Genomic DNA, 135,987 nt, shown 5'->3' on the forward strand with positions numbered 1-135,987 from the left:
GAAAAGTAAAGTAAAATAAATCATTGGTTCAAGCTTTTTATTCTGGCTTCTAACTTTTTTCCAGATTTGTTCAATCTTCAGTCTGCATTCCCCGCGGTTGTATTGCAGTTGTATCTTAGGCCATATGCATAAATATATGGTAGTCGTGTATAAAATTAAAATGTTTAAGTTATTAATCGGAACTTGTTCACTTCAGGGGGGCTCAAGGCCGAGAGCCTCTTTGGCTTGAGTACACCATGTCACCTCTGCTGCGCAGAATATTGAAACATGCTCCGGAAATTCAAAAGAACAAGGGATTATGTGGACTTGAGGTCCGTAACTCATGGAACCTTTCTCAGAAATATTTGAATAATGAATATCAATTTGTCCATAAGACTGCACTGACCTAGCTGAAACTTTGCACTCTAAATATGTTACCGTCTATGGCAAGTACTGTGACGTCAGAAGAGATTGCTTTGCGTCGGCGCGAATGGGCAACACATCACGTGACCTGACTGCTTTTTGAGCGCATTTTCCAGGTATGAAACATCTAGTCTAATATTTGTAATTGCTTTACGAAATATGTGCAAATGATAACAAACAATAGTTGTTTTTGACAGTGGGTACTAGAAATTTCAATATAATGTGGTTCGGGGTTGCAATTTTTGCCGCAGGGAACAATGTTTCTGGTAAATCACGTCGGTTGTCATATGTTAACCCTACAACAAGATATTGAAATGGCGTCGTCCCCACATGGCTAAGCCGGGCTTTGTTCCACATCTCGTACTTAGGTAGGCAGAATCGGCAAGTAGCTGAATAGAAAGCATGCTAGTTCTGTTAGATAGACATATGTAGGAAGTGCAGTGCTAAAAAATTGTCAAAATTTGAATATAGATTAGGTTGTAAACATTACGGAAAGTTCAGCGACTCGGAATGCAGTGCTTCGTCACCGAGGCGTAGCTACCAGAGTACGCTGCTAAGGAGGAAATTTGAAGAGTACGCAATTAATTAAGGACGTATACGCTACAATAAGCATCGTAAGATACACTACAAGTGACGTAAGTGAACAGTGATAATTTAGCAATTTGCCAGGCACAATGTAGAATTTTTACCCACTTCAGTGTAATACGATGTGTAAAATTTGGGCTAGGCTAAGCTTTTTAATATTTTGCAGCGAAGATAACCATTGTAGCCATGAAAAATGTGTGTTTTAATGCGTGTTTTTTCCAGAAGGAAATGATCGGCTAGTAATTACGATTCAGATTAATATTAATTTATCTGAGAAAAATGACTTTTGTACGTCGGATATTGATGTTAGACTGGGAAAGATACAGTATCATTCATTATGTGCAGCTATTTTTGTAACCTCATTGCTTGAGGAACACATGTAAGATGCTTAATACGTAAGAACTTCCAAAAGTGATCTGTGTCCGATATAGTTATTAATCCAGTGTCCAGAGGTTATCCTGGCCTTGAACTGCCTTATAATTAGGTTACTGTTGTATTCGAAATTCCTGTGGGAAGACAGTTCATTCATATATTTCTGTTTCATTCTAGGTGATCAGCATTGTCAATTTTTTAAAAAATATACAAACCACACGATTACATGTTGCATCACATGTCTCCCCAAAATGTATTTTTATGTAGTATGGCCGCTGCATACACTTTAACCCTCCATCGCTTGCATTGTCTCTGTGAGATACATGAGACTAAAATTGTATATTTTCTCAAACTATTAGGCCTGCTGTTCTAAGCAAGTCAGTAACGCCACTTGCCTCTTTGAGTAAAGATGATCACAAAGTCTCTGCCTGATGCCCTTCGTGTCTGGGCTTAGTAGGCTGTTTGTATCTGTGAGATACAGAGGACCGATCTCTTTCGGGTTAATGGTAACACAGTCTGCTTGTAGAAATTACCGTTAGGATCCAGAAAATCACTGAATTCATTTGTTCCATTCTCTGCAGCAGTGATGTTTTGTGATAATGCAGAGGTAAGAGAAGGTAATTCGAAGACTGAACTGGAATGTGATTGTGATGGACAACAGTGATGCATATAAATATATTTGTTGTAAGGAGACAATAAATAGCATGTGTTTGTGTTAAAGTAATGCTTTTAAGGTGCTTAAGAATCATTACATGTAGAACTAAAATTAAATAAGGTGGAAATTAAAACTTAACACCTTACAAGTATCTCACAGATACACTGCGACCTATCTTGTTACTTTTCCAAGTGCGACTGATATGGGATTAACATAGGATGCTTTCACAAAACTTGGTGTAAATATTTGTAAGAGATAATGCAACAAGGGAATTGTGGCAGTATTGTTTTGTTCCCATTGATAGTACATTTCTCCTGGCTGGGGTTAGCAGTAATATTCATTAGAAGGAAGAACTTTCTTCAATTTTTGTATTTGCTTTGCTGCTGGTTTGAACATTTCAGTACAGGAATTGATAATCAGGAATTTTAAGTGCTCTTCAAAGTTGATGAAATTTACTAGTCTGTTTACATAGAGAGGGAATGCCACAATCCGTGCATGTGATCAGTCTCACTATAATTTTGAGCACAGTACAGTGTACATGGATTAACAGGTGTAATGTCTAACATTCTCAGTTGCTCAGAAAGCTAATGTGCTTAATAAAATGTTTCCATTGTCCATGTTATACATGTGCCATGCTTTAAGTGCTTTTTATGGGGTGCTAATATACATGCACAAAAGAGGCATCAAATTTTAAAAATATTTTATGTTACATAGATACTACAAAGTTGAAGAAACAAAATTTTCAGCAGGATGATTTACATTTTCATACTGCCACATTCTATTTTTTACTGTATATTGCATTGGATTTCACATCCTAAATTAATTGAATGTGTGGTTGGATGATCCGATAACTGTTGAAGAAGCATGGATGAGGAAGATTAAGAATTGACAATAACAAACTTTGATCTAAAATAGTTTAATAACCTCCAGAGGTTCCACGCTTAAGACATACAGAAGTGTCGTACTCTGAATTAAATTCCAAACAGGTCTTTGTGTGACCTGGGAAGGCACTTTCCCATGCAGTACACCCCAGAAAGTATTCCCCAGCAGGCCAATGAGCCTCGTGGCACCTAGACCCACAGCCTCGTAATTTTAACCCTGGTGATCTATTAATTGTATTGTGGTAAGGAGTTAATCTCTTTGACATGAATTGTATTTGAGAGAAGTTGTTTTTGTTTTAAATAATTTATTCTACAGTTTCCAGTCTCTGATTGGGTCAGCATGTTGAGGCTTTCTTTTTTGATACACCTTCTCTCTTTCCACTGTCTCGGTACTCCCCTATTCTCACTTTCTTCACTATCTGTGGTCATGATTCAGGTTGTGTAATGAATTTTTACAATGTATGACGGGAGTATGAGGCTTGCGTTTAGAATACCGGATGCCATTCCTGAAGTAAATTTCCATGTCAAGTGAACCAAATTTTGGTCAATTTTGAACATGACCATCTCTGATTTTATTCATACTTAGTTGTTATAAAATACCACCTAAGGTAGGAAAACTTGCAGATTTGTATCTGTTGTAGTTCTCCAGTTAAACGGAAAAAAGCACAGTTATCGGCACACATGCAATCACAAAAGTATTAATCAATCAAGCTAAAATTGACATAGAAGTTTGGGATAAGAACCAAATTGTTGCTTTTGCTATAAGCTTTACTTAAATATATCACATGACTTTTTTTCATTTTTTTTCATTGCAAGGTCATTCAAACTTTTTTTGAAAATTAATTTTTCAAAAACCTATATTTTGAAAATTTTTAAGAATGCACATATTTCAACATCCAAGTTTTGTTATGGGATCATAGTTTTTGACATGCATAAACAAATACTATACACTAGGTAAGACCATATGACAGAATATTGCAATGTAAATTTCATTCCTTTGTAAAGGGACACTGTTATTTACCAAATTGGCCAAATGGTGAAATAATGGGTATGTAGGAAAGTGACATAACTTGGGGTCTCGCTTTTTTGGGGGAAGGGCAAGTTTTTAACAAATATTTGTCAAAAAAAAGAAACATTTTTAAAACATTAAATTTAATATTTAAAATATATTTTAAAACCATTAAAAAAATATTAAAAAAACTTGGACTGATAGCCGTACTGAACATTCTCGGTAAGGAAATTCCTTACCAACGTATCTATAGAGACAGGCAGGTAGCCAGAGCGAAGCAGTGGCATTGCAGGCAGCAGGTTATTACCCCCCAGAGGCAGAGCCCGGAATTTGCAGGAAATTTTGACAGCAATTTTCATGACATTTCTTGGGGTACAGCCATGAAAAACAGACTTCGACATACATCGATCGGTACGGGTGCTTTGAAGTTCGCATACTCACTAATTGAGGCCTCCTAATCACGAATTGAAAGTTAAAATTTGGCTGTCAGGTGTAGAAATTGCAAAATAAGCGAAATTGAATGGTGTGCGATCGGCACGATTGCTCATTATTTACAAAATTTTCCGGTAAATAATGAGCAATCGGTCCGATCACAGATCACTCAATTTCGATTATTTTGCAATTTTTAGACATGACCGCCAAATTTTAACTTCGAATTCGTGATTAGGAGGCCTAAATTAGTGAGTATGCGAAATATTATGAAAAATGGGAAGGGGTCCGGTATTGTAAATTTGCTCCAAAAACTTTATATATAGGTTGTGGAAGTGACTGTGTCTGTAAGTTGGTCCTGTCATAAGGTCTTTGTTTTGCATGGGAAATGTATACACATACAGGAGATAAAGGAAGGTATGGAAATGTATGTAAGGAAACTAAACCTAATGTACTAAGAGCATGTAAGTAGTAACACAATTCAGGCATTTAATTACAATCCTAAGAGCATCTTAACCTACATGATTACTCATTGAAGCATATATGACAGATATAGTAAGTAATCAACAAGCATATTGAATATGTGCCTGCAGACGTGTATAGAATTTGATTCATGTAGAAAACCTGTCTGTCACGACAGTATCAGATTTACAAAATTTAATACCGTAATGTGGGGCTATTCGGAACAAGTGGGGTTATTCTGAATAGTGTGTTCTAAAATGTTCTCCTGTTTTATACTTACTGAACTAATCTTGAAAACCACCTGGAAAAAATTGCTATGTTATTTTGGGATCATAATGGTTCACTCTGAGTGCAATGATTTCCATGTGGTCGCAAAATGGAACTAAGAGAAAATAGAAACTTAGGAACAGTTGCTTTCTCGTTTTCCAGAAACATATCAGCATGTTCAGAAAAGCCCCATCAGTAAGATGAGCATACATACAAAATGTGCTTGTGTTCAGAGTAGCCCCCAAATGAGTGTAATTCTGAACAGAGGTTTGAGAATTTTTCTGGACCAACAAACAACACACAAGTCGAACAACTTATGGTACGTCGAAGGTGGCATCATGAGCTAGAGAGCTATTTTTTTTTTAACTTCTATCAGGTACCACTACAATTTACTGCAATGCATTCAGAATAGCCCCACATTACAGTACTTGACCCACTTGCTATTTCCAATGGCATCTTTCTGTCACATTTGGCCTCCCTCTCCCTGCCCCCTCCTGCTGCTTAGTACTAACAACAACACTTTTAATTCGAATCATTCAATTAACCAAATAGCCATTGTAGTCTGTGTTTTATAATGCCCCTATTCAGAAATCCTTTGTATAGATGGCAGAATTGTTTATTTGAAGAGAGAGCTGGGTAACCATCGCTTCAGAGTGCATTTGATATTGCTACTGAAGTTTCCAGGTTGAAATTTTGGTCTGGTGCATGTAATCCACATTTTGTCATCCCAAACTAGAAAATGCAACTAAAAAGTACAAGGAAAGCATACATCATTAATAGCTAGTATAGCACTTGCTGGCTCAATAGGCCTTTTCCCACGCTTCCATGAAATGTTTTCACTTAATAATAATGCAGCAGAAGTTCTTGTGCAAAATCACAATAGTGTATATTCTGTCAGTGTCCCTGCATTCTTCATTTTAATTAAATTTTCTTAATACAATGCAACATTAAATAAAAAGGAACTTTGTATTTATGTTCTTCCATAGTGCACATGTCATTTGTTTCCTAACAGCCTCAGCCAGTACTGAAAATCTAAGTTTGTACTTGCATCATGACATGAGCACTACCTGTCAGGCTGTATATCTTTATTTTTGGCTGATCGTTCTCATATTACACGAAAAACATGCTCAATACGAAATATATTTTATAATTTAAAGTAATCTTTTGCATATTTATAGTTGACTGTAAATAGTGGTTATTTACACTTTTTCCAGATGACCCAGTATTTATTTATTTATTTATCACCTATAACAGTAAACAAGGTTCAGAAATTAAGATTAACTTGCATGTTCCAACAAAATCAATACACTCCCTGCTACTACATTGGTAAGACTTGACTAATGGCCAGTGTTTTCACATCTGATTCCATTCTAGTTGATTTCAACTACGAGTCATGGCAACTGCCAAATGCTGTGTCAATTAACTTTCTATATAACATATCTGTTACCAGGGGTAGAAAAAAAAGGGTACCTGGTTGCCATTGCATCTGGAAATTTCCACAGACTGCCTGAATTTTTAAATTCGTTTTTTTTTTGGCGGAAATTTCCATTACCATTTTTTTGAAACAACTAGTACAGTTTGTGTTTTTCTTTATCATATGTACATCAGAATAATAAACAGCCATTATAATTTTAGCACTGTTGCTAGCAAAATTTTAAAATGTGCAACAATGTGGTAGAGCCTTCTTTAGGAAGGTCGCTGTGTCGCAAGAATTAATTAATGTTAATCCAATCTTGTATTAATAAATTAAATGTTTTAAGATCTTATTTCATAGCTTAACTTATTTAGATTCGTAGGTTTCTCAGTCCTTACTTGAAAAAAAAACTGGCTCGTGAGAATAATTGACTGCACCTGAATTATTTTTTAAGTTTTCTCTACCCTTGCATGTTAATGTGGAATATTATATCGTTATACAGATGTAGATATATAGATATATTAAGGTGAAAACTAAAATTGTTTGTTTGGTCCTCTTTTGTAGTATTGTAGTAATCTGGCATTAGATGAAACAAAAGTTTGCTGAACTCTATTGCCATGATATTTTGTGTGAAATGCATGTGCCTACATGGATGAATTGCAAGCATTGCAGATTATTGGTTGTATGATCTTATTTGGTCAGTTACAAAAGCAGGGTACATGAGTATGCACCTATTTCTAAAGCTAAGCGGAGGTTTATATATATTGAACCAAATGGACTCTCCTCATTAATCAATGCCTTAATTTGAAAACCATTATATACGTACCATCTGTAAAATTCTGCATCTGCAATGCGTACATACAAGAAAAACTAAAATTCTGTTAAATATTTTGAATTATGATGAAATAATGGGTACATTTGAAACAAATGTTACATGTGGATGTTTTTATATCTTATTTACAGTTTGTATTTCTTGTTTCTTTTCAGAACTAATTGTAAATAGTGAGTGTACATAGTGTTTGTAAAGATGAGCTCATCTAACCGCTCCACCCCTCGGGGTGGTGGTAAAGGTGGTAAACTAGAGAGTGGTTCAGGAAATAAACCACAGAAAACAGACACAAAATCTGATTCACCAAAAGCACCTGATCTTAACCCTAAAATGCAGGTAAGCCAAACTGATCATTTGGTAGTAAGTGATTACCATTTTTGCGTTAAATAACAATGTGTAAAAGATGTTTTGTGAGTGAATATTATGAAAATATAATGATTATATGTAGCTTTGCTGAAAATGAACTGCAAACATTGGGAAAGTATATTTTGAAAGTGGTAATATTTGGAGTTCCGTGATATTATTTACTTACAATTACATATTTAGTGTGCAATAAAATGTATGTTCAAATCATTTTCTGTTCATTTCCCACAATGGTTAGTCTAAATATTATTGTATTATAAAATTGGACTTATGTTTGTACAGCACTCAATGTCAATGTTTATATGCCTAAAAATAACATGAATATAATGAATTTAAATATAAAATAAGTTGCGGTTGGATATTGCAGGAAAAATAAAATGAAAAGTTCATGTTGGTAGACATTTCATAATAAATGATGCCCATACTAGTAATTTATATTCATATTTATTTGTTCATGTTGAACATATATGTAACCAAACAAGAAGATATGAAATGAAAACCCATACAGAGTTGCAGATTATTTTCTCAAAATATGGACGAAAGAAAATTCCTTCCCACTAAACATTTCTCAGGGCAAATTGACAAACTCCACCTAATCTGTCTACTGTTGGTTTTGTTGACAGATTTTTATATATTCATTTCAAGTAGGCATAGATTTTATACTTTTAATTGTGCAGTGCATAGTTTAAATGTATATTTCCATTCCTTAAATTTACTTTCTGTAAATAATTGCATTTAATACTATGGAACTGTTGATCATTAAAAATTTAACCTTGGTGTTATAACACAAGAGACTTATTGAGAGAGAGTGTATTCTCACCACATACTCAGAACATTACATACCTGAACTTCACCTATTATATGTACATCTATTATAATTTTTACATTTTGAACCCCAAATTTATTCCTTTCTATTCATCAAGGCTTGCTGCTTTTACTAGAGATGAGCTGATACTTGGAAATTAAGCATTTTAAAGTAGTTGAAAATATCTTTAAATTTTAAAATATGTTTTTCAGCTGGAACTACAACATATTGATCTTCCAGAGTTTTACTTAATATTCATAATTTCAGACAAGGTAATTAATTAATTCATCACAAAATTAATTTCTTCCTGGCATCTGAATATTCTCATCCAAAGTTATTACTAGAAATTGCAATTTGGAGTTTTTCCATGTGATACAAGTCTGTTTTTTGTTTTGCATTTCAGCCTACAGCAGAGCAAATGAGAATTGCACAGATAATTGATACCAGGACAGAAGACCCAGATTTGAAGGACAAGATAAAGCAGGTATCTATCCCCTCCCACTAATTTAACAGTCCACTTGTTATGTTTTATTTATGTGGTAAGGGTATATTTTTTTTTCAAATTTTGGTCATTATTAGTGAGTGAAATGAATGCATATATCAGAAAAACAAACATTGTAAAATTAGCTCATTTACTTAAGAAGTGGAAGTTGTGTGTTTGATGAGCACAAGTTAGGTATGACGTGTTTGCTGGATAAGGAAAGCATTTGCATTTGAAAGTAAGTGTAGACCGTTATAAAATTTTTGCCAATGCCTATAAAGTAAATAGTATCAATAGTGATTGCAATAAAAAAATGCAAATGCTCATTCACCCCCTTAATGTATGTAACCAGCTATTTGTATAGTTTTTCCCCTTAGGAAAAACAAACTATGTATATTTTCACTGTATCATGGCTGGGTGTTCTACGTGCTGACCCCACGTCACCCCATTACCAGTTGAAAATCTCCACACCTGTAGGCAGGATTGTGGGAGGGAGATAGGATTATTACTAACTAGAGTGTATGAATTTTATTCCCAGGAAACCAGGACAAATTGAATTGTTGTTTTCCTTAAGCACTGGAATTCAACGTAGATTACCTGTAGAAGTCAAAATATTAATGTGCATATTTTCTTTCAGGTGATGGATGCAACTCGGAAGACAGAGGATGAAGTGTGCACAGCATTGCATGACTGCGACAATGACCCTAATAGAGCAGTTACCATGCTTCTTGAAGGAAATGCTCAGGTATGTACTCAGCAAAGATTCCACTGATAATTTCTTCTGCTGAATTACAATAATCCCGTGCAACTTTTGTGAAAAAGAATTTATGCGCTTATCAATTTTGGTGACTCATTGTTACCATTTGTAGATGGATATTCTAAGAATTATTTTATAATTGCCATTGTACAACAATGTATGTGGCAAATTTTGCCCATATTTTTTATTCTTTATTTTACTTGCAGCTATATTTAAATTCTTTTAGTGCCAGTTCATAATATTTCTTTAAAAGTGCAAATCGAGTTGACAGGCAAGGAATTTACTAATTTATAAGTTATAGATAGAGGCACATCATTTTGGTAAATAAAAAAGCAAAATTTCGGTACTAAAACAGTCAATTTCGGGTTCAAAAGCGGTAAATAAAATAAAATTTGTGTTATAGTGAAAAATCTGATGAAAAGTGGTATATAAAAAGACATTTTGGTTTTAAAAGTTTGAATATAATCTTAAATTTCATTTAAAAACTACACTTACTACACAAAATTAACATTTCACTTCTAATAGCACGTTTATGTAGTTATCAGGGTATTAAGTTTATTTCTGTGTAAAGGAGCCCATATTTCCTTCTCCAATATTAACAGCGTAATTAATCAATTTTCTGTGAATTGCATAACTCGCAGGACCTCAGAAGGTTTCGCATTGGTAAATAAACCCTAAAATTCGGGGTTTAAGAATTAATTTCACATTTTGCAGTTCATTTCACATTATTTCATGACAAAACATGGTAGCAAAATGCATCTCTCACCTTTCAAAAACATGAAAAATTAACACTACAATGTGTGTATTGACATTTCATTTTTTCGTCAAAAACTAAATATGCATGCCCCTAGTTATAGATAATACAGTACATGCAATACAGTTATGAGAAGTACTTAAAACTACAAACACTAAGTTGCTGACCAAGGCAGATTTATTAAAAGACCGTGATACAGGGTTGAAACGTTACTTGTTAAGTGTTTATATTTCTTAATAAATCTGCCTTGGTCAGCAACTTAGTGTTTTTAATATGGAAACCAGGCTTGATTATATTATTAAAACTATAGTATTATGTACGTACAGGTACTCTTGTCTATTGTTATTTAAGCTTTTGATACTTTGATCAGTATTTCTTTAAGAACATTATAATAATCTTTTTTACATGAATTGTAGCCATGTTGCTGCTTGTGTATAAAATACGTGCCCTTCATGCCTGCTCATGTAAGATAAACGAGCGTGCCTACTGAGGGGTTAATAATGTGTGATGCTATTTGCATGCGGTTCGTAATGTGGCAAGGTTCATTATATAGGGCACCCCCACCTCCCCTGCACATCATAATGACGTTCATTACACGGGACATATATATATATTTATATAACACCAGTAATTTCCCAAACATTTCATGGCTAACAATTTCTGTGTTAACATATTATGTCGCTGCTAACAGAGGCCTGCACAAGACCTGGAGCAGACCCGTTCGCGAGACATCGCTCCTGAAATGCCATGCAACCTGCACAACACCCTCGCTTGAGCAGCTTGTCTGACCATCTGCCAAGATCGTTCCTGGCAGGCATTGTAGACCCGACGGGTACCCGCAGTCTTACGATACCTAGTAGGTCTCAGTTCGTTCTTTCCATCAACTGGAGACCCCTCCCTCTGCATGACGTAGTTGCTTCGAGTAGAAACTGCACCTGGCCCACACCGTTCTGCAGTGTTGCCAACTGCAATAGATTTTCACTACTTAAAAAAGGGAACTCAAAGCTTCGTAAGCCACATCACCAATGAAATGAGATTTAAGAATGTTGCTACCCCCCCCCCCCCACACACATTGAAATAGGTTTTCCGTGGCACAGGATCGATAAGTATATGTCGTAAACAACCAATATACGTGTATATAGTGATATAGGGCAGGACTGAAACATGTCACGTTCGACGCCGAGGTTGCGAGTCGAACAACACACTGTTCTACTGCGAACACCAGGGCCGTAGCCAGCCAGGGGCATTGCCGTTACCCTCGTTTGGGGAGGGGGATTTCAAGTACTTGGATAAACGTGCCAACAACAACAATCACAATAATAGGAATAAAGTAGCATGAAAGGCATTATTATCCTCATAAATCACGCAAAAAGGGCACGCAAAGAGAGGGTAGAAGTCCGTTCTCACGTATTTGTGTTGAAACAGAGGATTAGAAATATTTTTTTTCAACACGTCAATTTCACATTAGCTAATAATGGAAAACAAGCACACAAACTGTTTTTGAAAGAAAGAAAGTGCATGATAAATGCATTCCGAACGTACATACATATGGCATGTAAAATTTCCATCTACAATATTTTCTTTTCACATGGAGCGACGTATTACATAATCAATTCATCCAACTCGTAACAAACCAACACTAATAGCAAATAATATCACGGGCCACCATAGCATTCTCTGTTTTAAAACTTTTCTCACTTAGATCGTTCGGCGCTCAGGGCCGACTCCCGCTACAACTTTGCTACGGCATTGAACTTGATGAGACTGTATAATATTTTATAACATATTTCTACTTTCGTAAAATTTGAAATCAAGGGGTTGCAATTACCCCTCCATTCCCCCCCCCCCCACCTTTGCAGGTGCCTTTGGCCGTCTGGAATGAAAATGCAAGAAAAATATGAAAATTAATTCCATCTTGAGTACCCTTTAGCCCTGCTACTCTTAAATTCTACTAGCCTGTTTTTTCTTGTACTTTAATGTTTGACCCCCACCCTGACCCCTCCGCTAGACTTAATTTCCGTCCAAGGTTGTGAGCAATGTCCCCTGCCCCCTCTGATTGCGCCACTGCGTGCCTGGTTAAGGCACCATGCAATGAAAAACAATTAGTTTTCAGTGAGGAGATTTTTGTTTGCTCGATCGTTCATTTAGATAAATGAAGCTGTAATACTGCGTGCATTTCCTGGCAATAAGATAAAAACTGCTTACGCTGAACTGAAATTGCTAAGTATATAAATTCTCCTTGGAGGAGAGAGCTCCTCCTAGGACTTCGTAGGATTTAGGAGCTACGTAAGTAGGCAACACTGGCTGTAGCTGTCCACGTGGTGATGAAACACCTGGAGCGACACGCTGCCGGAGGGCTCTTTCCTTCCAGCAGGTTTTGCAGGCGCCCGGGTCTTGTTGAATGCCCAGTTACCTTGTAAGCGCAGAGCGCCTTGAAGACCAAGAACCCGGGTAAAGACGCAAGTCGACTCGTTGCCGTGGGCAGGCAAGCAGGTATACCTGTCCTCGCGGGCAAGCGGGCAGTGGGTAGGTAAAAGGCACACTATGCAGCCCTCTAGCTGCTAAATGTGTCAATATGGCATATAAACGTAGACGATACATTTGTGTTCCTCCTCCTTTCCTTTGACATCTAGAATCAAATCACCTTGTTGTTGTTTCAACCCAACAATAAACATTCAATGACCATAGCATGCTGAGCACCACAAGGAGTGTCATGTTAACATGAAGACTATTATTGGTTGATAAATGCTCTTGAGAATTGGTCCATTTCTAATAAAGTGTCAATTGTTCACTTTTAGGGAGAATGGGAAACTACTGGTAAGAAGAAGAAAAACCGTCAACCAAATACAACTTCTAAAATGGAACCAACAGTAAATAACAAAGAGAACCATCAAGCAGGTGACTGGAATCGTGAAAAGGAGCCAGGACCAGAGAGAGAACGTTCAAGGGGCAGAGGAGGTGGACCTCCAAGAATGCGTGGCCGAGGATCTTCAGACAGTCGGGGGTGTAAGTATGTTCCACAGTAGATTGTGATGACTTGCAGGCGATTGGTAGAAATGGGTCTTAGCTGTTTTTCGAGACACATCTATGTTTTTAATTTCTTTGTTGTAGTGTTCTATCATCAATAATAGTAATAATATTCCAGAAATCATTTGTGTTAGGTCTGTGCTGTGCTCATTGTTTGCTGAATTCAGATGCATTATTGAAATATTTAGAAAATTATTTGAAAAAGATATTACATGATTTGTGGGATAATGTTAAAGGTTATTTATGGGAAAAATTATAAATTTCACAAACTTTATGCCAATATGGCATTATTTTGCTTTCATCTCGTCACAAACCTCAATTACAATAATGCTCTTTATTGGAAGCTATGGAGTAGTTATAAAATGCAGAGATAAACATTTAACACCACTTGGTCATGATTATACATTCAAGTGAAAAGACAATAAAAATACAGATGATTTATAGCAATTAATTTTATCCAGGGAGAGGAAGAGAAAACAAGGAGAATGAGAAGAATTTGGAAGATTCTAGAGATGGACCCCGACGAGGTGGAAGGATGATGAATGGACCAGGCAGGTCAGGAAGAGGTGGTCGAGGTGGGAGGATGGGACCTCGGACGTTCCAGAACAGGGAGAAAGGTGGCTTTCCCAGGTCAATTGACACTTGGAATAACCCACAAGTTGATGACAACTCAGGGGAAACACTTAAGATGGGTAAGTCGCTAGGAAGATTCATGCAAGAAAACAATTTTGTGAGAAAGGTGGTGAAATTGATTCCAGTATCTTGAAAACTCGTAGTATTAGTGTCTGAAAACTATCAGTTTGAATTGATTTACCAACAGTTTTCTGGAGTTGGTTATTTTTCAAAGTCCAGAAAAATAACACCTAGCACTTTCACGGAAATCTAAATCTAGAAACTGCATGAATTTTAAGTTTTACTTTGCACCAGTATTGTGTATAAATAGAGACTTCGAGATTAAATGACATCATTTTGTGTATTCTGATGTAATTCTTGAATATTTTAAAGTGAAACTGTTACAATGCTGCATGTATAGTGTCTTTAAAAAAATGAAATGCCCCAGTAACAAAAGTTTATAATGAAGGTACTCACAGTTTCCGCGAATCTGTTAATTATTTTCTATTAATTTCGGTAGCCACTGCCGTCATCCTCGTTGGAATTTGTTGTGTTGTTGCTTGGAGTGTTTCTGTTGTGTTTTCCTAAATCACCGCTAGGTGTGCTGCTGTTGCCTGTAAATCGCCGCTAGGTGTGCTGTTGTCGCCTGTGTGTCTGCGTATATGTCGTCTGCTGTTCACCTGTGTTAATTGCTGCAGTAACGGAAGACAACAGAAATGTGCCAAGCAACAACACAACGAATTCCAACGAGGATGGTAGCAGTGGCTACCGAAATTAATAGAAAATATCTAAAACAGCTTCGCGGAAAAAGTGAGTACCTTAATTATCTATTACTGCATCTCTCATTCCCATAGTATGAAAAATTTATAATTAATTTTATTTTCATTCCACAGGCAAAACAACTACAGTTGTCTGAAAAGCATAGTTCAAAATTTATTTACATAACATGATCAAAGGATCCACCATGTCTGTTCAACACTTCCCGTGATCGAATCACATGTTTTCAAAAACTCTATTCCGGGTTTCACAGTGGTTGGGTGCAGCACATTGTTCCATCTTCAGTCTCAGTTTGCCCAATGCCTTAGTGCTTGTTCAAAGACGACTTGCTTAAAAAAGTGTCAAGTAAAAGTAATCTTCGTCACTGCACCAAAGCATATCTGGTTTATATTTGATCAAGTTGGAAAATTAATTTTTGTTTGCAGGCATCCTATTGTCACCAACATGCCAGTCTCAACTGATAATCATCATAAATATTTCTTAAGCAGTCCATTGGTGACAGCTTGATGCGCTTCTGCAACATGATCTGGTGTTCTGACTGTTCGTTGCATATGTTGTTTAGGGCGATCTCGAGCATTACCTGTCTCGTTGAAGTGCTTCACATATCGCCTTGAACATTACCTGTCTCATTAAAGTGCTTCACATATCGCCTAATTGATTTTGGATGTGGTGCTCATGCAAAAGTTGCATGTCTAAACTTTTCATTGGACTCCTGATTTCTGGCTCGGACTCAATAGACAGCTTACTGTCCACAATTGTTGGCTTTTCCTGATGGCATCAGATGAAAACGTGTAACAAATGAAACACTCGTTAAACAGGGCATTTCATTTGAAAGACCATGTACTTGCAGTGGAATACTTACAGTTAATGAATGCGTTGAATTTTTAATTACAATTGCCATGCATCAGTATGTGTTCAAACTGGTAAAAACTCTGCACTATTTTGCACGTTGATCAATATCCTTTAAGACAAATGTATTTCCGTTGTCTGGACCTTATTGGTTGTGTGTCAAGTCTAGAGCCACATATTTGTGATGAATAAAAGATCAAGTTTCCAGTACAAAAGCTGGTCACATTTCAATTTTTTTCACAATTTCCATCATGATAAGTAGACTCCGAATGACGTGGACTCTGTAAAAGCCCAAAATGCCAGAAAAGCATTCCAACTTTAATTTCTGATCCAATAACACTAGTATCTGTTAATACATCACCATCGCTATCTGAGCCCTATTTCACACACACATCTATGCAGTTCAGTCTGATGATGTTAGCTTTTGAAAGCTCTGAAACATCTGTGAACTTTGATCTGCTGATACCCAAATAGATTCTCTTCAATGAAAGTGAAATAATTTGCTATGAAACTACTGAGGCAGGGTCTATTGCTGGTTGACCTTTTACTTCTAATTAGTTTTCTGCAAGTGAAGTGTTTCATACAAACCAGTTTTTAATATTCAGCTGTTCATGAGAGAGCTGCCACAGCCTACATTTCAGGTCTTTCAACAGGGTACCAGTCAAGAAAGTCGAGAAAAAGTCAAGAAATCAACAGGTAGGTCAAGCAAGTCAAGAAATTATGCTTGTCAAGAATTTTTGCTATTTTTTACAGTATAGTGAATTCCCATTGTTATATACCTGAGATTTGATAAAATTGAATATTTGGAAATCTAAAATTGTATTAAGTTGTGGTTAAGATTTGTTCACTTTGTTTCTTCAGAATTACATTCTTGTGTGTGCAAAGTTTTGTGAAAATATTAATGTAATGTGGCCATTCCCCATCCAGGATGAAGTCTGAAGCATTAATTTTTACATGCATTACTATTCATTAGGGATGGGACTGATTAATCGGTACTCTACCGGTATCGGCCGATATAGGCATATCGGTGTATCGGTTTATCGATAAAATTACCGATTATTTTACCGATCCGATATATCGATAAATATCTGATAATTTAGTGCAAAATTCTGCCATTTTGTTGTAATTTTTATGGATAATCTCCATGCCCTTATTTCTGAAAAAGTAAATGTCTAAATATGCCATTTCTTTTTCACTGCAGTCACCTTGAAACACACATTTATTAAGGAGGTCAATGAACCTTTCAGGTTCTTCAACGACCATTTCTAATTTTATATCGGATCGGTAGAATATCGGTTATCGGTATCGGTAAATTTTATATCGTTACTTTATCGGTATCGGACAAAATTTCATATCGGCCCATCCCTACTATTCATACTAAGGGATTGAGAGACGCGGTAATAAATAATGAAGGTACTGACGTTTTGTGTGAAACTGTTTTAAATTATTTTCTATTCATTTCGGTAGCCACTGCCACCATCCTTGTCATACGACACCATAGTCATATACAAATAACCCGAAGAGATCAACCTGTTGTTGGAAAAACTGGATAGCATCCACCCCAGACTAAAATTCACCATAGAACATGCAAAGCAGGGCAAAATAAATTTCTTGGACCTCACCATCAGCTGCATGGGAAACAAATACACAACCACATTTTTCAGAAAACCAGATGCAGGCAACAAATATATCCATGCAATATCCAACCATCCACCCAAACAAAAGGCCAACGTATGGCTAAACTTCTTCCGAACAGCCTTCTCCTACTGTTCCAGAGAAGAAGACCTGAGGGACGAGATAGCAACCATCACGGAACTGGCACTAAAACATGGATATACTGAATGGCAACTCTCCAGATGGTGCACCAAAGCTGAAATCCAAGTCAGACAACCTGCACATCAACACAACCCGCTCCACCATCGCAACCAGATCCCAGTATCAAAACCAAGTGGTTTGCCTTTCCCTACCATCCTACCACATCCAACTACCTTACCAAAGCTCTCCGCCCCTACAACAACCAAATTTCACACAAGTCTCATTACATCGGCAAATCCGTCAGGCCCATCAGTGAGAGAATTCAGCAGCACCTATCAAATGCAAAAACTGCCCAACCCTCCACTGGACTTGCCAAGCATATCAAATTCCACAACCATAAAATTCAGAAAGTAAATGTCAAATACAAAGCACTCTCTCAGACACAAAAATTAAAGAAACACACGCCATCATGCACTATACAACCATGAACTGAACATAGATAGTGGTCGGGCACACCACGACATATATGCAGACATACAGGCGACAGCAGCACACCTAGAGTCGTTTTCACGTTCAGAAGACACAATGGGCTCTTATGGGAAATACGAGCGTGCTGTTGTGAAATTTCTGGATTTACAAATTTAGCTTAAGTAAAATCGGTACCTGCAGTTTTGCAGGAAATTTTGTAGAGAATACGATGGTGAACACAAAAAACTGGTAACTTGCTTACATAATTTTAGATAAATTAAAAACGCAAATTTTCCGTGAAAACACAATTTTTACATTGTTTTCATTCCTAACGTTGAAACATGCCGTAAAATTGAAGCATTCATTATTAAAAAAATTGACACTGTTTTTTAATTGTCATAGGTGATGGTGGTACTCAGAATTTATCAATACTTTAAAGCATATTCACATTAAAAAATATTCAAATAAAGTATGTAGAGATTTTTTATATTCGTGCAGTAGACCAAGTAAAAACTTCCAGCGACAAAGTTGTGGAGAAAATAATGAAATTATATTTTATAACCACTCAAAGGTTCCCAGAAATATTACTTCCATGCATTTGTAGTTTCTTTTTAACCCGAACCGCACGCGAAGTAAGGAGACGTTGTCTGGCCATCTTGAGCCGACTCACCGCAGCATTCCGGCTATCACCACCACGTTTTCGAGTTATTTTATTTCCATTCAGTAAAAATATGAACTTCATGCAGTTTGTTATAATAGAATTGAAATTACTTAAATTTGATAATTGACGATTATTTCCAATGCTGCTGTTGTGAGCAACATTAGTGCTGTTGCAAATACACGTTGTTTTCGTTTACATTACTGTCGACATTAATACTGAAATGAAGATCACCTTTCAGTTTCCAACGTACACATAAATTCATAGACACCATATTAACCTTTGAAAGGCTTTCCAACACGTGACAAAATATGGGGCTTCAAGGTAGAAATATGACATGCCTTGCTTGAGTCATTCACCAGTTCACGTGGGCCATAACTCATTTGTTTGTTTGGGTTGCAACTTGTATTTAACCCATGTGCCAGGTTCCCCTTACTTGAGTGAGAGATCTACTTTGGTCTGTTTAGACTTTTTCCCTCTCCCGAAAAAGTGTTTTCAGTTGTGTGAGCTCTCAGTGATTTTTACTTTAAGTGATTTCTGAAGTGTCATATTCGTGCATTACACTCGCGTGTGTAGTGATCGCAATGGATCATAGTAAAAATGGTAACTGTAACGTTCACAGTATAATATTAATATTAATAATTACATATAATTATCATTATATATACAAAATATGTAACACCTTCATTGTGAAGGGAGGTCATCATTTCCCGGCGACATGAGCTAGCGCTGTATTGGCAACACTGTGCGGTTTCTCCATAAGCGCTGTTGTGTCTTCTGAACGTGAAAACGACTTTAGCTGCGATTTAGGAAAAAACGAACGTGCCAAGCAACAACACAACGAATTCCAACGAGGATGGTAGCAGTGGCTACCAAAATTAATAGAAAATAATGTAAAACAGCTTCGTGGAAAACGTGAGTATTAATTATGCATTAATAATTAGAGAAATCTGTTGTTAAAGTGCAGCTTCAGTTTTCATCTTAACCGACCTTGTGATAGGGTTTTTTAATTGAATAAAAATATATATTTTCGTAATTTCCAACTATACCTAAGTAGGGGGCGATTAAATAAATGTTACAAAAAAGGTAACAATAGGTCAAGAAAAATGAAAGAATGGTCAAGAAAACTTCATGAAAAAGTGAAGAATTTTGGATTTGTTATTTTGGTAAACACCCTGTTCAAAGACTGCTTGTCTTCCACAGTTCTGTTCAAATGAATTCTGCACAGTTGATAGCATAAATGGCAGAGAACAGGACTGCAGCTCATTGAACAGAATATGCCATTTTTTTTTTCAGTTTTGAGGATACCTTTATGTTATTGTCACATTATATATTTTTTTACTTTCAGATAAGTGGGGAGATGATTTTCCTTCCCCAGAAGATTGGGATAATGAGGAGTACACGGGGTCCTTGGCTGATACGAAGGTCTTTACACCTAGTGCTCCCAGTACAACCATACAGCCAGCCTTAAACTCGGAACCTCTTCAGGATTCCACAAATCAAGATCTCTCAACGTCATTGTCCGGGCAGAATCTCTCCAACGCTTTAACATCCAATTCTGTCCCACTACCCCAAACCACGGACTACAGCTCTAACCTACCACCAACCCCTAGTCAACAGGCACAGGTAAGTTTGTGTTCTTGGTGATTGTTGAATTGTTCCAGCTATTTGCATGTCAACCAGGCATGCAAATGTGTAGTGTGTGATATGTTTGTCTTCAGAAAGCATGGATATGTGAGATCATTTAGTATGTATCAGTATTTACTAGGGATGTGCCGATATGAAATTTTGGCCGATACCGATAAAGTACCGATATAAAATTTACCAATACCGATAACTGATATTCTACCGATCCGATATAAAATTAGAAATGATCCTTGAAGAACGTGAAAGGTTCATTGACCTCCTTAATAAATGTGTGTTTTGAGGTGACTGCAGTGCAAAATAAATTACATATTTAGACATTAATTTTTTAGAAAGTACGGTATGGAGATTATCCATAAAAATTACAACAAAATGGCAGCATTTTGCACTAAATTATCAGATATTTATTGATATATCAGATCGGTAAAATAATCGGTAATTTTACCGATACACCGATATGCCTATATCGGCCGATACAGATAGAGTACCGATTAATCGGTCCCATCCTTAGTATTTACTAAAGGCTGAGAGATCAAAGACCACTTTTTTTCCCCCCATCAAGGGTCACATGAACCTTTGAATCAATCGGCGTGATCCAGTTGCCATGGTAAGAGCAAGTAGAATAAATATAAAATAGGATAAATACAAACCTAAACATTTACTTTAACCATGCTGAAAATTACATTGTGTTTCAGTGAAATATAGACATGTAACCTGTTCAAGATGTTATCAACGAGTACATTGGTACCAATCAGTTTTCTGCCTTGTCACATCACTAACTCATTGCATTAATTTGTTTTAATTCCAGAACCCAGTTCCAGTTGGTGTCGGTGTAATGACTGCAGCACAGACTCAGTACCTGAACCAGCTAACTCAGGCGACGGAAAGCCTGAAATCTGCTGTTGGGTTAGGAAGCAGTTCTGTGTCTGGCAACAACTCGGCGGCATCATCTTTTGGGGCAGTACCTTCTTCGACATCAAACAGCTATGTTGTGCCATCAACAGCAACGTACCAGCCTTCAAGTCCCTCAGCATTTACTTCATCTGCAGGTAGCAGTCTCTTACTACAGTGTACACTTTATTTTATTTGCCATTTATGGCGGAGGTGGTCATTTGAATCCTGCCCATCTCTGCAGTGCCGCCTCGATCTGCAGAAAGTGCAGCTCATGTCACAGCTCACAGTTGAAAGCTGTCTTAGTTAAAATTGACCAATTTGAACCTTTGGTAGCTCCACCCATCCTGTGATTGGACAAAACCTTTAGCGGCCCGGCGGTTGAAATTTCGAATGCCACATGTATGTATACCCCTTTATACCAGACGGTCGATATTTAACCAGCAGCGTGCGGCAGCAAGTAACATGTCATTTCTTGAGGACTACACATGATGTTTCAGTTCTGTCTTTTTTTTATATATAGTATAGATATGAAGGTATGACATACTCAAAGCGAGTGCGAAGGTTCAAGTTCAACATTTTCTGTAATTACGCAAAATTTTCAAACTCCATAAATTCCAATTTATTTTTTTTCAAAGTTGTGCCACGTGCATTACATATCCTCATAGAGTGGTCTTTTGCCATGCTTCCCTCCAAATTTGGTCCATCCAGTATCCATAGATCCAATGCTAAAAGCGAAATTCCGAACAATGTCCCGAAGCTGGCAACATTGCCCCTCTATAGAATGTTATTATTTTTGACTCGAGAAGTATCAGTGTGATATCAACGAAAGTTTGCACGGTTATAGGAATGTACCACCACTACATAAATTTCTTCATTCACTTCTACCTATTGAGAAGGCGACTGTGTGTGCTGTATGTCAATTTGTTTTTTTAAAAATTCAACTTTCTTCTTCCGTTAATACTAATTATTGGGAGGCAAAGTGTATAAATTTTACCTCCACTGAAAGCCCTGTCTTTATGAAATAAAACAAAGCCAATTTAGTCTGTCCAGGACAAATAGTTCTAGTGAAAAAATTTTTGTATTTTGCAGCAAGTTTGAGAATTGCACGCTTGAAAAGGCATCAGCTTCAACGAGAATACAGTCACGTGAGAGGTTCATCCTCCTAAGATTAAATAATGCCTTGTAGAAATAGGACAACTTAAAAGCATTCTTTGTAGAAATAGGACAACTTAAAAGCATTCTTTGTAGAAATAGGACAACTTAAAAGCATTCTTTGTAGAAATAGGACAACTTAAAAGCATTCTTTGTAGAAATATGACAACTTAAAAGCATTCCTTATAGAGATTGGACAACCTAAAGCTTTACCTTATCTTTTTGGTTCCAGAACCCCCCCAAAATTACAGAACTGCAGTATACATTTTTGTCTCAATTGCAATTCATGTTATTGGGGTGTGAAGTTATTAACAACCTTCGACGTGCGTTAAGTGCAAAAAGTATTTGTTAATGTACTACATGCCCAGAAAATGCTCTGTTGATGGTGGCGTTGCAAGCAAAACTTCAAAGATGAAAAATTTTGAGGTCAAATGTGTGACTGAACACAACATTCCCACCAAATTTTTTTTAAACTAAGATATTTTCTTTCCTGTGAGTTGCATCCCAATAATGTATTCCATAAGGATCTCCATGGGTGGTAGAAGGTGAAAAAATGTATCAGTCTGGAGAAACAACTACATCTGAAAGAAAATAAGTGAAAATAAATTTGCATCGCCAGTAGTAAAGCAATTCGAAAACTTACATGATAAGTAAATATATACCTACCAATATAAGGAGTAGGTGAATGATTAGTGTTATGGCTTCATGCTCTGAAGGATGCATGTTCATGCGTGGTTAGGTTAGGTTTTTTTTTTTTGGGCCAATGAGGCACCACCAACATGTGTGTGTTCGAATCCTCATTTAGACAGTGATTTTTTTTAAAATCTGTAACCACAGCATATGCATTTTTAATCCATGATTTCACCTGATACTGCCAGCCTCCTTCCACAATCCTACATAGAGGTGTTGATAACTTGAACCGGTAATGGGGTGGGTGACATGAGGTCAGCACGTCGAACCCTCAACCGTTATAGGAGATTTCCGAAACCGGGTTACGCTACTCGCTCGTAGCTCCCCAATTTCCTCACGATGGTGGGTTGCTGCCGGTACTATACACAGGCTGAGAACCCAGGTGGATATTCTTTCAATTTTTAAGAAACGTTTGTATGTAAATAAGGAATGATGAGTGCAGTGATACAAAGTCGATATCTTATTCGCTCACTGCATGTATACAATCCCTAAAACTACATAATTTTTCAAGGTATAAAACAACATAAATCACTTATTATTTTAATAGACACTGAAGAAATATAAATGGAAAATTGCGAGAGAGATCACTTCATGAAATTACAACTTCGCACGAGGCTACTAACAATTACAACATTAACGTTTGAGTCTGTTTATTGATTTAGAGGCAAGATTTAATAGCATTGCTTCATCAGTAAACCCATGATGCACAAGAAAATAATATAGTTACATCAATTCTATGCAAACACTAGATTTAAATAATACACTATTTACATTTTTTTTATTACATTTACTTCATTCGTTTCATTTTATGGTTTCAACTTTGTTAAAGTAGTTTTGTATTGAGCAGTTTGAAAACTCTTTGCAATTTCTATTAAAAATAAATACATTTTTCATCAAATACACAATAATTTTTTTTACAGGTTTGCATTAGTTGGCATTCTATCCTTAAAAAAACACCACAGTGCTATGGGGAGAATCGAACCGGGGACCCTTCGTGTGGTGATCAGGTATCATAGTGACCGGACCACACAGTCCTTCTTGATTTATCACTTATATGCTTCTACCCATGTGTTGAAACCATATTGCACTATACTATCTGCTATTAATAAAAAGTACATTAAATTAAATTAGTGTTCCTCGAAACTACGAAACACAATGTTTACTTGTTAACTCTACATATTGTAAACGAGGACATTTAGAATTCGGTCACATATAGGATGGTCCATGTCGTGTATGATTCAACAGTTTACCTAAGAAGACTGCGGCTGAGCATGCGCAGTTTTACGATTGGCAAGCTTCGTGATCTCTGTCTGAGCCCACAATTAACACAGTGAACGCGAAGGTTTTCTCAGTAGTATGATGTCATCTTTGGTTGTTTTGCAGCGGGGTGCCAAAGAATTTGTAAAGGAGGTATATGCAGTGGCATATCAAGGGGTGGGTGAAGTGGGCAACCGCCCGGAGCCTCGTGTCTCATGGGGTTGATACAAAACATTCTCTTTTTATCTGGCTTTAAATTCTAGTTAAACATTATAATAACTGAAATTATTAAATATAATTTTCTTGAATAATTTATTATATAAATATGATAATTTGCTGATGTATCTCTGAAGATTTTGTATCGAGTCACATTGAGATTTCAAATTTAAAAACAGGTTGGGGACTCGTATTCTCATCTCGCCCAGGACCTCGCGATATGTTGCTACACCACTAGGTATACGAGTTGTCATTGTTCTTCTATTTTATTGAAAAACGATCAACTCATATTTTACCTCGCAGGGTGGATCTCAAAGGGTTAAGATTTTTGCCAATATCTCTCTGTCCATTCTATTGCCTCCTGTTAGAAGTTATTTTGTATTGAAGAAACTACACGAAAAACACATCCTAAGTGGCATCGACGAGGAATTAGATTTATCGTATTTTGCTTCTTGTATATGTCGACAATACACTAATTCTAGTTAATAATCGGCTCTAAAAGAGATTGGAACCTGCCATCTTACCAACATGTCCAGGCCTTTACCACTTTACCACTCCAACATACTAACTTGAAATTTTGTCTTGAGGATCGTCAGTAATCTTGCAAACTTTAACATACACTAGTTTATTTTTACAAGCTGGAATAGACTTAAAGTCTGCAACTCAGAACTAGACTTCTGTCGCAACATATTCTCTCCCATCTACATTACTGTGACAAAACTTGCGTATTGTAAATGTGAAGGGGCATTGTTACATGTTGCATACCATCGTTAGTTCCAGATTTGGCCACAGCCACCAAGCATTTAGTTTCTGGGCTTATAGTACATTTGACAAGTAGCAGTTTGAAGACAGAGTTTCTACTTTAAGAATTTGAATTGTCTTCAGAATGAATAAGAGGCATGTATATTCTCTATTTTATTACTTACGTGAAATTTCGCACTTCCGCATTGCACAGTTTAATGGTTAAATCCTATTAATTTAGAAGATCCACTGTCTTCATTCATTAATAGGATTTAACCATTAAACTGTGCAACGTGGAAGTGCAAAATTTTCTAAATTTCACGTAAGTAATTTTAAACCACGTTTACCGCAACCATCATGTATTTATTTTATGTTACAGCTTCATTCTCGACATCCAGCTTTGGCGGCTCTGTGGCGAGTTACAGCAGTCAGATGAAAGTAGCAGCGTCAGTTCCAGCACCTGTGACATCCCAAAGTGCTGTTCAGTCTTTGCCATCTCGAACAAAAACGCAGAGGCCTAGGGTACCACCACCTTCAAAGGTATTCATAAAATCATTTATCAATGTTTGTGCAAAATGTACTTTGTGAGCTTTGTTTTAAAGTTAAAGTGAGCATTAACCAGTATTTTTTTATGTAATCAGTTGCCAGTGTGCTATAAATACATTTTATTTTTATCCAAATGGGATGATGCCACTGAAAAATGTCTGTATGCAACAATATGTACTAATTTGGTTCGGGTGTTTGGGATTACAAAATGTCCGGAAATCATTTCCTGAAGTGGGGATGTGACTGATAATTCACACCCTGTCTTATTGAATCATTACTTTTATTTTTTAAGTACCCTCAGACATTTAAAATCAGGGATCAGACGTACCATAAAGGACATTAGATTAAGTGGTCTCTGTTTGATATCTGTACATTGTGAAAAAGTACAAAAGAACATAGAACTGTTCATGAACAAAGTGATAGATGTTTTTGGAAAGGAAACAAGGCAATTCCAGATTCAGATAGTTTGTAGTAGATGGCACCACCAAACAGTCACCATGACATTCTTTGGATGCAATATCGGTTTGGGGATTGTTTAGGAGTTTCGTTGTGGTCAAACCATTGTGTTGAATGTCGTCGATTGTCTTATAGGATACAGTTCGTTGTACATCACAATGCGTTCGAGAAATTGGATGTTATTGTTGAGAAAAGTGAGCACAGAGCATACTTTACAATGGCTGTTTTTTTGTTTTTTTTTTATTCTCATTTCAATTCGTGCCTCACGAACTCATGCCACTAATGTAGTTTTTCACCCTCCTAATTTGCTTCAAATGGCGAACAATGGTCGATTGATTAACATTGAATTCTTCTGCAACCTTTCCTGTTGTTTTGAGCAGGTCAGCTTCATTTAACGCCTTCATTTCTTGTGAACTTCCGATGGACACCCACAACCCTCCTCATCTTCGAGATGCATATGGCAGGTATGGAATTTTTAGAACCACCTACACACTGTATGATAAAAAAAATGCTTCCCCCACCCCACACTTTAGTGACATTTCGCGTTGCTTCCGCAGTTCTGCGACCAAGTTTGAACTCATGAAGCAAAATCATGGGCATTTCCTGCTTTGACAGTGGCATGGTAACTCGCCTAGAATCGAGGTAAATCAAGTGTTAGGAAAATTATTTTAAGGCAGATAGATTGAGCAATAAATAAGCTTTAAAATTATATATAACATGCAACATAATCAATGAGATGTATTAGGAAAAATTATTTGTGAAACAATTCAGACATTATTTTTGCATCAACTTGATAGTTTAAATAGTAAATTCAAGTCTAAACTTGTATACAATACCAAAGTATTTTCAATTCAATTTGAATTTTATGATTTACAAAGTACGAGGCACATGTAAAAAAAAAAAAAAAAAAAAAGAAAAGAAAAGAAAAGGGCCGATAATTTTTTACTTTGGACTGGCAACACTGACGAAGCTGCCCGTGCACGGAAGCATGCTTTAGTATTCTGTGCCTGCAACAGAGGTATATTTCTCAGTGTGGAGGTGCGTACGTGCGAGTAGCAGGAAGTTGAAATGGCTGCTGTTATAGAAAATCCCGCCAAATGCGAGGTGAGGTCGGTGATTAGATTTCTCAATGCAAAAGGATGGGAGTGCAGCTGACATTCATTGGGAATTGTGTGCCATTTACGGACCAACCGTAATGAGCGGAGTTCAGACAGATGACCTTGTGCAACATGTTGTTGAGAAAGTGCGATCCAATTGCCGTTTCATCATTAATGATCTAGGCAAGGAGTTTCCTGAAGTGTCTGATAAAACATTGCACCGAATTGTAATGGACAATCTGGGTTATCGCAAACTGTGCTCGAGGTGGGTGCCAAAAATGTTGACAAATACTCGCAAAGATGAAAGAATGAAATCAGCACCTAATTTTTTGGCCCGCTGGGAGATGGATGGCGATGATCTGTTTTCTAACATAGTGACTGGAGACGAAACCTGGATATCGTACGTCACTGGTGAGTCGAAGCAGCAATCCATGCAATTGTGTCTCACTTGTTCACCGAAACCGAAGAAATTCAAGCAAACACCATCACATCACAAAATCATGGCAACAGTGTTTTTGGAACAAAAAGGTGTAATCCTCATGGAATTCCTGGAACCGGTATGAACCATTACAGCAGATGTGTATTGCCAAACACTGTCTAATCTGCGACGTGCGATGGTATGCACTTGTATAGCATCAAAATAAAAATTTTCTTGCTTGATTTTATTCTCTGTAATAACAATCGGTCCTTTTTTTGACATGCCCCTCGTAATAATAATAGTAGCAATAATTTTATGACTGAAGTGCTTTGCTCCCCCTACCCCTCTGAGGAAAAACCTGAGGGTATCCTTGGGCTGAACACTGAAACTTTTCCTCGTGGCCTTAATGTTATTTTAGAATGGAACCTTGACTTTATGTTCCCAGATGTTTTCCCGCATTATACATTAACTCTTCGTGGTCCAGGTAGAACCAAATGATATAATTTTTTAATAATTTTTTACTGACCTTTCATTGTCCTGCATTTCAAGTTTTTTTGTTTTTTTTCATCTTGGTCCCTTGAAAAATGCAAAATAGATGATCCACTGAATATCATTCTTCCATTTTGAACCTTTGTGTTTTTTCTTTACATTCACCACTCTCCTAATTCACCTTTGATAGGTGCTATTTTTGAATTTTTTATGGCTGCGTGTCTTGTTTCTCGAAAGAAAGTCAACCAGATGTGTAACCACTTACGTCTTTAACTCTTTCCCTGGTAGCAAGATTACGAACTTGCGGTCTCTATCCTGGCGGGAAATTTAAACAAAATTAACCTAAAAGACATATTTATTCTTTTTGTTTGGCAACAGCAACAAAGATGAAATCTTTTGTTCTACATATCAGTAGAGGATCAATGAAAGCATATATTTATAATGTAATAGTTTTAGTAGTTAGTAATTGTGCTTTGTGTGATAATCACGGAAACATGATATTTTACAAAGTGATACAGACAACTTGAACACACAACACTTGTCTCTCTTCTTTTGTATAACAAAAGATTTCATCTTTGTTGCTGTTGCCAAACAAGAAGAATAAATGTCTTTTAGGTTAATTTTGTATAAATTGCCCGCCAGGATAGATACAGCAAGTTCGTAATCTTGCTGCCAGGGAAGCCATTCTTCTTTCATTTGGTCTGCTGCAAACACATGGAGCTCTGAAACACAATAACAACAGTGGGGATAAAAACAGACTTGCACCTCACAAAACAATGACTCAAATGTTTCCAAGGTCAAGAGCGATCTTCCCTCAACACTTGCGAAAGATTTTGCAATCATGTGTTCAGCTGCTATGCGGCAGGATAGCTCAGACGAAGCACATGTGTCTGGGTATGTACGCCCACGCCAGTGAAAGGTTGGATTCCCTTTGGCGTGAAAACACACCCACGTCAGGGAAAGTGTTAACATGTTTCTTTTTGTTTACATTAAATACAGAAGCTTACACCAGCATAGTGTATGTGACAGGAAAAGTAGATGTATCATTTGGAGATGAGAAGGATTGATTAGTTCATCTGTACAATTGTTAATAATATACCGCTTTGACAATTCTATAAACTAGCCTGCAATGAGTTCACGATGGTGTCATCTTATTGTAGCACCATTGTAGCATTTCTCTTTTCATACGCAGATTCCATCCTCAGCTGTTGAAATGCCAGGCGATGCCATAAACAGTGGAATTGGCTTCTTGGATGTACAATTTGGTGCTTTAGAGTTTGGTAGTGAGACGAATTCGTTTGACTTTCCATCTGATCAGTCCAAGTATTCCGGAGGTGGCTCGGCGGGACTGGATTCCGTGTCGACATCTGTGCCGACATCGAGTCTAGAACTAAGTAGCAGCAGTGTGGTGAAAACCCAGTCCTCTGCACTGGATGGATACTCAGGCAGTACAACGCAGTCTGGGAAGGATTTGAGCCAGTCCAGTCTCTCGGCTTCTTTAGGGCAGAGTCAGAAGGTTAGATTAAAATATGTATACTTATTAACCCTTTAAAGTGTGTGACATTAGTAATTTGATTGTCATGTTTAGATGACATAGATAGTTTACTGGGTCCTGGGTTCGAATCCCAGCTGGGGTATGGATGTTTGAGATTGACCATTCATGAATTTTATCATATCATCACTTATCCCCATCTTCGCAAATTAGCCAAAAGTGGCAAAAGAAGCGAAGTAAAATAAAACAAATCAATCAATCAATCAGATGACATAGTTGGAAGTCTTATCACCTTGCAGCCTGAATTTATAATGACCAAAAGGAGGTATAATTTGCAACTCTACTACTCTTAGTTTCTGAACATCAACTCTCCACCTTAGAATTGATACAACAAACTATGTAATACCATATTTACTTGTTTTCTACTTACATACTAATGCACACATAACTGTATCTTTAGTCAAACTAAAAATAAACTTCTGATGAAGGGAGTGTGTGTTCTCCTGAAACGTCACAACGAAAAACTGTGTTCTTATGCTTGTAATAACCGTAAACTACAAGAGAAATAATTCATATTTACTTGTGCATGTATAACCTGCACACTGGTTTTGCAAGGGAAAAGTGTACTCATATGTAATGTGCAGATTAATTTAGGGTCAAGAAATGATTTTCATTCATAGTCGTTGGTCAAAAAGTTGGTTCTATGTCGATCAAGGCAGAATATTGTGTGTATACCATGAGTCACATACTAATACACACAGATACACCAACCCCCCATGGTCAAGAAAGTGTAGGGACCTAACTCCACACCCCTTATATGCCTTCATCGCATGGTGCAAAGTACAGGGAGCACTTTACTTTTCATTAAATTTTATTTGTGAGCAGTACATAATTTCAAATTTACCGTGAAGTGGCCAAGTATTGAAGCTAATGCCATGGAATCAGCTTAGGCATTTAAGGCTTTTCAGTTTGTTGCTTTTGTTTTACGTTGATACCATGTGTGTGCCAAAAAGTTTTTTGTGATTCAGAGCACAAGCTTCAATGTGTGCATGTTTTATGGCCAAAATTAAATTTTAAGGGGCGAAGGGATAGGCTTTTGACATCCCATTTCCCAACAGGCCTACCTTCACATTTTTTAGCTTGATGAAGTCTAATTGCCAAAGTTAATTTATTGAAGTTCTTTTTCATTCTAGTAATTTAGTCCCCTGAAAAACTTATATTTGAAAATCCACTAGTTGTGTTAAAGTTGAAGTCCTGATTCAGACACCAATTCAGTATCATTGACATAGCTCGAGAGGATGCATATCAGGTTTCAAGCCAACACCTGTTTTTCTTAGAAGCACTGTTGTCACTTTTACCTGCAATGTTTAGACATCCAACACGAATTGCAACAACGTTACACTCCCAAGGTCTCCACATTGTATATAAAAAAAGTAGCACAACACACTAACACAGCCTCACAAAGATAACAGCAACCTCACATTATGAAGTCTCTAAAGAATCTGAATTGGCAACATCTCATTTACTCCACGTGGACGTGACAAATACTGTCAGTTCCTAAAACTGAGGATATTGGGAAAGGTTTGAGGGGAGGATCTACTGGGCTCCCCATGGACTTGACATATGGTTGTTTTCAGAGGGGAAAAAAAAGTGGTGTTTGAATCGGGACTTTAACTTTTTATAAGGACATCGATATGTAGCAGACAAGTATTTGTCTCTCTAACTTCTCCTGATTCTTTTTCAGCTCCCGGGACCTGAATCGATCACATTCCCGTCTTCGCAGAGTGCAGAGCACAAATCAAATCAATCATTTTCTCAACAAAGGGGAACAAATTCATCCTCCTCAGGGCTTGATATAGGGAAAAGTGATTCTGCACTCTCCTTTGCTGCTACAAGTACCGTCACGTATCAGCCTGCATATCAGAATCAGAAGTCAAGCAGTGCTGTGTATCAACCCTCATCAAGTTACTCTGCATCTTCAAATTACACAGCGAGTCAGGTATGTTTGGGTTTGATTATCAAAGTTATTGACTTTTTGGCTGCTTTCGTAAATTGTGTCTTGTTTCTATCTTAGAGAGCATCAACTTTACACCATCAGGGTGCTTTTGGACTGGGAATTCCTTAAATTTTGGCAATTATGTGTGAATTCTGCTTGGGTCTTTTGGCAAGACATGAAAAAGGTCCATATTTAATTCAGAATACACTTGTACTTTTTTGTGACTTGTAGCTGCCACCGTCAAGCTTCATTGAAGGTTTATGGAGGCGATTTCAATATCCCTGAAATTAAAAATTCCAACACTGACTTTCTCAAGTTAGGTGCACAATGTCGCGAACTGAGATACTTTCTTGATTTCAACGACCCGAAAGCAAAAATTCCATCCAGAATGCCAATAGTAGAACGCTCGACCTAGTTTGAACAAATATTGCAGTGACGTGCTGTGCTAAATCAGGCAGGGGAGCAGGTGACATGCACTTTCTCCTCTCCCTTCCCATACCTGTCGTAATATAATACAGTACACCAAGTAAAATTCAACCCTTGTTGAAATGAACCAAATAAACATATCTTACAAATTGTCAGAAGTGACACACATGAAGCATGTTAAAATTATGCCAATGCCAATGTGAAAGCAAATATGATATAATGTAAAGAAAACATTAAAAACAAAATTGTTGATGTGCAACATAGAAAAATTAATAAAAGCAATTTATGAGCCATCAGAGAAATTTTTTTGTTGAAACCTGTTTCATATCTCTATTTGTAGTCAAAGAGAGAGAGAGAGAGAGAGAGAGAGAGAGAGAGAAAATCACATTTTTTTTATGAAGTTGATTTTTTTTGTAGAGTTGATCATTCTTGTAATCAAACGTCCTCAATGCTATAACCTCAATCAGATGGCTGAGTTTTTTCATGATGTCTGCTAGATTTGTAGAAATTGTGACAAAACCCAAACTGTTCCAAACTCCCTTCTCAGGAACAAACAAGGACGACAATAATTTCCCACTGGAAGAGTATCTAGTTAATCATTTTACAGAGTTGTAGTAAGTTGTTTGAAAATGCCTTGTGTACGATTTCATTTTAGTTTTTAATTAGGTTAGGATAGGTGTTGGTTTGCTGTCTTTTCTGTAAAATTCAATGAACTAGAAGCTTTCGTCTTCAGCTGGTCGATCATACAACATTCGCAACCCTACGCTCGCAATATTCACTTTCTTGTCCTGCTGCTGCCGCCTGCATCTTGGGGCTGATGAAACAGGTGGATGTAAGCTGTTCCCTCGGAAGCTATTTCGCAGCGTTTAGCCAAGGCATTTAGCAGATGCTTAGACTGTAGAACATTTTTCCATTTCGTTATGACTGGCAGATGCAATTTTGCAATGAGATTAGGAAACTGTAGACTTACTACACTCAAAACTATTACTACGACGCAATTAAACTTTAGCACATAGCAAGAAGTCTAAGGAAAATGAATTCGCTGTGTCTCTCGTAGGGAACAGCTAGAGAGTTCAGCTTCCGTTGTGGGAGGATCCACCATGAGCATCGTTTACCTTCATGCGTGGTCAGAAATACTCTGTGTCAGACAGCAGAGGGTGGAACGACGAGGGTAGGTGAAGTAAACAAACTTCCAGTCACGGTGAAAGTTTTTCTTCGGTGTGTTGATCTCAGAAGAAAGAAGTGTTCTTATTATGTTGTTATAGATAATTTAAATAGCTAAAAAGGACGATAAGTAGGAGGGAACAGCCTGTTCCCTCTGTTCCATGGAGGGACCCCCACTGAAATATTCAAAATACAAAAATATTTCATCAAGAGCCATTAGTAAACGAAGATAAACATCATCTCGCTCTAGGAATAACTTTAACACAAACCGTGCCTATCAAAAACCTTTAAATGCAAACATGAAATGATATAATTTGAAGAGAGCAGATTTTCGTAATATGTATTTGGAAAAACTGTTTAGCTGACTGGGATCAGCTAAAAGAATGCAAAGATGTAGATATTGCTGTTGATAAATTCTATGAAATAATCAAAATCGTCTTTAATGAATGCGTTCCATGCACATGCTCTTGTGTAAAAAAAACATCTTATCCGTGTTAGTTCTCGCGGGAAATTATTTGAAACCTGAAAACAAAATCATCACACCACAAAAAATGGAAGCAAAGAGTGGGAAATGTAATACATCATGAAATTAAGCACAAAACTTTAAGAACGAAATTAAAATAAGATATCAGTAAAGCTTACCAAACTACCTTGATATTTCAGAAATTAATCTTGCTCACGACCTAATCAGTTTTGGTATTTCATCATCATCAATGAAAAATCCACCTGTGCTTCCAACTAAGTATAATGATAAAACCATTGACGATAATGAAAGTATCCAAGATATCTATGCAAAGTATTTTGAATCCGTATATTCCAAAGATCCATCTTCCTACAAAGATCCACATCCGAATGTAAACATGAACTCGCTTCCTACTATCTTAAAGATATCGGAAATATCACTAAATGAAATTGAGCAAGCCTTAAAAAACTTAAACCTAAAAAATAAGCCGGCCCTGACTCAATCCCCCCTTATGTATGTCTGTGATGACATAGCTGAACATCGATCGCTACGCGTAGTAGAAGATCTGTTCAGTAGGTGTCGTTGTGTTCGCTCCTCTATATAGTCAGTTTGTGCTCCCGCTGCTTCGCCGCACGGTCGAGCGCTCTCTAGACTTTGGTATCCTGCCCGGCAGGTGCCATGGGTATATAATAACTGGTTGACACTCCTCGCAGTGCGAATTGTAATTAAAAGATGTTCGGATAGCCTTTTCAACTTGGCTATTAGAACTTGGAGATTTCCAGCAATGTGGAAAACAACTGAAATCTGTCAGATTCCCAAAGCCGCTAATAAGGCCGACATATGTAACTACAGGCATATTGCAAAATTGTCAGTACCAGCAAAACTCTTCACACAGATAATATACAAGCGTATATACTCCATATTAAACCCATTTTATCCCCCAATCAGCATGGATTTGTCCAAAAGCGCTCAACCGTAACTAATCTTGTCGAACTGACGAGCTATATTGCATCCAGTATAGATAATAACGGGCAAGTTGATGTTTTATATACAGACTTTTCAAAGGCATTAGACACAGTTCACCACGATATATCAATACAGAAATTAGCCAACAATAGCCTATCTCCTCCACTTATAACCCTTCTCTCTTCGTACCTCCAGAACCGCCGACAATATGTCGTGTATCAAGGCTGCAGATCAACTGAATACATGGCCAGTTCAGGAGTCCCACAGGGGTCGAATCCTGGACCCTTGCTATATTTAATTTTTATAAATGATTTGCCAGAGCTACTCACAAAATCTGAAACTTTAATGTTTGCTGACGATGTTAAAATATATAAAAATATTGTAAATGCTGATGGACTGTACGATATTACAAAAAGAGCTGGTTAACTTGCTGTGAAATTAATAAAGTCAGCCTAAACTTCTTAAAGAAATGTGAACATGTATCATTCACTCACAACAAACACCCTACTCAATATTCATATACTATTTCTAATGTGTTTGTACAAAGTGAGAATATTGTTACTGACCTAGGGGTCACTTTTGACCAAAAGTTATCATTCCAACCACACTTTGCCACATTCTAAGTGAAGCTCTCAGAAATTTGTGATTTATAATGAGAATGGGTAATCAATTTAGAAGAAAGGAAACATTTATATTGCTATATTATATGCTTGTCAGATCTAAACTCGAATATGCCTCTCTTGTTTGGAACCCACAATTCAAGAAAGATATTGAAAAATTAGAGAAGCTTCAAAATAAATTTCTCGGATATCTACTATTTAAACTTGATGGTACATATCCAAAACTCACTCCTAGTAACATATTACGCGTAATGTAATATCTCGTCACTTGAAGAAAGAAGGCAAATAAGTCAATTAACTTTCCTCTCCAAACTTATTAATGGTAAAATAGATTCTTCTAGCCTGCTCTCGGATTTAAATTTTTATGTACCAAACTGTGTGTTAAGGCCCACAACTGACCTCTTTCAAATCTCTCTTGGAAGAACCAAAATGACCGAAGGTGAACCCATGAGGAGAATGTGCAAGTTATTTAACTCATTTTCTAAGAATAACCCGACTGTAGACTTATTTAAATGTAATTGTAACTTTAGATCTAATCTTTGAATTTTTATATATTTTGTTCTGTATTTCATTTTTCAATTAGCTTGTAAGGTTATATCCCACAATTTAGTTTCATTATTATTATATTACCTCTGTTTTTTTGTCTCTATAATCTAATAATTAAATTCTTTGCACAATTGTTATTTAATGCAAATTGTATATTACGTCATTCATATTTCTTGTGAACTATCTTCATTATGATCTTGGTAATGTAATGGTGGCATCCAATATTGAACACTGTAATTGGGCATGTGCCTGTTGTGTTTCAATTAAATAATGTGGGGATTATTACTGTTTACTCCTTTTATGAACAGTTTATTATAATTTGGATATATCGAGGTAATATGTTAATTATAGATTTCAAGAAGTAGGGTTGTTAGGAGGAGGCTTGTCATTTGCCGTTATGTTAATTTTGAACATCTTTGGCGAGGAAGAGAGCTCCAAAAATTGACATACTTAATTAGCTCTAAGAAACTTGAAATGTTTTTTGTAAAAGAATAACACAAATTAATATTAATTTTTTTGTTTTTCAAAGAAAGAATCCATTTCAGTCCCCTGGTTGCATATGTCAATTGAATAGTTTAATGAAGCATTCATGATCTTGATGGAACATTTTCAAATTTACATTCGATTGGCTATATTTATCAGTATTGACAAAAAAAATAATATATCGCATTTTTATTTTACATCAATTTTATGCTGCTTAAGCTAATTACAAAGTTGAGGATGAATGATGATTATGTGAAATTAATGAAGGGAACACCGATAAAGATCACTGATGCTATTAGCAGTACTCGAACCAGGAAACTTTCTGTGTCAAGATCTTGAATTGACAATTCACTGAGCTCCTTAAATATTTTATAGTAGCACAGAAACAGTGTTCACATAATATGCAAGTTTAAACCATTAAGAAAAAGGTTTTTCTTTCACATGGAAAGTACAAAATTGTACTGTACCATACTTTGTGAAAATTGTTGCTGTATCTTATCTGTAATGAAAATTGTGAAAGTATGAAATTTAATATTAGAATAAGTTTTAAAATATGCTCTACCACACCTCTAAGTAAGATAGAAACCTAAAGGAAGGAATAAAGAACATAAACACAGACATTTAAATGACCACAATTTTGAATCTTGTCATGAGTGACCACAGTCCAGAAAGTTAGTGTGTGCCAAATATTGAATACAATGTTTATTTTCCAGGAAATAAAACAGCAGCTTACATTCATACATCTTATTTTGTTCCCAGGTACAAGCATCGTCTGCACCATATCCAACTGGCCAGTCACAAAGTAGCTTTGCATCGAGCCAATCAGGATCAAATTACAGCAGCCAAGCTAGTAATTCGTACTCTTCCAACCAACCAACTGTTCCAACTACTTACCCAAGTAGCCAGACAGGAAGTTCCTACACGACGAGCCAGGCATCAGCTGCCTCGTACCAGCCTTCGGGCCAGACAAATTCGTATCAGACAGGAACATCCTTCCCGTCAATTAGCCAGTCTGGGAATTCATTTCCCAGTTCAACCCAGTCGACTGCAACGTACCAGAACAATAGCCAGTCTGGTTTTGCTAGCACGTCTCTGAATCAGTCGGGAAGCAGTGGATATGCAGCATCCACAGGAACCAGTCAATATCAGAACACTTACGGGAGCAGTACGGTGACGACATCCCAAAGCCATCCCATGTTGCATGGGTCAAGTAATAGTAATTCCAAGTTAAGTGCATCGATAAATTCAGTTAAGGAGTCCCAGGTAAATGGTGTTAGCTGATTAGAAATTGTTGCTGGGGGATTTTTTTTTTTAATGCTGTTGAGTTCCTTACTTTATTTGGCAACAGAACAAAATTGTGTTTGTAGGGTGTTTGTCTGTGTCATATTTGTACACTTTCTTGTAATATGTTTCAAAAAGTTGCACAGAAGTTGAAAGAAGAAAGGAATCATGTGCCACACTATCGGAGGTTTGGAAATAGTTTAGACAAACCTGAAAACCTTTTATTAGCATATAATCTTGATTGAAAACAAATGTGATCCCAAAATTAGTCTATGGTGGTTGCCAACATGTGCCAAAGTACTGACTTTATGGTCACATGAAAAAATCTAGGCCTGTGCTCAAAATACTTGAAACAATTTGAAGTAGTAATCGACCAAAGTTTTGCTTTAAAATACCCATAATTGTACAGAATTTAATCTCCTATAATCCATGCGGTCTTAGAAAGAGCGTTTCGCGGGCTAACAGCAGACGTCGCTCGCACACTGTTGCCGATACTCTCGTGTCGTCTGCTTCTCAGCCGAACAAACAGGCCGAGGCTTTACACGCTCTGGCCATCACCAAACTTACTGAAATAAATGGTTCGTTTCTTCTGCACGCATCAAATTCTGACTGAAAAAAATTATACACATTCACCACCAATTCCCTCGCATCTGACCGTATACTTCTTCCACTACGTAAACCTCCTACAACCAATATAAACACTAACACCACAACAAACACAGGTATCAACATTTCCATCTCGAACACGTATTATATTTTGAGCACAAGCGCGCTCACTTACAAAAGGCAGAGGTCACTCACCCTTCCAGAAGGGTGCAGCGAGCTAGCTGTGGCAACCGGGCTCGCTCATTCGCGGACCTGATTGGTTCTCGCTGACACAGCCCCATATTGTCGTCTGCTGCAAGCCTGCGAAACGATCTTTCTAAGACCGCATGGATTATAATTTCAAAATCCATTTCGAAAAATGAAAAATATGTACGTACAGGGGGATCCATGAGTATTACCATACAAATTGTCCATCACAGTGTTCGTTCAATTTATTTAACCCAATAAGAGCTTCAAGAATTAAAAGAAAACTCAAAACAAGCTGTTGACAACTCTGCCAGCATACATAAAAATCAATTTCTTAAGAACACACAGGATGTAAGAGAAAAATTAATGAAAATAGTCACGGACAATTTGCACGGTAATACTCATGGATCCCACTGTACAAGATATTTATACTCAGGGAAAGTGTCACATAATATTTTGCAAACTCCGAAAAAGTATCGGTTGGTATCAGTGATCAAGTTCCAACCATATAAACAGCACAAGACATACATTTTCCTTGAAATTTGCTTTCACCTAAATTCCATTGCATTTGGCAACTTGAGTAGCTTATGCAATCAAGCAAAAAAAATGTCCTCGTGTAACAGAGCATGGAAAATCAAACCCAGGTAGCTACGTGTATTTAAGACGTGGAATTAAAATTTTTAAGATTTGTGGTTTTTTCATGTAACTGCATGTTTAGACATGTGAAGAAGATACCTGTCTCTGTATTTACTCATGTATAATGCGCACTTTTTTCCAAAATTTTTGCTCCCAAAAACTGTGGTGCGTATTATGCCCAGAATAATTTCAACAGCCAACATGAAACTGTACAAGGTTATTCCATGATTTTCTGACACTTGCATTAATTTTTCATGTTATATATCGTTGTAAAGCTTAAATCCTGCAGTTTCTGAATGTGGTAACAGTATTACATTCAAGATTGTGACACTAATGTGAAATGCAGTTGAAATAACTTCATCACAAAATGAAGGAACATTCTGATTTTTATGGTACTTTGGATGAAAGAAAAAATAAGGAAAAGGAAAGTAATAATTAAAATGTTTTACTGGACAAATTATATATATATATGGAGCGTGTAAATGCCTTAATTGAAGAAATCTTGTGCTACTAACTGCTAGTTTGAGGGTCCTGAATGTGCCTCGTATAAATGTAACATTAGTTACGAAAAAGTATATATTTTGAAGTTTTCTTGGGAAAAGTAAAAAAGGAATGAGCAAAGCTGTAGGCTGAAGGCCATTTCCCACGATTTTTTACTTTGTAATGTAATGTTCTGCGATACCAAGAAAAGCAGTGCCATTCTGGCGGAATTCAAGATTGCACCTCCCGTCACTTGGGATACATATCAGTTGGTCTTTGTTGGGTAAAAAATAATAGAAAATAACTTCCTGAGCACTGCAAATCCATAACATAATTTTGATCTCACTGTGTACTATTACAGAATAAATAAGGTGGTTAAAGACCGAAAGCTATGGAATGCTAACCACAGTGGAGGAAGAGGGGGGAAGGTGTGTGGGTTGGTGACTCATGGCATACACACGTGATATTCTTCTTCTCTTGTCCACATACCAACAACTGATTCATTGAATAGGTATGATGTCATTCACTCTTGATCAGCGTAACAATAGCTTTACGACCTACAACTAAGAAAGCCATTTCTTGAAAGTGGATTATACTGTGCATTATATATGATATATAATTGTTTGTCACTTTTCCCCATCAAATACCAGAGTGTGCATTCTACACGCGTAAGTACGGTAATTGAGGACTGCTACTGTTGCCAACAAAGGTTGGTCACCTGCACTAATATGTGACTTTTTTCACTTGCGTATAAAATCGAAGCCTGTTATAACGTATTTTAAATTTTAAGTACCTTATTGCAACAAAAATATAAAAATAAGTTTGCTTACAAGTTAGAGAGTGAATTAATCTGAAAGTTTTTTTGCAACATTGTAGAGAACATGTATTTTCTTCCATTACAGTATGAGTCAACTACGACAGCAAGTTCAAGCCTAAGTAATGCAATTCCAGCAACTACTACCAGTACGCATTCTACGAATGTCAACGTGTCTCCTGCATTGGGCCTTTCAAGCACAACACCAACTGCAAATGCTTCAACTACAACGTATACCAAAGTAACTAGTTCAACGGGTGAGTTGGAAGACCTGTGGAGAAATTTTATATACATTGCTTATAGTTCTAAATGGAAATTGTGGTTTGACCGAACCTGAGTGCCTCATTTCTGTTAACTTAAGTTTCCATCCCTGTATATTGGTTTGAATCCCCCTGCAAACTGCAGTTCCAGTCCTGAGTAGCTTGCATACTCACACTAATCTATTAATATCAGGGCTGAGCTTGATATTAAATAATTTACTCAGCTGAATACAGTGAATTTGCAATTATACGTTTCGCGATAGTACGTTTTTCTCATTAGTGCATTTTTTCCGAGTGGTCCCTGCCAATTCACATAAGGCTGCATACCATTATATTTCAGTTATGCGATTTTCAGATATACGATTTTTCCAGTTATACGTTCGACGAGTTCAGTCCCAACAAGGAAAAGACTTCAGTTACATGTTTTTAACTACTTGCTCAAAAGAATGCTGCTCTTGGAGTTCCAATATTTCCGTGATGATAACATCTGTCACCCATTCTCATACAGGTTTTCTTATCAGCTGCAACCATGGGACCAGACTCTCGACTTGGAATTATATTTTTGTCGCTTGCATCGGAGAGAAGGGGAGGTGGTATGCACCCTTGAACAACGTTTTTAACTGTGCTTGCTGGAAAGAATGCTGCTCTTGGAGTTCCAAGATTTCTGTGATAACATCTGCCACCCGTTCCCATACAGGTTTTCTTAGCTGCAACCAGGGGACCAGACTCGATTTGGAATTCTATTTGTCACTTCCATGGAAGGGCATGGAATGGGCAATGCACCCTTGAACCAGATTGGCCTGTGGTAAATCATCCTGCTTTTGTTCTTTGCATTGCATTGGGCAAGTCGTATCTGCCTAACGCAGATCGGAAACTGATATCTTCCAAGCTGTCAGTCAAGTCACTGGCACCACACTTCCCAGCCTGTTCTAAAAATTACAAGCAAGCCCAAGAAAGGGAGGTGGAGCCAACAGCGGTCTGCAAATGGCAGGAGGGAGGGGGCTGTTGGCTGTGTCTTATTACCTTGATATTTAAAGATAATACGGTTGTTGAAGACACAGAAGTTGCAGAACTTTTTTTTTTGTGCAAAACTAAAACTCAGATAAACAAATTATTGAACACCTATTTATTTTTACCGTGTGAATGGTTCTGACGAAAGCAGCGATTGTGCACATTTTCTTTCTGCAAGTGCCATATGAAAAAAGCACTTTTTTCTCCTTTGTTACTATGGAATAAATTGAAGATGAAAGGCTGTAACTACTCAAACACTGCATCTTTGTGAAATTTTTAAATTCTAAATGTAAGAGTGAACAAAAAGCAACATTTTAAGAAGCATGAGACAATTATGGGTCCAGGGGTGAAGGGGGCCAAAAACCCAAAGTTCGAATTTTTCCGCAGTTACGCAAAATTTCTGAAAGCCTTTTTTTTTTTTTTTTTTTTTTTTTTTTTTTTCAAAGTTGCGACACGAGAATTACATATCCTTATAGAGTCATGCTTTCCTCAAAATTTGGTCCATCCAGCATCCATAGGACCGACACTAGAAGCGAAATTCCTTAATTAAGCAACATTTCCGAACACCGTAATTTTCTTTTTTTTTTTCTTTCCTAACTTGCAGCATGAGTATTACATATCCTCATAGAGTGATCTATTGTCGTGCTTCCCTCAAAATTTGGTCCATCCAGCATCCATAGGCTAACACTAAAAGTGAAATTCCATAATTACGCAAAATTTCCATTTTCAATTTCAATTTTAGAATTCACAATCTTAAATTCAAAATGTCTTTTTATATACCACTTTTCATCCAATTTTTCACCGCTATAACACTGAAATTTTATTTTATTTAATGCTTTTGAACCCGAAATCGACTCAAGTTTTTGTACCGAAATATTGCTTTTTTATTTACCAAAAATATGTAATACGTTTTTCTCAGTTATACATTTTTTCCTTCTGTCCCCCCATAAAACGTATAACTGAGATTTCACTGTACATACATAATGGACTAAATCTTCATTGCAGGTAAAGCAGGCGTTCTTACAAATATGCCGCCAGGTGTGCCTCCCATGTTAGGAACGCATCAGTACATCATGAGTCAAACTGCGGGCTTGCCGTATTTTCCTGGAGTTCAACAACCTGCTGTATATAGTTACGAAGATTTGCAAGTGCTCCAGCAAAGGATACCTCATGTGGTTAGTACAGTGAGTCAGAAAGACTTGCAACTGACCGTTTCAACAATGTGTGTGAAAAGTCATGCAACCCAAATTTTGTGTAAAATTATGATTTTTTATATAACTATATATGACCAATATTTAGGAACAGATAGCTTGCATCTATTAACAAAATTTCTACCTGGTAGTGTTGCCAGCCAAGATGACATGTCCCTAGAATGGCACTTTTTCACTACTCATATAATCACCAGTCCCAAGCCCATCAAATGCTGCACATGACTAATATTGGTCACAGATGACATAAATGTGCCATCAATCATCAGATGTCTCATTATGTTTTGGGTTGCATGACTTTTGAAACACACTGTACGATCTGGTGTGCAACACCTAAGGATTAGAAAGAATTTGAGCTGTAATTTTGTACAGGAGCAGGTTTGACATGTGAAGTCATGCAGCAGAAACTCAATATGCTACTGAAGTGTCTTGAAACAATTCCAGGAGGGCATGGTAAGAAATTTAAACCTAGGAAAATTTTCTAGCATTTTGCTATATTGGAACTATGGAGATTGAAAGTTTAATGTGGGAAAATGTAAAATATGAGAACATAAACTCAAGGTTCCACTGTAGTTATAACATGTTGGATAATGAATTTATCAGCCGTATGGTTATTTTGAGTGATTGCCGGTATATTTTTGTACACTGACTCAACAACATTAATAATCAAAGCAAGTGTTGCTTTGATTTTCAGTTGTGGCCTATCAGTATTGATTACATGTTTTGATGCCCTTACATAACACATGGAATTCTCGACCAAAAGTGAACAAAGTGTATGTACTGTAGTGGTAAAATAAGTGTATAGTAGATTTTCTATGTTCTATGTTTCAATGAGTTAATATTATCAATTTCTTTCTTTCCCAGGCTACGGGATACTATGATGTGAGTTTCCAAGCACCAACCAGCTTAGCAACCGGAAGAGATGGGAGCTTAGCTAGTGTGCCATATTCAGTATCTGATGCGAGGTTTGCGAGAACAGATAATAACTCTTCACCTGTTCCGTCTACGCTCTCACAACAGGTTTGTTTCAGTAATTTTATAAAATAAAGAGGTTCAGAAACATGTTGAAGCGTTGACATTATTTTCCAGATGGTACAACACGTAAAATTTTTGGGATTCAATTAATTGATGGTATAAATTGTAGTTTAGTGTTAAGTTCTAATATCATGGTGTATTACAATATCAATGTAACACTGAACTTAAAACTTTAAATTTAAGCAGAACCAATAGGGATTCCACTTCACAATGTGTGAAAATGCAATATGTTAAAGCCAATATAATTTTTAGAATCCTGGAAATATTGACATACCCAGTGATTAAATATAAAGGAATTTTATTTGCATAAACACTATGAAATGCCTTGTTTTCATGAAGAGAACATCTTTTTGTGAAATATTATCAAATTAAAGCTTAGGTAGACCTTTGGCCAACACCAGGACAACTGTTTTAGAATATTCCTCACCTTGTTAAATAAATGCTATGATATTCCAAAATTTAAAAAAAATTACGTGTGCTTAGAATTCCTTCTAGAACATTCATGCGATTCTCACTGTTGTCTAGATATTCGGAATAGTTTCATGATTATGTAAGCTTATTAAATTTGGCAAACCACACAAATATTCATGTGAATAATTCACGATTCATGTTCTAATGCTGTCACCTTGTAATCAAGGGGTGCCAGGTTCAGTCCCTGGTGGAGGCACATAGTGGTTTGGATTCCACTTTTAAACTGTAGTTCCAGTCCTGATTAGCTTATCTCTGCATGAAGTGAACTTAAGTTAAAAACAAACATTGTCTTATCAATGAAGCAGTTTGGGTTTAAGACTTGATAACCCACACTCCATTCAAAATTAAGTTAACATTGGATGCAATTGCTGCACAGTGTAAAGTTGCTATACAATAATGAATGAAGTTCCTTCAGTAATCACTAATGGTCAGAAATGCACGGGAATGTAACCTATGAGCCACAATGCAACTGATGAAGTTTCACTTGAGTTTTTCCTGGTTTCATACTTTTGTAGGTTAATCAAGTTTTACTCCCGAGCCACTCAATTTTTGTAAGGTCCAATTTTGTTTTCACTGCTGTACCAACAATTTTTTTTTTTTTTTTTTTGATAATACTACAGACATTGCCCAAATCATTGGCATTGACTCAGCTCTAACTTAAATATATAACTTTGGTATCTGTATTGGTAAAATATCTATTATGAATTTTATAACTATTCAGAGTAGTTTTGAATAGGTCAATTACAGGGCTTTGTCAGGGTTTCCACTGCATAAGAATACAAGTTGAGAGTTTCTAAAAGTACACATTTGTAAATACCTAATATTTTATTGTGAATTAAAGAACAAGAGATAGATTCACCTAATTTAACAGTAATAGAACCTCGGGTTTGTATTTTTCAGGAACCTCAAATTTTGTAACTTAACAATGCATAAGAATGTAGTTCTATTGGGACTGGAGCCTGCTTCACTGGTCAAATATGTTTTGCACTCAACTCATGATCTCACCACTATAGGTCCAAGCTTTAGCGGTTGGTTCATTATAATGTCATTCATAATGTCCGTCCATGAATTTCATGTAATCAATGTCTCCAGTAACCTGGGAATCCTGCCGATGTCAGGGAATATAAAATATTGTTTAGTGAATACATATTTTCCACATATTTGTAAATACTAATTTGTCGAAAGAAGTTTTTTAGTATTTGAAAATAAATTCTTCATAATATAGGTTCTGAAGCTGTAATTGAATATTGTTAGGCATAGGACCAGGGCTTGAAAAATCCCGGTCGCCAGGTCGCCATGGCGACTAAAAATTTCAGCCTGGCTGATCTTTTGCTGTAATATTGCCATTTTTCAAGTTAGCATGTACGAAATTCTGAAAACTCCCAACTTAAAATTGCAGTACTGCGTAAGTTAGCAAATGATTTTTTTTATCAACGTTCTGAACATTTCATAGAATAAATAACAATTTCTTACTCTTTGTCCCTAACCCCCCACTCCCTACATTTCCCGCTTTCTCACATGATTTACCGATGTTTAGAATACAGTGATGCTCAGCTTCTTATAGATTGATTGATTTGCTTTATTTTTACTTTGCTTTATTTTTTGCCACGTTTGACTTATTTCTGAAGATGGGGACGAGTGATGATATGATGAATGAACACTCACAAACATCTATGCTCAGGCTGGTATTCAAACCTGGGACCCCTGGCATAGTAGCGCAATGTACTAACCACTCTGCCACTAGGGCCGGCTCACCTTCTTATAGTATGCACAAATGCTAGTAGGTGGTTTCCTGGCGCCTGATTTTCAGAGCTGGCGACTAGCTCTTGAAGAAGATTTTTCGAGCACTGAATAGGACGATATGAAATTTTGGCTGATACCGATAAAATACTGATATAAAATTTAGCCACTGATAACAGACATTCAACCAATCCAATATAAAATTCCAAATGGTCCTTGAAGAACCTGAATGGTTCATGGACCTCCTTAATAAATGTGTGTTTCCAGGTGACTGCAATGCAAAAGAAATTGCACATTTAGGCATTAACTTTTTTTCAAAAGTAAGGCATGCAGATTATCCATAAGAATTATAACAGTATGGCACAATTTTGCACTAAATTATGAGATAATTGTAGATATATCGGATTGGTAAAAAAATTGTAATTTTACTGATAAATTGATAAACTGATATGCCTATTTTGTCAGATACTGATAAGAGTACCCATTAATTAATCTGTCGCATCCCTAAATAATGTATTATTGAATGTAGCAGTTGTGCAAGGGAAAGTCATACAGCTGCTACACTTGAAACAGATTTATAATAAAATAATGTGCATTTTCCTTTCAGAATCCAACACAGACGCATCAGCAGCCAATGCTGAATCCTACGGCAGCCATACCACCAGGGTATGCATACTTCTATTCAGGAGGAATGATGCCAGGAGGCTTTCAGTATAGCACTCCAGCTATATATCCCGTAAGTAACTTTTTTAATGCATCTACTACAATGAACCAGTTGAGTTGATCAAAAATAGTCAGGCATTGCATGATCAAATGGCGGTTGCCTTTTCAACACCTGAATTAGAACATGCTAGTTTGTTAAATGTACAGATTTTTTTTTTACTTTGAAAGAAAAAGTTTCACTAGTTCCAAATTGCTTCATCAGACAGGAATTAATATGTCATTTCTTGAAAACTATACACATGATATGTTTTTTTATTTTTACCCATTAAGTTTACATATAAATGTATGACACTTGAATTGCAACACAATATATCCAAGTTATTACAAGTTGAGTTTTAAAAAGTTTCTCATAATATTATGGGATACAGTTTATAAAAAGGGGCTATAACTCCTCAACCAGTACTTTTTTATGATATATTTCACTTGTAATTATGTAATTCACTCATGTAATTATGAGAACAAAGGGACACTAGCATCGTGCAACAATTAGGGTCCAGGGGCGGATGCAGGGCAAAGGCAATTTGAAATTTGCCAAAATTATGGCATTCGGAAATGTTTCATATATATGTATATGTGTATATATATATAAAAATCAAAGAAGGTAAAAGGAAACACTCACCGGACAGTAGAAAAATTCAAAATTTTCGCTAATTTCATAGCATCATCGGTGTGATGAGAAATAGACGGAACCGGAAGTTGGGGCCCTGCAGAGTTGCCAGGTCCCCATCGAAGAAGAAGCGGTGCGTAGAACGAAAAAAACACTGTTTCGTCACCAGGCTCGTCGTAAACTGTGAGTGTGTAGGATGACTTGGGAGGGGGGGTGAGGGTTGGGCATTAAGGCTCCTCGTAAACTGTGTGTGTAGGATGAGTTAGGAGGGGGGGTGAGGGTTGGGCATTACTGGGTGGCCTTGTTCAGGCCAGGTGGAGTGGTTGCACTCATGGCCGATATATAGGCCCTCTCCCATCTTTTGTGAACAGAGGTGTTGGCTGGTTGGGGTAGGAGATGGATGATCGCTACCCGGAAGCAGTCGTTGAAACTGATGTTGTGGTGGTTGGTGTGGACGGCGACAGTGAAGTCCAGGTTGTGGGTGGAGGAGCGGTGGTTATTGATGCGGAGGTTGAGGGCCGTTGATGTTTCCCCCAGGTAAAAATCACCACAGATGTTGCAGGTGAGGATATAGATAAGGTTTGAGGCATGGCAGGTCCCTTTGGGATGGAGGGTAAATTTGCCAGTGGCCGTGTGCACCTGGAGGGTGTGAGAAGTGATGAGGATGGGGCAGGTCTTGCACCTGGGGCGGTTGCATTTATGGGCAGGGGGGTGTTGGATGTCTGGTGAAGGAGTGTTGTGGACCAGGATGTTTTGGAGGTTGGGGGAGCGTTTGAAAACTACTCTGGGTTTGTCGGGAAATATGTTTTTGGTTTCGGGATCACTGTGGAGAATTGGGAGCCTACCCCAACCAGCCAACACCTCTGTTCGCAAAAGATGGGAGAGGGCCTATATATCGGCCATGAGTGCAACCACTCCACCTGGCCTGAACAAGGCCACCCAGTAATGCCCAACCCTCCCCCCCCCCCTCGCAACTCATCCTACACACACAGTTTACGAGGAGCCTTAATGCCCAACCCTCACCCCCGCCCCCCCTCCCAAGTCATCCTACACACTCACAGTTTACGACGAGCCTGGTGACGAAACAGTGTTTTTTTCATTCTACGCACCGCTTCTTCTTCGATGGGGACCTGGCAACTCTGCAGGACCCCAACTTCCGGTTCCGTCTATTTCTCCTCACACCGATGATGCTATGAAATTAGCGAAAATTTTGAATTTTTCTACTGTCCGGTGAGTGTTTCCTTTTACCTTCTTTGATTTTTACTTAGCCCTTTTGGCCCTCCTTGCTTTTATCCATTATATATATCTTGTACTTACCTGCAACAACTTCTGCTTCGGTGACCAACATTACCTGCAGATACGTGGCACAGCTATGGGTACCCGCATGGCCCCCTCTTATGCCAACCTGTTCATGGGCAGGCTGGAACAGGAATTCCTTGACTCCCAGCAACTGAAACCAATCCTCTGGCTAAGATTCATTGATGACATTTTTCTCCTCTGGACACATGGCGAACCCTCCCTCACAACATTCCTAAACCGACTAAATGAGTTCACCACCCTCAAATTCACCTGGTTCCACTCCAAAAACCAAGTGACCTTCCTCGATGTGGACATCCACATTGCGGGAGACCACTTGGAAACATCCATACATATCAAACCAACCAACCACCTCCAGTATCTCCACTACTCCAGCTCACGCCCCTACCACACCAAAAAAGCCATCCCATTTTCCCTTGCCCTCAGAGGCCAGCGCCTCAACTCATCGCCCTCATCCCGCCAAAACTACAACCTACGCCTGCACCAAGCCCTAACCAACCGTGGCTACCCCTCCACCCTCATCAACAAACAAATCACTAGAGCTAACTCCCACAACCGCAACAAACAACCCAAAACCAACCCTCCAACTCTGATCACCCAATACCACCCTCACATTACAAAAATCAGACATACCCTCCACTCCCTCCTCCCCATCCTGCACAGTGATCCCGAGACCAGAGACATCTTTCGGGAAAAACCTAGGGTCGTCTTCCGTCGCCCCCCCAACCTCCAAAACATCTTGGTCCGAAACACCCCCACCCCTTCCGCACCCCTTCCCCCAGCCCACAGGTGCAACAAACCCAGATGCAAGACCTGCTCCATACTCATCACCTCCCCCACCCTCCTGATCCCTACAGCGGCAGGTGAGTTCACCCTTCACCCTAAGGGCACCTGCCACTCATCCAACCTAATTTACACCCTCATCTGTGAAATCTGCGGCAACTTCTACCTAGGCGAAACCTCCACCCCCTTGAATCTAAGGATAAATAATCACCGTTCCTCCACCCAAAACTCCGATTTCACAGTTGCCATCCACACCAACAGCCATAACAGCACCTTCAATAACTGCTTCCGTGTTGCCATCATCCACCTTTTAACCCCCCCCCCCCCCCCCCCGCTTTGACACATCTTTCCGCAGGCGATGGGAAAGGGCCTATATAGCAGGCATGCACGCCACTATACCCCCCGGACTCAACCTAGCCAACCAGTAACTCTTTCCTCTCCTCCCCGAAACTACTCACCCACCTTACAGTAAACACTGGCTAAAGTATTTCGTGTTTCCTTTCAACTGTTTCTGGCAACACTGACCGTAGAGACGCCACGGTCAGTATTCTGTGCCTCTACTCACAGTGTCGTCGATCTTTTCTTGAAAATGCGACTCAGATTGCGAAATATTGAATTATTTCTATTCGTGTGGTAAGTGTTTACTGTCTCCTTCATTATTTGTATTTATCCGCCCTTCTGGCACCATTTCTAACCCTATTCCTGTATATATATATATATATATATATATATATATATAGGATAAAAGGAAGGAGGGCCACAAGGGCTAAATAAAAAGTGAAAGAGGAGAGGAAACACTCACCAGATGCAGAAAGAAGGAAAGAAAAAAGAAACACTGAGTGAGCGACATCAACAGTGTTAATGCATGGTCTGCCAGGTCCAGAAAGAAAAAGTTGACAGTTTCGGGGAGGGAAAGGGTGTTGCTGAAGGTGAGGGGTGGTTATGGGGGGACATTAGTGGGTGATCTTATTCAGGCCCATTTTTTGTGTACTGAGGTGTTGGTGGATTTGGGCAAAGAGTGGACGATCACTACCTGGAAGTAGTCATTGAAGGGAATATTGTGGTGATTTGGTGTGAATGGAAACAGCAAAGTCCAGGTTTTTGGGTGGAGGAGTGGTAGTTGTTGATGCGGAGGTTCAGGACGGTGGATGTTTCTCCCAGGTAGAAGCTCCCACAGATATTGCAGGTGAGGATATAAATGAGGTTAGAGCTGTAGCAGGTTCCTTTGGGATAGAGGGTGAATTTGCCGGTGGCAGTGTGGATCTGGAGGGTGCAGAAAGTGACAAATATGGGGCAGATGCATTTGTGGGCGGGGGCGAGTAGATTGAGTAGGCAGATTGTGGTGGACCAGGATGGTTTGGAGATTGGGAGTGCGTTTGAAAACAGCTCTGGGCTTGTCGGGGAAGATGTTTCTGGTGTTGGGATCACTGTGCAGGATGGGAAGGAGGGAACTTAGTGTGTGTCTGATTTTGTTGAGTTGGGGGTGATATTGGGTGACAAGTGCAGGGGGATTGGTGGCAGGTTTCTTGGTGGAGGTGTATGAAGCAGCTCGGGATATTTGTTTGGTAACCAGGGTGGAAGGATATCCTCGGTTGGTCAAGGCTTGGTGTAGGCAGAGGTTCTGTTAGGAGGTAGGTGAGGTGTTGAGGCATTGACCTCTGAGGGCCAAGGAGAATGGGATGGCTTTCTTGGTGTGTAACGGATGGGAGCTGGAGATGTGTAGGTATTGCATATGGTTGGTAGGTTTGATGTGGATAGAGGTTTCCAAATGTCCTTCCTTCGTGTGCACATCCACATCCAGGAAGGTGATTTGGTTGGTGGAGTGTGCCCAGGTGAACTTAATGGAGCTGAAGTGGTTTAGTTGGTCTAGGAAGGTGGATTATGAGCAATTTTATTGATTTAATTTCTTATTGTGAATAGCAGAGTTAAGACAACACAAAGCATTAGCATCATTATTCCTATTGTGAAGTAGCCAAAAGTGGCATTATAATACGTGGTCTGTTAGGAAAGTAATGAGACTGATTTTCTGTAAACGATGAATTTTATTATTTTTATAAATATAGGTTATTCCCTTCAAAATAGTTCCCTTGGGCAGCTACACAGCGATGGAGGCGTTGTTTCCACTGTTCGTAGCAGTGCTGGAATACCTTTTAGCTCGTTGGTTACGCTCTTCTGGATATTATCCAAAGTATCAAAATGGCGTCCTTTCAAGTGGTTTTTGAGCAAGGGAAATAAAAAAAGTCACAGGGACTGAGATCCGGCGAATAAGTGGGCTGAGGAACCACAGGAATGCTTTTTTTTTTTGCCAAAAATTCATTGCCGTTTGACATGCTGCATTGTCGTGGTGCAGCATCGAAGTGCGTGCAATGTCTGGTCACACTTTCCTGGGTCTTGCAAGGACTTCATTCGGTACACACGTTCAAATTTAACTCACTACTGATCATTCTCACCGTCAATCGACAATCTGACCTCACAAGAGACCTCACTCTTTCCACATTGTCGTCCATTTTTGAGGTTGAAGGTCTTCCCGACCAAGGTTCGTCTTCCACTTGTTCTCGGCCTTCTAAAAAGGACTTCTGCCATCTGAACACTTGTGCCCTAGATAGTGCATGTTCTCCATAAGCCCTTTGTAACTTTTCATAAGTCACAGTGGCGGATTCGCCAAGCTTAACACAAAATTTGATAGCACAACGTTGTTCAAACTTTCGGCAGTCCATTTTCGTAACGCACCTCACAAACACAACTTCACGTCAGATGCTCTCAACAATTGTGTAGCAACTGTAGCAAGTTGAAACTTGTACTGAGTCAACAGCAAACATTCACCTACCTGCCATGTGAAGGTGGGGGCAGCAGCGTTGCTGGTTTGTGCAGTGTTACCAGTCTCATTACTTTCCTAACAGACCACGTAGATTAATGTAGGTGCCAGAGCCAAATTTAGTCTCATTCTGAAACTGGTGAACGCTAATTTCAAACACTGGTATGACATTTTTGAAAAAGTAATTTTCTAATGAAAATATTGGATTAGCCAAGCTTTTAACTACATTTTCATTGCACAAATTGCATTGTTCTAATGAAGCTTAACATTTTCTTGCATTTTTTTTCAGATGGCTACTGCCACAAATGCACACAGTGCAACAAATAGTACACAGTATCCTAAGCCAGGTAGTTACGGATCAGGTTATACATCAGCATATGAAAGCCTTTCACAGAGCCAGGACTTCAGCAAAGCAGGCTTTGTTTCCGGCAGCCAGTCACAGAGTAAAGGAGTTGGCGGGAGTTCTGGAACAGGAGGGTCATCAGGCTCAGACTTAAGTGCTACAATGTATGGCAAGACACATGTGGCACTGGGGAAAGTTAATGTAAGTACCTGAAACTGCTTGTGTGCATTGCATATTTTAATGGATCAAATTTTTTATTTAAGTTTCTTTATTATTATTATTATTATTATTATTATTTTGTGTAATATTGTATAAGGAGTGGGCTCATGACCAGTATGAATTCTGGATATAGTGTTAGTAGACAGGAAAGCATTAAGAAACATGTAAGGACACATGTTTATGGTGACATAAACTAAACTGCATGGTGCAACTGCCCTCTGGAAGTCTTTTGCCTGCAAAATGGCTTGTATAGATTGGTTGACACATTTCAGCATGGTGAGTTCCATTGCCACTGTGTTACTGGCTTTCAAAACCAGAGTAGCTTTTGAAGTAGGTCGTGCAGTTGCCTTTATGATGCTAGGTCATTACCAAAATGTAATGTTCCCACCAGAAATCAAAACTGTGGAATTCTCACACCAAAAGGTGGGAGTGTTGACTGACTATTTTACTGTGAAGAGCCCATGTTTATGGTGAACGAAAAATTAAAATTTAAGTACAATAACACAATTTTCAGGTTGATTTGTTTTGTATGTAACATCTAAACTATTTCAACTTTTTCAATTGATTTTGCATCATTTTGTAACAGAATGTGTTAGGAAAATGTGCCTCACATCTTTCAAAAACATAACAAATGAACATTATAGTGTGGAATCTCCCATATGTTTCCATCCATAGGACTACAACATGACATTTTCATGTTAAAATGGTGAATAAAATCTCAGAGTATTTTAAAACTGCACTTATGCCGGACCCTGTCGCTAAGTGGTTAGCACAGCATGCTGTGATGCCAAGGGTCCCGTGTTCGAATCCCGCTCGGACTTGGTTGTTTGTGAATGTCCATTCATCAATTTCATCACTCATCCCCATCTTCGCAAATTAGCCAAGAGGCACAAAACACGAAGTAAAATAAACTAAATCGATCAATCAAAACTGCACTTATTACACAAAGTAATAAAAGTTTCCATTCTGATAGCACATTCCTAACCTTGTGAAGTGGAAAGGTGTAAACATTTTAAAATCCTGTCTCACCAGAAATTGTTTCAAACGTTAGCCTTTAAGAATATTATGTTCTCCAATTGTGCAAATGCTCTGTGTGTTATATGTAGTACAATCTTTTGCAGTCGTACGACAAGCAGGGATTTCATTCTGGGACACCACCACCTTTCAATTTGCCTGGAACTCAGACGACACCAATGGGAGCACCAAGCGGTGCTTATGCTGCACCACATCTCTTCATTCCAACTATGACGCCCCATCAGCAGCAGCACCACTCGACTCCTCTAATCCATCAGCCACTCCACCAGGTAGGTTCAAAGTTTCAAAAAGTAATATAATCTCCTGCAATGCATGTTGTGTTTTCTCTTTGTTCTTAGTAAATGAATGGCATGTGGCTAGAGAAACTTGTGCAAAATTACTTGTAATTAAGAGATTCCAGATTTCACTAAGAAACTTGATATACTTTCCACCTTTTTGTGCTGAAGCTACTTCAGAACTATTTGAGGGTATTGAATATTAACCGTATGGCTACATATAGGCTCACTATTTATATGAACATTGTATGTTAGAATTTTTTCAGGATGTACATGTGCAAAATTCTGAATACCAGTGACCAGCAGTGACACTTGTGTGTTCTAATGCGAAATCACACAAGTATAAGTTTGGTACAAGCTTATATCCTTTGTTTTACTGGTATTTTCCATTTCCAGATAGTGTGTGAAGAATTTTTATGTATAGAACTTGTCCATCTCATGTTATTGTAGGCAGAAGTAGCCAAAGTACTGATGTGTCGAACAATTTATTTCACTTTTAGCAGACAGAGCCTTGCGTGACTGGATAGCCTCTGCAGACTTTTCAAATTTGCCACGAAGTACAAAAAATCATATCTCTAGAACTAATTGTAAAGATCTGAAATAGTTGTTTTTTCTTTCTTAAAAACTAGGCCTTAGTGGAGGTAAAATTTGTACATTGTGCCTCCCAATAATGAGTACAAGGTAACCAAAAAAGTTCTTGCCATTCTAGAGCAGTGATAAACAAAGAGCAATACAGTGGACGGTACGAACCTTTAGGTTTCGAAGTAATCTCCATCAGCATCCAACACCTTTTTCCAACGTTCCTGCAGCTGCACAATACTGTGGTGATAATACTCAGCGGGCTTGGAAGCAAAAAAGTCCGTGAGTGCATTTCGCAGGTTTCCCTCATTTGTGGAGGATCTCCCACGGAGGTGGTTGTCGAGGGAATGAAACCGGTGGTAATCTATTAGTGCAAGGTCCGGTGAATATGGTGGATGGCACAGAGTCTCCAAGCCAAGTTGCTGAAGGGTCTCCCGGGTCCTCTTTGCCACATGTGGCTTGGCATTGTCGTGCAGGAACAGCACACCCGTGCGATTCACCAATGCTGGCTCCTTCTGCTGCAATGCACAGTGCACCCTTTGCAACTGCTGAGAGGAGAGGTCAGCAGTGATGGTCTGACCAGGTGGAAGGAGCTCGTAATGCACCACTTGCCGACAATTCCACCATCAGAGAGCATAAACTTTTGTGGGTGCAGAGGTGGTCTTGAGGTGTGAGGAACAGGGTCACGTGGCGACAACCAATGTCTGGTACGCTTGGGAGTGTCATAGAGGACACTTTTCATCACCAGTGAGCAAGGGACCAAATGTGGGTGTGTTGAGGTGCCGAGTGAGCAAGGACAAACAGGCTGTCACACGTTGTTCCTTGTTGGCTGCCTACAATGTGTGGGGTACCCACTTGCTTAACTTGTATGACTTCCCTATTCCATGCAGGTGCAGTCTGACTGTTTCAGCGGAAACATGGAACCTTTCTGCAAGTTCATCACACGTTAGACCACTGTCCTCCTCGATGGCTGCTTTCAGGGCCTCGTCATCCAATACATGTGTTTGTCCACTGCGAGGTTCATCCAAAAGGCTCACATCTCTGGAACGGAATTTGTGGAAGCAGTGCCTGACAGTTCACTGCATTCTCCCCAAATGCCTGGCAAATGCGGTGACTTGATGTGACAGCTGACAGGCCCACTTTAAAGTCATACAACAAACAAACTCGAACAAGCTGCTTCGATACCTCCATTTCTCTTCGACACTGGACGAGCTATGACTGCTGTGTGTGCGCAACGAGCCTGTATTACTGACAGTCGATGGTCAGACTAACTCCCGATCGCTTGGCAGGCACCTCCGTCATTTCGATTACTCTCTGTGGGTGCATGATTAATGGGACGTCAAAAACGGCAAGAACTTTTTTGGTTACCTTGTAGAAGAAGAAAATTGCAATTTTTCAAAACAATTGGCTCTCATGGCCCCCACACTAGACTGAGGTGAGTGAAAGAAATGAAACTTCTTGTGAAAATGAAATAATAGCAGCATTGTTGCCTTCTTACAGAAACCATTTCTGGAATTTCTGTAGTAACAATGGATATACAGTTTTGTAATTCGAGTATGTATACTAATGGAACAAAAAGACTGAAATAAGGAGAAATATCTCCCACTCCTCAACGGAAAGAAGGAGGGAGCAAAATCTCCCCATCTCTCCACTAAATTGACTAGCACTCGCTCTTCCTCCATAGAGACTTTGGTCCGTATGAATAAAAATGATCACTATATGTCTTCCGTCAAAAGTAAATTCAAAGAGTGAAAGTGACGACATGAATTGTAATAGAAAAACGATGATATGAAGTCACTATGATATATTAAAGTTCTATTACACATTGTTATACACAAGATTTTGACTGCATCACTTGCCCTCAGAAGATAGATGATGAATATTGTGTACAGAAGTATGTACTAAAGGGTGTTTCATAAAGTGCGCAGTTTTTAAATCTCTTGTCATTTTTTTGTTTGAAGGTTGGGAACACTGTTCTTATCATTTTCGTAATCTCTGATAACTCTGATTATTACATTTGTTGGCATTTGTTCAGTTTAGTTGCCATGGAGCGGTTCACTATCTAGCAACGCGTCGTTATCTTGAAAACACATTACAGAAACTGGGAGTCTTATGCACACACAGTTCGTAATCTTTGCACGATCTTCGGATGTAACTATGCCTTCACTGCAACAACAGTTAGGAGGTTGGTGAAGAAATTCGAGATATCCGGGTCAGTTGTAACCATAAATTCGCCTGGACGAAAACTTAGTCGTCGCACAGATGAAAACATTGCAGTAGTGAAAGACAGTGTGAATGTTAGCCACTTCGTCGATGTTCACAACAGCTGGGGATATCGGTATCCTCAGTGCAAGGAATACTGAAAGAACACCTTCATATGCACCCTTACAAGGTTCAGTTGACGCAAGAGATCAAAGCAACCAATCATGCGAAACAAAGAAATATGCCAGACATAATTTTTCACTTTTAAATAGCATACGGGCATATGCTGGACACTTTTCAATTATTAAATCGTAGTGAATGTGTAAAATATTAAAAATAGAAATGTCAACTTTCATGCAATTTTGACTGAGTTATTGCATTTTCAAAAACTGGGCACTTTATGAAACACCCTTTAGAACTATGATGAAACACTGATGTTGCATAGTTTTCAAAGTTACTTCACCTTCACGAACAAATGTGTTGACAGTTGGATTCCCTTGAAAGGTTTTGAATAAGACACATTAATTGGGATGTCACAGCATTCTTTGTCACCAGATGTTAGTATCCACACTCACCACGCAAAGCCCCTATCCTTTAGCATTGAAAATTGATAGGGACAGCAGTTATGAAATATAATGCTGCTGTGTGTCATACACCAATGTGAAGATTACATCTTGGATAATATCTGGATGTTTAATTCATTCCTCACAAATGAGGGATTAGTGATGTAAGAAAATCTGACATCTTTTTTCAAGAGATATATCTGCAACTGAAAACTGATCATGAAAGTTTAGTTTTTGTTGCAGTAACATCAAGCAAAAATTAGATTCTGTAGAATAGTTTGGGAATTTACTGATTCCTTACAGATTTTACAATAAACACAGGTACCTTTTCGTCATTACTTTATGAGGGGGGGTATTGTAAAGTTTTAATTATCACCATGAACTAAATGAAACAAACTTTATTTCAAGTTGTGGTTCTTAAGACTTCTCTACATAGTCACCGTACAGATGCACCAATTTCTCACAGTGTTCCTTGACCTTCTGCAGGCTGTCATTGTAGAAGTCCTTAGATTGCGTCGGAAACCAGTGCTCCACCTCTTGCATGACATTTTGCATTATAAAATCGCTGACACTGCAGTGGATTTTTCATTTCAGAGAACAAGAAAAAGTCACTTGGGGCAGGATTGGGAGAATAGGATGGATGAGGCAAGATTTCATAGCTGCATTGCTTTGCTTCCACAAGCAGCAGCTTGAGATGAGTGAGCAGGTGCATTGTCGGTAAGGAAAGACACACCATGGAACCCAGCGTGTTGACATCTTAGGACGTCATCGTGAATTATTTTCCCCACTGCGGTAACGAAGACCAGTTGCATGCATGATAATGTGGAGGGTTACTCGTCGGTCTTTCTGAATGAGATCCTCCACATTTTTCACTGTAGCCACATCATCCATGGGTGATGGATGGTTTGTCTGTGAAGGACATGGCCACTTTGGAAATTTCTCTTCCACCTCAAAACAGATGACGGACAATCATCACCATAGACAGCCTTCATTTTGTCATGAATTTGCCATGCACTGTAACCCTTCAAATGCAGGAAGTTAATCATGCTGCGAGTCTCAGTTTCTCCATAGTGCAGGTTTTCGACATCTACTGCCACCTGTTAGAAAAAGTAAATGACATACTACAAACATTTTTACACCATCATGCACAGAAGGACCAGTGATGACACTGGCAAAATTTCATTCACATTGCTCCAATAACTTCCGGATGATAATTAAAACTTGACAATACTCCCTCATATTTTTTTTCTTTCATTCACATATGGCATGCGAAGAAAGTTATTTCCATTCATTGCATTCAGCTTTTTTTCTATTAAAAAAGTAATGAAACCAACATTGGTTACAGCAGAAATTGAAAATGGACAATGTCCTACTGACACTTCAAGAGGTCACAATCTACTCTTATGGACTTGCACCTTGTGAAGTTTATGTCCTACATAATTGTAGGAAACTAATATTTCATGGGATATAGTGATGTCGTTCTTAAGTGGCCTATAATAATTACTTAAAATGGGCTGTATAATTTCCCCATAGAAAGTGCTAATTCGCTGGAATTTTTAAACAACATGCCCAAGTTAGAATATCAAAACACATCTCAGAGTGTGTGTGTGTGTGTAGAAAATTTGGATCATTGAGGAGAGATAATGGATGGTTACGTGAAATTTCGTATTTCAGTTTTGCACAATTTAATGGTTATTTCAGATTAATTTTGAAGAGAGACTGTCTTCATTCACTATGGCATCACTGCTTTGTTAGTTCCCGGGTGGCGGAAGTTGCATTTTCTCCCATTTGGTGGAGCTGGCATGAGTTTCCTGGCTTGCGTCGTCTGCTGTGCTTTCTGTTGTCAGGTGGTGCTGCGGGGTGGTGGTTGAGGGCTAGGTTGTCTGTTGCATCTTGCTGCTCAGTGTTGTGCATTTCCTGTTTCTCAGGTGGCTGGAGAGAGAGGGTGTGGTTTGAATAGGTGCACTGCATCTTATTGTGGTCTGTGATCTTTTGGAGGACGGGGTGTCCTCCACAAACCACACCATCTCCTCCACACCCATACCTCGACCAATCGGCTCTGTCATAGAAAACACCGCCAAACAGATCCATCTATCATCCAACAGAAACCAGCGCTGAACCTGGACAGGCACACCTGACTTGGCCCCCCGTCGTCCAAAAGATCACAGACCACAAAATAAAAAGATGCAGTGCACCTACTCGACCCCCTCCAGCCATGCAAGGAACAGGAACTGCAGCACACCTGGGAACTTACAAAGCAGTGATGCCGTAGCCTTAGTGAATGAATACATAGTCTCTTCAAAATTAATCTGAAATAACCATTAAATTGTGCAACGTGGAAGTACAAAATTTCACGTCAGTAATTCTCAAACCACGTTTACCGCATCCATCTTGAGATGCAATGGTGTTCCTTCCATACGCAATAATTTTCAACTTTCTTTTAATAGTTTTCTTTAATTTATCCACAAGTTAGTACATTTCCCCATTATCATTTGTTATGTACTGCAGCGGATACCTTTTATGCTCATATATCTAAAATTTGTCTGACGTGCATTAGTACAAATAAGTTGAAAGGTAAATATCAGGAGAATATTTACTACTTTGCAATATGCAAGTAATTTTGCACTCTTCCTTTCAAAATAATACTGATAAATTTTGGTATTTCAAGCCATCTTAACGATATGATTTTTTTGTGGAAAATCTATTTTAACCCTTTCCGTAACAAAGGTAGGAACAAATATAGTGTTTTTGTTCTATCCTAAAATATGTCTGTGTGTAATTGTATCAAGACCACAATTTCTTTCAATAAATTACAATATTCGCAGATATACATTGCTCATACACAAACGAAATAGATACTCTTAAGTTCTTTTTGTGTATCCATTATAAGTTTATTAATTGTATCTCCATTGGTATGCTCCATGAAGTTTAGTAACTCTGGTATTGCATTTTATTTTTATTTACAAAATTGGTGTAATAATTTTCTAATTTGCAGTTTCATCCAATATTGTACTGAATATACCCAAAGCTGTTCATTGCATTTGTCTTCATACAGTAGAACCCTGATGTTACATTCCCAGATTTTACATTTTCCCACATCATGCATTCAAATTTGATGGTCCCAATATAGCAAAATGACATAAAATTTTCCTAGATTTTATTTATTCAGGTTTGAGCCCTGTCATGGCACACTCGAATTCAATTTTTTCTTCAGATTTTCCTGTTTCCAAACTTGAACAAATCGTTATTATTATTATTTAGCATCCTTCCCTGAATAAACATTTAATCGAGGTTCCACCGTGTACAGAACTTGAGGGATATGATTCATAAATTCTACACAATAAAAAAAAAAAAAAAAAAATCTGCCTTAAGAAAACTTACCACAGATACTCAAGTTCGCAATCCGTGATATCTTTTGAGGTGGCTGTGTCGAGTTACTGATTCATGATCTCTGCATCAATGGCTCTGGGTTCAAGGGGGAAATATATATTCTAAATATATTTTACATCCACATTTGAATTTAGTAAAAGTGTATTTCATTCCCATTGTATTTTTTGCTTTTCATGCCCAACATGTGTAAAGTTTGGATTATTTTTTAGTAAGCATGAAAACATTATTAAGGTGTAGCATTGTACATATATTTAAACATTTTCCTGCAACAGTTCATGTTTACTGAGTTAGCTTGAGTTTTAAGTACTTTACAAATGAAAATATTGGATCAGGACCTTTAATTGATGCATAAATGTGCTACTTGTAGTAAAAACAGCTTAATACGAAAACTATATCATCTAATTCAAGCTAAAATAGCTTGAATAACAAGAGTATATGTTATTAGAATTGTGAAGCTACCGGGGATTAAACTTGGGTCTTTTGCATTCCACCTCAATGCCTTGAACTGCGTCACTCTCAGGCTTCACCACATCTTAGATTCTGGGAAGGCCAGAGTTTGGCTTCTCTCTCTTGTAGCTCAGTGCTAGAGCATTCACATGGGATGCGAAACACCCATGGGGAGTGACAATTTACATAATATTTCATATCGGGATAACAACACATCTGTTTGTCTTCAACTAACCTGAACTTGCTGGTAGGAACCAACTAAGTTTGGTGATGCATAGAGTTCCCCCAAACTCTTACTGAAGAACACATTGTACTCATTAGACAACATACTGTATGTGTGGAGATGTGGTGGTCTGGTTGGTAGGGCATCAGACTGACATGCAGGAGACCCTAGTTAGATTCCCTCTCCCTGCATAAAGCGGCTCTAGGTTCTACCCAGCCTGAAATAAATGTGTACTTTGAGGAGGGGGATAGTGGCAGCCATAGTGTGGTGCTGATCACACCATCTCCAAAATGGCTGAGATCGAGAATGTATGAGGCCCTACTTCCACATCCCCTAAATTTTACCTACTTTATCTTATGTGATGTACTTTTATAGTTCACCAATCACTGTAATTTCTCTGCATATATTAGGAAGTATCCATTTTGTTATAAATTTTCCAACATTAAGTTTTGTTTGGGGCATGTTACTTATTCCTGTCACTAACATTTTAGTTTCAATACAAATAAACCGCCATTAAAATTTTAATTAGCTAATTTCATCTTCTCTTATGAAATGATTTTGCTTTGATGCATTCTCTGCTCAGGTTAACTAACTATGCTTATGCTTTACAACTACATTAGCAGACCTTTTTAGATAACTGCAAAACTGACGCATGAATAATGTGCATTTTCCCCCACCCCAAAATATGGTCTGCCTTATTCATGTAAGAAGATTGTTTTGCATCTCTGAGCAAAGTAGTGTCGTTCTGACAGAATGAATGAGCACCTACTGTCACATGGGAGGCATAACTTCAATACTTATTGTGTGAGAAATAATGGAAAACTTCTTCAAAAATAGTTTTTGATGTATGCTGCTGGCATGAACAGAATGTACACTTTCCACGGAAACCTCTCTTGGATGGAGCTTCCTGCACCTGGTCCTCTTGCTACTGCCATTCTTTTGCTCTTCATTCAAGTTTTGTTACGCTTACCTCGCCAACATCGAATTTTAAAACCACAGCCGTGTTGCCATTTCCCTGCATGTACTGCAAAATTTGCAATTTGAAAGCAGCAGTACAACTAGTCTTCTTTCCCATCTTGAGCTTCTACTCCTCTATTGCAGAATAAACAAGCTGGTTTTGGTTCAAGTAGCAACAGCTTTATAACAGATAACTAAGAAAATCTACTTGAACTTAAATTGCACTGTTATACAATTTTTTTTCCACTTTTCATGGATTCTATCAAAAGCAGGGTGCATGCTACGTGGTCTGTTAGGAAAGTAATGAGACTGATTTTCTGTAAACGATGAATTTTATTATTTTTACAAATCAAGGTTATCCCCTTCAAAATAGTTCCCTTGGGCAGCTACACAGCGATAGAGGCGTTGTTTCCACTGTTCGTAGCAGTGCTGGAAGGCTTCTGCTGGAATACCTTTTAGCTCATCAGTTACGCTCTTCTGGATATTATCCAAAGTATCAAAATGGCATCCTTTCAAGTGGTTTTTGAGCAAGGGGAATAAAAAACAAGTCGCAGGGATTGAGATCCGGCGAATAAGGGAGCTGAGGAACCACAGGAATGCTTTTTTTTTTTCCAAAAAAATATTGATGGAGACTGTCACGTGACATGCTGCATTGTCGTGGTGCAGCATCCAAGTGCATGCAATGCCTGGTCGCACACGTGCAACCCTTTTCCTGAGTCTTGCAAGGACTTCATTCGGTACACACGTTCAAATTTAACTCACTACTGATCATTCTCACCGTCAATCAACGATCTGACCTCACCCTTTCCACATTGTCATCCGTTTTTGAGGTTGAAGGTCTTCCCGCACGAGGTTCGTCTTCCACTTGTTGTCGACCTTCTAAAAAGGACTTGTGCCATCTGAACACTTGTGCCCTAGATAGTGTATGTTCTCCATAAGCCCTTTGTAACTTTTCATAAGTCACAGTAGCGGATTCGCCAAAACACAAAATTTGATGGCACAACGTTGTTCAAACTTTTGCCAGTCCATTTTTGTAACACACCTCACAAACACAACTTCACGTCAGACGCTCTCAACAATCATGTAGCAACTGTAGCAAGTTGAAACTTGTACTGAGTCAATGGCAAGCGTTCACCTACCTGCCATGTGAAGGTGGGGGCAGCAGCATTGCCGGTTTGTGCACAGTGTTGCCAGTCTCATTACTTCCCTAACAGACTACGTATACACCCAGAAATTTTGGCAAAATAAAAAAAAATATTTCACAATTTTTCCAATTATCTTTTTATCTTACTTTTTCTTTCTTTTATGACATGTTCTTCATTTATGAGCATTCAATTTTCTGCATAACTATTAATAGGGTCACACATTTATGGTGACCGCGGTGGCTCAGTCTGTAACGCATCTGACTACCATGCTAAAGGTCCCGGGTTTGATCCCCGGCCGGTTCAAATCCGGGAACTTTTCTAACGATGGAAGCGGCCCCGGCACCCACCCAGCATCGAATAACATGGGTACCTGGGGGAAACCCTGGGGGGTAAAGGCGGTCAGGGGCATGATGCTGATCACATCACCTCCACTCACGACCGGATCAAGAAAGTGTGGGGCGTTACCCCCACACTCCCTATACGCCTTCATGGCATGGTGCTATGCACAGGGGAGCACTTTACTTTTTTTACACATTTATGGTGAATAAATCTGATGGCATCTTGGGATCGAAAACTGTAAATAAAATTGCAGGTCAGTATTAAAATTGTGAATAAAACCCAAAATTTTATTATAAACTACACTGAAATAAAAATTTGTCTTAATTCTAATAACACATTTATGAAGTTACTTGCATGTTATTAACATTATTCCTTTGGGCAGAAGTCTCCCAAATTTTACAGCAGAATTAATAAGTGCTCTGGGACATTTCTTACCTATCAGGCCAGGGTAATTCACACTGTGGAAAGTGTTTTGTTGGTAAATTAAATCCACATATTTTTACCTTCTTTTTTCTAGTTGCAACTGTTGCGTGTGATAAAAAGTTCACTATGTTACTAGACATAGGAAAATCCTCTACTTTGGCCAACATTGCTTTGCCACTTTTTTAAAATTCTGTAATTTGTTAACCTATTTAGAATGCATGACATTATAAAATTACCCTGATGAAAAATATTCAATAGTAAAGTTGCTACTTAAAACTTTTAGGTAGTTTTATTTGTATTGAAGTAAGTGTTCGTTACATTCACAAGTTTTATGTAAGCCATTAAATTGACAACACTAGTGCGAAATCATGAATGAAATGCAATCCAGATGTTACTCATATTTCGATTAACAAAGTAAAAATTTTTTTAAAAAAATTCTGCTTGTTTGTATAAGTAGAGAAAGTATTAATTTTCTGATCCAGCGATCACATCCTACTTATATATGATTTTTGTCCGTAGATGGAGATGAGAAATCCAGGCAGACGTTCGGTAAGTTATCACCTTGCGTCTTGCTTATTGTGCAGTGTACTATGCTAGAGTAAAGTGCTTGGTTCTTTTATCTCGACAATGGAGAAGTGCTCAGAAGTGCTTCTCGGATGATCATCATGTACAGCTAATTAATATAAATCATTGAGGTCATTTTGTTGCTGTTGTGTAAGTAGTGATGGTTATTATGTTAGTGTGTGTACACCTGACTGGTAGGAAAAACTGCAAGTATGTTGTTCGGAAAGGGTTAAATAACTGCGGTTGTAATTTGTACAGTACAACTTTACACCATGTTTTTACCAGGGATGAACCGATATCGATACTGGTATCAGAAAATATTGGCTCAAATTTAATTGTGAATACAGGCAAATCCTTTCTGGGGTCTGCATGTTTTGCATGGTCTGCAAGAATGCGATGTATATCCTGAATATTTTCCAGATGGAAGTGCTTAATTTGTATATTTTCGCAACAACACTGTGGGGAGAAATGGATCTCTTGTAAAATTATTAATACTTCAAAGGAAAACGTGGGATAGATTGATATGGAGTAGTTCCAATGGGAAAACTTATATATTATAAATGCTATTACAGGAAAACCTCGTTAATACGAAGTTCAAGGGACCAAAAAATGTCAACTTCGTATTAAACGACTTCGAGTTATCCAAACTTTTCAAGATGGCGCCTGTTTTCAGGTGTAAATAAAGTAGAGTATAAATTAGCCCCACAAAGGATATTTTATACTTGGTGGTAGCTCAGAAAATAATCTTTATATGTACTATATAATAATATTGTACGTTTTAAAGGAAGTGTAAAAAATGTTACACAAAATGAGAACACGGAGTTTAACGCGGACACAAAGATTACAAGGAGTCTGTTAACACCATTTATCCTGCCTAGTTATACAACCGGTTATGCACGGGATGCATGTTGTGGCAAAAAAGTCTTATAAAAAACGGTATTTTCTTTTAATTGTGCAAAGTTGTTGCTCTTCCACGAAATTCTTACAATTTTAGTTCAAAAGAAACCGTTTGCACGGAGACCTACCTAAAAGAAAACAATCTCGTTTATTGCAAGAAATGAATCTTGACAGTAGTCACACACGAGCAAGAGACGGGAGATAATCGAACAGAATGAATATTGGATTTTATGTACTAGAACATGGTCCGTTACAGGATTAACTGGTAAGAGAAGATTCTCTTGGGAGAGAACACAACCTTTCCCTGGCACAAAACAAAACGAAAAAATCGGGTTCTGGTTCGGCTGTCTAAAACACATCGTAAAAAAAAGTCACATATTCTTTGCTTCAGTTAACTTCATATTCGCCCCCCTCCCCTTTTTCAGGGAGCAGTCCAAACTCTTCCTCAACTTGCATTGTAATCAACTCTGAAAAAGTAAACACACAACTTGCGATGTTTGCACCCAATGTGTATCCTAGGACACATTAAACAGTGCCGCACTCGATAATCACTCTGGTTTGGATCCCACTTTAAACTGTATATTTAGTCCCGCTTAGTTCAGCAGTATAAAATGAACTAAAAACAAGTTTTACGAAACTTGCGTATTCGACAATTTATTGTAGGTTTCAGGAGTATTTCTGGACGTCAAACACTCCCTCCGCCAAAACTTTTCCTCTCGTATTCCTACATTGAGCATTGCGGTTTTTTTTGTTTGTTTTTTTAACAGCAGCACGCTAATGGTTCTGAAGAAAAGCGGGGATTATATGACTTTGCGAGATTCAAAACAATGAAGCTTTCGCAAGCGAGAGCTTTCCAGACGCTAGACTAAACACTGGCGCCAGCTAGGCTAAACACAATGAGACCGGCTGGAAGTTAGAGCAGCAGGTGGCAGACGGGAAATCATCGGCATTTTAAAGATAACGTTGTCGAAGACCGAACTTTTATCAGCAGTGTGAAAAATCACATTACCATGCACACCAGTGGCGGATAATGAGCTGTTGTAGAAGAAGGAAGGGGGTCACTTTTCTTTTACTTATCATGCGGTTTTTTCTTCATGCGGGCGCGCCTTTTTTTAAACACTAGTGGGCGCGGGGCGGTAATCTACCGCCACCTCGTTTTCAGGTATTTTAAAGGTTATATCTCACCATAAACCTTTGTAATCGGGGATATTTTAAATAGAATCGTGAACACATATATTTAACCATGAAAACATTTATTAAAACTTGATCAATATATAAAATAAAGTGCTATATTCATTGAGGTTTTTAAACTCTCTCACAGCACACAATTTATTTTATCTTACAGCAGGAACTAAAAATATCACTCAGTCTTTTAAGTATTTAGGTAACAAAAGTATTCAACATTGAAAGAAAGTAGTTATTCGTCTCACTAATTTAATCAAGTAACATAATGTTGTACTAGATATATCAAAATAGGAAGGCATTCATTATACAATCAATAATAGATGCATATCTCCATGAATTATAAAAAAGGAACAAAAAACAGTCACATAAAAGTAGCGTTATTATAATTTTGTACTAAGTACCAAAATAAGTAAAATATTGCACTATTCATCATCTGATTTGGATGAATCATTACTGAGGCAATTAACACATGTTGGTACTGAATGTGAGTTACATACACCTTTGTTACAATTACTACAACGTAATTTAGTTATGTTGTTCTTTTTTGAACCGCAAATGTAACAGAAACTTCGTCTGTTTGGATTCACAACCTCATTGCTGGTAGTTCCTTGTTCTCGATACTGGGTTAGAAAAATTTCCAGATCTTTGGGAAGTGTATTCACATTTGCTCGTTGCCTCAGGTTTTCTTCCATCAGTTCCAGTGCCAACTCAAAAATATACTGCCGCCGTCTAAAGGATTTCAATGGATTATTCATTTCATATATCCTCATGGAATTTACCCCAGCAATATCGAGGTCTCGGAAGAAAATTACCATTGGCCACCTTTGTGTTCTTTTGGATGTCGTAATCCGCGAACACATCAGATCAACAGTGTCGACCCCTCCTTTTGTGGCGTTATAATCCATTATCTGCACTGGCTTGCCTGTTTCCTCATCTATTTCGTGTCCATCGTGCAATGTGGACAAAACCAAAACTAACTTCTTTTTGGTAGCATCAAAGTTGCGACGTCGTTACACCCAAATAAATGATGGCCAGGGACGAGGTTGGGATTTTGTTTCACAAATTCGGGCGGAAGTTCAGCTTTATTGCTTCTCAAAGTCCCAAGGAAAGTCAAGCAACCGATAACAGATGTTCAGCCAAGGGGTAACTACTAAACCAGTTATCTGTTGTAACGTTACGACTACTTTTTTCAATGGATCACACAAATTGGTCACTATATCAAATGGCTTCTTGGAGGTTTAGCTGTAGCCAGGTCTCTGGGTTCCACAATAAATCATCATATTATAAGTATAATATGTCTGAGAATCACATACACAATATATTTTCAATCCATACTTTGAGGGTTTATTCGGCATGCACTGTATAAAACTACATCGACCACGAAAAGCCACCAGCATTTCGTCGATGGTTACAGTTTCACCAACATTGTAGGCTCTTTGACAATTTGCTACAAAGGCTGTCTGAAAGTCACGTATAGGAGCTAATTTATCGGTAGCAGATCGCACTTGACGAGAATGTATGTCGTCAAAACAAAGAGATCTTAGCAACATTCGAAACCTGCGTTCACTAAAATTAGCCCGCAATATCTGCGCGGTTTCCACGTTTGACTGCCATCAAGAACAGAGCTCCAAAAACTGCTTTTATTTCTGCTCTTGAGGTGGGCCTGTAATCACTGTCCCGGAAGCTGGTGCTAGACAGATTTTGCCTTTCAGTCTTTCGTTGAGCAATGTGTATATTAGTGTATTTGACAATGTCATCGATCATTTGTGGAGAAATTAGTGTCAGAAAACATTCGAGCCTTGTTTGACATTTTCTAGCTTCCCCTTTGGGACCCGGAAGAGTTTTTATAATGTTTGCAGACTTAGTTTTAGTGGTTTGTGTGAGAGGTTTGTTTGCCCAAATCGTATATCCATTCTTTCCGATGTAAAATCTCAAACCTGGACTTTCGTCGTCTTCTTCTCCATCCTCAAGACTCTGGTTGTCGTCTTCCATTGCCTCTTCTAACTCTTCCTCGGTGTCACTGTTGTGGGTACCATATTCAACAAATTGGGTTTCGTAATCAACATTATCAGGGAAGTCCACTTCGTCCTCCTGAACTCCATTAGCTTGATCTTCCTCGTCCAGTTCGAGGAGGATTCTTCGAACATCTTCAGGGTTTGTGAAGCGTGCCCTGAAAAGTGGGAAAAATAAACACACTTTTTCTAATATGGGAAAAAACATAATTTTACCTACTGTAAGTATATTTGGTATGAAAGGTACTACCTACAATAATTATTGGGTAGGTAGGTCCTAACTATTATACTGTCATTATTTTGTTATAATGAATAATTGGTAATGCTTGGGAGAGAGTCATATAATAAATGAATAATAAAGAAGATGAAAATTATGAGAGAAAAAAACATGAAATTGACGATAGAACGAATGTAATTTTGGTAAAAAAAACTCTTGGTGATAGCACATAATAATTGTGATCCTGTTGGGCCCTAGTATGGTGCAAAGCACTGTAAAACTATAGTTTATTATTGCCTATACTCGTACATGCAATAAAACAAGAAAAAAAGCGAAATTGAATACTCACATTTTTTTCGAAAGGTCGGAGAAATTGTCCCAGTACCGGGCGCACGGCGGTAGATTACAGACTACCTCACCCTTCCACCTTTTGATGATGACTGGCACGCGCGATATGCCGATCCGACAAGTGACTTCAGTGCCATATTGCGTAATATATAGAGTAAATAGAGAATACAAATACCTCCCGCGCTTCGGGACACTCGTAGGCTGTAGATGTTCCTGTTTTTGTGCCGTGGGCGGTAAACTACCGCCTACGCGCCCGCATGAAGGTTAAAGAAGGTTTTCAGAACTGTTTGCTTTTTTTTAGACGCCAAAGGAACGGTGTGCGCACACGAGCAAGAATATCGTGGCCGAAACAATTAGCAACGGACCCCCCCCCCCCCTCCCCGTTTGTTGTCACTCAGACAACAAAACACTGTTTTGGCAAATTTTATGAACTGCACAGTTGGGAAACGTATGAAGCGGGAAACTGGAGTTGCAACATACGTAAGATCGATGTCAACTTTTGCGGGAAACCTAGATGACAACGCATTAAGCGGGTTGACGATCTTTAGTTGTCCTATGCGGCTTTGATTATCTGTAACAGTTTCCCTTTTTTTATGCAGTTCTACAGGGCACAAAGAACACGCTTTTAATGAAAGTGGTTACCGGAAGTTGTTTGCTACCAGGCCAAAAGTTGCTCGCTCACGGGAGCGAGCTCAGAGCTAGACAGATTGGTGAGACTTCCAGGCGCCACGCGTCTTGTATTTTGGAACATTCGTGCGATCTTATCTCGCATTTTTCATCTGGCACTGGTGAATATTTCCAAGGTGGCGCATTCAGCGGGGAAAGAGCTTCACCTCCCATGCACATTGACAAAGAATGTCAATGTCCAGAGGGCATTTCGGGCTGCTTCCCTCGAGTTGTCAGCAGCTCTTAGGACAAGGAAACATGTCAAGGTCAAGTTAAAATAACGTCCAAGCTCTTTCCACATTCGATCTTCTCTTGTCGACTTTACGCAGGTGTCTACTTCGAATTAAGCGAAACCAGTTTTGCCGAAGGGTCTTGTAAACAACTTCGTATTAAAAATTATCCGTATTTCGATTTATCCGTACTGAAATACATTATAAATCCTATCTTATCGGCTGGGGAATGGGAAGAACTTCGGATTAAAGGGTACTTCGTATTAACCAATATCGTATTAACGAGGTTTTCCTGTAACTGCTTTGAATTGTTACTGTTTTTAAGTATATGTATCGGTATATATGCAGATCGTATAAGTTGCATGAAACTAGTTAAAGAAACTTTCTTTTGCATGATTGTTATTACCTATGCAACAGTCACTTCAGAATCTATAAAGATGAGCTTGTTAGATATAGAACCCAAGTTTTGTATTGCCGTATTTATTAAGGCTGAGCTGAGGATATCTGTATCAGTTGATATTTTTGCACTGATACTAGCCGATACCATTGTCTGAGTCGCTAGAAGCGTGGCCAAAACCAAAATTTGTTCCTTTTCAAAGGTTCATTCACCTTTTCCAACTTACCTTTGGCTTTAAAATAACTGAAAAATACATATTTGTGCATTAGTTGAACGTGGACTCAAGTTCCGTGAACGGCAAGTACGTGACAAAGAATCCATATGCAGATAAGACTCGAAGTCAAGTATCTTGCAGAACAAGGCTAACGTAAAATTATCCCCATAGGAGTTCCTTCGAAGACTACCAGACAGATGCAGTCTCGTGTAACAATAATCCCAATAAGGTCCCGGTACCAACAAGGCACCTGGTGTATTGTGGACATCTCTCTCCTTCGACACCTCCCGCAGTCAAAACAGTCATCGCTCTCATGGTAGACGTGTCTCAGACATAGTATGTAGCATATTACTGGGAATTGAAATACCTGGGCTAATCCCCTTTTCCTTTCCAACTTTAGAGTTTTGTTTGTCCCAATTTGGATAACTGGGTTTCAGCAGGCGCGTTTCGACACAGGGAAGTGGCAGGGGAATAATGTTCTTTGAACGACAGATGATGGCAGTTACTTTTTGGAACGTGTATTGATGGGTTTGGATTTTCCTCCATGGGAATGGATAGGACTATGCAATTACTTTCTTTTTTTTTTTTTTTTTTAGAAATCATTTGCCGAAAGTATATATGTCGAAAGCAAAATCATGTTGGAATATCACTGTACTGAAGTCAATTGCCTGATATAGAAGTAAGAGACTGGTTAGTTATCATTCTCTCCTTACATTTCATTTACAAATTTTTATTCTCTTTGTTTAAGGACAAAAGAGAAACGAGATTGGTTTTACATTACAGCTTTACTGTTAGCTTTAGACGTGTCAGGCCGGGGCTGGTAAATCGCCAATTATTCTTATGTTCACGGATAATTTAATGTTAGTTTGGGAAGATTGATCGCTTAGTTTTAGAGGAGGTTGAAGAGGCACGATCTCATTTTTCAACATTGGGGGTGGGGGGGGATGACGACATGATTGTCTCCTAGCTTCTTTATAATATTTCTCTCATATTTGAAACATCTGATCAATTGTCACTGATCTAAAAAGACTGTAAACTTGAGATGCATCGTTGCAACGGAGCGCACACACACACACATACATATATATATAATAGCCTTTGTTATTTTAAATTGGAATTGTTAAAGAATTGGTATTGGTGAGGGTATCAGTATCGGTTCAGCCCTAATTATTTTTAAAGGTAAGTTGAGGTGAGATTCTACAAGTATTTCTGATGTAAAAATATTCAGCCAAAAATCTGGGAGAAAATACAGTTTCTATATTCAATTTCTTTCAAACGTTTGATCAAATTTAATTTTGACCAATTGAACATGGTACAGTGGTATATAGTACCAAGTAATTCTGAAATGGGGAAGGTCTGATGCTCCTTTGTCTTGTAATTATTGCCAATCCCATGACTTCCTTCTCAAAAATATGTGAAAACTGTTTGTGTACAGCTAGAGTAAATTGCTGTTACTGAAAAACATGCTGATGTACCAATATCTTACATCCTATCCTGAAAACAAGTTTGCATCTTGATTTTTAGCATGTGATTTAATGATTCCACCGCAACATTATTTTTCTCTGCACTGCAAGTATAAAATATCAAAGGATATTTATAACACACAAACATAAATTTTTGCCGCCTTTTTCTCTTAATCATATTGGAATACGTACCAGCAAGTACATCAGAATCTGTAATTTCCTGTTTTGTTATATCACTAGAATTGCTAGAAATAGATTCTGGCACACACAGGGTATTTAACATTGAAAAGTCTTGTGAAAATTGCTCTACCAGGTATCAAACGTGAATCCCATGTCAATGCTATTCTGTGGGAGATGTCAAGCTCTTATACAAAAAAATGTATAAGTTAAGGAAGTCGGAGATTAGGTTTGGTGCTCACTTAGTATGGCATTGACATGGACTAACAAGGACCCAGTTTTGATTGCTGGTTGGGTTGTCGTTTCCACTGAATTCACAAGACTTTATTGAATAGATGTTGTTGAATTTTAATGGTACTTTCTAGTCTTAATTATTGTTTGAAAGTCGGTTGACTAATTTCATTGGTTAGAATAGACGCTTGTTTTAAATTGATGATTTATGTTAGTCTTTAATGCAATCAGTGAGATATGACCTTTGTAATATCAAATGTAGTAAAATACAAAAATAAAATTTAATTTTGTTCATTGAGTTGTAATGAGATCTATTTCATGGCTTGAACTGGTAAATGTGAAGGAAGGTATTATGTAGGTAAAGTTCCATATTTCTGATGGGACTTCACTTTCACAATGAGAAATGTAGTTCTGTTTGGGATTAAAAATCAAAGTTTTGAAGTCCACTTTATGCTCAAATAGGTGAACTTGGACTGAACTTACAGTTTAACCCTTAGCAGACAGAGCCTCATGCACTGATACTTCTTTGGGGGGGGGGGGGGGGGATAATAACATACAAGAGTGGTAGTGTTGCCAGCTTCCAGAAAAAATAATCTCAAATTCTGCTTCTAGCATTGGTCGTATGAGTGTTGGATGGACCAAATTTGCCGAGCAGCACGACAAAAGATCATAATTTCAAGACATGTAGTGCCTGTCCCCCAATTTTGAGGGCCAAAAAAACTGAAAATATGCAACATTTTTGAAACTTATTTTCAGGAAATTTAGAAAATTGGGTATTTTACCCCTGGACCCCAATTTTTGCTCATTAGGAATGTGTTTGTTATCGTTATCACATGTTTAAGTGAAATATATCAGGGAAAAGTAGTGGTTGATTAGTTACAGCCCATTATATAAGATCTATCACAATACATACTCGGTGGAAAACAGAGATTTTCAATTTGCACATATTAAAAATAAAAACAATGGATATATTGTTTTGTAATTCAAGGATGTCATAATTTCATATGTATAGTAATGAATGAACAAAGATGACAGACCTGAAATATCATGTTCAGGCTGTGTCCGAAAGCTGCAAGACCATACTTGAAGCGAGCATACTTCGAGAGCATACTCGCAGTGCGGTCTTGAAGCCTGGAAGCGGAAAGCTTTCGAACTGCACTTCGACTTCAGCGCCAGCACAAGTGAGGATTGCAACAAAAGTTGCTTCGAAACTAAAATTATCAAACATCGACTGTATGTGCCACTCTTGTTTTCCGTGAACAACACACACATGACTCGGCGTGCAGTTTATATAACACAGCACGTTATTAATTATAGAAATATGAAAGAAATTTGATCTTTCAAATTAATTTTCACACATTCCGCAACATGGTTTACGATCGCGGAAAAATAAATTGTTTTCTCACTTTTAAACACTTCTCACTATAGAAGAAAAAAGCCACGCATATATGAATAAAACCAATAAATAAAATTACATAGTATTTTAAAAACTTGTTTACTTACATTTCCACACAATGGAAGAACTACAACTACCAGCTGATGGACTTCCGACGTCCATTTTTTTAACGAATGAAAAGCAAGCAAAGATCGCAAGTGTGCACTGCTCGTGTGCTGCGTGCTCTGGTCTTGTACACTCGTTTGCTTGGCGCTTTCGAACTGCACTAGGTGACGTCACTTCCGTCAAGACTGTACTTCAAGTATGTACTTTGTACCTTTTGGACACAGCCTCAGTTGTGAAGAAATTGCACGATAATTGATGCCACGTGGTTCTGGGATATAAATTTCCCAACTGTCTGCTAAAAGTTAGTGAGATCTGAATCACTGAAAATGTGCCACCACTGAAAATCCAACTCAAGAGTCCTTGATTAGAAGGTGACAAACCTTGATGCTATGTTATTGGGCAGGCTCATGGTTGCATCAGGAGACTAAATGATGATTTGGGAAGGGATTAGCACCTAAGATACTCCCTTTAAGTAGTATGCCACTGCATGATGTATTAACCATAGCACATGTTCCCATTCAGTGCATGTTTTTCTTATTGTGAAACTGTCTTGTCACTAATTTCATTTGATTCTTGATTCATACCTAAAGGGATTGGAGGGTGAGAGTGGAAGGGTGCTTGTGAGGAGATACCCCTCAACAGTAGTGATTATGTCCTTTTCAATTTCATTTTCAAAAATATCTCATCATAATTCAGATCAAAATGATGTAACTAGTAAACAAGAGAGTGAAAGTTTGAACATAATTAAAATACTACAAATTACGTATAAGGACATATACAATTTTTTTAAAGAATTCAACCAATATTTTGCCACAATTATTTTTATGTCTGGCATGATAATCTAGATTGAAGAAAGTGCTATGCCAACAAGAAAACTATAAATTGAGAGTTTCAGAACCTATTTCACATTTTCTGCATAATTTTGTATTATTTTGTGGTGAATGTTGCAGGACCACACTTTCCATGCTTTGAAATCTCATAGAATAAACATTAAAGTGGTAATCTCATGTTTTGTGTTTTTAGTTAGACTAAATGTGCATGGCCCTAGATCGCTATACAACCTATTTCTGTAGCTAATTTTGTGCTTTTAAAGTTCACATTAACACCACAATAAACACACACTACTGTATATGTAATTTTTTTTACATGTTTTACAGGTACTGATAGATACCTTATGTTAAATTTCAGTATGAATGTAGATAATTTATGATTAATAAATATGTGTTGAGTAATATTTGACCATAATGTTGTCCTTTTTATTCCTAATAGGATTCTGGGAGCACTGCAGGACAGAGGTCCCAGTCTTCATCCCAGCCGAACAAGTCCGGAGCTAAACAAGGAGGGTACAGTCCCGCATACTGGGCCTCAAATTAAACCTTGGAGAAATGAAAATGCATTGTTAAATATTCCAAAGATGCTGACGTTGACAAAATGGAATTTTAGGACAGAGTTATCTGTTTAGAAATCATTGGTTCTTGGTGGTGCATTGTGATTGAAATTCCTCTTTCGGAATTTTGTGTTTGTTGTCATCAGTTTGTAACACTAAATGTAGATTTAAGAACAAAAATAATAAAAAAATAAGAACACACGTAAGCAAGAAATTATTATGTAGAAGTCTGGAAATTGCGCTCATAATTCAATCTCTCTTTGATGTTTTTTTTTTTCCTTTGCATCCGTTTGTTAGAGAAATGTTCGTTCCCTTTGGTGATGCTGTATAGATCTATGTAGCTTTGTAAAACTATTGTAATATTTAAACGAGGGAACCGGGGGAAAAATAAGTTTCACAACACAGATTTTCAAAGTATAAAATGCAAACTACATCTGAAATTCAGATGGCATAATGTATTTCAGGGGAACTTTTGGGACACAAAAAAGCAGAGAATGTCATGTGTAAAATTCTATATATTCCCCTAAATATTGTTTATTGCCTCCTCCACACTGGCTGTATAAATGGTATTTTGTGTTAGCTTCTGAGTAAAGTGTATAGGAAAATACCATACAGTTTTTTTTTCATGTGGAGGGGGAAAGTCCCTGCATGAATCTACTTCTCTTGTACAGTTAATTGACCATTGAGTAATTAAAAATGAGATGAAACTAACATTAAGTTTCTTTGTGTTGTTAAACCCTGTGATATATAAAGTATATATCAATATATATCCTACTGGGCATTTCTGCCTGTAAAGTAAGATTTTTAGGATCAGAAACTGATCTTGTCAGTTCTTCACATAAATGTAAAGTTAGGTGATCATTAATTAAGGCTGTATTTGTATTGGGGGTTTTGTTAAATGTTTACTACAACAAGCAAAGAAGTTTTGTATTCACTTTAGCTTCCTCACCACCATGTATGGTAGATTATGTTTGGACATAGTGTGATATTTAGTGTGGTAATATCTGCTATATATAAGTTTAGTATCTCAAATGTGTATTATATGTGTAGATTAGTTATGTTTTTGTAAGTGCGATTGACAGTGAACAAACTCTTAATATGCTAAAAAAATGACAAAAAATTCATCATTGTTTCTCCTTCTATTTTCTTCGTGTAGCATGCAACGTTTCATGGCCACAAAAAAATTAAGAGATAACTAAACGTATATCTTGTTTTGTTAGTTTTGGTGGAGTTTAAAGGGCAAAGCTTACTCGGAAGTTAACTGCAAAATGTATATGATAGAAATGTGCAATTGAAGATAACCCTGACACAGAACTATTATATTTTAGGGTGTTTGCGAACTTCAGAGAAGAATCATTGAGCTTTAATTTATTATTCTTTGGAGTGTGCTGATTCACACGAGTGATTTATGGAAGATTGGAAGTTCAGTGTGCCAGTGGATGAAGATATTGATTTGTTTAAAATGATTATTAAAAATGATAATGTGTGCTGCGGAATAAACTTTGCCCTTTAACATCAAGGCTTCACGTAAAGTGGACCGTGCGGGAGGGGAAAAGGCGTGGTACAGGGCACGTTTTGTGTCTGCAAGACTGAAGAAACCTTTTCTTCCCTGCTCGTCCATAATGCTGTATTTTAAATGTACCCCTCTGTACAGTTGCAAGTTAGACCAGGATTAGTAAAAAAAAAAAAAAAAAGAGACTTGAATCTAGATGTTTTTTACAAGTGAGTTTGTGTTGTGGATTAAAGAAATTGGAGGTTTTGAATCAAGAAAATTTCTCATTATTCAAAAATATATATAAATATATATAAAAATAACATCAAATAAAAAAAGGAAATTGTTTAGAAGTTTACTTCCTGTTATTTTTTTAAGAATAATGGCACATCCCTGTAAGTGTTAAACTTTTTGTGATGATAATGTTGTATATGATGAGTTGTTTTCAATTATATTTATGAAAGCAAGGTTAACTTGGAACCTGAAACTATGGAGAAATGTACAATATGCGAGGCATAAGCAAGTTGGAGTTGTTCCACTCCCATGGTGTGGAATGGACTCGTTCATTGCTGCCAAAATTATGAATAAATATTATACTTTGAAGTTTATCTGGAGCAAGAAAAGCCTTTCCGTACTTTATTTTGATTTCTAATATTTTAATAAATTTTACTTCCCAGGAGAAAATGTTCATTTGTTACTTTACGTTATCATTTGTGTTACAGTTGTCACTTGAATAATTAAATTGATAAACAAAAAAATACTTTATGTTGGAAATGTTTTGCTTTCCTTGAGTTATTACTGTGTATTTTGGTAATCTATTTTAGCACAGAAGTATGCATTTGTAGAGCGAAAATCATGCAGGCTGTAAATGCGTCATTGAAAAAATTCTCCTGAAACTACTTTTTATTTTGAATTGGCTTTTTGCAAGACTAGCTTAAATAAATGTCTTCTGTATAAAACCAGAAGAAAAGTTCATGCCATTTTCATACGTTCTGTGATTACGTAACTGGGCTGGAAAATATAAAACATTTCGTTTTAACTAATGTCTCCATTGAGGCCATTAGGGGTGGAGGTGGAGTTGTAACCATGGGCCTGCACTGGGAGTATAGTCCTCTGGAAGAAAAAAAAAGTGAGAGATTTGAAACGTATTAAACTATTGACCAGTATGGAATTTCATCAACAAGCAATATTCTTAGTCGGATATAAAATTAAAGAGGCCATTAGCCCACTTAATGTATGTAACCACATTACTGGGATTAAATTTTTCTTGGAAAAGGAAAACTTTACATGTACTGTACAAAACTGTTCATAAATATAGCAAAAGGCAGGGGTTTGCCTTCACAATTAGTCTTTTTATAGATCTCTGAAATCAGTAAAATTGAGATATTTTGTCAATAAAGGGGGACCTCCATGTATATAAATACTGCCCTTCACCTATTGATTGATATTATATGGTTAAACATTGTAAATTTATGGGCACCAATGCTGGAGGTTTTCTCCATGACCCAAATATGGATGCAGAACTGTATTTGAAACCCTGGCCTGGAATGAATGGTTCTAGTGTCAAATGTGTGCCATGGGTATGAAGTGAGCTCAGTAACATTAGGACAAGGGAAGGGATTGCAGAAACATGTTTTCCCCCTTTGTTGTTAAATCTAGAAGGGATCGATCATATGTATGGTTTTAAAGATACACTAAAGACTAAAGATAAAACATACCACCTTTCTCGCAGGATATTGCCAATCTCAACACTCAGTATTATTCTAAATTATATAGGTAAAGAAACTTGTTTTTTGGGTTTTGTCCTCTGTTGACTGGGAAGCAAATTATAAGGTTTCTATGTTGCAGAGGTTCAACTTTGAGCTTTTGCCATCACTGTCACTATCTTCATTACAACTTTCGCATAATAATAAGTATTCTTGAAAGATATTTAAAAAATACTAAACTTATTTTATTTACGATTTAGTGAGTATATACTATTTCCAAACAATGTTTCAGGAATAGACTGTTCCCTTCATCAGGTTCCTTCTTGACTAGCGAGATCGTTTCATAGCCACGTCAAATTGAATTGAAAACTAGGAAAAAGGATATAGGAATAACTATGGTAGAAAAGGAATTCTAAAAACTTGCCAAATCCTGTTAACTTTCGTAAAAAATGCAAGTTAAAAAGTCAATCTTAATTTCGACTTGAAAAGTTAAGAGACTCACGCCAATTCACTTTATGTGGGTGGGGAGTGAAACCTGACAACTTTCTGCATACTGTGAGAAGACAATCTGGATCCCTCACAGATGAAAGTGGATTGGCGTGCGTCTTTTAACTTTTCCAAGTCAATTTTTTTTTTTTAAGATTGACTTTTTAACGCCTAATCCTTTACGAAAGGATTGTAGTGGGGATGGAAGTTTTAACAGGATTGGGCAAGTTTTTAGAATTCATTTTGTACCATAGTTATTCCTATATCCTTTTTCAATTTGACGTGGCTATGAAGCGATCTTTCTAGTCAAGAAGGAACCTGACAAAGGGAACAGTTGATTCCCGAAACGTTGTTTGGAAATAGTATATACTCGCTAATCGTAAGTAAAATAAGTTTTAGTATTTTTTAAATATCTTTTAATAATACTTATTATTCTGTAATTGTGAGTAATTCGCACACCCACAAGATATGAGTTCAACTTTTCCAATCTCATTGCAATTTTAAAATTAATATTAGCACCTGTAGAACCCAATCATTCATCTGGTACTTTTTATTTCTTAATAAATTCCATGCTGCCACATACTTTTCACATTCCCACACTATTATAGTGTCTACTGCACTTTCTGTAAGAACCCAAGTTTCTTGTAAATTGGAACTAATATTTTGTCAGTCTACTCTACTCTTTGACAGTGCTCTATATATTCTTAAAAGATTCAGTTTGCAAAAATTTGGTAGACGTTGTGGCCATTTTTTTTACAAATGGCATCACCTTTTGCATTGCTCTAAACTTCCAACAGTAATTCTGAAAGTTTCAATATTCAATGTGATAATATGTTGGCTAGCCATTCTTGAAATTCTTCTCTTTTGTGTGTGTGTGTGTTCGGGGCTTTACTGCTTTGAATCGGTAAGTAGGAGGTATTGTCCATAACAGCAACACGGTTAATGATTACAAATAAGTTTTGTTGTAACCATTTCTCGAAGTTCACAGAATTAGTATTGTCAAGTGTTCATTCACTCTACAAGGTATCTGACTATTCTGTAACTGAAAGCATGTATCCAGCTTAACAAAAAATATTTCACATTTAAGTAAAGTCTTGCTGAGAAGATAAAGACTGCAACCAACTTGAGAATTAAAGTGAATAGTAATTTGTTTACTGATGCAGTCACTGCAGATGAAAATGTTCACCTTGGCTTGTGCCCATGTTGCATATTTATAACTTCATTCCCTTGCTTCGTTGTCAAAATTCAATGTTAGGTCTACTTTTGCTGTGTACATTCATCCCTTTAATGATGCAAACACTTGGCACTGAATAAAGACTGTGAGGTGTTGAACACAGCACATTTTGGCAATGCGGGACCAGTATTATGTGACATGTAACTGATTGCATCACCCATGCTTGGTTAGGGTTGAAGAATTTTCATTAAGTAGTATGTTGTTGGCTAAAAATAGAGAATACTTTAATGCAGAAAGTTCTTAAGACAGAAAATTGCAAGACTTTTGGCCTTGTTAACCACATTAAAACATTAAATGTTACTTTAAATTCTGATTCTATAAGATAACTGTGTGATAGAATAGGAAACCATTGAAAAGTGCAGTTGTTATGAGTGGAAAAAATGAAACCAGTGTAGAGCCAATGGTCGAATTATTAATGCATGATAAGAAATTAGTCATTAACTTTAATGATTTCTTCTAGCTGTTATTACAAGTAATATATTTTCTAAAAGGAGCTAAATATTCTTGCAAAGGAAATGGTAGGCAAATTGTCCATTTTCCACAATGTCATGATCATGAAAAAATGTCAACAATTCAGTTTCTTAAAACAGCACAGGATGTAGAATGAAAATTGAGATGGGCAATTTGCCTACTCCATTGGCTGTATAGTGGGATACACAAGTATTGCTCAGCAAATTGTCCATTAGTATTTTTGATTAATTTTGCTCTTGCACCATACTTGTTTCTTATATGTACAGTATGTAACATTGTTATTCGTACACAGAATTTCCGAGGAAGAAATGTCATATCTACTAGTAAATATAATCATTTTCATATGTACCTGGAAATTAATGTTAATGAAGGTTTCACCAACAAATGTCAATAAAAATGTGTGTTCAAAGTGTATAAACAGAGCATATAATGTGTGTGAAAAGAGAAAAACATGGTTTCATACAACATTGTTATTCATACAGGCAAGAGTTTCAATCTTCCTCGCATACAGCGCGACCGCTATTTGGCCGATTTCGTGCAGTTTGCAACTTCGTAACAAGTTTGAACATGCAGGCACGCTCCCTGTCAAGCGGAATGCTGTCGTAGGTATTGTTGTAGGCCTATCATCTTATCAGTGTGTACTTGGTTCCCATCTGAAGGATGATGTTATAAATTTGGCCCTTAGAGGTTATTCATTAAGAAAAATTGGACAAACGGTCAATAAATCCCACTCCACAATTCAATACATAGTAAACAAGTTTAGAGAGGAAGGTTCAACACAGAATGTGCCGAGAAAACCAAAAGAGAGATGGTTGAATAAACGTGATGAATGCTTTATTTTAAAAAGAGTGCGAGAAAACCCCCGACAAGTGTTCCTCAGTTACGACCGTTAGTAGAAAATGTTGCTGGCAAGATGATGTCCGATCAAACGGTCCGACTTCACTTGTTGAATCATGGATATAATGGCAGAATACCACAAAAGAGTCCGTATCTAAATAAGGTGAATCGCAGGAATAGACTTTCATCTGCGAAAGAGCACATTCATAAGGACCAGGAATTTTGCGATAGTGTCATATGGTCAGACCGAGTCCAAGATTAATATATACGGGTCAGATGGGAAAAATAGGGTCTGGAGAAAATCAAATAAAGACGACGATCACATTAACAGTTCCAACAGTTAAACACGGTGGTGGGTCATTAATGATTTGGGGCTGCATGTCGTCCAAAGGTGATGGTACCATCCAGTTTATTGATGGTATCATGGATGCATATGTCTATTTGGACATATTGAAGAACAATGTAAAGCAGAGTGCCCAAAAAATGGACATGCCGCCTATCTACATATTCCAACAAGACAACGACAGTAAGCATAAAGCGCTAGTTAACATGAATTGGCTAATATGGAATTTGCCCAAACTACTACAAACACCAGCTGAAAGTCCAGACTTAAATCCCATTAAACATTTATGGGCAAATTTGAAGAGGCAAGTCCATAAAGCAGGCATAAAGTCCAAACAAGAGTTGAAAACTGTTGTGCAAGCCGAGTGGAATAAAAAAAGCTCTCAAACATGTCGGAAACTAGTTAATTCTATGAAGAACAGGTGTCAAGCAGTAATTAAAGCCAAAGGATACGCACCAAAGTATTAGAACTGTCAGTCAATTTGCTCTGAATATACTTTTTTCTTTTATATTATTAAGTGTACGAATAGAAAAGTTGTACAAAAAATGGCATGTTTCTCTCTCAGTTTCATTTAATTTGTTATTGTCATTGGTTATACAGAATTTGGGTAATATTGTTATTGAATTGCAAAGAAACAATTTCAAAAGAGTGTATTTCCTTTCAGATATTAAAGGATTTTCTTTGAAAATCCGTGTGTACGAATAAGAATGTTACATACTGTGTATGCTGGAGCAGAGGTGGTCCGCAGCTTGTCAATTTTGCGTCGTGTAAAACAATGTAAATAAATATGGTGGTAGACAATTCGCTTGGTGATACATGTGTATTCCACTGTATAGCAGTGATGTCGACACTTGGTGTAGCAATCAGTGGCATGCTCAAGGGGGTTGATGTGGGTTGTACCCTTCCCATTTAGGGTGCAGTATTTAAAAAAAAAAAAAAAAATACAGGAAAAGATTGCAAAATGATGAATGAGTACTAAAAAAAAGTACATGTAACCCCACCCCCATTCCAAAATAGAAAACCATTTTGTTTGACTACTAAGCTAGAGATCCTGGGTTCGAATCTTGGCTTGGCCATGGGTATTCTTTGTGTGTGTCCCTTCAATTTTATCGTATGATCTTCGCGATTAGCCAAAAGTGGCGGAAAAGTGAAGTAAAATGAACCAAATCATGCAATCACTCAATGATTTGATTTCATTTTTGTTACTTAGTTTCACTATTTTGTCACATTTGGTTAATTGCGAAGATGATACAATAAAAGTAATGAAGGGACAAACAAAGAACCCCAGGTCTGGGTTCGAACCCGGAACTCCTGGTGTCGTAGCGCACTGTGATAACCAGTCCCCCCATGGTTGGTTGATTTGGTGCTTCAAGTCCACTTTATGCACAGAAACAAAACAGGTAACAAAACACACTTTTTTGTAGTTTCTTCAATAATATTCATTTGTCTTTTTGAGTTCCGAGATACATTTTCATTCCAAATTAGTTCATTATTCACTGCAGAGTACAACACATAGGAACAAGAATGTGCGCTCATCACGGGTTCGAATCCTGGCCTGGATTGTTCATAGGAGGTATCTTGATCAATTTCATCATATCATCACTCATCATTTTCGCAATAACGAAATGTGGCAGAAAAGCGAAGTAAAATAAACCAAACCAACAACAATATGAATGCATGTTCTCTTGCCCAAATAAATACATCCGTATTTATGACTGTTAGAAGCCAAGAGATTGGTATATTTAAATAAAACACTACTAAAACGAGAGAGAGACTGAGCACATATTTGTAATTTAATCATATATTGCATATTTGAAAGAAAAGAAAGCATAACATTATTGTCTGCACATAACATGTTCCCATTTCATAAATAATAAAACTACATCCCATATTATACGTTCATAATGTACAACGTGTAAAAAGTTGTGATGTAAATGTAGAGAACATAAATACTGCAGAAAATTTTCCTCGGAGTTCTTACAAAGGAATCGAAGGGAAACCAATCCCCTATCTGTCCTATAGGAGATAGACTGGTGGGCCTGAAACCGCGGGCTTTCAACCATTGCAGCGGAGCACGAGGGAGCAAGGGAAGTAGAGGCAGAAATCTTCCCTTTTCCTTCGGGCGGCCGTTTCTACCTGAAACTGGTGAGGCGGAGGAAGAGCGAGCTAGGCCAACTTTGCCCGCCGATCGCACCAAGGAACGAGAAGCGCGTGAAAAAAAGTGTTTCATATGAACTCTGGCTTTAACAAGACAATAAATATTGTGATTTGAAAATAATGAGCGAGAGATGTGAGATTGATTGATCTATCTCTGCTAGAGTAGCTACTCCTTAGTGCACGTCACTGCTGTATAATACACAATTTCCTCTTCAAAATGGAACCCGGCAATTCTAAGTCGAAAAGTTTATTAGTTAAGCATAAAATATCACGAAGTAAGAAATCTTTGTTGTAAAGGGGATGTTTGGATGAGCCTTGAAATTAACTGGGGGATGCTCTCATGGTTTAACATGTTTACATGTCTTTTCATGTAACCCTTTTTTTTAGAAAATAGAAAATTGACCAGGCATTTCCCATATGAAGCAAATTGACTTACTGTCGCTGCTGAAGGAACTGTATTGTCGGACAAGGAAGCACGTAATCATGTGCAGCTGTAAAGGTATTGCCTTTCTCTTTAAAAGATGTCAATCAGCAGCTTTGCATTCAATTTGCTGTAACAAAAGACAATACATTTCGGTTCTTCCTCGCTCTATCCCTTTTATTATATTTGACCAACCAGGATCAACGAGTATACTTCTCCTTCCAATCATAAATTACCGATACTCCAATGGTCGTCGCAATATCGTCAATGAAGTGGAAACGAATTAATGTTCCTGGGAGAAATTGGCATTGCCCGACAGTAGCAATGATTGCGGGCAAGAACCGTTCTCTAGAGAGACAAAGGTACCTCGAAAAAATTGGGAAGTTCCCGGATCTTTTGGATGCAGATATAAGGGACAATACTAATATTTTCCAAGGCAATGTTGATCTACCAACAGTTTCGTTTTTGAAAAGACTTATGCAGGTTGAAATGAAGCTTACATTAATTATAAACATTGAAATACTTCGATTACAACAGTAAAAGAAATAATAATAATTATTATTACGTTTAAAATTATTGTTATACACTACCTAATTAAATAAATTTTATTCTAAACTTATTATTGTTTATTATTATCATGGTATTCGATCCACAAGCCATCAATTATTTTCCATTAATTCTTTTTACATTTCATTGTTACTATACTGAAATGCACAGTTATTGTATTTTGTTATTAACTTTTGCAAGTGTCGTTCAAGAATTAGACAATTATAATTTTCGAAACGCGTAAAATATTTTTATTTGATTTGATGAAGTGCCGACTGCAGACCCTACTTCCCTCTTATGTTTGTGTCCAATCATTTCGCCTTACTGCCTAAATCCACTGATTTTTCTCGTACAGGGTCTGTCTGAAAACGATGCATAGATACCTGAGAACAATTGTTTGTTCCCTATCTCATGTTGAAACCAAAAGCCACACAAATAATGTCGCCTTTTCCGAAGACACTGCCTTTACACCTTTGAAATCCATGTTATTCCTTTCAAAACCGGAAGTGCAGTTCCCGCCCGCGCCAAGGAGAAACAGAAATGTAAACATCTAGTGAATAGCGCCGATAGCACAAATCTGCAAGGGATATCCACAATGTCTCATGGATATCGAGAGCTGGATATCCTTGAGATTTCCCATCCTGGATATCCGGAGAATCTCCCATCCTGGATATCCGGAGAATCTCCCATCCTGGATATCCAGAGGATCTCCCGTTCTGAATATTCATGGGATATGCAGTATTATGTCCACGCATTATTCAAAAATTGACGTAAATGTTTTGATATCCGTGGAAAGATTAATTGATTTGGGATACGGTTATTGAGAAGCATGGACTAAACTGAAGGACTCTAAGGAGATACTGCCTAGCATGCCATGAACATGTAAGAAAAAATAGTGCGCATTATTTATGAAATGACCCCCGTATGTAAGTCTCGAATTCTATGCACTATTCTCCCTCAAGTGATTATTTTGCATTTCTGGAATAAAAAAAAACGCAATTTCCAAGAACTTTTGGACATTTTTAGTGGCGAAAACAGAGAATTAACGACTTTTAAAAACGATCATTTTGAATTTCCTGGATTCTGGATCGGGTTTTTTTCGGTACTGAATTGTCGGGATCTCGCAGTCTTCTACAATTTACACATGCTCTATTTGTGTCTGCTGGCCGGGGGTTCAATTTATGCTGAAGTTGCTCTTACCGTATAGTGACATGCAGTCTGGATTGGAATTTGACCGTTAAAAGATCACTTACTGGAAAACGCATAAACATACATTACAAATTAAATCATGTAGCTATAATTTACTATTAAGTGACGCTGTAAACGAATATTGTTTCCAGGCCCGTAACCAGGAATTCTTAGTAGGGGGGGGGGGGGGCGAAGTCAATCCTAGAGGGGGCAAATGTTTAATATATTATGTTGCATTGGCAGATATAGCAGGGTACAGAGGGGCACTTGCCTCCCTCCTCCAAAAGTGATAAGTAACAGGAAAGGTATGATATCTTGAAACTCCACGAACAAAAAAAGTTCGAACAACATCAAATAACAATATTTAGATAATGAACTTTCGGGCTACCAAAGAATACAAAGATAAAGTTTAACATAAATAGGCTAATCGGGACTGTATCTACTTTATATTTACAGGTCGATAATGTTAATAGACGATTAATATGTAGGCAACAGCTTTGGGCCTCTCTGCAGAACTGATTAAGGGAGTCCTTTATAAATCGTGCTTCATAATGATTCCCTCCAGTTTCCACTATGTAAGATTTTTACGCACAAAGGAATCTAACGAGAATCCAACAACACCGTTGTGTTGTGTTATGCAAGAAAAATCGAATTAATTAAATAATAATGGTTACATATTATCTATACTTTGATGAATTGTGTAAAACTTTGTAATACATTTTTTGTAGGCCAACTAGCTAAAACATTAAAACATGGGTCCCGTACTCCACCACGGATTCTATTTGCTTCAAATGAAAGACTCTTGCATCACTACAGACAATGTTTGCCTACTGGTTACGTTAACTATTTTACAAAATATTGTGTTGTTGAAATACATGTGTTTGACACCCGATAAACAAATAGGAATCTCTTGATTGATCAATGATTACAGTGATTACTAGTGTTGCCCACGAGACGAGACTTTGGCCTGTCTCGTCTCGTGGAAATGCTGTGAAATGCTGTCTCGTCTCGAAAATATTCGTTTGTCAAAGGGACACATGATCAATCTCGTCTCGTCTCGAATTTTTAAAAGCCTGTCCCGTCTCGTCCCGTGGGCAACACTAGTGATTACAATGATTATGGATTACAGTGTCATCATTAATATTTCATATCAAGTTTTATATAAATCTTGTATCCTCTTTACATTATGAATAGTGTTGCCCACGAGACGAGACTTTGGCCTGTCTCGTCTCGTGGAAATGCTGTCTCGTCTCGAAAATATTCGTTTGTCTCATGACTAGAGCCCGGAAGTTTGGCAAAATGCCTCTTTTTATCTACTGGATATATTGATAAAATTTTTCCGGATATACGTTTTTTATGTTGTTTCGAATGTTTTAGAAGCCTTTTCATTTTGCTTATTTTGCCTATTTGGGACCCCACTGCCTATTTTTAATTAAAATGCCTTTTTTTGCCTTTTTCAATGAAATTGGACCATTTTTTTTTAAAAGTGTGTATATAAATTATTTTTCTCCCAAAAGACGTTGTTGGCATTTATTTTTCTTCCGTTTATTATGTGAATAATTTTCGCCTTATTTAAGTAATATTGAACTCACGCATGTTTCTACATTGCTGAAGGAGAAAAGTGTGAGAAAAAAGTATTTCATGCTGAGTTAGGATATTGCCTTTCGGTTAACATTTCCTTGCGCATGATTGACTGCTGAACATCTGTTGCAGAACATCTGCACAATTACGTCATCACGTCCAGCGTCCGTGTCAGGACGTTATTGACAAGAAACTGCACTAATGCCCAAGGGTCTTTGCATGGATTCAAGCAAAATCAAGTTCTCTATCTTTAGTTTAGTTCTGCACTATGGAGGGAAAGGATCGTGTAGTTGTCATCATGCCGAAATTTAGTGTGCCATTAAGTGGTAAGTTACATGGTTACGTGCGTGAATTTGGTGAAAATTGAAATGCTCTTCCCAATGTAGATTTTAACATTTTGCCAGAAATTATAGATAAAAGTAAGCAACTTCCAAATGTGCCTTTTTTTTCATTTTTAGTGCCTATTTTCCACATTATAAATGCCTTTTTGCCTGCCTATTTTATCGAAAATAAATGCCTGAACTTCCGGGCTCTACTCATGACACATGGCCAATCTCGTCTCGTCTCGAATTTTTAAAAGCCTGTCCCGTTTCGTCTCGTGGGCAACAAACACTAATTATGAAAAATACATTCCTTAATGACTATGGTACGAAACCGAACAATATAAGAGGCCTCCTTCGCATTACCCCATTTCCGCGACGCGAGGTCTCTGAGCCGCTTATCGCCACCACTTCTTTAGCAGAAGCGTACACACTTCAAATATCAGGTTCTTTTATGCTGATACTGATTTCTGCCAGTCACAGAATGGCTTAAGATATATGAATAAAATTAGGAGAATCCACTCCATAGCAGAAGAGTTGACATAATTATTTGTCAAAAAATTAGGTACTGAGGTACTTTAACAGACAACGTCTGCTACAAACACAATGTAATATTATAAATATAAGAAAATAAATCGAATATAATTTGAGAGATTTTCAATCGTATTTATTTGACTGCAGCTTTTTGCTACTTGTCATTTTCTTGAACCAATATTCATAGGGTGCCGCCTGATAACACCAACAACTTTCACAGTGTGTACAGGATATCAAGGCAAGCAAACTTATTTCAGTCACTATTGGCTCGTCTAATTCTTCTTTCGATGTTACAAGCAATCGAAATATGGCATCTTCTGTCCTTAATGCATACAATCCCATTGATTGCTTCGCAGTTGCAAATGACATTTATTTTTACTGCCGTTTAAAATTCTGAGAGCAATATATAATGCTATGGAAACGATATCATGCAAACAGTCAGGGTTAAAACTTAACTTTTCCTTTATAAAATAACGATCTGAAGTTATATATCGGGCCTCACTGCTCTCTCGGGTAATTTAGAATGCATTACAGAAAAGAATCATATTGGGATCGAAGCGAGCAGGACAATCTTTAGATCCAAATATTTGCAAACTGAAAACAATATTGATTTAATAGGGCGCAAATAATTTCACGGGGCGCCATGGCATTCTCTTGAACATTTTTGTTTCCCATTTCGATCGTTTTGGCTCCTAGGGCTGACTCCCGCCGCCCCCTAGCTATGGCTCTGAACTTGGACTATAAGAATAGCAGATATTGTGGTTGCGAGCGAAGCTAGCAAGAAAATTTTACGGAATGTTATTTGTATAAAATTTGAAATCGAGGAGGCAATTGCCCCTGTGTGTCTCCTGCAAGTGCCCTTAGCCGTCTGGAAGAAAAATGCAAGTAATACTTGAAAACTAATTCCATCTTGAGTATCCATTTATCCTGCTATTCTTAGATTCTGCTAGTCATGTTTCTTTACTTCAATGTTTGCCCCCTCCCCCCAGATTGGACTTCTATCCAAGATTGGGGGGAGACAATGCCCCTGCTGTGGTTGCAGAACTGTTTGTGAGTGTCTCTTCATCAATTTCACGTTATCACTCATTGTCCCGATTAGCTAGACGCTAAGTAACAAAAATCAAATATCCACTCCCTCTCTCTATCACACGAATCGCTATTACCACAAGGTACACTTGGGAAAGAAAAAAATATGCAGCTCAAACTTCATAGCAACACATCCAAGAAAAACATCCAAATACATTAGGCACCTTTAATACAAGACTTCTCAAAATGTCACAACTGTTCTAGTAGTGTATTTTACTATGAAACCAGCACAGAAAAAGGAAGAGCCTCTTCAAGCGCATTTGCTTACACTTAAAACTAGCTCAACATGCCAATATGAGCTTTTTGATCAAGTGTGGAACCCCGTCTAACCCAAGATTTTTGTAAAAACGCCCTCGGGAATTTCCCGAGAAAAGGAAGAGGCTCTCAGATTGATTTGTCTACACTTACAAAAGGCACTTCTGCCAGATTTTTGTCCACAAACTTGCTATTTTTTTGGCTATACCTGAAATTAAGCCAAAACACACACACACACACACAGCACACACCTACACATACACACGCACACGCACACACGCACACACACACACACAGCACACAGCACACATCACACATGTAATGCAAGAGCTATTGCATCATGCTTTGCAACACCAGCGACAAAACACGATGCAAGAGCTATTGCATCATGCTTTGCAACACCAGCAACAAAACATGATGCAATAGCTCTTGCATTACATATCAGCCAGTATTGTGAGAGTGCTTGAGAAGAACAGACGTGTTATTACAGTGCTTGAGAAGAACAGACGTATTATTGCAGTATTTCTCATACTTACAGGCCTGATATTCAACTTGCTTATTATAATCCACTCGTATTTAGGGTCAAGCTTATATCTCCCCCAGCCTGTTATACAAAAAATCAATACATGACAAGGCCATTGAGCTAGATATGCATGTCCGCGCAGGCACTTGCGGAAGGTCAGTTTAGATCAATATTTCCACTCGTGGACTATTGGCCTTACAACCTGTCATAAGATAGGCATAGAGTTTTGATTTTAAAACCCAAAAAGTTTATATAATAAAACCGAGGATAAAAATTAATAATAATATTAATATTATTAATATTAAGTATATACACTAAATATACAAATCACACAGCCGAACCTAACTGTTAAGTATAAAGTTTTGAATTGAAGCCCAGAATAAACAACAACAAAAATGCCAAAACGAAAACATTGTGACCAATGCAATAAAAATATATTAAGCTCTAATTGGGCCAGACACCAAAAGATTTGCAACCCAGACAAATACAGAACTCCCAGAATAATAGATAAACATAAAGATACTTGCTCTGTACAGTCATCAACACAACCATCCACATCTGATCGGAAAAGGAAGCATGAAGCACCTGTTAATGCCGGACCTGCAAAGCAGTCACGCAATGCACCCACCCGTAGCAGTTTTAATGGGCAATTAAGAGATCACCGGTTTGTATCAGAGCCAAAATGTGGTATTCAGAATTTTTTGAACAGTATAAATCCTGATGTGCAGGCAATTCTAAATGCACAAAATGGCTCTTATAAGCTGTCCCTCAAATTGTTTGTACAATATAAGAAACCAAACGGCGCAAAATTTACACAGCCCCACATAACAGAAACTGTACCGATATATTCAAATGCAAATTCAGACACAGTAATAAACAGTCTGATGGATCAATTGAACATCAAACACTCTGAATTTGCTGCGAAAGAGAGTGGCTGGAGCCTATGCGGCTCTCCACACAAGTTATATGTCAACATTTCTGAATTCAGCCCATTACAAGGATCTACATATCTTCCATTGCCTGACAATATCAAAAACAAACAAGCCGTGGTCAATATACAAAACACCGACCAGAAATGTTTTCTGTGGTGTATTTTAGCTGCTTTGTATCCAGCTTCAAGGAATCCTCAGAGAATAAGTTATTACAAACAACATGAGCACGATTTTGACGATGCAATGGAGGGCTTGGAATACCCAATGTTAGTTCAGAACATTGATAAATTTGAAAAAAGAGCCAGGGATAACAATGATAAACAATTATCTATTAACGTATTTATTTGTTCCACTGGCAATTGCCCGATAGCACCTCTCAGAATCAGTGCAATTGATGATGAATCTGCTATTCCGATTGATCTGCTCATAATTGAAGGAGATAACACATGGCATTACACTCTGATAAAAAATCTTGAGGCTTTGGTGAGAGCACAGCTACATAAATCCAATGTATTCAGGTCGTGCAGACGATGCTTGACTGTATTTGATGGTCAAAAAATGGTGAAAGGGGTTCGTGAAGAGAGTGCAGAAATTGCAAAAAACAAGTTAATTGAGCATCTGAAATACTGTGGCAACCATAAACCCGTTCATATGATGATGCCAATGCCAGGTGAAAAAGCAAAATTCAATAAGTTTGAAGCCTTGTTGGAACACCCAACATATATTGTCTGGGATTCTGAATCAAATCTCAAATCTCTTGCATTCTGCAATCCAAATCCTGAAGATTCTTCAATTACACCATATCAGTTACATGAACCTTCCAGTTTTTGTTATATGGTTATACGGGATGGTGTTGTTAGTAAAGAATATTCATACTTGGGACCAAATGCCATCAAAATATTTGCACATAGAATAGAAAATGAGTGCCGTGACATAGCATCTAACATCTTATTAAAATCAAAGCCTATGTTGCCTTTAACAGAGGATCAGATTGAAGATTTCAACAATGCAGAAAAATGCCCGGTATGTGATTGTGAATTTTCAGATACAAATATCAAGGTACATCACCATTCTCATTCAGATGGTCGATATAAACAGGCCCTGTGTAATAGCTGTAATATTAAGATCAAGAGACCGAGATTTATCCCCATATTTTGCCATGGAGCATCCAATTATGATTTCCATCATCTGATCAGATACGAGGGGTTTGACAAGCAGAATTTAAATATTTTAGCTGAAAATGATGAGAAATATATATCTATTAGCAAGAAAATTGAAGTTAATGGTGTTCCTATTCAAATGAGATTTCTTGATTCTTACAGAATTTCACCTGCTAGCCTGGCCACACTGGCCAGTCAATTATCTGATGATCAATTCAAAATCACACGTGCTATGTTTCCAAATCTGGACCTGAATTTGCTTAGGCGGAAGGGTGTATATCCATATGACTATGTTACAGATTTTTCTAAATTTGATGAGTGTTCCCTGCCACCACAAGAAGCATTTTACAGCAAAATCAGAGGATCTGGAATCACTGATGAAGATTATCGCCATGCCCAATTGATCTGGAAGGAATTAAAATGCAAGACATTTCGTGATTATCACATGGCTTATTTGAAACTTGATGTGGCTCTCTTAGCTGATGCACTGCAGGCATCCAGAAAATCTTCTATGCAAAATTATGGACTGGACCCAGTGTATTTTTACAGTGCCCCCGGTCTAGCATGGTCTTCAATGTTTTTCAACACCAAAATGCAATTGGATCTGATCCAAGATCAAGATATGTACTTGTTTATTGAGCAATGTATAAGAGGAGGGATGGTGCAATGTTCTCAGAGATATGCCAGAGCAAATAACAAACATATGCCTGATTATGATCCAGCACGGCCATCAAATTATATATTGTATGTGGATGCAAACAGCTTGTATGGTCACGCTATGATGGATAAACTGCCATATGCAGAGCTTGAATGGGTTGAAGATTTCAATATTGAAGATCTTAAGGACTTTGATGACAGTGACCGTGGGCTCTTCTTAGAGGTTGATCTGATAATTCCTGATGATTTACATAAAAAATTTTCTGATCTGTCCCCAATTCCAGAGGTTCAGTGCTCACCTGGCTCTAAACAGAAGAAGCTCATGATGACTTTGGAGCCAAAACAAGGCTATGTCATATATTACAAAAACCTCCAGTTCCTGATGAAACATGGTGTTCAAGTAACCAAAGTTGGAAAAGTTTTGAGGTTCAGGCACTCAAAATGGTTGAAACCATACATTGATACAAACACAGAGCTTCGAACATCTGCAAAGAGCCAATCTGATAAGAGCTTGTTTAAATTGATGGTTAATTCTGTCTATGGCAAAACAATTGAAAATGTCAGAAAACATACCGATGTTAAAATAATTACTGACCCCAGCCGGAGCAAAAAATTGGTTGCAAAGCCCAACTTCAATTACAGAAGAATTTATGATGAGCACATGGCACTTTTCAACATGAAAAAAACAAAGATTAAGTTTGATAAGCCTATTTATGTAGGGGCTGCGATATTGGATTCGGCCAAATTACATATGTTAACATTGTATTATGATGTGCTGAAACCTTTTTATGGTGATCGTGTAAAATTGATGTACATGGACACGGATAGTTTTATTCTTGATATTCAAACAGAGGATGTTTATCAAGATATGGCACAACCTGAATTGCTTAAATATTTTGATACCAGCGAACATACAAGGATTCAACCCCACAACAAAAAGGTGCCCGGCATGTTAAAAGATGAGACACTTGGTGATGTTATTGTGAAATTTGCTGGGTTAAGTGCCAAGGTGTATAGTTTTAAAACATGTAGTGGTGTTGCTGCCAAAAAGGCCAAGGGCGTTGGCAGAGTTACTGTAGACCAAGAACTTCAATTTGAAGATTATGAAAATTGCCTCAAATCCCAGAGTTCAATCAAAACATCAGAATGCAGAATTCAGAGTGTGGATCACTCATTGACCAGCAATATTGTAAGAAAAGTGGCTCTGGACCCACATGATGATAAGAGATGTATTTTATCATGTGGCATACATACTTTACCATGGGGTCATTGTTATTTGAAAAATGGGAATCAATGCCCAATTACAGAGCATGATTTGGAATAAATAAACATGCCCATGAACTTATTTGGGTTCAAAAAACAAGGTATTATGGACCTGCCACCACCACAACCCTCTCCTGATTTACAATCTGTAATGTCTAAACTGAGTGGCTTGTTAATTATTCATCTGAACAGCATACTTACAGATATTGATGATAAAACAGGCAAAATATTGTACATATTTAACAATAATTTAAATCATTACCAATTACCTGTAGGTGGTCAATTGCAAGTTATTACAACCCCTGAGGGTGATGTTAAAATTTCAGTAGGGAGAAATATTTACAGAATTAAGCACTCAAACATGGTTTCTGGCACTGTATATACTGTTTCTGCTGGTGACTGCTTATATATTGAGGTCCCTGGATCGTATGACAAGCTTATACCTTTTTTTATAGAATTAAGAATCAGATATTCAATAATAAATAACTACTAAACAAAATGCCTAATGATATATTTGGCCATACAAGACATGAAGATCACAGTGATGAGATTCTGATGCTTGATGTCAGAGTCAAGAAATTAAGAAGTGATTTACAAGCTTTACAAACCACACTCAATGCCAGTCTTCAATTAGAAATTACAAATTTACAATCACAATGCATGGACCCTCTTCTTAAAATTGATTCTGAACTCAAGTTGCTGCTTCAGAAATATACTGACCTGGCCACATTAGATAATTTTCAAAGTTTGGAAGAAGCTGTAGCAGCTCTTCAAGCCAAATTTAAGACCCAGGCCACCAACTCTGAGCAATTGAAACAACAATTGGAAGAGCAGATAAATAATGTCCAGACCCAGCTCCAAACAATTGTCAAAAGCATAAAATCACAAGAAGATTTTGATCTAGTGATTTCCACTCTAAAGGAACAGATTCAGTCACTCCAAATACCTAATCTGGACCCTCTGAACAATGCCATAGCCGAGGTTAAAGAAAAAATTGAGACACTTGAAAATTTTATGAACAACTTGCCATCTTCTGATGCTTTGAATGCAATAACTCGGAGTGTGGCAAATATTAAGCTGCAACTTGAAACATATGAAGATTTTGGAAAAATTCAAAGTTCCATAACTCATCTTGAAGGTACAATAGCAGCAGTGCAAAGTGATTTGGCAAATGTACTAGAATCCCGATTGCCTGGGATTGTAGATACCCTTGTAAGTGTCCAGCACCAAATCACAAAGCTTGAAAACCTCAACACTGAATCTGAGCTCTCTCATTTCCATCACTTGATAGATGATATCCAAACAAAGCTTGAAATTTTACAACAATCAACACCCTCTCAGGCAGATATAGCCCTGCTCCAAAATGCTATGCAAAATGTGGCTGATGCTTCTGAATTACACAATGTGAAATTGGCACTTGAATTTTTACAAAATACTGTGTCAAATTTGCCTACATCACAGGAACTTAAAAATATTAAGAGGGCAGTGAATAGGATATTGAAATCAGAAGATATCAAGAATATCCAAGCAGAGATCAAACATCTCACCCAGACAGTGGCCACTCTACCAACCAATCAACATATTAATGAACTGCATGCCCTGTTTGAGGATATCAGAAGACAGGTCCATGATCTTACAGCTCAAAATTCAAAATTGGCAGTTGTTGAAAATTTGCAACAAATTGTTGCTAATATCAAGCAACAGCTAGGGACCATGGAATCCAATCAAGCAAATGCTCTCTCTGTTTTTGCCACCCAGCTACAAGAAATTGTGCAACAATACAAGAAACTTGCTGTGGACATAAGAATCAAACCGGGGCACGATGAGATTGTTAGGACCATCAATGAGCACCTTGAATCTGTAACAAGCAGATTGCTCACAGCAGAAAAGGAAATAACAGGCATAATCGAGAATCCTAAACATTCAGTAATTCTTGAATTGTACAGCATCCCCAACAAAGAATATGATTCTCCATTTACACCAGGTGGCAAAATATATATGCTGTCCCCTGCACAATTTTATTACCAGTTTTTTGTTGGGGGTACATTGAGACCAATCAAAATCAAATATTGGCATCAGCCACAGGCACACCACTACCCCACCTTATCAATAACAAATGCTGAGAACAAAGTGAAAATCACCAGTGTAGAATTGGAGGATTTTACAGACCCCAATACATTAGAAACAGCCTATACTGAAGATGATGGCACTTTGGAATTTAAAATACAAATAGGGGACAAATTATATTTAGAAAATCCTGCAGTCTCAGCTGCTGAACACCCTATAGTTGCAATATTCTTGTTTACATATTATGTCTAGTTGTTGATGAATTACACAGACAAGCCCGACATAATTTTAAGAGACTCCCAGTAGTCACAAAGGGCATAGATGATTTATGGCAAAGCGACTTGATTGAAATGGCAAGTGGACAGTTGAAAAACTTAGACAAAATCAACAAGGGCTACAAGTATCTACTCACTGTAATAGACACATTTTCAAAATTTGCCTGGGCTCTGCCACTTAAATCCAAGACTGGAAAATGCGTTACAGAAGCCCTCAGGACAATCATCAATCAGAGTGGAAGATCACCGCGCTATTTGCAAACAGATAATGGCAAAGAATTCTATAATTCAGTGTTTCAACAATTTATTAAAAGCCAGTCAATAAAACATTACTCGACTTACAGTGATCTCAAGGCCTCAATTGTAGAGAGATTCAACAGAACCTTAAAAAATCTTATGTATAAACAATTTACACTTCAAGGTAATTATAAATGGATTAATATTCTTCCAGAACTTCTACATAAATATAACAACTCGGTCCATTCCACAATCAACATGAAACCCTCTGAAGTAACTTCATCTGATGAGCAAAAATTGATCAGCACTGTTTATTATCCTAAATACCAGCCAACAACAAGAAAGGCCAAATACAGGGTGGGTGATCAAGTAAGAATCAGTAAATATAAGCACTTATTCAAAAGAGGCTTTACGAGAAACTGGAGCACTGAATTATTTACAGTGGTTCAAGTTAAACCTGGGACAATTAACACATATATAATAAAAGATCACCGAGGAGAAATTCTCAAAGGCAGGTTCTATGAACAAGAGCTCAACAAAACTAAACAGCCTGACACTTATCTCATAGAAAAAATCATCCGCAGAAAAGGCAACAAGTTACTTGTCAAATGGCTAGGTCATCCGGAAAACAGCTGGATCGATGCAAACAAAGTGATAATATGAGCACCTGGGATGTTATAAAAAGGCTGCCAGAACCTGAACACCAAAATAAGAGAAATGGCAACTTGCTGCCTGATAATATTAGGTGTCTTATCGTTGGGCCATCTGCTTGTGGTAAAACTACACTAATGGTTGATAATTTTTTATTGGCACCCAACTGGTTAGACTGGAAAAACAGGCACTTGTATGTCTTCTCTAAGAGCTTGGAACAATTAAAATATCAGCAGTTGATGAAGTTATATGATGGACTGGATATAGCCACTTTTGAACCAGATGTTAAGCCACTTGATGAATGTCTCGATAATTCTGTTGTTGTGTTTGATGACATTATACTGGATAATCAAAACAAGGTTAGAAACTTTTTTACACAGGGCCGGCACAAAAACATTGATTGCTTCTACCTTGCACAGACTTTTTCAAAAATACCCAAGCAACTGATCCGAGACAACAGCAATTTTATATGTGTGTTTCATCAAGACCATACCAACCTCAAACACATACATGATGAATATGTAGGTGGGGACCTGAGCTACAATGATTTTTCCAAGATTTGCAGCAAGTGCTGGAACCAGGACAGTTATGGGTTTGCCACAATTGATATGACAAGAACACCCAATAGTGGCAAATAAAGAAATAAAATCAACGATTTTCTAGACGTGGAGACGTATATAAACAACCATGAAACGACCAATCATTGATGATCTTAAGTTAAGAGATTATCTTGTAAAAAGATTTAAGGGATGGAAATCAGAGAACCGTGGAATTTATGAAAAACATAAACAAGCAGAACAGCCTGTGATTGATGCTATTAATAATTTAGGTAAGAATATCAAAACTGTTACAGAGCAAAATCAAAGTTTGATCACAGAGCTTGTACCTGTAGCTGCAAGGAACATATTAGATTATCCAATCACCCCACTTTCCAGTATTCATACACCTAGTCCTATTGCTCCTAGAAGAATTGAAGCTAGTCAGGATCCTATTGAATTGGGTCTTCTTGCTCAAAAATATTTAACCACACCTAAAGACAATAAAGATGAGGTTTTTGGCTTATATGCTGACACAGAGCTTGATGGCAGCATCATTCATAGAATTGGCAATTTTAGGGTAACATTTATGGGAGATGATCTGATTGTTTATTCAGAATCTCGTCTCGGAGAAAAAGGTGCTTTTGTTAAATATGCCGGAACACCTGGATTGTGGGAACTCATGACCAGGAAGAGACCTGGCAGCTATACAGATCAAGATTATGAGGATTACAAAGAGATATTAATAAAATCAGATGCTCTGTACCAGAACAATGATCCCACACAAAAAAGAGTCAAGTCGAGCAGTGGAGCAAAATACAACAATTTAATCAAGCCCATATGGTCACAGATCAAGACTGGCAGTGGAATCAAACAATACAACACCCTGCCTAAAGAATTTGTGTGGGTTGATGATGTCAGGAAACTTGTAGATAGGTTATTGGTGATAGCTGGGGAGGAAAATGCTGGGAACCACAATTTTTACAATGAAAAGGTTGGAATTATGGACATGATAAGCACAAAATTGTCTAATTTTATAGTGAATGACACTAAGGGGATTGGATATCTCATAAAAATTATTAATACTCTACCACCTAAATTTTGGAATGTCTCTGAGGGTCGGGGCCTTGTTAATGACATTATAAACAAGTTGCCATTTGAACTACATATTCCAGGCTATCAGTATTGTGGTCCAGGCACGAAATTAGAGCATAGATTAAACAGAGGGGATCCTGGTGTTAATCCCTTAGATGCTGCTTGCAGAGACCATGACATAGCATACAACACACATTCTGATCTTGACAAGAGACATGTTGCAGACAAGAAATTAGAAGAGGCTGCATTTGGTAGATTTGTAAGCAAAGATGCTTCTTTGAGTGAGAGAATATCAGCATTGGGAACCACCATAGCTATGAGCACCAAACAAAAACTGGGGTGGGGGTTGTAAATAATAAACCTACAATGAAGGCCAAGGGTGTTATGTATCAAATACCTTATGCAGGTCTCAAATCTCTTAAAACTATTGACAGTCTTTTAACCAAAAAACAGCGCAAGAAAAAAAATTCTTGTATTGCAAAGGGTCATGGTATGAAATTGTTACTTAGCACCCCCCAATTAAAAAAATTACAGCAATCAAGAATAAAAATCACATGTGGGGGGATTTATATTTACCATCCCTGCCATCTTAGCTGCTCTCGGGGCTGTGGGGAGCTTGGCTGGGGGATCAGCTGCCATAGCAAAAACAGTAATAGATGCCAAGAAAAATAGGGCAGAATTAGATGAGCAGAGGCGCCATAACCTGGCCATGGAGAAACAAGGCAAAGGTGTTAAGAGAGCCATGAATAAGTTTAAAAAAAACAAGAGCCGCTTACAAACCAAGATATTGAAGCTTTAATCAAGCCACTGGGCATCAAACATTTTAGAGGTGTGTACATGTCTGATTCTTTACCGGAACAACCACTCAACAAAGAGTGTGGCATTGTTAATTTGGATGAGTTCAAAAATCAGGGCACTCACTGGATCTGCTATCTTAAATATTTAAAAGATGAGGCATTTGTGTTTGATTCATTTGGAGGTGTTCCACCTGAAAATTTAGTAAAATATTTAAAATCACCTAATCTTTATTACAATAATGCCCGTGTTCAAAACTTCAAAGATGTTAATTGCGGACATCTGTGTTTATCTGTTCTTAGATATATGTCTCAAATAAATAAACCATCAATTGAAAATTTTCAAAAAGCCTTGTGGTATCTGAAACATCATGGGGGTATTCCATCTCACCAGCCAAAATTCAATATTGAAACTCAAATTGCATGATGATATTGTGTATCCCAAAACAATAGCTCTCAGGGCATTTTATGGCATGTACTTGATCCCTAATATTACACACCACAACAACACAATTGCAGTTGGGGATCAAAAAATTGTCATCACTCCAGGGCAATATAATCTCTCCACTCTAAATGCTCAATTACCCAGAGGTATAGTGTTGAGTCAAAATTCTGTCACTCACAGAGTAGAAATTGTATCTGCCACAGAAACAGTGCATCTGGGTACTATAGGAGAGCTGTTAGGCTTTGAGAACAACACAAAACTTGAAGCAGGCATCAAACACACTGCTATGAATATACCTAAATTCTTAGCCATAGAGACTCTGAATATTCACTGTAATGTGGCAGAGGGTATGATCACCAAATCAAATGGCATAGGCACTCACAAACAAACCGGCATCATTGCAACATTCAAACCTAATTCTGAATTCATGGAGCCCATCATCTACAATCCATCCCCTACATTATATTTTCCTGTGTGCCACAATAGAATAGATTACATCGAATTGATGGTCACTAACGAAAAAGAAGAATTAGTTGATTTTGCTGGAGCCACAACAACTGCAATCATAGAGATTAACATTTAAATAAAAATACATACAATGGAAAATATTGAGAGTTATGAGCTACAATCATTCCCTCCAAACAGGAGGACATTTGCAAATTTAAATCAACCCAACACAGAGATTGAGGTTGATCTTGATGTAGGGGACGGATTTATACACCCTCACAGAGCAGATCTATACATCAAATTTGATGTTGTAAAGCTCGATGGAACAGATTATCCGGCAAATTCAAATATAAGACTTGTAGACAATTTTGTGCCACATCTATTCTCTGAAATTGAGATCAGAAAACATGGCGTTGTTATAAACAGAGTGGATTATCCCGGCATTACCTCCACAGCTTTGGCCACATTAAAATTATCCAAAACCGAGGCTTCTTACTACAAAATAGGCGGATTTGAAGCTGGTGAGAAAATATTATCTAAAAATCACACTGTCCTGTTCCCCATGCGCCTATTGCCAGGATTCTTCTCGGATTACAAAGATATTATGTGGAAGGGTGGTTTAAGAATCACATTTAGAAGAGCTGCCAATGATAACAATGCTTTGATGAGGTACAGCACATTAAACTCTACAGGGGATGCTCTGCCTAATACCTTACCTGATGCAGGCAAATGCATTATTCAGACTATGGAGTTAAGAATCCCTGTTGTTGAATACGAGGCCAGTTATGCTCTTAAACACAAAGCTGATATCCTAAAAAATCCACAGATTCCTCTGCAATTTTATACATATCAATGCGTACAGAAGCCCGCATCTGGTACATATTATGAGTTTGATGCTACAAATTCATTCTCCAGCATACAATATGACATGCCTGATTTTGTGGTGGTACTGTTTCAGACTGGGAGACACAATAATCAGGAAAAAAATTCAAGTAAATTTGATAGCTGCAACATCAAGAACATATATCTTAAAAATGGCAGAAATGAGGTCTTTCCTAGAGAAAATTACAATTTAGACATGTCCAAGGATGATTTCCTCAAATTATATGAGGCATTTTCGGCTTTCAAACGTGTCACTACAGGCAATACTGACATGTATTACACACCAGATGAATTCAAAGCACAGAGACCCATGTTTGTCATTAACACTTCAAAAAGAAAACAGGTTGTGGTGAATGACAGGACGAACATTAAAATTATCTGTGAATTCCACGAAACACTCCCCGATGACACCATATGTAGTGTTATTCTCATAGGAGAAAAATCATATGTTTATGATGTAAGAAACGAGAGAGTCACAGAGCAATTCTAGAGGGTCTCTGCATATTACATTGTCTTAGTACTAGATATGCAAGTTGGGCCTGGTGCCCAATTGAAGTCAAACTGGAAGTGGACCGGAAGTAAATATGTGTGTGTGTGTGTGTGTGTGTGTGTGTGTGTGTGTGTGTGTGTGTGTGTGTGTGTGTGTGTGTGTGTGTATGTGTGTGTGGAGGTGGGTTGGGGGTGTGTGGAGGTGGGTTGGGGGTGCATTTAGACCTTTTCTTATATTTTTGTCTCCTGAGCGAACATCCCATTTTTCTGCTGAGTGTACATGCAATCGAGACCGCAGCGCCTCCATGCTGAGGCGAGCGGATTTGTCTGGAACTAAATTGTTCTGCTCGCAATATCGATCAGATCCTACCTGTTGCCTGCCGCGCCGAGAAATTGCACCGAATATTGATCCCACAACTCCATGGCGCTGCATCGTGTTTTGTCGCTGGTGTTGCAAAGCATGATGCAATAGCTCTTGCATTACATGTGCGTGTGCGTGTGTGTGCGTGTGTGCTGTGTGCTGTGTGCTGTGTGCTGTGTGTGTGTGTGCTGTGTGCTGTGTGTGTGCGTGTGCGTGTGTGCGTGTGCGTGTGTATGTGTAGGTGTGTGCTGTGTGTGTGTGTGTGTGTTTTGGCTTAATTTCAGGTATAGCCAAAAAAATAGCAAGTTTGTGGACAAAAATCTGGCAGAAGTGCCTTTTGTAAGTGTAGACAAATCAATCTGAGAGCCTCTTCCTTTTCTCGGGAAATTCCCGAGGGCGTTTTTACAAAAATCTTGGGTTAGACGGGGTTCCACACTTGATCAAAAAGCTCATATTGGCATGTTGAGCTAGTTTTAAGTGTAAGCAAATGCGCTTGAAGAGGCTCTTCCTTTTTCTGTGCTGGTTTCATAGTAAAATACACTACTTGTTCTAGATACTGAAAATTGCGAAATCATTTCCCGAAGTCTGAATCTGGAAATAAATCCCCCCCCCCCCCAATCCTGATACGACGTTATACGGAATCCCACACACCTTCATAAATCACAAAAACCAACAAATGTCTTTGTTATGTTGCTAGAGTAATACAGGATATAATTGTAAAGATTAGTGAGAATTCCAGGTAGGAATATGTTCTTTATTTTTCACAGGGGGGGGGGGGCAAAGCAGGCTCTCAGGGAAGCAGTTGCCCCACTGCTCCCTTCTAGCTACGGGCCTGATTGTTTTGTTGACACTTTTCAATTTATTTACTGTGATATCACGAAACGTGCGTTGAACAGTAGTGCCCCCTGGATAGAACTTACGATAACTTAAGTTACCTTGACTTGGACCAAAGAGCGTAAAGAACAGCAATAACTGCTACACAATCGTAAGGTATCTTAAGTGCTTTTAAATAATTTGTACTGCACATTCTAACTTGCACATGTATTATATCATAATGGTAACTGTGAAATGGAATCGTATTCAGTCGCAAATATCACCGCACTTCCCTGGCGACAGCCCTGGCCCATATCCATGGTAACGGTTGAAGTTTTTACTTGCGATGACGTGTTACCGGCCAAGTGAATGCATCACTTCAATCTGAAGTCACGTGAAATGACAGAACGACAGTGCTGCAGTATGCAGATATTAAACACCAGAACAAGAACAATGACTAGATGAGGATGTGCACTACAGGCTGTGGAAAAGGAGATGCGATAGCCACTAACGCCGTCAAACGGTTGGGCGAGAACTTTACGTCACATACCATGAAGAAGTAATAGGATCTGAGCTGATTATGTCCTTTGCGATTAGTCCACTCAGAATTAGTTCACTTCATCAAATGATTTACTAAATCTCATCAATTTACATTGTCGACTTCATTATTTGGGTTCTTTTTGGTTTAGGTTCAACATCTTCTCCGAAGAGAAAATTATGCTCATTTCTTTGTTTTCCTTGTCCCTGTACATCCAGGGTCAAGGAAGTCAGTAATAAGGTGTGTTATATACAGTGTACACCTATAGATTGAATTGTATCTTCCCAAATATGATGTATAAAGAAACAAACTGCCGGAGTGTACATTTTTATATTACTATTATAATGGAACCACAAGCAAAGAAATCTGTGCAGACTCGCGACTCCTGTGCACCGTACTCCAGTGTGGAGGGGAGGGGGAGAGTGGAGCATGCTCTCTTATAGCCCGAGTTGAACGGAAGAGGAGGAAGGTACGCAGGGACTTTTCGACGAAAGTTCTTTTTCTTGTGGTCGCTCTTATAAGGAACTGTGATTGGTCATTCATCTATTTTATCACTTCTTCATCATCTCAATTGGCTTAAATGGCCGGAAGAGCAAAGTAAATTTATCAAATGTAAATACACACACGTACCGTTTAATAAATAACCAAAATAGAATGAAAAATTAGTAGTTTGTATTGTTATTGCTTTATGTGAATATGTAGGGAAAAGTGAGAGAGAATTGTGAACCAATGGCAAAAGAAATGGTAGGCGAATTGCCCATCACCATTTTCCTCCAATGTTTTTTGACTAATCTGGTGATCACAAATTGAAATAAGCAGAGGACAACATCTGCTTTCCATTATTTAAAACAACACAGGATGTAGAAAAAAAATGAAAATAGCCATGGACAATTTGCCTACTATTATTTTTATCTTCAAGAATAAAAATACATCTAAATTTAGAACCACACTAAAGAGCTTGCTAATGTAACATTTGTTTTATAGAAGATTATTTGTGTCACATTTTCCATTAATGGACATTCACTTTAAAACCTTTTCTTATTATTACAAAATACACTACATTACTTCTTAACTTTCTTAAAGTATTATTGTTTTTACTAATTTAATAGATATAACTAGACTATAGGTTAATTTCCTTGTATTCAAAATTAGACATTAATATTATTGACATATCCCATATCAAACTTCGTGTATATTTTGTGCTTATAAAATATCGACACGAAAGTTGTCGTATTAATCATCTTACACATTGGTAAATTTCTACTGCAGAAATTAACGACTACACATCGAAAGGTGGAAAAAATGTTCCCTTGCATGTTAACCTGAGACTGCAGTGCGTGCCCAGGATTTTCGAAAGGGGGGGGTTACGTACACTATTTTTGGTAGTCATCCCTCATTTTGCCATATTTTCCTACATTTGACGTTCTTTTTTTTTTAGAAATACTGGGCCAAAGGGGGGGGGGGGGTCATAACCCCCACCAACAAGTTTGCGTGAAAGCAAAGTTGAACAGTATTACATTTCATGTTAGGCAGACTTTGATATATTCGCGGAAACATGTTGTGCACTAAAGAAAAAATACAAGTGCATATCCTAGTGTAAATATAGCGTACATAAATTTTCATATGAACTTTTCTTTTCTGGTATGCACAGTATATTATGTTCAACGTACTTGGAAGATGTATCTTGTGCTGAACTAAAATAAATAATAATAACAAGTGGTGTGCGGTATCTAGAAAAGTCGTGACCGGGATCGGAAAGAAAATTCCGTCCCGATCCCGACTTCAGCAAATGACTTCCCTACTTTTCTGGATCCCGAGCAGTCGGGAAATACCGAATGGTCATTTTAAAACGATATTAATTCTTGGCGTTTTCTACATTGCAAGTGTTCATTCATTCCAGAAATGCAAAGACAATCACTTAAGGTGAAAATGACGTAGAATTTGAGATTTCCAGAGCCTCGGGAAATTTCGGAAATTTCCCGTCCCGAAAATTTCCCGAATACTCGAGAAATTGCGAATATTTTCCGTCCTGAATGTCGGGATTTTAAAAAAATAACGTTCCGATCAATAATATTCTGTCCCGCATAACAATAAGTACCCATTGATATTTATTTTCAATTTGTCTGAAGCCACAAAATGTAAATGGGTGGAAATGCTCATTTGTGTACTCGATTTCGCGTGTTCAGTTTCTGGTATAGTTTCCTATCTGCATAGTGCAACACTAGCACATAGATTTGGAATTCATTTCATGGATAAATTCACCTCTTACCGTCGTCTCGTCATCACGAGTAAACAACGGATTGGCCCAACCTATACTTCTATTATTATTATTAACCTTGCCTGGCGATATCAGAAGAAGTACGTTGAACAGCAGTGCCCCCTGGGAAGAACTTATGATAACTGGAGCTGTACATCAGTTGCAAAAAGTGACATTTACTTGTGCAATATTGCCAGTGTTTTTGTAGGTATGTTTATTGAAGCACATCGAATGAACAAATCACGGTTCTTTTAGTATAATCAGTTCGCATAATAAGTGCTTATCGAAACATATCAGACATTACTAACACCAGCACAAATTATATCTGTGTCCCACGGCAATTTCGGCCAGTGCAAGAGTTCGTCATGGCGGGCTAGTTGATCAACGCAGAGCAGGTGGTAAGTACGTAAATTATTACACTTCTAAAATATTCAATATTGTAGCTAACGTACTGTAAGAATCGTGAGGATAAGAGAGATCTGTTGTATAGTCTCGAAATCATTCAACACGTTAAATCCGGTAAGGTGACACTTGAAGCTGAACAACGGTTTAACAAAGATCTTTGCATGATAAATTTGGTGTGCGTGCTCAAATAATCACAACGGAAGATAGACTACACCTAATTCACGCAGTTAACGGGAAGCATGACAGTTCATGACCTGTACTGTACTGTTGACTAACATGTTGCATTCAGTATATTTCTATTTGCATTAAATATGCTGCAGTTTGTACATCCTTTATATTCGCCGTCGTCTACTGTCAACGATGCCTGAAATGTTTCTGAATTGAATAACGTTTGTAAAACAAAAAATCGGAATATTGTATGTGAATAGCAAGCGTAAAGAGTCTTGAGTGCATAATTATAGCCTGACAAGTTAAGTCCCGATATGCGCAGATCGCTGCGGAGCACTTCCTATTACGTCATCCTCCCCACCACTCTTCTACGTACTGGTTTGGCCTTGAGAGTACGAGTGGTGCCAACTCAGCAAAATTAAGCTAAAACAAATATGAAAAACGATTTTTACTGGGTGGATTGACGTGCCGGCTTATATCAGTTTATCAGTGGTTCATTTGATTTAATCCGGTCTTTGAAAATGCGTGCGGTGCGCGGATCGTAAACTGTAGTATTACGCACGGGCGTTAAGGTTTATAACGAAGAGAAACTTCTGGGCGAATGACTTCATTTTCTGAATGCGACATCGAGCAGTGGCCTATTTTTTTTTTTTTTAAGCCGAGTGGGGTGGGGGTTCTTTTGTTTATCGTACAACAATCACTACGAGAAGGCAATCTGATAACACGCTTGCCTGTGTTCTTTTTTAAAGCGTTGAAATGTTCTTGCTCTTTACTCTTGGCTGCACATTTTTGAAATGCAAAAATCAAATCATGCCTGGCTCAACGAAATCCACAATCTGCTCTGGAAAGCCCCTTAGAGGACAGGCCAGATAAATTGTTTACAATGTTGAAACATTTTTGAGAAATCAGAAGGAGTTACATAAACTTAAGTATAATGTTGTTGAGTCCACAAGCACCGCCACGGGAGTATCTAAATGGATGGTTTCTCAAGTTTTAAAAGAATTGGATTGGATTGATTTGTTGTTTTAAGTCCACGTGCACAGTAAGGCTAATCGGGACTGGACCTGCAGTTATAGTGGGATCCGAACTACCATGTGCCTCCACCGGGAATCGAACCCGGGTTCCCTTGATTACAAGGCGACGACGCTACCACTGCGCCATCGGGGAGGCCAAGATTTAAAAAAAGGAAAATAGTCGTTGGCGAAAGGTGAGCTGCATTTCTGTACTCCGACAGGTAGAAAACAGCCCAGGAAAAAGCGAATACAAATTTCGTTGAAAATCCTCAGACCATTCCGCTTCCTCCAGGTTGCAACACTGCGAACCAACGTCGCTGCGGAGAATGGAGTGGGGAAATGTGGTGCGAGATGCGCAACAGCTATTTTCAGCGTCTTGTTTTTAAACTTGTCAAGTTATACAACTCATACTTTAAAGTCAGGCGTGAGCAGTGTTTAAAAGACGAAGCTATATTTTCGTGGAATGATGATACTCATAGAAATCAGTGATTTCCAATTATAGTATGATTTTCACAAGCTGTGAGAGAGAATGAAGAAAGCCTTTGGTAAGTGAAATCTAGTGTTAAGTACATTTCTTGAAGATTAGGAACCTAATTTCGGTGCTGAGTCACGAAACTATTATTTGAGAAATTTCGTTGTGAAAGGGACCACCCTACTTTTTCAGCACTGTGTGTTACACGTGCACAGTGGCGTGCCCAGAGTTTTCGAATGGGAAGGGGTTACGCATAAAATTTTTAATAGCAAGCCCTCATTTTGTCAAAATCTTCTGCCTTCGACTTTTCATTTTTTCCCCACCCTTGGGCACGCCACTGCACGTACAGAGGAACTAGCGAAGTGTAGAAAAGGTACTTTGACTTACTAAAACACGTAAATGCTAACATAAGATGAAAATCTATATATTTTTTAAATAGAAAACTGCTAAGAACACTAAACCTGACCAGCCTAACCTACTCATACTTTACGGATTCTTAAACAGCAGTCAACAAATACTCCCTGTGTTGAAAGAAATCAGACAGAAAATATCGCTCTGCTCAAAAGACGCAGTAAATAATCAGTATTCCTCTTTGACACGTGTTTATAAATACGCACAGAATTCGATCAATGATGTAAATCCTCGTGTATAATGAAGAGATCCGAATTTTGCAATGGACTAAAATGCCATTGGAAATGGACCATTGTATCTTTGTGCATATACAACCCGGCGTACTTGAGATGTGCAACGGGTTGTCTATCTACAAGGGGCTCCCTTTTTGTTTCTTGTGTAAAGCTTGTGTAAATTAATTACTCCCTCTGTCCCATAATTATTGTCCGGTACACTTTTGTGTGTTGTCCCATAATAATTGTCCGATAGGCAAACTGTGACATTGGTGTATACAGAAGAAGAAAATTAAACACGGGAATGAGTCATACAACGTTATTACTCAAGGAACAGTACAAATTTGCCGATCAAGTATGCAAAAGAACATAAATAAAAAGGCACCATTTTGGCATACCGGACTATAATTATGGGACAGAGGGAGTATAATTGTACTTCCACGAGTTTTGTACACCAGTAAAGTAACATGAACAAAATAATTACAGACATGTGTAAAAATTACATTGTCCAAACTATTCAGGAATTTTTGTAGAAAAATTAATTAAATATGAACAATGACAGTGTTTTTAACATCATAATTATTGCTGATGTCTTGGGGAAATCCTTTTACCTGAAACACACAACCACTTCCTTTATTTTTTCAAATTTTTAATGACTAACATTACAATAATTTAAATATAGTATTCTGTTTCATTCATTTTAATGAAAAATGTATTTGAAAGTTATATACATTTAGTCACATATATCCTTAATATTTGTATCTTGAAAAATTATCTGATGGAAGAAATTATTATCTTCTGAAGTTTTGTCATATCCTGAGTAAGATTTAACCTCACTTGTCAGGTTGTTACTTTCTATTCCTTTTTCATATTAATTTTTGTATTAATTTTTACATTACTTTATCACATATTATCATATTATTGTACCTTATTGATTCTATTGATTGCATGTTCTGTGTAACAAACAACACTGTAAATGGGTCGAATAACATTTTATTACAAATAATAATTTTAACAGAAAAATATATAATGTCCTTAAATAAATAAATAACTAAATCATAGACCTGCTATTTGAGCTTTGCATAAGATAGAAACACTAGGAAAGAGAAGTTGTAACCTTAATGTTTATGTGAGAATGTTCCCAATATAAAATAGTACTATATGCCTAAAAATTCAAAATATGCACTAACTCTAGTATCCATTTATAGGCCTATACGCTACAAAACTTCACCACAGCGATCAAATTTCACTCGAATGAACATGCTTAAAAGGATCATGTATCTATTCATAGAGAAACGTCCATTTTGCTATGACTGAATTTTTAGAAAAATAAGTATACTTATGTACAAAATATTTGTTAAATACAAAACATAAACAGATCATGACGGTCTTGGCCTTGGTGATATGTGGGAGGAGATGCTTATATGGTTTAACATGGTGCCAATGGGATGGCATCCGCCGAAAGTCCCACACTTCGGGCACTGGTTTGTCTCGATTTTACAGATGTCTGTCTCGAATTCTGAGATGTCACCTAGATTTCATTCATCTCGATACTAGGGATGGTATATTTTAAAACATACTTAAAACACATTCCAAGAGGATCTACCAGATTGTACTTTGTTTATAATTTCACAATCAATCCATTAGTGGCAATTGTGCAATTGTGAGCCAGTACTGAGTGGGTGCATATATTCAGGACAAAATTCCTCTCATCTAGGGTTGGTATAATCGAAACTGCAAATGAAAAGAAAAACTTCATTAAGAAAATTTGTTTGCCATAATGACCTCTATACAGGGGCGGTTCCAGGGTGGTGTTTTCGAACCTCTTAATTTTGTTCCGCCCCTCCTTCCACACGCCTTTTATAAAGCGTATTTTCAATCGAAAACACCATCAACTTTTCCAGTGTCATCTTATGTTATGACTTATGAAAACCATTTCGTCATATTGAGCGTCGAATGTTAGGGATTGAAGTGAGACCGCTATTACTGTGTACAACAGGCAAGCCATTGGTACTAATCTGAAAGAAAATCTGCATTTACGTATTTTCCTCTACATGTGCTTGTTGTGAACAAAGTAAGTAAAAATAAAGCGAGTCACGAGTAGTATTAAGTTTTAGTGGCATATTTTCAAAGAAGCCTTAAAAGTTGATTGGTATTTGATATAGTTACTAAGTCATGTTTCATGTTTTCTTTATTTTCAACATCGTATCCTATAAATTTCATTCCGCACCTCTTTAGCATCCCTAGATGATTAATCATAACGCCGCCGCTGCTTCTATACTTAGTTTGTGAGGTGACACGCTTTATTTGTTGTTTATACGACATTTCTACTGCCGAAATGAAAGAGACGACGTGTGTTTATAAATCGGGTAAGACCGAGAACAAGACTCATTTACTCTCTAGACGAGACGGAGAACGAGATAAGCATTTACAAATCGAGATGAGACCGAGATTCCACCAGCTCTGGTGTGAACACCACTCTAATTAACCTCCCCGATGGCGCAGTCGTCGCTGTCGTATGTGTGACGCTTATTGCGTAAATAGTCTGTATGGTTTATAAGACCTTTGAAGTTGTCAAGATGTTGGTAAAAACAGATTGTGTTTTGTCTTGTATAAATGGAGTTCATTATAGTTTGTTGAATGGTAATTTGTGGTCAATTAAATAATGTTGAATTATTCGCGCATATAATTTATAATGTATTCGACACCTTGTGTGAGATCTGCATGTGTACCAAATACACAACAGTCGCCTTGTAATGAAGGGGTCCCGTGTTCGATACCAGGTAGGTCCAGTCCCGATTAGCCTTACTGTGCATAAAGTGGACTTAGAAAACACAAACTAAATCAATCAATCAAAAACCAACTCTTACTCTAGACAAGGAAATTAATTTCACAGGAAACACAAGAAAGAGGATAAAAGCTATTATTGTCACTATGACACGATTTTTGATTAGGGGTTCCCAGGTGTCTCAGAGCTCACTAAATTATAGGACACGTATGATAACCACGAGGTAACTACAGCTTAACGGGCAGTAATATTCTTTTGTGAAAACTGTAAGCACATGTTTCTTAATAAATTGGAAAAATAACAAGTAAACGGACCCCAGACGTATTATTACACCCAGTTCTTGTGATTTTATATTGGCAATGTTAATCATTGAACACGCCCAAGACAACAGGATCCTCATCAAACCGTGGCTACATGTTGGGAAACATCCCACACCAACTCCCACAAATGCAAGCGTGAATAGCGCTCATGTTTATATGGACAATTGTTATGCGATCTGCCGGTATTGTTTCAGAATGGCGCCAAAGCTCGCCTCCATTGTTGTGAATGAATTTGTATTATCAGAAATTGTGTTCCCCCCGTGACCGGCTGATTAAGCTAAGGCGAGGGCCTGGTTGCTTTTAGATAGACACCGCCCAAATGTGGGAAGCCGGTACGCCTTCGATGGTGTCGCCACCTACTGTCATTTTGGCCTGTTGCTTAACATGGGAAGTGGTTTCTGGTAATGTGAAAGTCTCGTTCGTAAACGGTATTTGCTGAAGAGAATAAGGGTCTTGTGCAGGTTTTTCATTTAACTTTTTTTTTGTACTGAAACGTAACAAATGATCTGCTTGATACAAGAATAACACTCAGAAAAATGGTGTACAGTACACTCAGAAGCAAAAGTATGTTGTAGATGCTGAGTGAAATTTTCACTTTCTGAATCATTAAATTGAAGGTTTTCAAAAGGCGACAAATAAAAATACTTTTCCCTGCAGCGGGAGATGCATTCACGTTTGTTGTTGTATGTTCACTTTATGCCCAGATAGGCTAATCGGGATTAAAGTGGGATTCGAACCACTGTGCAATGTGATTCCACGGGGGATCGAACCCGGAACTTCTTGATTTTAAGGTGTTTATTCACTACTCTGATGGGAGGTCCAGATTAATATAGCGAACACACACACACAGATATAGAGAGAGAGAGAGAGAGACAGACAGACAGACAGACAGACAGAGAGAGGAGAGGCGACGGGAAGCGAGAGGAACATAGCAAACCAAAGTGAGGGAGCGGGTAACATCCGCGCACAAGTGACTATACTTTTCATTTCCAACAACAAATAATACTCTATACCAGTGGTTCCCAAAGTGTGCGCCGCGGCGCCCTTTGGCGCCTTGGGTGGTTTACAGGGGCGCCGCGATATGTTCCAATATTTTCACTGAAATTCAATCAATGATATTATTGTTCTAAATATGTGCTTATTTAGTACTTTTTACACATAAAATGTTTCTCAATTTAAAATATATGTTTACTCTGTATTTGTTAAATTCAGGCAAGCAACCTAACCACATTAAATGAGCGTTGCGTTGTGTAGGTCATGACTTGGGCGCCACGGAAAAATCTTGAAACACTAAGGGCGCCGTGAAACGAAAAAGTTTGGGAATCCCTGCTCTATACTATTCTTTGTACGTACAAGTGATACGAAGTGGCGGCGATTGGGTTCCAAAACCGCGGGGGAGGGTGGGGGGAGGCAAGGTGCCAAAACTGGGGGGCAAAGACAGTATATTTCCCTTTGTAGATTAGTTTTAGCATAGTGCGTGGGCGAAAGTGGCGAAAAGTGTTGGGTGGGGGCACTGCCCCCCCCAATCGCCGCCACTGATGCTATGTATGGTATTGGGACAATCGCAAGCACACATTTTTACAAAAATGCTAGTCTGTTTTACATTCACGTGGTAGTTCTCGAATGTGTTAACCAAGGCCGTGAATCGCTGCTTGTCGGCGAGAATTATAATATGTGGTAAGAATAGTCCACAGATTATTCTAATTTTCTCCCGTGGCGTTACTTCGGTACGTGTCTAAATGTTATTCCAACGCTATAATTACCGTATATATTTGTACTGTATTATAGATTACACATTACACATTGTTCGACGACGGAAGACCTGCCTAGCTCGAGTGGACGAATCCAAACACGAAAGGGGAAGCAAGTTTTAGATCAGTATTTCACCGGCGTGCGTTCAGTTTGTTTATTATCGCTTGATTTTTCGTTTTTCTTGTATTTACGTATTGCTTGCATTGTAGAATTATTTCTCTTGTAGTTTACAGTTATTACACAATTTTTGATTTAACTTTTCGGGAAAACACAAGCTCCGTGAAGCCGCGAACAATGTGTAATGTGTAATCTATAATACAGTACAAATAAACAAATATATACCGTAATTATACCGTTGGAATAACATTTAGACACGTACCGAAGTAACGCCACAGACGTTCATGCGCATACTAACTGATGAAGGGAGTTTGTGTTATGCCGTAACGTCACATTAAAAGTTGTGTTTATGTACTTGAAATAATTGTAAACTACAAGAGAAATAATTCATTTTTTTTGTTTTTTTATGATTTGTGATGCACAACTCGTAACAAACGACCTCGAAGTGGAACAAATACGGTTTTCGCTTTGCAAGTGCAGCCACCCCCTATTTTGCCACTGGACTCGTCCAGTTAGAACATGCGCTCTTCCGTCGATGTCTCGACTAAGGAAGACGGCAGACGAACTGTACAGTGTACAACAGTGTTCAATGTTGAATCTTCCACCACAGTCGAGTGACTTCATTTTAATTTTCCAAATTCGAAGAACGCATCTTTCGTATTGTCGATCGTTCCATCCCTCTTAAATGTTTTCATCGTTGTTCTTCCAGCACTCGATCGATCAGGAAAATCAGCGTCGTCAGTTTATTTACAAGATCCTTACCGTCACTTGCTTCAAGCGAATGTCCAACCTATCAAGCCATGGAGCCGTCCCCAGCAGGATACAATCTAACAAATGCCTAACGAACGCGCGACATTCCTCCGAACATATGCTAATTTAATCACTTGTCTTCGAAGAGGTTTGCAAAGAAACGAGATGTCATACTTGACAGGAGAACCAAGAACGCTGGCGTTCCTTTCCTTTGGCTGCTAAAATCAACCAATTCCCAAGATGGCGTATGCCTCACCATTTGCTTTCTTCATACCCTATCATTAATTATATGTCCTGCGAGGAAAAAAGGCGATTTGAGAAAGAGCTTGAAGTGTTTTCAGTTCCTGATCGTTCAGTGCATTGTTTATTTATAATATAGTAATAGGAGATATGGAAATTCAAATTCTCGCTATTGAGTGTTTGTATCGTGTGAATTTCCTATACGATGCCACATTACTATCACCTTCATAGGCGAGATTGTACCCTGTTAGGGCGAAGGGCTAAAAGTAGTCCTGTGCATTATTTGTTTTGAAAATACATTTAATAGTGGCATTTAATACGTTTAGTTTATTACTTTCTTTTTAATGCTGAGACCAGTTTCAATATGAATTATCCGTACATAATTACCTTGGGATTTTAAGGCTAAATCAAAACAAGTATCAGAACCCCCAATAAAATTTTTACATAAAAATAATTTAGCACACGAAATGTTAAATCATATATAAGTAGAAGTAACATACAACTTTACATAGAGAAAAATGTTTGGAATAATCGAAAAATATTTTCCGGCAACCAAACATTTGTTTAAGTCTACTTAACTTACAGGCAACAAATAAATAGTTTTTTCCCCCTACAACCGCATTCTTTTGGTAATTGTGCGCATTTATTTACAGTTACCCAAAAATTGGTGAATATTACCAAATTTCGTAGACCATCACATTTTTTTATGATCCTGAAACGTTTAACCAAATTTCGCTACCGCTACAGCTACAATTTTCAAAATATAGTGTCGCTACAGCTAGAACTACAAATTTTGTAGCTAGCTACAGTAGCTAGCTGCAGTAGCGCCATTACAAGTAGTGCCCTACTTCCGACCACTGGTGGTAATAGCCCGTGACCCACAAAAAATGAAGTGCGAAAATCAGGTTACCAGCGGCATTTCTGATGTACGTATCACTTTGAAGAAGAAAAAAGAAAGAACGAATAAAGTCGATGCTGTGGGTGTGGTGAATAATCTCCATCTTCATGAATTTTGACCTGGTCTGCTATTCCGGAACGATGCTGTCACTCATTCCAGAAAAATAATAACTTACCAACAAAACAGCATCTGTTGCTCGCAATGATTGCAACAGTTTTTATTAGATGGTGGCTTGCATCGCAACAGTTCTTGGAATGTCCAAAAGAGCTCTGTGATTCATATTATCGACATGAAGTTGTGCTTTAATGGGTAATAAATGATTCATTCGCACTACTAGAGTGAGGATGGATGACGTATGACTCAGGGTAAACCACATACTTCGAGCTGGCTTCACGTAAGTATCATATTCCCCAAGCGTCTTTAAGATGAGCTTTACACGTATATACGGCACATTTCTGGTTCAATTAGCCTAATGCTCTAATATCCAAACTTATTAATTTACGTTACTTTTCTGCGTTTTAAGCTAATCGCGACAATGAAGATGACTGATGATTAGTTAAATCAGTACCCAGGTGAGGACTATAGATCCTGGGATCTTTGGTGACGAGTTCGTCAGTGGTGGATTATAACCTCTCCCTGGGCACGTGTGTTAAGAATGGTACCAAGACGAAATAAGTAATGCCTCGTGAGTCGTGAATGAGAATGCCTGTCTCGTTCTCGGTCTCGAAGGGAAACGCTAGTTCTCGGATCGAGCCTCGAAATAATACATACAAAGTAAATTGATTTTGCCGAAATGTTCACATATTTTACATTCTAATTTATTAAGTCCGGAGCGAATAACTCTGTCTCGTCTCACAAGACTGGAATGAGACGAACACAGCCCTAACTTCATTGGACCAAAGCATTAATTTTAGGTATATAATTTTTGGGGGGAAAGCTGACACATGGACTTGGAATAGTAATCAATTTCGAGATGCCTGGTAAAGTAAAGGCTTTGATTTTTTATCATTTTCATCATCGACGATCGAATAGTGGCGCCAACTTACAAAGGCCATTGGGGTCCGAGCCCACCGAATAGTTTGTCGTGTTATTATTATTATATTTGTTGTCGTGGTTCGTGGTGGAGTCCGTGTTTTTTTAAATCTGTTATTTACTGATTTTACTAATGTTTAATATCTTGAAGGCAGATTTTGTTTTTGTAAACTTATGATTGAAGTGTTTGAGGCTCATCCATGGATTTTTAAAGTTGGCGCCCCTGCTATCGAAGGTTTGTGCGAACTTTGAATTACGTACACTGGTACACAGTATCAACCTAGTTGTCGACATCCGTGGCGGAGTGGTTATCACAGCGTGCTACGATGTCGGAGATCCCGGGTTCGAATCCTGGATGTTCGTCAATTTCATCATATCATCAGTCAACCTCATCGTTGCGATTAAACAGAAAAACGGCGCCAAATAACAAAAATCAAATCAAACCAACCTAGTCATGGAGGAAAGAGGCATTATGTAACTTATTCGTCCCTGTCACAGTGTAAAGTGACTGCTCATTCATTAGAAGAGTTCTTACGAGGTACACTGAACGCATATTTTGACAGTTACGAGGGTTCGCTATTTATACTAACAGCTTGTTCTCTCGGCACCAGATGCGTTGAAACATATTACGAACCGAAGCTGCAGTAATTTTCACCGTAAGCCGATGACTCGCTATTTCTTCCGCCTACGCGCGACCGCATCTTAACGTCTTTCGAGGCATCTCCCTCTCCCCCCCCCCCCAAACACCACACGACGTCAATTTTGCAATGCGTCTTTCCCCCGGTTGAAATAAAATGCGACAACGCCCCTTTCCATATTTGGTCTCCCCGTCGGGATTTGACCAGCGACCCCTGTATGACTGCCCTTGAAATGGACGAACGTGGGATTACGGGAGGCGTATGTTGTCTTTTCGAAGAGGGAAAAGGGGTCTATAAAAAAGGATCAGCGGTACGAAATGTGTGATTGACAATATACATGTTGATCTAACATATGGTAGGTACTTCATAGTTTGGAATGGACCATAATGTGAAGATCACACATGTAAGCGGAACTGTGTGCTTCGACAAGAAAGCTTACAAACGTGAAACACACTTATTGTGAAGTTTACCTTTTCTGCACTGTTTCCAATAAAAGTGTCCTTGCCCTACAATCATCATAGTTGCTTATCAAAATTTGGGGTTAGAAATGGAAATTTTCTCCAAACGGAACTCTTTACCTTTGTTAACATAGTGTTGTCTTTTTTTTGTCTCTGGCTACTACAGCGACGAGATTAAGGACTAATGAAATAACGCGCTGTATTAAGTGATTGATTGATTTGGTTAATTTTACTTCGCTTTTCTGCCACTTTTGGCTAATCGCGAAGATGGCAATGAGTGATGATATGATGAGGACCTACAGTTTAAAATGGAATCCGAACCTCTGTGTAATATGCCTCCACCGGGGATCGAACAAACCCCCAAACCACACATCTGGCATTAAACGCGCGCCCTGTTACGCTTATAAAGTTTGCTTCAGTGCCGGGTTGCGCTTACAGTGGGGTAGGGATATGGAGGTTGATGGGGCTCATAACCGACTAGGCCCATGGGAAAGATATTTTTCAAGAGGAAATGAATGATTCAATGTGTAGTTTCTTGTAATTTTAATGTTTATCTTTCTTTACAAGAAATAATTCGTATTATACACACAAACACACACACACCCACACATGCACACAATTCCTCTTTACACCCTAGTCCAGCAGGGGATATGGCATCCCCCTCTCTAAAGCGGAGAGTTTAATTCGCATACTGTGTAAATACATAACTAAGGAACAACTTCAAGAAACTCAAATTTTTGATATTTACATAATTGTTCGAAAGGCACAGTGGATTTACCTGTAAGAAAGGAGTTTAGTAAATAGGAGTATATAAACACACACACACATACACTCCATATACTTCGGATTTGGGCTACAATCGAAACATTGGACAAGTATCAAGGAATGATTCAGACATAACTCTCTCTCTGTCTCTGTCTCTTCCCCTAAATTGTTTTCAGTTCTAGGAAAACTGAAATACGGAGGGCGGAAACCGTCGAGATCGCCTTTGGAGTTGTAAATGCAATAAACTGAAGTGACCGCACCCACCATGTTACACTCTTGCTCCTCATTTGGTGTCCATCCCACATGCTCGCATCGAAGACGTCACACACCACGTGGCAAGGTGACCTGGAAAGCGAAAGGGAAGACAAAAAATCGTGGAAAATTTGAGACGAATCTTCCGCTGAACCTGACATGGATCAATTACAAACACGTGGAAATCACGTTGCTCATATGGTCTTTCTTAAAATCCTCTATACCCCAAGTCCTGAACGTAGCAGCAGTTCGGCATCTTTGACATAACCCCAGAGGAAGCTGACCGGAACCGTATCTGGTTTCGAGCCACCACCTGTTTTTCGGCAAAGCGCTGTTGTCACTTTTACCTGCAGAGTTTAGACATCCATTCATTCACTGTGACGTTTTACTCCCAAGGTCTTCATATTGCATAGAAAAATAGCAAAACACAATAACACAACCTAACAAAGATAGAGAACCGCAACCTCGTGTTCAAAAATCTCTATGAAACTGAATTAGCAACATCTCATTTAGTCCACGTGGACTTGATGAGAGCTGTCATTTCTTGGACGAACGCTACTGGTGGGAAAGGTTTCAGGGGAGGATTTACTGGACTCCACGTGGACCTGATATATGGTTGTAAGGGGGAAAACTGATCTTTCGGAACTTTCTTTGAAGTAAAGTGAGGTTTCTTTGGGGACCAGCACTATACCCTCCAAGTGTTTCCATGCAGGTGGGTCAATAAGTAATTTCGTGTAATGGGAAACCTTCGGACGTGTTCACTTATGACGAAAATAATGTTCTTTCACCCTAAAGGACCACAAATCAAATATTAGTTCTGCACCTCTCTATTGTATCAAGAGTTCCTAGTTAAATTAACTTACTTGTCAGAAATAAGTTGTGTACAGCTGTTTAAACTAGTGGTTCTTACTTAACCTTTTGTTCATCTAAAATATACTTGAAGTCCTGAGGTGCATAAAAAAAAATATTTAAAGTTGTCATCAGTAGGTCACAAATGTGACTCCCACTGCAACTTTGATTTCTTGACCAAACGACCACAAAAACCTGAAAAACTCACTTTCTCTCCCCGTTCCACGCCTTATTTAGTGCGCTGACGATGTTTCACGGGCGCAGAAAAGCAGTGATGAGTGAATTTCACTCTCTCATCCTCTCATCCTCTCATCCTCTCATCCTCTCATCCTCTTATCCTCTTATCCCCTCATCCTCTCATTCTCTCATCCTCTTATTTTTTGAAAGATGAGTGCACCTTATCGTAATTTTCCAAGTCCGGGACCAAATGTTTATATATCGTGACCTTCGTAAACCTCTCCTCTCATTCTCTCATTTTTTCATGTTTTGAAAGATGAGTGCACCTTATCGTAATTTTCCAAGTCCGGGACCAAATGTTTATATATCGTGACCTTCGTAAACCTCTCTCTCGGGGAGGGAACGATGTGCCACACACACACACGCGCGCGCGCGTATGCCTCTCATTATTTTCCGTATTGTGACGCAAAAACAAACCTCTCATCCTCTCATCCTCTCATCCTCTCATCTTTTGAAGGATGAGTGTATCTTATCGTAATTTTCCAAGTCCGGGACCAAATGTTTATATATCGTGACCTTCGTAAACCTCTCTCTCGGGGGAGGGAACGATGTACCACACACACACACACGCGCGCGCGCGCGCGTATGCCTCTCATTATTTTCCGTATTGTGACGCAAAACAAACAAATAATAATTGTTGTTTTTTAGGATCCCTGGCCCCTATATAACCTCACCAGGGGTGCATGGTGGCGGCAAAATCATCACGAGTTTAGATTTGTACTGCGAATGTTGTCAAAAATTTAATCAATGTTGTTTATTCTCGATGCTAGAATCTTACATAGATTATTCTCTAAAAACTAAAATCGATAATCCTATGCCAAGCCCCCAAGGCATTCAGGCAATTTCCAATGTTCGCGTGGATAGCGACGCTCGGTAGAATTTTTCCTGTCCCTGTGGAGAAATTGTGTTTCGTCGCTCAATGTAACATTTTCATCACGGACCAAACTATCCACAGCAACCCCTCCCCGAACCCATTCACCTTGCATCCTTTTTTCGCCCGAAGAGATTCTATTTTTTTTAGCTTTCCCACGGTCCTGAATAAAGAATCCATCACATCCCCGATAACAATAGAATCAGAAGCGGATGCGGCGGAAGCAAACACAGCAGCATCTTCCGCTTTTTGAGTTTTATACTGGGAATCGTCCGTTTCACACACCACACCCTGACGGGGCGTGGAATAGAGGCCGAGGGGAAATGATCGACAATACATACATGGGTGGAACTATCAACGTCCCGTTTATTGTTATTTGTCCCCCACAGGATATTGTGCGCATCACAAAAGTCTTTTGTTGAAAAAAATATAACATGAGTAAATCAGTCAACAAGGGTTTTATTTACTAGGACATTGACTATAGCGCTCATTGTGTTTTCACCAAAGAGAGTCGCGTGGAGTAGGAAGGAGAGAAGGAGAAAAAGGAGAGGAGTTCCTATATAACGCACCAGTTTCTCTTTTTGTACATCATTATCATAGTGAACCTCAATCGTGGCAGTTCAGTATTCTTAATTGTTTGTCTGATAGTATACATATATATCATCGTGGAAGTTTTAGTGAGCTACAAGTTTTATTTTGAAGTCTCTCTATTTTTCTTGAAAGGTGAACGTCAATTGTGGCAGTTCAGTATTCTTTAATTTGTTTGTCTGGCAGTATACATATATATCATCGTGGAAGTTTTAGTGAGCTACAAGTTTTTTTGAACTCTCTCTATCTCTCTTGAAAGGTAAGTTGTTTTTCAAGTGTTTTTTTTCATCATATATTTATTTTGTTTTGCGTCTGACACACACACACATATTCAGAGGAGTCATAAAAATTGACACACACCTCCTACAACAGTGCACACACTGATCGCGTCTAATATATATATATGCACTTGTGGAAAGAAAAAAACTGTCTAGCATTTTTGATCTATTTTTTTTCCTTCTGTTTCAGTGCGCTTTCCCCTACCACCACCAACCCCAAAAAATTTCTCTGTATATATAAATAACAGAGAAAAAAATGGAACCGCAAGCAGGTCCCTCCGGTCTTTGCGGGAAAGTGGCATGTCGTAACTGTGGAAAATTAATTTCGAAACCTAATATTGCTAGGCATTTGAAAAAATGTCGTCTACCGGAACATGATGACGCCCCCCCCGGCAAAGAAATCTCGCACTGATGCAGAAGAATGGGGTGCTTTGAATAAAAGCGCACGCATCATGACGTATAAATCTGGAAGTGACGAAAAATGTGACTCGAGTACCTTCCTCGACAATGTGAAATCGCGGGTAGTTGATCAACTAGGGGATTGCCTCGTTAATGTTGCAATTAAAATTCATCTCGTCTTGACCCTGCTGTATGAGAAAGTTGTCTCGTCCGAGTCAAGCATTTTCAGCTTTTACGTAGGGTGTGAAGGCTTACATGAGGGCAATCACGAGGATCTTGACGAGATAGTGACACGGCTTTTTGAGCATCTGACACAAAAAGAAGAAGCGTTTGAAGGTCGAGGAAGTGGATGGAGTCTTTGCGGTCGCAGCCACATGTTAGAGCTTCGAGTGTGCAATTTCAAACCCTTACGCAGTGCTCAAAAAAACAAAAACAAAAAAAAAAAGCAAAATGCAGTGTTAAACATACAAAGTAATGATCAGAAGAGTTTCTTATGGTCTGTCATCGCCGCATTACACCCAGCTAATAATGTTAACCCCGAACGCCTGTCCAATTACAGACGATACGAGAGGAAATACAAGAATGTCATGCGAGGAATTTCCTATCCTGTGCCTCTGAATGAGATCAATCAATTTGAAAAAAACTAGAGAGGAAAAAGGAGAAGATATCGATATTTCTGTGTTTGGGGTTGACGATTGTGACAACATTCGTGTGTTAAGACCTGCGAGAAGCCAGAATAATGTAATTCGACTTTTGTTTGTAGATGGCCGTTACAGTTTGATACGGAATTTCTCACGATTAGTAGGAAGACAGATGAGCAAGAATCGCGATAAGATCGAAATTTGCGATCGATGCTTGAGAATTTTTCGCGGGGGTAAGAAGATGAAAGAACAGCACAAGTGTTTTGGCTCCGTGAATGCAGAACCCGAAGATGTCATGCCGGAACCCGGAACCAAGATGAAATTTCAGAAACACCAGGCTCTTCTCCACCATCCCGTCGTCCTTTATGCCGACTTTGAAAGCTTCCAAGTTCCTATGACGTCTTGCAACCCTGATCCCTCTACCTCAAGCACGATCCAAATTTTTCACCACGAGCCTTGCAGTTTCTCCATCTACGGAGAAAAATTGAATGATGTCATCTTGTATTGCGGACCTGATGCGGCAAAACATTTTGTTAAGAAGATAGCGGAATGCGCGAGAGAACTTGCACCCAGCCTGAAAGGCTCTTACGTTTCTCCACCTGCTCTCACGACGGAACAACAACGGAGACATGACGCGGCAACAAGATGCGCGGAGTGTAACCAGGTTTTCACCGCCGAAAATTACAAGGTCGTCCACCATGACCACCAGAATGGATTATTCCTGAGCACCATCTGTAATTCGTGCAATCTCAAGATTAAGGAGTCGCATTTCGTTGCCGTGTTTCTGCACTACACGGAGAAGTACGACACGCATCTCTTCGTCAAAGAGCTCTACAACATAACTTCTCGAATCAGGATTATTCCGAGAACGAGTGAGAAGTATATTGCGGTGAGAATTTGGATCCCTCTCCAAGAAGGAGGAAGTGTGGAAGTGCGAATCCTGGACTCTTACAATTTCCTGTCCTCCAGCCTCGCAAGCCTTGCATCTCAACTTGGCGACGAAGATCTTGTGGCCACCAAGCAAAAATGTTTTTCGGGGAGAGATGAGAATTTGAATCTGTTGCGTCGTAAGGGGGTCTACCCCTACGAGTACGTCAACGATTTCGAGAAATTTGACGAGACGGAACTTCCACCCCGGGAGGTATTTTATTCTTATCTCACGGAGGACGTCTGTTCCGAAGAGGACTACGAACACGCTCGTAGTGTGTGGACGGCATTCAATTGCCAAACTTTTCGCGATTATCACGATCTCTATCTGAAATTGGACGTGACTCTCCTCATGGACATTTTCGAATCGTTTCGTAAGAGATGCATCGCGATATACAAGTTGGATCCTGCGTATTTCTTCACGACGCCGGGGTTGACTTGGGAATCGATGATGAAATACACCAAGGTGGAACTGGGACTCATCGCAGAGAAGGAACAGTATGCTTTTATGGAGAGTGCGATACGCGGTGGCATCGTCCAATGTCCCCGACGCCATGCTCAGGCAAACAATCCTCATACGCCTGGTTACGATGCATCGAAGCCCAACACCTACATCGTCTACTGGGATGTTAACAACCTGTACGGCCACTCCATGTCCCAGTGTCTTCCCATCAGCGACTACGCGTGGATGACCGAAGAGGAACTCTCCTGCGAAGATTTTCTCAACTGGAGCGAAGATAATGAATGGGGCTGTTTCTTGGAAGTGGATCTCGATTATCCCGAAACGCTTCACGAGAAACATCACGGATTGGCCCTGGCCCCCACCAAAAAGAAGCCACCTGGAGGATCATCGGAGCCAAAACTCATACTAAGCATGGAGAACAAGCGGAATTATATTCTGCACTACCGACTCCTCCAATTTTACATAAGTCACGGCTTGCAGTTGAAGAAAGTTCATAGAGGATTGAAGTTCCGACAGAGCAAGTGGCTGGAACCCTACATAACCGAGAACACGCGCCGCAGAGCGCAATCGACATCGCCTGCAGACAAGGATCTGTACAAACTGTTCAATAACGCCATCTACGGCAAGACGATGGAGAACGTGCGTAATTACATCGACGCAACGTTGGTCACGGAGGAAAAGAAATTTGAGAAGATCGTCGCGTCCCCCTACTTCAAAAACTTCACCATTTTCGACGAGAATCTAGTATTCGTCGAGAGGAACAAGAAGCAAGTGATGCTCAACAAGCCGATTGCCATAGGTGCCACCGTCCTTGAACTATCAAAATTGCACATGTACCAATCGTACTACGATCAGTTTCAACCCTTTTATGGAGATAACATCCAAATATGTTACATTGACACGGATAGCTTTATTTTTCTAATCCAAAACACACCAAGCCTCGAACATGATCTGACTAAGATGAAGCATCTGTTTGATTTTAGCAACTTACCATCAGGCCATCACTTGCATTCGGCAGAAAACAAAATGACGATTGGAAAATACAAAGATGAAGTTGGCGGGAAGTACATCAGCGAATTTGCGGGGCTTCGTGCCAAAATGTACTGTGTAAAGATTGCAGAAGAAAAAGAGATCAAGAAAGCGAAGGGGGTGGGAAAAATAAGTACCAGCAAATTTAGCATGCAAGACTACAAGGAATGCCTTTTTCATGGTAAAAGGCAACTCAGCACCGATTATCGCATTGCAAGTAAATTGCATGATTTGTACACGATGCGCGTAAGCAAGGTCGCATTGGATGCAACGGACAACAAGTTACGTGTTCTCGATTGTCAAATCCACACGAGAGAGTGGGGCCACTGCAATGGAAGCGATAAATGTGACGTGTGTTAACCGTAACCCCATAGCCATGAAGTCCGTTGTGTCTTTTGCTATTCTTCTTCAAAAACATACGGAGGAAAAGAGGAGCCCTCGGGCGATGAAAAATAAGAGTTGAATTTAATGAGCCTCGGTTTGGAGCGGGCTTAACAACATAATAACAGCTTGCAACTTTTCATCGCCCGAGGGCTCCTCTTTTCCTCCGTATGTTTTTGAAGAATGGCAAAAAAGCACAACGTGTTAAATAACTAACAAGGACAATGAATCTTTTTGGTTTCCGCAAACAAAGCAACATGGACACTCCATCACCAAATTCCAATAACCTCTTACCTTCCATGTTATCTAAACTCAATGGTCTACTAATTGTACATCTTAATAGTATATGGACAAAAATAAATGACGATGTGGGCAAGATGTTTTACGTCTTCAATAACAATTTACATTTCTATGAAATTCCGATCGACGGGAAACTTCAAATCACCGTGAATCCGGAGAACACAGGCGAAATCAAAATTTCTACCGGCAAAAACATTTTTCGAATGAAGCACGACAAGGTACTTTCTAACATGTCGTACTATGTGTCTGCAGGAGATTATCTTTACGTGGAACTCCTAGGAGATTACGACAAACTCGTTCCTCTCTTCGTAGAATTACGAATCGTCTATTCTATTATAAATAACTATTAACCAAAAAATGCCTAACGACATTTTCGGCAACACCAAGCGTGTAGACCATGCAGAAGAGATTCTCATGCTGGACGTTCGAGTTAAGAAGTTGAGGACCGATTTGATCGCTTTGCAGGAGACCTTAAACAAAAGTTTAGAGTCTGAGATCGCTACGCTCCAAACGCAATGTCTCGATCCCATTCTGAAAATCGATTCCGAACTGAAAACACTGATAAAAAATTATGTTGACGTACCTTCTTACGACAACATTCAAAATATACAGTTGAGCATGGATTCGCTTCAAAATGATTTGGCCAAATTACAGCAATTTCAATCGAAAAATGAAGATTTGGAAAAATTGAAACTCGAAATCGAAGAGCGAACTTCCGCAATAGAAAAGAATTTCTCTGAACTTCAAACCGTCGTGAATGATATTGATGTAGAACGCTTGCAGGTCGTTGTTTCCAAATTACAAGAAGAATTCACCGGCACGTTGGAAGAAATCAAATCCAAGTTGCAGACTTTGGAAGATACAATGACGAACCTACCATCGTCGGACGAACTGCAGGTCATCGGTAAAAGCGTCGCGAACATAAAAATTCAACTGGAGGCTTATCAAGATTTTGAACACATTCAAACCACCATCGCTACGCTTCAGGCGTCTCTGGAGTTGATCAACGAAGAAATTAAAAATATTCACGCTGAAGCAAGTGTGTTGACGAGTATTCAGGACACGTTAAGCACGGTTCAGCAGAAGATCCAATATTTGGAAAACTTGAACGTCGAATCCAATCTTACTCATTTTCATCACGTACTGGACAACATACAGGGTGACTTGGAATCGTTACGAACGAGCGTGCCTTCGAGCGAAGATTTGGAAAAATTGAAAACGGCGGTGACGGCACTATCCGATTCGAGTGACATCAAAAGTTCGTTGAGCGATCTCGAGAGTAGGGTGGCCAATCTCCCCACCTCCAAAGAATTACACGCTTTGAAAAGAAACATATCACGTATGGTGAAACGACTGGAAACGGAAACGGCGAACGTGGAACAGATTCGAGACGAACTTGCTTCGCTGGTGTCGACGCTGCCCACTTCGCAGAGCGTCGCCGACCTTCACACGCAGTTTACAGAGATGCGAATCATCGTGAACGATCTTACCGAGAAGAGCTCGAAATTGAATCAAATCGAGAACCTTCAGAACATTGTCGTCAACATCAGAGATCAAGTTGGAGTGCTGGAATCAACGCAGGAATCGACGCTGGCCTCTTTCGGTGCCAAGTTGCAAGAACTCAACGAAAGCTACAAGCAGTTGAACGTGGAAGTGAAAATCAAACCGTCATTTTCTACCGTAACGGATACCATAGTCGAGCATTTGGTGCCCGTACAAAACACACTGGGTCAGCTTCACAGCAACCTCGTTAGCATCGATACTAAATTCGCTAAACTGCATTCTCTGCAAGCCATCGAAATTAACAGCGTACCCAATCAACAGAGAATCTCCACCTTCGTCGAAGGTAACAAACTGTACATGCTGCATCCTTATCATCCGTACTACAAGTTTCTCCTCGATGGCACGATTCAGGTAAACGAATTTTCGTACTGGTCTCACGGCAGAAAAGCTAGTGTTCCCACCATGACTTTGATATCGAATCGTGGTGTCCAGAAAGCAGGAAACATTCCTCTGGCGCGTTGGAACGAAACGCGCAACATATATGAAATACACGAAGACGAAGATCTTACCGTTTTCGACGTGAGTGCCGGCGATAAGCTGATCGTTCAAAACACGAGCGAGGTGCCACCCTCTTTGAATCCCATCACGCTGGTGCTTCTCTTCAAACGTAATCTCTAAAAGAAGAATGTCAAGGCAAGCCATCGTCCAAGAATTGCATAAACCTGCACGCCGCAACTACGAACGTTTGGCCGTGGTAACCAAGGGAATCGACGACCTCTGGGAAAGCGACCTCGTCGAAATGAGTAGCGGCAAGTTAAAAAACGTACATAAATTGAACAAGGGCAACAAGTACCTCCTCACCGTCATAGACACATTTTCGAAATTCGCATGGGCTCTACCTTTGAAGGCGAAAACGGGAACGTGCGTCACGGAAGCATTCAAGACAATTTTTCGCGAAAGCGGCGGCAGACGACCTCGGTTTCTGCACACGGACAAAGGGAAGGAATTTTACAATGCCGTATTCCAAAAGTTTATTCGGAAACACAACGTTCAACATTACTCGACCTTCAGTGACGTCAAGGCCAGCATCGTGGAAAGATTCAATCGCACTCTGAAATCGCGCATGTGGTCACGCTTCACGCTTCAGGGAAGCTACAAGTGGGTCACCATTCTTCCGGAACTTGTTAACGACTATAATCACACACGGCACGGAACGATAGGCATGAAGCCAGCTGACGTTACCAAGTCTGACGAGCAACGTTTAATTTCTAGCGTTTACTGTCCAAAGTACACGCCCACGACAAAAAAAGCTAAATACAAAATTGGAGAACAGGTGAGGGTTAGTAAATTGAAGCGAACGTTCGACAGGGGTTTCACACGAAACTGGAGCACTGAACTTTTTACCGTGGTTCGAGTTCTACCCGGGAACCGTCACACGTATATAATAAAAGACAGTGGCGGTGAAATTTTATTGGGGCGCTTCTACGAGGAGGAACTCTCTAAAACTAAATACCCCGACACGTACCTTATCGAAAAAGTTTTGCGCAAGAGAGGCAACAAACTTTTGGTGAAAATGGCTGGGACTTCCGGAAACAAGTTGGATCGATTCAAACGAAGTGATTCTATGAGTACGTGGAATGTTGTGAAACGTTTACCTAATTCGGAAAGTGGAACGAAGAAAAAAACGGCGAATTGCTCCCCGACAGCATCCGCTGTCTGATCGTAGGTCCTTCGGGGTGTGGGAAAACGACACTGCTCCTGGACAATTTTCTCCTCGCACCGAATTGGTTAGATTGGAAGAACAGGCACCTGTACGTGTTCTCGAAAAGTTTGGAGCAATCCAAATACCAGCAACTGATGAAACTGTACGATGGTCTGGACATTGCAACGTTCGCTTTGGAAATAAAACCACTCGACGATTGTTGTGAAAATTCGGTTGTTGTGTTCGACGATGTCATCCTGGAAAATCAAAATGAAATTCGCAACTTTTTCACGCAAGGTCGTCACAAAGGAATGGATTGCTTTTACCTAGCTCAAACGTTTTCCAAAATTCCAAAACAGTTAGTACGCGACAACGCTAATTTCATATGTTTGTTTCGTCAAGATCACACCAACCTCAAGCACGCGTACGATGACTACGTAGGCGGAGACATGAACTACAATCAATTTTCGGAACGCTGCTGCTCTTCTTGTTGGAACAGTGACGATTTCGGATTTGCGACGATCGACATGACGAGGAAACCCAACGACGGAAAATACAGAAACAAAATCAACGACTTTCTAAACGTTGCAACGTTGTGAGAAACGACGTTTATAAATAAACGTTATGACGTTTATAAATAAACGTTATGACGAAACGAAAAATCGAAGACGAAAATCTTAAGCTTCGCGATTACCTCGCGAAACGCTTCAAAGGTTGGAAATCCGAGAATCGCGGATTCTACGAAGAGAAGAAACGTCAGGATCAACCTCCATCAGCGGTCTAGGTAAAGAAATTAAAAGTGTCACGGAACAAAATAAAAATTTGATCAACGAACTCGTACCGCTCGCAGCTAAAAGTTACGCTGTACCCACGCCCATTTCGAGCATTCTTTCGACACCGTTCGAACTGAAGGATGCACCGGCACGACGTCGAGCCATTGGTAGCACGTCGTCTTCGGATAAAATCGAGTTGGGACCTTTGGCACGAGACTACCTGAGTACGGGGAAATTCGACAAGGATGAAGTGTTCGGATTGTATCCCAGCATGGAAACCAACGAAGGCGGTGGTGTGGTGTGGAAGATTGGGAAATCGAAGGTGACCTTCGAAGGCAACGACATTAAAGTTAATTTAGGCGAGAAGGATAGTTGGACCAGGTATCCGGGTACGGTGGGACTGTGGGAACTCGTTGCCAAAAAGCAACCGAAAGATTACACTGACGAAGATTACCAGAGTTACAAGGAAATTTTGATCATGACGGATGCCTTGTACCAAAACAACGATGCCTCGCAGAATAGGGTGAAATCGAGCAGCGGGGAGAAGTACAGGAATCTCTTGGAACCAGGTCAAAACAGGCAGCGGCGTCAAACGCTACAACACGTTACCCAAAGAATTCGTTTGGGTGGACGACGTGAGGAAGCTCGTGGACCGATTGTTGGTGATAGCCGGCGAAGAGAATGCAGGCAACCGTAATTTCTACAACGAGAAGGTTGGCATCGTGGACATGATCAGCACGAAACTTTCCAACTTCATCGTGAACGAGGACAAGGGCATAGGTTACCTCATCAAAATCATCAACACGCTACCTCCGAGATTCTGGAAGGTGGTCGAAGGAAAGGGACTCGTGAACGACATCATCAACAAGTTACCTTTCGAGATGCATTTACCTGGCTACCAGTACTGCGGGCCGGGTACCAAACTCGAGAAAAGATTGGAGAGAGGAGACAAGGGTGTGAATCCGTTGGACGCGGCATGCAAAGATCACGACATCGCCTACAACACCACGCAGACGGATCTGGATGCACGTCACGAAGCAGACAGAAAGTTAGAGCGTGCCGCTTTCGAAAGATTTGTCAGCAGAGACGCTTCTTTGGGTGAAAGAGTTGCAGCACTGGGCACCACCATCGTCATGAACACGAAACAAAAATTTGGATGGGGTGTATAAATAAATAACATACAGTAAAAACATGTCTCGTATAACCGACTTACCCCAAGAACTGCTATGTAAAATATTCAAACATGCAGTAAACGGAGATATAGAAAAACTTTTGATCATAGCAAGAACAACGCCAGCATTTCGAATTCCGTGTGAAATGACCGTCAAGGACCGTCTTCGGGGGATCAGTGGCATGAGGTGCGGTGATCTCCATACTCTTCTTTCGGGCGTAGGGGAAAAATTTAACAAGAGAATGGACGAACTGCACGAGGCAAGGCAGGGAAGAAGACGGTACACTGACGATTGGTGTAAGTCTAAGCAGGAGACGGAAGATATTATTACGCTCATCATCGCGTTTTCGGAAGCACGGACTTTCTTCGTCTAACACACACACAAAAGAATCTTCGATACAAAAAAATCTCATGAAAAAGTATATATAAATAACACACATCGTGAAAAAAAATTAAATTTCTCTCTAACACTCTGAAATTTTTCTCTTCGATATGACGACTGAAAAAATGAGTGATCTCCAAGCATTAAAACAAATGCTAAATTTGTCAGTCGAGTATGTAAAAATTCAGGAATTGGAAGTCGACAAACCTTACACGATAACTTCCGGTTCAATCGTTTCTACCCAGTATGGTCCCAAGGTACGCCTGTTGCTCGACGCACAATACAGTCTATTTTTACCAGATCGATACGCTAACATGTTATCCGACGAGAAGCTATCTATTTTAATCGAGAACAAAACTCGAATCGTGTACAAGGGGACAAAGGAACTTCTTGGTAAGAAAACGAAGCACGTAATAGAATTTGTGTAACGGCTGCGAGGAGTATATCCTTGAAAAAAAAGTTACACGAAACAAAAAAAATATCTCAGAACATTTATATATAAAATAACATACCGTGAAAAAAAATTACACGAAACAAAAAATCTCATGAAAAAAAATTACACATGAAAAAATCTCAGAATATATATATATATAAATAATATACCGTGAAAATAACACATAGAGCATCAACATGAAGCCCAAGGGTGTCGTGTACCAGATACCATACTCCAATCTGAAAAATCTAGGTGCCCTGGATGGGTTACTCACCAAGAAACAACGCGAGAAGAAACGTTCTTGCTTGTCCAAAGGACACGGAATGAAATTACTTCTCAGCACACCTCAATTGAGACGCTTGCAGCGTTCGCGGAAACAGCAAAAGATCGGAGGTTTCATATTCAGCATCCCGGCCATCCTGGCAGCATTGGGGGCCGTGGGAAGTTTGGCCGGCGGAAGCGCCGCCATCGCGAAAACCGTCATCGACTCGAAGAAGAACAAGGCAGAATTGGAAGAACAGAAACGTCACAACCTGGCCATGGAGAAGAAAGGGGGGAAGGGCGTGATGAAGAAGTTTAAAAAAAAGAAACAACAGCACTCACCAACCGAGATATTGAATCTCTGATCAAACCATTAAAAATCAAACACTTCAGAGGAGTTTTCATGTCCGACTCGTTACCTTCAAGCGTTAAAAGAAGAGAATGCGGAGTAGTCAACTTGGACGGTCAAGAAAATCCAGGCACGCATTGGATATGTTACCACAAAAATGATGATAAAGTATTCGTTTTCGATTCTTTCGGAGGTGTTCCACCTACAAATTTAGTTCATTATCTGAAAACGAACAAAACCTCTATATACTACAACGACGAACGCATTCAAAATTTCGGAGACGAGAACTGCGGTCATCTCTGCCTCTCCATGCTCGCGTTTCTCTCTAAAATAAATAAGCCTACGATCGAAGATTTCCAGAAAGCATTGTGGAATCTTAAACACCATCACGACAATGGGGGTGTTCCATCTCACGAGCGAATCTTCGATCTTGAAACTCACGCTGCACGATGACATCGTCTATCCGAAATCCATAGCTCTGCATGCATTCTACAGCATGTACCTCATACCTAACGTCACCTAGCACAACAACAAAATTAGCGTAGGAAGCGAACATATCGTCGTCACGCCAGGCCAATACAACCTTTCTACTTTGCAAGCTCAATTACCCAAAGGCACCTACCTTTCTCAAAATTCGGTCACGCACAGAGTGGAAATCCTGTCGGCGACGGAGACCGTGGACCTGGGCACCATGGGAGAACTTTTAGGTTTCGAGAACAACACAAAACTCGAAGCTGGCATCAAACACGTAGCAACCAACATTCCTAAATTCTTGGCCATAGAGACTCTGAACGTACACTGCAACGTGGCGGAAGGTATGATCACGAAATCTTCGGACGGATTATTAGGAAGTCACAAGCAGACGGGAATCATAGCCACTTTCAAACCAAGTTCCGAGTTCATGGAACCGATCATCTACACGCCCTCTTCGCCGATCTATTTTCCAGTATGTCGCAACCGCATAGACGACATAGAGTTGGTGGTGACGAACGAGAAAGGAGACGTGGTGGATTTCGCAGGTGCCACTACGACGGCCATCGTGGAGATCAACGTATAATAAATAACCATACATAGTGTAAAATGGAGCAAATCGAAAGTTACGAATTGCAATCTTTCCCTCCCAACCGTCGCACGTTCGCCAATCTGAACGAAGCGAACAGGGAGATCGAATACGACGTGGACGTAGGCGACGGGTTTGTTCATCCTCACAGAGCGGACCTCTACCTTCAATTCGACGTGGTGAAGAAAGAAAGTGGAGAAGCGTTTCCCGCAGCAGCAAATTTAATACTCGTGGACAACTTCGTGCCTCACCTGTTCTCGCAAGTGGAGGTGAGGAAACACAACACCGTCATCGACAGAATAGATTATCCAGGCATCACGTCGACGGCAGTGGGAACATTGAAATTATCCAAAACGGACGCAGCATACTATCAAGCAGGGGGATTCGAAGCGGGGACCAAAATATCGACGACAAGTCACACGGTGCTCTTTCCCATGCGTCTGCTTCCGGGATTCTTCTCCGATTACAAGGAGATCATGTGGAAGGGAGGACTGAGAGTCACGTTTCGAAGAGCGGCCAACGACAACAACGCACTGATGCGATACGCTACTTTGGGTCCGGACGGCACCACGCCGATAGCCAACACTTTACCCGAAGCAGCGAAATGCGTCATCCGGAGCATGGAATTGAGAATGCCGATCGTGGAATATGAAACAAACTACGCCCTCAAGTACAAAGCGGAGATCTTAAAGAGTCCGCAGGTACCGATTCACTTTCACGGTTACCAGTGCGTGCAGAAGATGGCCTCGGGAAGTCACATGGAATTCGACGTGACGACGCAGTTCAACAACATACAGTTCGACATGCCAGATTTCGTCGTGGTGCTTTTTCAGACCGGGAGGGACAAGAATCAGGAAAAAAATTCCAGCAAATTCGACGACTGCAAGATCAAGAACGTTTATCTCAAGAACGGCAGGAACGAAGTGTTCCCGCGCGAGAATTACAACCTCGACATGACCAAAGACGATTATCTCAAACTTTACGAAGCGTTTTCGGCTTACAAACGCGTAACCGAGGGAAGTGTGGACATGTACTACACGCCCAGCGAATTCAAAGCCCGGAGACCCATGACCGTCATCAATACCACAAAAAGAAAGCAGGTGGTGGTCAACGATCGAACCAACATCAAGATCGTCTGCGAGTTCCACGATGCCTTGCCCGAGGACACCCTGTGTAGCGTCATCCTGATTGCAGAGAAGTCCTTCGCCTACGACGTGAAGAATGAGAGGGTCACAGAGCAGTTTTAACAGGTTTTTAACATCTATTTTCTTGCACAATAAGAAATTTTTAGTACTAGCACAATCAGTTACAATGGCACAATACGAATTTCACTAGTTCAGATCAGTTACAATGTCAATTTCATCAGTTATCAGTTATCAGTTACAATATCTTTTTTTTTCATCACTATAGCACAAGACAATCAGAATTTGCACAAAATTTTTGTTGTTTTTTTACACGAGAAAATTAACAATAAAATTCTTTCTTTTTTATCGTTTCAGATGCTGTCGAACATCAAAACACATATACACATACACACACTAGAAAAAAAAAGCATGCAACTTTATTTGTAACACACACACACACACATATTCTCCATCTTCATCAAGAAAATATTATAATAAACATAATTATTTTTATCTATCTCGCAATA

At 38.6% G+C, this 135,987-nt stretch overlaps 1 protein-coding gene across 4 annotated transcripts; it reads left to right on the forward strand.

Annotated features, from left to right (window-relative positions):
- Positions 1 to 439: 439 nt before the first annotated feature.
- On the forward strand, positions 440 to 77,461 carry lig (ubiquitin-associated protein-like lingerer). 4 transcript variants are annotated; one of them, XM_083140479.1, is made up of 20 exons: positions 440 to 518; positions 7,464 to 7,641; positions 8,877 to 8,957; positions 9,592 to 9,699; positions 13,264 to 13,471; positions 13,954 to 14,184; positions 19,960 to 20,237; positions 21,064 to 21,304; positions 25,585 to 25,745; positions 29,404 to 29,727; positions 31,448 to 31,702; positions 37,127 to 37,630; positions 40,459 to 40,627; positions 42,647 to 42,816; positions 43,714 to 43,869; positions 46,703 to 46,831; positions 52,630 to 52,884; positions 54,024 to 54,206; positions 65,000 to 65,029; positions 75,852 to 77,461. In XM_083140479.1, the coding sequence occupies exons 2-20, from the start codon at positions 7,504 to 7,506 to the stop codon at positions 75,954 to 75,956; spliced, it is 3,726 nt and encodes a 1,241-aa protein (XP_082996605.1). In that variant the 5' UTR covers positions 440 to 518; positions 7,464 to 7,503; the 3' UTR covers positions 75,957 to 77,461. The 4 variants fall into 4 exon arrangements, with proteins under 4 accessions (XP_082996605.1, XP_082996631.1, XP_082996614.1 ...); XM_083140488.1 differs by lacking the exon at positions 440 to 518 and adding an exon at positions 554 to 770; XM_083140495.1 differs by lacking the exon at positions 440 to 518 and adding an exon at positions 835 to 1,037.
- Positions 77,462 to 135,987: the final 58,526 nt, after the last annotated feature.

This window comes from Lepisma saccharinum, chromosome 1, assembly GCF_977018435.1.
Source record: "Lepisma saccharinum chromosome 1, izLepSacc3.1, whole genome shotgun sequence".
Classification (NCBI taxonomy): domain Eukaryota; kingdom Metazoa; phylum Arthropoda; class Insecta; order Zygentoma; family Lepismatidae; genus Lepisma; species Lepisma saccharinum.

Bases quoted from the DNA above. Each gene is read 5' to 3' on its own strand.
- lig (XM_083140479.1), top strand. From the start codon at position 7,504: ATGAGCTCATCTAACCGCTCCACCCCTCGGGGTGGTGGTAAAGGTGGT. The intron at 8,958-9,591 runs GTATCTATCCCC...ATTTTCTTTCAG, and splicing joins TGAAGGACAAGATAAAGCAG to GTGATGGATGCAACTCGGAA. The intron at 31,703-37,126 runs GTATGTTTGGGT...TTTTGTTCCCAG, and splicing joins CAAATTACACAGCGAGTCAG to GTACAAGCATCGTCTGCACC.